The sequence below is a fragment of the Psittacula echo genome (genome assembly GCF_963264785.1).
Source record: "Psittacula echo genome assembly, chromosome: 1".
Lineage (NCBI taxonomy): Eukaryota > Metazoa > Chordata > Aves > Psittaciformes > Psittacidae > Psittacula > Psittacula echo.
Genome location: NC_137735.1, coordinates 130,209,009 through 130,329,080, shown reverse-complemented (window position 1 = coordinate 130,329,080; position 120,072 = coordinate 130,209,009). Strand labels below are relative to the sequence as shown.

Genomic DNA, 120,072 nt, shown 5'->3' with positions numbered 1-120,072 from the left:
CTGTTGTTAACAGTCGTAAGGGACATGTAAATAACCATGGTTCACAATGTGCATAGTCCTACAGTAAGGGAGTGATTTGTTGCAAGCACAGTTGCAATGTTAGGTGACTTCTTTCCTACTAAATTTTTTTGTAGCTCCTTGTTGTAATTAACTTAGACTGCATTTCTATGTTGTATATTACAGTTACCTTACGTGTAACAGATTGGTTTTCTCAGCACAAAACAGCAGTATTAATGTAAAGGCACCAATAATAAAAAGATAAAAGATTTTCAGCATGGTTTTATTTTTGTTTCTTCCTCCCTCAAGGTTATTACCTTTCTGTAGACACCAGGACAGGAAAAAGAGATAAAACATATGCAGTACTAGCATGGGTACACACATGTCTGTGTACGGGTCCATGCCTCTGTTACTAAATCCGTATCACATATGTTCTTACAATGAATGCTTTGTCAAGGTAAAAATTCCCTCTCCTTAAGAAAAATGCACACTATTAAAGCACCTTAAGTGTTCATTCTGTTATTAAAATGTGAGGTAATTTTCAGAAGTGAAAATGTCTAATTGCATCTCAGTGAGATACTGGCAAAACATTTTTGATCGCCGTTTCACTGATTTGTCATGACTTAAAGCTGTCATGCACACGATAGATTGGTGTCATATAAAAACCAAAGAGGATTTAGATTAGGTTAGCAAAGTAATGGAAAAAGATCTGTCAGAAAATTACCTGAGACTGTTTTATACCTCCAGCCAAAACAAAGCTGGTTCAGTTTGTCTGCATCAATGGTGCTGTGAAAGGTAATTGGAGCACTGCAGAAACAGAGACCAAAAGAAATCAAAAGGAAAAGAAATCCAGGAGGCATTTACACACATCTCTGGGGTGACCTTTGCATTCAAACCAAAAGATTTAAGACACACACACCAGCTACTTAGACAACTGCAAAATACTTTTAAAGTTTGGCTTTTACAACTGCACTCTTACAGCTGCCCTCACTCTACTGAAACAATCTGAAATCATCCCTTCTGCTGAGTTCAGAAAGTCATTAAGGGAGCAAACACACCTTTGATTAACGTGTCTAGGCATATTTACCTAAGGGCTTGTTCCTGTTGATCTCATTTCAGCTGAGGTCAATAGCAAAATTCTCATTGCCTTCAAAGGCAACACCACTGGGGCCTGAAAGGCAGACACTGCAGATACATCCATACATACTGCTGGATGTACAAGTTCTCTGGAGCCCAGTTCTCCTGCACTTGCAGATGTTTCTACATGTTTCTGGAAAGGTGCAAGTCCTTAGGGCTGAACTGGCAAGGGAAGTAGCTGTGACTTTGAATGCAAAACTTAAAGGTGTGGGTTCTTAAAATTCCTGCTCACAGAGAGATGTCTAATTTTTCTGGACACCCATAGGTCCACCAGCAAAGATCTCTTGACGTCAATACTTCTGTGACTGGCTACACAGGCAACCATTTGAGTGTCTGCATCATGGAGCTGTCTAGTACAGAAATCACTGTGACTTTCCCCAAAAGAGACATTGCTCAGCCCATATTACATGCAGAGCTCTGCTGCTTTCCCTCCACAAGGAGAGTGCCTCATGTTTCAGGCTTGTTCCCACCTTGGTGCAAGGCACAAGGGTCAAGTTTTGATAGGTTGGGAGTCTTGCTGTCTGAATTAAGACCCCTAAAATCTCAGACTGGGCAGCTACAGTCATTTGAATTTGGTGTGGCTTTTTGTGGATTAAGAGGCTGTTCACCACATGGCAAAAGGTCAGAATAGCTGATATCCCTACATAATTCACATGATCTTTACTGAGCTCTTAAAAATGCCTAAGGTTATGAGAATTTCTTCTCAATTTTTATGGAAAACAACAATCAGGGTCAAATCTACCTCACCTAATAGTCATTGTCTGCAGTAGAAATAGCTGCATATGAGATTGTCAACTCCTTCTCCCTTTGTACTCAGTGGAGGGAAGCGGCTGATCTCAGACTGCTACTTTAGGCTGAGATGAATCTCTCCAAATAAAGGCCAGCACAGCTTGCTCAAATCACAAAGTTTGCACTGAAAACAAAGGCATTGTGTCAGATGAATTCCAACCTTAGAATCTAAATTGGCACCATTGAAGCTAATTTATAGCAGGTGAGGATGTTACTGTCCTGGAGTTTTCGTTCAATTCGATAGCACTATAGAGAAAATGACCCGATGTCTGTGTCTGAACAGGTGTTATGAATACTTGGGTGGTTTGGAAGCCACTTACATGTGGGTTTTTCATACAAAATAAAACCCCTCATAACACCAAAACCCACATGGAGCTCTGGAGTTCCAGCCCAACCGAATGTTCCCAACATTCTTACACTTTACTTGGTTTTGTCTTGAAAGCTTTTCACTTCTTTCCATTGGATGTCCAGGGATGTACATTATCTGGTATTGCATGATGATCCAAGTAATCCAGTTTCAAAACACAGCAAAACAAAACCCAAAAATGTCAAGGTCTGGCAGAGGCTTTGCACACCATACCAGTGTGTATATTTTGCTGTTGCCTCACATTATCATTTCTCTATTTAAAACCATTTCAAGGTTTTGTTCCCATTTGTGCAAAACTTGGATTTAAAGCAGAAACCTCTTTCGATCTCTTTATTGCTCTCGTCATAAAGACTTAAGTAATTCACCTCAAAGCACAATGGGTCCTATCACGGCTCCTTGCACGGTGGAGGGGAGCCCCAAGTACCTTGTCTGTAAGGACAAAGCAGAGTCATCACACTACTCTGCGCCCTGCATGCAGTGAGCCAGGGAGAAATGGTGGGATGAGAGCAAGGTGTAACTCAGCTTCTGCAGTGCCTCAGTTCAGTTTTTCATTCAGAAGCCATACAGAGTACCTCAGTTCTCTGACACAAATCAAGAGTGAAGAAAGGCTTGTGAAGAACTGATCACTTTTTATTTATTGGCTGAGCAGAAAAGTAAGACGCAAAGAAATCACTGCAGGTCAATCTGCAGTAAACAAGATTTGGGTTTTTTTGCCTTTGTTCTTGATTTGTTTCTTTTCTTTTCGTAGGAGACGTGTTTCTTTTTTAAGTCTAGAGTGAAATTTGAAATGCGAACCAAAATCTACTGTGGTAAAAGAAAACATTTTATTTTGTTTTCAAGTCATTGTTTTTCTTGAATTAATTGAACACAACTGGTTCCAGTCACAGTCCAAAAAATTTAAAAAGGAATTTTCTTTTCAAATTGAAAAATTATCAAAACCTATTAAAAAACCCATCATGTTCTACCTGAACAAAAGAAATCCCCAAAATCAGCATAAAATGTCCAAAATACCCTGGCTCAGATAAGCTCAGCTCTGGTGAAAGAGGTTTCCACTGCAATCCTTCACCTGTTTGTACACTTAGACTAAGGGAGACCAAGACCAAAACCAAACCCTTAACTCATCACCAAACACAGTTCAATGTCCATGATGTCACTGCCTCCTCATGCTTGCAGTCTGCAAGATGAAGGCAGAAGCTATTTCTCCAGAGCCACCTCAAACATCCTCAGCAACACAGACAAAAGCTGAGATTTGTCACTGCAAGAAGGAAAGAGGCCAAGGCCAGGCTGGGCTGTTTTTGCAATAGGAAGGGGATGGGTAGGAAGCAAAGGCTGGGGGGAGACCTGGAGCACCAATCTTTTCTCTTTTACCTTTAAGGACATGGCAGGGTTGGGAAGGGGTTTCTCTCTCCCCAGCAGTGCTATTTCCCTACACACACCAACCTCTCCTTTAGAGTCAGCAGTGTCAAGCCAGATAATTTCACTGCCCACCACTAGCTGGAAAACAGAGCATATTACCCATAAAGAGAGTGAATTCTAGTATGTTGTAATCTAAAGTATGGAAGGAGACAAGGATGGGAATGGGCTGTGTATAACACCAAAGCTCTCAGAGGTGACACTTGCCAGTGTTTTATTCAGGCAAATGCACATTCACAAACCTCACTTCAGCTTTTAGGTGCTTTTAGAGCACCAGCCTTGCAGTATGTGGGAACTTAAGAGTTCTCTTCCATAGAGTACTCTTAGAGGTCCAACTCTATACATCCAGAGAAAGAACCAAAACACAGCGGCAGCTTATGATCAATTCAATTCTGGGGTCTCCCTCATTCCTGCTGCATGTATTCAGTGTTGGTGCATCCAACAAGGTGACTGGGAATGTCAACATACTTTGTGACACACGCAAAGTTTTTAGGATTAGCCTGACCTCATTTATTTTCATTCCTATCTCTCCACACACAAAAGGCGCAGTTCATAACCATTCAAAAGCAGCAAGAAAAAAACCCAAGGGGATTCAGTTAAAAAATTCATACAAGGTTTAAGACTAACAGAGAACACCACCAAAGATAAGCAAAAACTCTGAAGATTTTTCTTGAGGTTGTCATTTCCTGTTACATTACCTATAATAGCTATTTAAGGCCTCCGTGCTTCATGATGTGGTCCGACCAACAGCATTCCTTGTTTAGGAAGAAATGTCACCCCCATTGGTATGCCAGCACCCATTGTAACTGCTTTTACTCTTACACTGAAGCATTTGTGATGCTGCTGGAGATGAATCAACAACCACTGGCTCCTAAATGGCAACGTCTGCTGCTATCTTGTGTAATTATAATTAAGTATCTCGATTTTATGGGTACTACTGCCTCTGGCAGGACAGATAAACCAAAACCTGCAAACTTTCCCCTTTACTGATAAGGAGTCCCAGAACCCCCTTTTTCAAGAACAAATAGTCAAATCATTTCTTTGAACAAAGATGGCAGATCCTTGAAGCTACTCAGTAACTTCCCATTGTGGCTCTAAGACACTTAATTTTCCTCAAAACCTAGACTCTTCATCAATCATGGTATGTACTAAGAACATCAACCAACGTAGCCAGCATCAAGATAGAGTAAGTTCTTTGCACATTCCTCCCAGAAAGCACCGTCAAAGGCGAGACAATAATATTCTGCTAATTTGCTGATAATTTATACAGACACACTACTAAAATGTGCTTAATCCTCCAAGAGATTCAGTTGCTTGACTCCAGATGTCAAAGAAAAGCATGCAAATGCAGCAATAAAATGCATTCCGTTTAATCAAGTGAACACATAACAGACTGATTCACATTGGTTTATGGCATCAAATAACAGTTTCTGACGTGATTCCGTGTGGGAGAAAAGGGGGAGGTTGCTGTAAGTATATTTTGGCAGACTACTAGAGGTCACAGACAGCTGATTTCTTAATGAAGTGTTAAAGGCTTCCAAAATTTGCCTGTTATGGGAAAATGGAAACTTCCTCTCTCTACTATATCTTTAACAGAAAGAAAATAATAGCAGATGTCAGCTAAAATATGCCAGTTTAAACTTGCTTAATTTCTGGAAAATGCAATTTTCTTATTTTGAGCTAAATAATGTCTACAATACTGGTTTATATCCACAATGTTAGCACTGCACCACAGATGCTATTAGATCACGTGGAAGAATCGTCAACAGTAACACGACAAATCATTTGGAAGCAGAGCTGAGAAGGGTCATGGAGCAAAGTGTCAGAGCTGACAAAAACCTTCCACTCTCTACTTTATTTGGAAAATAAAAGGGAAAGAGAAGGGAACCAAACAAACCCTCTGTGGTATTAAGTCAAATTAAATAGTTCATAAACATTAAGGCATTTTGACATTACAGAGATATGGGCCCCATGATGAAAGAAGAAATGATGTTTTGGAGAATCAACTGTAATTATGGCTTGGAAAATGTACAGAGAGAGAAGGAAACAAATTAAATGCAATTCGATGGCAGTGAAAAGCTGCAATATTTAAGGAAATGCTGCAGTTCCACCAAACATCTCAAGTCCACAGCTTCAAATATATTCTCACTTTATTTTATGAATGCCCATCAGATATATATCTTTGATGCTACAGCACACTAGTTGAATAAAAATCAACAACGTAAAACCCCTCTTCATAAAAGATCCAAGATGTGACATCCCAAAGCCATAACCATTAACTCCGTGAGCATATCATCTTTGACAACCATATATAAATGACATAATGACAACAAATACAATGTACAATAATAAGTGTGCAATGGTACAAAATATACAAAAAGGAATGTGTATTTAATATACATTCAACAATACCCCATAAAAATCTTTCTTGGGAAAGTGAAGTGCCTTTTCAAGAACAACAAAAAATGTACACCACTTCAGTTAAGATGCCTGAAGCATCTCCCATGAAAAGAGTAAAACCTGTGCTCTTTGAGTGGAGATACAAAATAATTGAGCTGAATTTTCCCTAAGGAAAAAGAAAAAAAATCTAAACTTCATAAATTTTTTGTCCACATCTATAGTATTGTAAGATATTTAGAGTGCAGAAAAATCAGTTTAATTTAAATTTTATTCAAAAGTGGGCCCTCTTTTACTGATAGAACTAGCTCAGTCATATAAAATCAAAAATCTATATTCCTTAGAGTAAAAAGACCACTTCTGTCTATGTGTCTTTTCTGGTTTTGATGCATTCCATAATTCACATCATTTTGCTATAATGGAAATATGAGTCTGACCAGAGGTCAATACAAGACCCGTTCCTCATTTTCTCCTGGCTGTATACAAGTCTTGCATAATTTTTACTCAAGTATTTTTTGCCTAAGTTTCAGATTCCTTTGAGTTCAACCTCAACGGGAATTTCAGGAAATTATTACAGTGGATATTATGAAGATCTCATGCTTACAATGTGGCTGATTTTATGAAAACATCCACCTAGCTTCCATTATTCTAGGCACCATTTTGTGCCCTTCTTCCAAAGTAGGTACTTGCTTCAACAGCAGAAAGCATTTAGATGCTGAGCTGCACAATTACCTAACCCACGCTCAGCTCTGCTGGGCATCCGCCCTCTTCGGTCCAGGAATAAAGGTGGCTGAGTGTTTCTAGTAAGCCTCCCAGCTGACAAAGCTGATCCCTGATTTCCAGAATTAGACATTCCTGTCTTAACTCCAGAGTTCAGGCTTCATTGGTTTGCAACGTAGGGAAAGGTGATATATTGGCAGCCCAAGGGAGAGTACTGAAACTGCCAATGACCTCTCTTGAAAGGACAAGCTTTCACAGAGAGGAGCAAGTGCAACTTGCACTGTGGGTATCGCTTTCCTTCTTTATAGAGTTTGAGCTTGCTTCTGCCTATAAACTCATGGGACCAGAACTACAATTCATACCATAACAATCAGCACATTTAAATCTAACAGCACCAGGTTTTACCCTAACCCTGATGGCCATGACTTAGGCATCAGAATGGGTTCAACTTGCAGGTGCAAGACCATGACTCTTGTATTTGAGGCCAATACAGACCATCCAGCTCTCCAAAGCACTAAAATCAAAAGTACTGTCCAAAGTTCAAAACTCACCTGAGGCTCGTTCTGAGTACCATTCACAATTCTGATTTTAAGAGAGACTCACAGTTATGCTACTAAAGGACAATACATGACCTCTGCAGGAAGTTTCAGGCCTCTCTGAAAATCATGTCTTATGAATATGTGTAGAAGGAGTGATAGGAAAGGAAGGTACCTACAAATCATATGGCATGTCTGAGCAATGCCCAGGTGAATGCAAAAAACTCATGTTATTTGCAGTATGTTTATCTCTTCCTGAGTTGAATTTCATTCCCAGTATGGAATCCAAGCGTCTGCTTTCTTTTTTGGCAAGGTACTCGATCACATGGTAAGGCAATCCAATTTTCTGTTTTGCTTCCTGTCTTCTTTCCACCTAAATGGCCAAGCATTTCTCACCAAGATCACCACTACAATGTGTGCCAGAATATGTTTAAAATATGGTCCTGTAAAAATAGAAATTAGGTTTGTTTCTTTGAAGGCAGCATTAATTCTTCATATATTCTGGGACCTTGAAGATTTCAGCTGAACAGATTCAAAATGATCTTCCTTCTCCTGCAATGGAAAAGACATTTCTCATCAAGTGGGATTCCTCAAATTCACATCCAACAGTTACTGCAGTCATTCCTTCTCTTAGTATCTCCAGAGCAGCCTTTGCCAAACACTTTGGTTTATTTCTGCCCTGGTCATTAAGTGCACAGTTTGATTCTTTATTATTTAATAACACTACTAATTCTGTAAGAATTTGCATAGACAATTAAAACATGCCATATATATTGTTCATAGTACTTACAGAGTTGTAAGTTGGGCAAGTTTGCATTTCATATTCTTAGTATAGGACAGGTAGTCAGAGCTAGGCAATTGCAAGGTAATCATATCTATGGTTATCATTTAAGGTGTTAAGGTGTTTCCTACAATAAATATATTTGGGGGAAAGTTGGTGAATGTGAACACCACTGCCTCACTCCCGGATTCCCATTCCAACTTCTCTGGGAAATCCACAGGACAAAAAGACCCTACAAATCCTCTGTCTTCTTAAAAATCAGGGCTGGAGGGTTGAGTTTTCTTTCCTGTTTCATCTGCAGGGTGACAGCCTAGAACCAGCCTAACCAGCAGGCATCAGGGTGAGAAGTGTGGACATACAGGTTACTGTGTGTGAATAACCCAATGGTCTATGTAGAAGCAATAAATGAAGGAGCCCTAATAAAACTACTCACTAGAAAATGCTGGTTCTTGCTTCGTGTACTTACCTTTCATACCTGTTGATGTACACAAACAATTGGAAACTATGTTAAACTAACCTCATGATCTCTTGTTTAAAGCCATCTCACTCAGATCAGGATAGCCTAGCACAGACATGAAAAAGAGCAGGGAAGGAAAATATCCTATGCTATCCTGAAGAAAAGTAGGAATTATTTGTTCTGAAGGACCTGGTATTGTTATGCTGCAGACAACAGATGGAACCAGAACAACCTCCAATCTGAAGCAGTTTCATAATTCTTTAACTTCTACATTCTCATTAAAAATAAGAGTAATTGCTTTCCATATTATAGCCAGAGCCCTAAATTCCTGGGGTACCCAAACCCACTAATAGCTTCATGAGACATTTTGCTTCACAGAAATGCCATTTCCTGAAGCTTGAACATTTAGCTAGAATACTTCAAACTTTTCTTTATCTCTCAGTTTATGTTTCTCTTCTTTTTCTCCCTTGTTTTCCTCTATATATTTTTTCGTTATTTTACATGCATATGCAGCAAGAGATTAATTTCCTCATTTTTTGCATAAATGAAAAGCGATGCTTATAGCATTTGTTTTGGAGAAATATATATTACATTAGAGTTATCTGGAGGGATACAGGACACAGAGCTCAGTAAGCTAATGAGGTACTGGAAGCTGAGTTTGCCAGCTATGATTGTCTAGCAGGAAAAAAGGAGCCAGCTTAGAAACATCTGACAGGCTTGTTTAAAGAGGAGAGAATACTCAGGGAGCCTGCAAAATGGATATAGGAATGTTAAAATGCTCTTTTTGAGTCCAAATAGGCATTCAAGTGGTCTGAAAGCTAAAGTACTAAAGCTTAAAGAGGGAAACCAAAACAAAATAATAAAACTATACACACACACCAAAACAAACAAACAAACAAACAAACAAAACCCACTTAGAGAATCACTGCTTTGAATTGGAAGGTACCTTAAAGCTCCTCCAGTCCCAACCCCTGCCACAGGCAGGGACACCTTCCACTAGAGCAGGTTGCTCCAAGCCCCTGTGTCCAACCTGGCCTTGAACACTGCCAGGGATGGGGCAGCCACAGCTTCTCTGGGCACCCTGTGCCAGCGCCTCAGCACCCTCACAGGGAAGAGCTTCTGCCTAAGAGCCCATCTCAATCTCCCCTCTGTCAGGTTAAAGCCATTCCCCTTTGTCCTGTCCCTACAGGCTCCTGTCCAAAGCCCCTCTCCAGGTTTCTTGTAGCCCCTTTAGGCACTAGAAGCTGCTCCAAGGTCTCCCTGGAACCTTCTCCAGGCTGAACAAGCCCAGCTCTCTCAGCCTGGCTCCAGAGCAGAGCTGCTCCAGCCCTCAGAGCATCTTTGTATCCTCCTCTGGGCTGACTCCAACACTCTCCTATGCTTTCATCTCTATACTTATAATCAGGAAGGAGCCCATGGTTGGTGATGCAAATGGAGTCAGCAAAGGTTTTACACTTATCAGGCATACAGCAAAACATGACCTTCCCCAGCAGCGCTGGTCATTACACTGAGCCACAGCCAGCCAATGCATTTCACAGTCAAAAACATATCATCAGTGTTTCAAAGTCAGTCCCTGTAGGATTCCAAATAGAATCAACCTCCATTTTTCACAACACCACCACAAAATCTGATGTGATTTGATTTTATTTACATTTTCGATATTCTCAATATTGAATTAGGAATGAATATTCAATTTCTTGCCCTTTCCAAAAGGAACAATATTGATTTTTGCAAGACAAATAGTCAGGCTGGGGTCAAGGGAAAGTTCCGCATATTAGCTGTGTAATGGCAACTTCTCCAAAGAGAAGAGAAAAAATAGGGGGAAAATAAAAAAAAAAAAAGGAGGCACACAGGTCTTAATTTCATTGCACTCAATCACAGAAAGGAAAAAAAAAAAAAGAATACAAGAAAAAAATCTCACAATTGAGCATTCTGAAATATTATTTGGACAAGAAATAAGAGAGTGACTTTTTAAAATAAACCTTTATTATGATCTTTTAAGAAACTTTCCGTTATGAAACAACTCGTTTCAGCAAAACTGAAAGGGAAAGTGTTATCCAACTTTATCTTGATCATAATAGATCCCCCAGCTGCACTATCTTAAAGACAACACTACCTTTCCCATACTGCAAGGCATTTGGAATAAATGCCAAAGTGCTTGTGGGATGTACCACAATGGTCCTCTGTTGCTCCTCTCCAAAATGTTCTCAAAGGACACCAAAGACCTTTGTGCTACAAATTCAGACCTGCAACAATCCACATCTCATGTGCTGCAGAACAAATGCTTTTTGCTGTTACTTCCCAGTGAAATGGGAAGTTTACAGTACAGCAGTGGGAAGTTGCTGTACTGGGTAACAGGCTGTGGGCAATGCCTCCTCTTCATCCTATAGTATTCCAAACAGTAGAATCCTATAGTATTCCGGATTATGGTTCTCAAGTCAGCCATGAAGCCAGCCCAGATGAGCTGCAAGCAGCTGGCTGGTGGCTAAGTTCCTAGTGTTAATTCTCTGTATCTGTAATAGCTGTGTTTGCCTCAGTAATGGAGGTGGCTGGTACAAATCCAGGCAGAGAGGTTCACCCCACCATTAACTGCTCCTTTTAGGCATCAGCCATAGAAGAAGGAATGCTACGGAAATCTCTCCGCAGAAGAGGGAGCATTTACTCAATACCCTGCAATATACAATGGATTTCAGCAGATTGAGTATGGACTGGCTGTAGGAGTCTGCACAAAGCAGTGTGCAAATTAGCATCACAGCCTCATTACATTCAGTCATAAATAAAGGTAATAATTATTTTTAGTATTAATGGTAGTAATTACTACTCACCTTTGTTGCCAGGGACTTGAGCTTCCCCAGCAGTGACTGCTTATTTGAATATACTATTTCTTCTTCATTATCTTCTCCTTCCATTATAGCACAGCTGTCAGCAGCTGGCAGCTCACACTCTTTTGAGTTCGCTGTCATCACTAATTTTGAATATTTATACTCCAGCCTGAAGATATAAAGCCAGACAGGCACAGATTTTTTTACAAATGTCTCATATTCAATGATTTCATAATTTAGATTATCTGCAGTCCTTCCACGTAGTTACTTCAGACGTATTTATTGCAAATTAGTAACTTTGCAGTCATTACAGACATGTAACCGAAATAGTATTAATCGTACACTAAGCTCCTGCTCTCCACTTTAGTTCTATATCCTTATAAAACAGACATGTTTTCCCAAGAGACCATAAGTAGGTCTAAAGGTTTTCCTGCATGAAGAAGTACGACCTGACTCCTTTTCAGGGCAATAGCAGGTCTGACTTCAGAATCTACATCACACTCCTTTCCAAGAAGGCTATGGAGGAGAGGAGAGATGTGTAACAGTGTGGTAGGAGGCAGCAAGGTGTTGAGGCTATGATATTGGAGTCTGGGTTTGGTGAAGCTGGTTGTGCTATGGGACAATGAAATCCCATTGTGGTGGAATCACACTTTAGGAGCTTATGACATGAGATATAGGAAGCAGAGGACAATGGTGATGGGGAGCATGTTCAGTCTGAGAAGCAGGAATCTTTTGGGTGTGTACCAGATGCATCCTGCCAAAACAGACCTAAGCAATATACAGTGAAGAACCTTATTTTAACCCAGCTGAAAAGAAACTGATTAAACTGAAAAGATACTCTTTTGTTCTTCAGATTTTGAGAAAGTTGTGTTGCTTCAGGACCTATAAGGAACTTTAAACTGTCAGGGGTTAAAAAGACAGAAATGCCCTAACAAATTACTGTGGATTTCCTAATATTTTCCTAACCAGTGTTTCTGATAGCCACTGTTGATAGAAGAAACCTCAACTTGGTGGATAAACACACCAAATGATGGCATTTCTCATCAACGTTGTTATAAGGTCAAACCCATGAAATGTCTTAACTTCTTGATGTTCACTACATCAAGCTTTTAATTTACTTTTGTATGGAACATAATTTGCAGTACATACTTCTGGTTCTTCTTCCAAAAATAGCAGGTCAAGGCTATGAGCAGAACGGCTGTGAAAGCACCAACACCAGCTCCAACTTTCAGCCAAAAATCCACTGTTTCACAAGTGCTCGTCCTTTTTTCTGGCAAGGGAACTCCTTTAATGCAATGCTTTGGCTCATTCCATACATACAAGGTTTCCTTTCAAACAGAAAACACCAAAACATGAGCTGCTTGTAGAAAAAGAGAGAACTACTTAGAGCTGAATAAAAACAAGCTGTTTTTGAAGTAGAAAGGTTAGACATCTTTTCAACAACTGCTTCAGGTTTTCAGACTCTAAGTGGAGTCATATTGTCTACTCAATTGTCCCCTTGATTGTGCCTGCAGGTTCAGGCATAGCCAAAGGATTTCCTCTTCCATATTGCTCTTCACCTGGCACAATATGGGTTAGACAGCAACTGTGAATGTGTTGTGCCCTTGTGCCCACATTGGAGCTGTTGATCAACAGGACAGTTCTGAACCTGTGAAAGAACTTTTTCTAGAGAAGAGGACTGAAGTCCTTTGGGCACTCCATACTTCACAAATAACTTGCCTGCATGCATACAGAGTCCACATTCCTGCCCACATAGCTGGTCAGCACAAGCCAGCTGTGCTGTAGAAAACACAATGCCATTGGCACAAATATCCCTGAGTCTCAACACAGCAATAAGACTTGCACCCAGCCAGCTCAGAGCCTGGACTGCAGTTTCCCAACTCTACCTGCACTTTCATATAGATTTGCACATCAAATTTCAAAAGTCCAAGTTATACCCAAAGGAAGCCATCTGACTTAGAGACATGGGCCCTGTACCTGAAATCCTTTCTTGCAGGCTCCTTCAATCTCGTGATAGTCTTGCTCTGTGCAGAGAGGGCAAGCTTCTGCACTTTCCCATATGAAGTAGAAAGTGCATCCATCGCAGGTGCCCGCAGGGCAAGAGCTAGAAGGAGAGCAAAGTTTAGTTAACACTTCTGAAACACTCTGGGGCTTGCATCCTCATTCCACATTCTGCTGCTGAAGATTGTTAATACTAAATACAACAAATGGGCAAACATCTATCAAGTCAGCAGATGGAAAAAAACGGGGAAATTATTTTTCCTAGTTTATAAAATGCTTTCTCAAGTGAAAACAGATGTTCGGCTGTCAAAGGTCTAAAATAACAGATCGGTTCCTGGCAGCAAGTGCTATTCACACATCTGTGATGAAGAGAAGAGAAAGAAACAAGCCTTGGAGACCAGCAGAAGTATTCCAGCATTCCGCCAGCACAGGCTAGCCCGACACGTGCCTCTGTTGCTGTTCTCCTGCACTGGGTGACTGTTCAACACGAATGCTGCTATCTGGTTCCTGTTGTTGTTCTAATGATGTCTGGGTGATTTCATCCATATGGAATGGACTTGTCCTGTCATGGTTAATTACTAGAAGGATGTTCACTAGTTAATGAAGAGATAACAGCTTCTCTAGCCTAAGAAAGACTAATGACCCTATTTTGTATTCAGCCCCCAGAAGGAAGTTGTACTGGCAATGGCAGGACGCTCATGAAGCTTTCGTTACTGACAATTACATCAGCCTAACAGCAGCATTGGCCAGAAGTCCATGCAAGAATCTAAGTCATGTAAATGTGAAATATATCCATACAGAAAAATTGATTTAACGTTTTTTTTTCTATATCATCTGGAAATCTGCTATCCTGATTGGAAGGACTGAGGAATGCCTTCAAACTGAAAGAGGGGAGATTTAGATTAGATATAAAAAAGAAGCTCTTCCCTGTGAGGGTGCTGGCACAGGGTGCCCAGAGAAGCTGTGGCTGCCCCATCCCTGGCAGTGTTCAAGGCCAGGCTGGACAGGGCTTGGAGCAACCTGCTCTAGTGGAAGGTGTCCCTGCCTGTGGCAGGGGGTTGGAACTGGATGAGCTTTAAGGTCCTTTCCAACACAAATCAGTCTGGGATTCTATGACTGAAAAATCCACAGCCCTAAAATCCCATTCTGTCTTATCCTGATTTGAATAACCGGCAACTGTCCTCTCTGGATTATGGAACAGTTTTTCAATATACATTATAAAAGCACTGAGAGGCATTTCTCCTCAACTACTTTCATCTTATACTATAACTTCATGTGATACTAAACACTATGTCTGGAGGATCAAGGATTTACAGGCAGTACTATTTGACACATATCACATACCTCACTGTTTGAAAGTAGCTGTCTGACTGTTGAGCTAGTCAAAGGGGGCTAGGAAGGGAGAAGTCAATGAGAACTGCGATAAAGTACATCATGTCAGCTGTGTGCCGCTTCTGCCCATAACTACACTTGTAAAAGCAAGGTAGGTTAATCCTCCTCAGTACCAGTGAGCTATCACAGCTCATACTGTGTTTCACTTATAACACTAGAAGGACACCTGGAGGATTTTCACATGGCAGCTGATAGACAATGGCATGTTGTCCAGCATAATTTGTAGTGTAGTGTCTCAGGTCCCTAAGAAACTGAAGTAGGCATCTCCAAAGGCATTGAAACTTAAATCACCCATCCATCACAAGTAGGTGACTATTCACTTTCATTCAGGTAAGTATGGTTCACCTGTCCAAAGACAGACAGGGATCAGAGGATCCCACACCTCTCACACTGTTAGCTTTTGGGAATAAGACTTAACATTTGGAAAGGAGGATGAGTGACAGTGCTATCAGCAGATTTACAGTAACATCCAGACAGATCAAAATGCACCTTGACTGTCAAAGAGGAGGGTCAGCAGAGTTGAGGGGAGCTTCTGAAGTATCACAGTGTTGCTAAAGAGCAACAGAATTACTTCTTTTATTGTTTTTTTCTTTCAACTTTTCAGGTTTTCAGAAGATTTTTGTAGCCCCTTTTATCAGAGTGAAGGGAAAAAGAGGTCAGGCAACTTAAACACAACTGGTACAAGGAGTCCAGGACACAAACTGGAATGACAAGACAAATACATACGGAACTTGAAATAGACAGAGTTAGGGCTCACATAAGCATTGCAACAGCAGATTTCATAGTTGCTATGACAGACTAAAAAGAAAATCACTTTGTCCACAGCCACTGCTGTAGATGAAAGCAGAACACCTCTCAAAGCCCCAGCTAGACAGCTCTAATCAGCAGGCCAAAGATCAAAATCAGGAACTGAAATAAAGGAGAAGGGAAGACAAGAGAACATCACTACATTTTCTTTTGGCTTTAAGCTTGGAACAACCTGCATAAGCTCGGAACAACCTGCCTAAGCTCTAACCTCTCTCACCACACAGCCTCAATGCAGAGTAGTTGGCCTGCTGGGAGGTGATGGACATGTCTTTCACCTAGCAAAAATGAGTGAGACCTCCTCTGCATGGCTGATGAGGGACATAGCACTCCTCATTGCTATGAAGTATAAAGTTATTCATGAGTTTTGCAATTACCTGATGAGAAAAGGCTTTTTGGCACTGTTCGTATAAAAATACTTAAATACCTGGGCACAGAAAGCTCCCCTTGGTCTGGTTTGTTGAGGTTGCATCTCATTGTCACAACAGTTGCACGACCATTTTCACATGAGGTTGTCACTGTTGAAGACCTAATGTCAAACAAGAGGAGGAATGTAATACATTTCCACCATAGTAAATACCTCTTTCATAGGTCTCTGTCCATTCATATAACTGAAATGCTAAAGAAATAGTGTTTATCACAGTACTTTTGCCTTTGTCAGCTGGAAGGAAAAAAAAGGAATAACAAAGGAGCAGGATAGGTTTCACCACCTCATTTAAATCTGAGAGTGCACTCAGTACTCAGGGAACGGCTCTGTTCCAATAGCTAGTTTGAATTCTGCTGAGCCAAGGAATAAACCTGCCCACAAAACAGAGTGCAAGGATTAAAAAGGAGAATCTCAAGCGCAATGGTTGGTGTGTTACTCTGCTGGAGAGCTCATGATGGTTCTCTCCTTACCAGTGATCTGAAAACCACTCTGTCCTGAAACAGCACAAGGCAAATGGGATTCAAGGAATGAACTTTATTCCAACATGATAGACATTGTAAGCTAAGTTCATAATATACTCAATGTAGAGTTACTGGTGTGTGCTTTAGCTTGCAGAATCAGGCACATAATTTAAGTATTTGTATACGTGTATTTATGTGTATATACATATGTATAAATTGTTTATATCCAAAGTGCTATAGCCAATTAATATCTACCACTAAAGCCAACTAAATCTACAGAGAGAATCAGTAGAACAAATATAGGTATGTGCCTCAAGATAACCTGAATAGCCCCATGGGCTCCAGAATCCAAGCTTAGAAATACATTTCACATGAAGACACCAGCATGTAGACATCTTAACTGAAGTAATCTTTCAGCTATCTCTTACCTAAGCTGAGGTGTTCTTTTTATGAAGAATAGGAAAAGCACACTAGTAACTGCAAGCTTTTAACCTCGATTAGTTCATTTTTGTAGCATCAAAGTAAATACAAAAGAATGTGAAAGAAAAAATGCAACAGGAAGTGAACCTATCAAAGCCACGTGATAAATTACAGAAAGGAACATGACACTGGAAGTGGCACCTGGATCAATCAAAGCTCTGGTAACACTACAGATTAAGTGTAATTTAGATGTAAAGAGCATTTCCTGATTTCATAAGATGTTCTTCAACATGCCAATCAGTATCAGCCAGATACTGATTAAAGTGATAAAGATTAAAGGTGGATTAAAGATCTCCCCTCACAGCTTTAGTTTCCTTTAAACAAATGAAGACATTTGACATAGAATCATAGAATAGTTAGGGTTGGAAAGGACCTTAACATCAGTATTTTTTACCTACTTGTAAAAGAAATGCACATCAGGTATTTTGCTTGGAGAGGGAGGAAACATATCTGCCTTGATGTTGATATTTTCCAGCGTTGTTTCAACAGTAGCTCCTGAAGTTTGAGAAGGGGAAAACCAAAACAAAGCAAAAAGAACAAGCTAAGAATGGATTTCCGTGGGTTTCATATAAAACATTTTCTCAGTCTGAGAGGTTTTGGTCTCAGTAGCATTAATGACATTCTACGCTTTCTCTATTTGAACTTAACTTTGCAGTTTGTTTCCTGCATTCTGATTTCCTTATATGGACATAATAAAAAAAGAATAAAACCATACTGGTATAAAAAAATGTTTTATTCTTTTGTATGAGTTTAAAGCAATCATGGAATATTACAGAATCAAAGTAATTTATGTTGGGAAAGCATGTAACACCCTGAGCAATCTGCAGTACTATGGGAGAAAAATTGAACTATGCAATGACAAGGTTCAGAAAGATGATGGAGTCGTAGGTAAGCCCTGGTGGCACATTTTGGAATGAACAGGCTGATGTGTGGAACAGCACGTTACACAGGTCTGCATGGATTTTGGAGAAGAGCTGGAAAAGAGAAAAATTCAAGTAACAAAAGTTCTTCAAGATCCTTCCAACTTCATGAACCAAAGAAGACCGAAAATACTGGAGCTGTACTGCAACATTTCAGAAGAGGGAACTGTATAAATGGGACAGGGTGCATCCTTCTAGTGAGATGAAAAATTCCTAGAATGACAAGAAAAAGAGGTAGCAACCAGAAAGTAGTGGGAAGATGGAAAAAACTGAAGCAAAGAAGTTTTCTGCTTGTTCTTGCAACATTTCAGAGAGCCTAGTTGAATTTTTAGGACTTCAACTTGACTTTGACTTGACTTTGGCATTAATTTGAAAGGACAATTCACACAGCTGGAAAATCTATGTCTGGTTATAAACCTTTTAGGTGAACATAGTAGATAACAAAGGTGACACTTTGCAGTAGACACTAGTACCTGCAGTAGGACAAGTCAGGGATTTTGAAAGCACATAGATCAATGTGATCAGGAGGGCTTGCAGGTGAGAAAAGCCTACAGAGCATCACATCAACAGACAGAACAAAATGACCTGTGCTGCAGCAACCATCAGGAGCACGTGCAGAAAGATTTTAGGTTATTGAAGAGGGACCTCTGCTCTGAAAACATACCCTGATGTCAGCAAGGATGATCATTTCCTCCCATCAAAGGCATTACATCAAACTTAAATTTGGATTGCAAGACAATAGACAGAGATTATTTACTCACTAGACTGGAAGATGATAGCTCCTAGGGACCTTATTATATTCAACAAAAGCAATGAGAGTATATTCCCATCCAATATACAGTAATGTAGAAACGGCATTTCAAAGTGCAGCTTCTCAAAAATAAGAACCCTAGAAACAAAATCAAGTGCGGGAAAAAAAAAATGTCATTCTTCAGAGGATATTAATGATATAGCTAAGAAGCCACAATGACTCTCTCAAGAATGACAATAGCTTTGACTGAGAGTCCACCTTGAATCAGAACAGCGGTAGAAGAGCAATTCAAATCAAAACACTGGCACAAGCTTAATGGAGGAGGAATAGAGAATCAAATAAAATCCAAAGTTATGAGTTACAGAAAAATGATAATGGATGCTAAAGACTTCAGGGAAAAGCCTGTGTTTGGCAGCACTAGAAAAATTATAAGTTTGGAGCTTTTTTACAAATACTAGAAATAAAAGTACATCTTATGGATAGAAAAGGCAAATTTCAACCTTTTTAAACTGTAGAAATTGTGATAAAGAAAAGGCAGCAAAGGAGCTTGATATCTTTTCTCTGTATTAGGAAAAACATGGGACTAGCTCCTTGCTTTCCAAGACAATGACTGAACATCTCATTCCCTCAGCGGCAGGAGAGGGAGGATATGGGCATCTACTTGGCATGTATGCTTATGGACCACCAAACCCATACCTAAAGAATGACCTTTGATAGAGCTTTTAATGATAATGAAATGTCAGAAGACAGATGGAGAGGGGATATGGTGAGCCAAATTACAATGTGGCTAACATGATGAGGCAAATTAACAGTAATGGTAAGTGGGTTTCAGTTAATGATAGATACATAATGGGTGACAGTCAGCATGAATTTATGAAGAACAGCTCTTGGGCAAATCTGATTTCATTCCTTGAGTGCTGATGAATTTGGCTGCTAAAGAAAACTATGTAAATCTATCAAGTATTTCACTAATTACCACATGAGATTCTAATTAAAAAGTTAGCAGTGTAATGTTAATTAAAAGCACACTTGGTTATTTAACTAACTAAATATAAAATTATCTGGCCATAGGAAATTGTCATCAAACACAGTGTGTCTCCAGGCTTCTCTACGCATTGATATTGGAGTCTCAAAATGTAAGATTATCATCAGGGATCTGCAAGTAACTGTATAATTGTGGTTGGTAAAGTGTGTAGATGAGACAAAGATTAAGAGGAACAGGAAAAAAATACAGAGCAACTTGGTTCACTTGATAAGATGATCCTAACCTAACCAAACATATTTCAGGACAGCAACAGATGAAGGCCAGTCCTTAGGAAGACAGATTTTCCCTTGGAAACTGTAACTGAAAAAAAGATCTAGAGTAGACACCAGAGCCAAGAAGCCACCATGAAATCCCATGAGTCTGGAGAAAGAAGGACTCAGGGATGCTATCCATGCATGTAAATACAAATATGGAAGTGATTTTTACTACCATTATAGTGAATTAAAGACTGGAATACTATTCCATTCTATTCTCATGCGTCATTAAAATATAACAGCAAGTTACACAAGCTGCAGAAAGAGCCCCAAAAATTACTCAGATGCTTGAGAGGAATACATGATAGCAAGAGACATAGAAGAACTTGGTCTACTTAGTTTATCAGAAGAGCAGACTGAGGAGGGTGTGATGATTCCAGTACCCAAAATATTTCTCTAAGTAGGAAAATGTGGGTGTGAAATGGAGAAAGAATAACAAGAAGGAAGAGCTGAAAACTGAAGCCAGGCAAATTCAAACAAGAAAAAAGTCCACTGTAAAACAAAATACAGAGACGGTGTTTGACGAGTGGAAAAGAATACCAATGGCTGAGGTAAAGCTTTAATTTCTGGCAGTCTTAAAAGTTCGGGTTGAATGCTCTTCCAAAGACATGCTTTTGTCAAACATGAGTTTCTGGGATCAGTGCCAGGGAGAAGGTCCAAACACTCAGTGCCTGTAATGCATAGGTGAGCAGACTAAATGACTTCATTGTCTAATCTGGCCTCAGACTCTGGGAACTTGTGAGCTGGAGCAATGCAAGACTTAATGATGTGCATGGCCCCATGCTGCCCTAAGCCCCCTCCCTCTTTGCCTAATTATGTCCCAGCACCAGCTGGTTCTTCTGAAATTGCCTGAGTGGGGTCTTGGCATGGGCAGAAATGTTTGGTCTTATGTGGTTACTACTGTGATTGATCCTGCCCTGCATGAGGTGGGTAGGAAACATGAAAGAAAACCAGTATTTTTTAATTACATTCTCCAGATTTTTGTGCTGGAATTCTATGCACCATGGGACCCACCAGACCAAACACAAGGAAGAGTATGTAATACAGGCATGGAAAACAAAGAATGAGGCAGCCCTTATCTTCTCTTCCAGCCACCAGCTGAACCAAAGCAGCAGCAAAATGCAATGGTATCTGTCCAGATCCACTTGAGGAGCAAAGTGGGACTGAATCCTGGGCCGCCCCTTCACTTTTCCCCTAAGGTAATGCAACACTGCTGAGCTGAGAAGGATTTACTCTGCAGCCCTAAATACATACGTGTGCATCCATGATTAACAATGAATAGAAGATAAACCATGTACCTAAGAACCTGTCCGCAAGGCTGTTGGACTGCAGAGCCAGGGCTGTTCGGAAACCCTTGCTGTCCGATGGGATGATGGTGGACTGACAGACAAAAGCTCCCACAAAATTGGAAAAATCTTCTGATTCTGCAACCATGTCCTTCAGAGTAACATCTGTGATATTGTCAGTGCAAATAGCCATCTTCTTCCCCTGCGGAAAAAATGGGGGAGCTGTTGGTTGTTGGTAAGACATGAAAAAGTCTGGGAAAGGAGAGACTGCAAACTTCCTGACTGCAAACTGAATGAGTTTCATTCCTGCGCCTTAGGAACAACTTGATGTTTCTAACATGAGAGGGACAAACTGCAATAATAAATTGTGCCATTGTGAAAGCTCCGATTAATGCCTTGTACAGACTCAGAAACGCAATGTCACCTCAGGTATGTGTCTTATCAGAAACCTCTGCTACAAAGTACTCTTTATCTTGACAGCATGGTGTTTATTTGTGGAGCATAATAAAATGGCTTGCAAAGGTAAACCATATTTCCCTTGCCTTTAAATAACACACCGTAGAACACCTCTTTATTTGGGTTTTAATCCAGATGAAATAGTTTCAAGGCACAAATGTGTGAAATCCCTAAGCAGATATATAGCCTTCAAGGCTGCATTATTGTCACATGTCAAGACCAGTGCCAGAATCTTGGAGAAGGAGCAATGAAAGACAAATCACTAGATTCAGTTCTCCTGACAAAACGCCAAGGACTCACAGCCTCATATCATTGGTAGTACTGTAGAACCATCATAGTAGTTTAGGAAAATGAAGACCAGATCCACAGGATAGTAAGCATATCTGTACTTCTGTGGATCTAGTTGTCAGCAGTTCTAACTCAGGTAGTACTTAAACACACATTTAAGCCTGAAAGCATGCGGAACACTGTGACGAAATGTGACTACTCATTTGCCTCAACTCAGGCAAATACTTTGGTACATGGGAAAGAGACTTCAGAACTTTACAGGGCTGAACATTAATGTAAACTACATGCACTGGCCTCCAAGGGACAACACATATGACTGTACTGCTCCAAAACTTTGATTTATGTCTGTGACAACGTGCTCTGGTACAGTCCAAGCCACAGACAGAAAAATCTCAGCTCTGGGGCAGAGACTGTTTGAACTCATGGACTAAACACATTTTTCCAGCACTTTAAAAGATTGTAATCAAAGTCAGCAACAGGTGTCTCGGCCACTGGAAGAGAACAGTGGCGACCAGGGGCTCTTCTGACAGCAGCATCTCCAGCCAAGTCACATGTGGAAAGAAGTTGGAAACTGAGAGATTCAGACTCTTCACTTGAGTTGGTGGTGGTAGTACAAAGAGGTCAGGGTTGTGACCCAAGTGACTTGACAGCACAAGAACTAAGAAAAGGTAGGGATGTGACAGGGTTTTTCTTCTGTGCCTCACTTCTGCCTAAAACGCTGTCATCTCTGCTCTGGAAAATCACATGGCTGCACAGAAGTCCTATCGCACTGCCAAGCAAGATCCAGAGGGAAGTGTTTGCACAGCATCGGTGACAGCTCAGCCATAGGGGAGTCCTTGTCCTGTCTCAACATGATCCAACAGAGCATCAGCAAATTGGTTAACCCTCAACACCAGCTGAGCTCACCTCATTCCCACACAGGCTGATGTTAAAGAAGTGGAAGAACTTGGTCCCTCGGGAAGTGAAGCTGGGTCCACTCATCAACGAGCCCACCTGGCTGAGGTTGCTGAAGTTGTAATTCAGGCTCTGGTTATCCTTGATGTATGACACCAGGCAGTCGCTGAAGCAGGCAGAGTGGTCCTTCAGAAAGGAAGCAGCATCCATTAAAAAGCAGTTATGGACCAGCAGCAAAGCATTCACCTGCAAGTTAAAGCAAGTAGGGGCAGACAGGGCTGCTTTCCTTGTTAAGGATGGAAGGGAACTTCATCCTACTCCTGTAATTCCCCTTTCCCATGAGAGAATTCCCATTCCAGTTTCAGTCCCTTGCAATGACGCATCAGGACTTTCATGTTCCCTATGCCTGTCCTTTCTGCTTTCCACTGCCTTAATCAAGAAAATGCAGAGTTTCTTGCTTTTCCTATTGTGCACACTTTCAGAATCCAAATGTCCCAGCTTAAAGCCCTGTAGATAGAACAGGACACGGCCTCAGTTACACTTGCATCTTGAAAAGAAAACACAAGAAACAGATCAAGAAACAGGGACAGAATATGAACCTAGCTGAAGACAGGCAGAATGCAAACAAATTGAAGCTGTTCTTCAAGTCCCTGTGCAGCTTCTTGACAAAGGATGCTGCTCATAATAAATGTTTACCTAGGCTTAAGGGCAATTTCATATATGAAGAACATGTTAAAGGTTTCTAAAGGCACAGAAAAATCATCCAGCTGAGGAAGTTCCTTTAGTTTAAAACAGCAGGAGTCTGGGACAGTTTTGGGTGGAAGTAATGTATGTTTGTCCTGTTCTTACACTGTCCCCAGTACAGCTTCTTAAAATGAGAGTCTTTTGAGATGATGTAGTCATTTTATCTTATTATTACATATTTACAAGCAGAAATTAGACTAAAGACATACTTGGAAGAGCGGGATCGTTGCTTATAATTATACTCCAATGCTCACAAGGCACATACCTGCAGGAAAGCAGGAAAACTGGCCTTTTGAGTGTTATATCCCAATAAACCCTGCCTGTCCATCACTCAGAGACACTTGGTTTCCGTACCTTGGTGCTCTTGCTGCCAGGCCCACATGGGATGCAGGCCTCCCTGCCATAGACCTGGTGGATGGACAGGAAGGTGTTGGCCGGACACTCCTTGCACTGGCTGGTCTCCTTCTCGATGTAGTGTCCCGGCGGGCAGGGCACACAGGATGAACCGGACTGCTCGGAGCCCAGCGCACAGGCCCGGCAAGAGGAGGCGACTCCATCCACTGCATTGGTCACCGTGATGGAGTAGATTTTTGCCATGTCATTGATGAACTGTCTGCTCTGGAACGAGAGCCAAGGAAACCAGTCTGGTGTCATCATGCCATTGCATTTGGGCATTAACCACAGCTCTGTGCACCAGTGCATCAATTCAGGGATCGACCTAAGCATGCATCCGTCTTTCAACATGGATGGTGGATCCATAGCTGCCTCCCAAGGGCAGCCACTTGCCCCTTACAAGAAGCCTGTGAGCTTCAGTGGAGGGCAAAAGCTCTGGCAGAGAATGTCCAAGGAAAGCTGTGCTGTAAAGCCCTGTACATAAAGAAGCACTTACATCTTGGCCCTCGTTTATTCTCTGAAAGGCCCAGGTGAATGTGAAGGAAGCATTTTTGGAGATGATGTGAGTGTAGGATTGTTTCTCTTTACTTCTTTCCCATGATTCCACCACATTGGTATTTTTTCGATTAATATCCTATAAAACGGACATACATTTAAAACAAAAAAAAAGAGTGGTCATACAACAATAAACACCAGTGGTTTATATATACAGATTAATAAATATATAAAAGACTTTACAATTGCATTTAACATTTAATAAAGGAGAGAAATCATATTTATTCTATTTTCCACAACTAGCAATTTTTCAATTGAGAATGGTTGTCTTTTCCATAAGATGTTGCAGTTCACACAACAGTCAAGTTCAAAGGCTTACAGCTGGTTATAAATGTTATGAGGACAGATTCAGCGCAGTGGTTCTTTCAGATCTGAAATTCTGTTTCTGTATAAAACATGTGGGTACCAGAGCACAGAAAGGGGAAGGCCAAAATTCAAAGAAAAAATGTAGTTTCTGCCATGTTCTGATACGCACTTTGTTGGTATCTCCAGTCAAACAGAACTGAAGGCAGTAAGACAGTATCAAAGTTTACACAAGAGAAACCTGTTCAATCTATGTTTGTGTTTCTTATTCTTCCATCAGTAGTAGATGTTCCAGTGAAAGATGTTTTTCTTTTAAAAGAGATTCCTTTACATTAGCACTAAAGGCTACCTCATTTCCTCAATTCTCTTTAAGTTAATAACAGATTCCTTTAAAGCACCACTCCCTACAAGAAAGGACCAGCTTCTTTTTGCAATGGAAGGGGCGAGAGAGCCATTGCAAATCCAGTTACCTTCCTCAGCTGTTGGACTTCCAATTAGCAGATGAGGAAATTAAAAACAATGGCACTTTGCCTGTCTGATCCCTGAAGTCACTGACAGGATCAAGTTTAAATATCCAAATTATCTGTTTTGCATCCCTCTGCCCCATATCTTGACTTGTAACTCTATTACCGGAGCTAATTCGACTGCACAAGAGACACTGAGAAGTCTTTCAGTTGGTTTAAAAGGGGAAAATTTGACCCGTTGGTGTCCAATGATTTAAGATAAACAGATAACCAGGAATGGTTCACATCTCACATGGTGGAGGAATTTTGCTGGATCACTCATTAAATCCTTCCTGCAAGGGAACTACAGATGTTAAACTAATGTCATGCTTTATCTTAATCATAATAAACCAAGTGCAACTAATCACGCCTATGTAGAGGCATTAAAGTGACATGGAATACCAGGCTCAGTCCTCAGTCATGGAGAGAGCTCTCACTCACCGCCATAAAGTACAGCACACAATCTGCTGAGCAGATGGTCTCAAAAATGAAAGTAATCCGTCCTAGTTCTGACCCCGTTGCTCCTGTCACTGATGTTGGAGGTCTGTTTAACAGAGAAGGAACAAAGCATTTACAAGGTGCTCTCCAGACAGGCTGCAGTCAATCCTTCAAATTGCTTTTCATACAGTGAGGAAACCATCAAAGTCTTGTCGCATAAAACCTGCTCCTGCAGAACTGCGGAGGGCAGGTTTGCACAGTGGCTCTGCACTGGGTTATTTTTTAAGTGTCTGAATTCTTTATGATACAGTTCGCTCCACGTAACCAAACCCAAATTTGACCATACTGGGAGGGGGTCTTATTGCTAAAGTGCATTACATGGTTTAAGGGATTTACATCATTTAATTCATAGAAACATGGAATCACAGAAGGGTTTTGGTTGGAAGAGACCTTAAAGCTCCTCCAGCTCCAACCCCCTGCCACAGGCAGGGACACCTTCCACTAGAGCAGGTTGCTCCAAGCCCCTGTGTCCAACCTGGCCTTGAACACTGTCAGGGTTGGGGCAGCCACAGCTCCTCTGGGCACCCTGTGCCAGCACCTCAGCACCCTCACAGGGAGGAATATCTGCCTTATACCTCATCTAAACCTCCCCTTTGTCAGTTTAGAGCCACTCCCTCTGATCCACTCCCCATTGGTGGGAGACACTTTCAGGAGTTTCATGCACACCAGAAGTATTCAGGGTGCTCCCCTGAAAGCACTAAACACTAAACAGTAAACTGGGACATGCTGAGCTTTTCCATGGATATGCTTCTTGCTTCTCTTTTAACTGCAGTTTGTTCATACTGTAACATAAAAAGCAGTGTTTATTCATTGGGTGTAAGAAGTCACAACCTCCCTTAGCTGAGATTTGGCAAAGGGAGGGTGAGCTTCATTTTGCTATACCTTACCTGTCTTAACATTTGGCACCTGGTCTGAGCTAGGATTCTAAGTTCACTCTTGACAAAGTCACATAAACACATGAAGCAACTGGTTCATCCTGTCTGAGGGTGCAGGAGAGGTGGGATGTCCTGTTTCCCTGCACCTTTCCAGTGGCTCCAAGGGGAGCACAAACCGTGCAGGCTGCCCAGAGCCACAGTGCAGGGCAACTTGGGTTTATGGAGTGTACACCTCATGCTAAGTTTAGGTGGTTACTTTGGGATAATGTAGAAACAGAGAGATAGGAATATCTTTTTCTTAGTTTCCAGATAGCCAACTGGCTGGCATCTCAGACTGAAGCAAACACTGCTAAAACCAATGGACACGGAATAAAATCCAAGTTTCCTCTTGTCTCTCATTCAGGACATCGTTGCACTCCAGAATGGAAAACTTGGTACATTCCAGGGGTAATGGAAATAGGTGTAAGAGACAGAGATAAATGAGAAATAGATGAAACCCAAAAATCCTGTTCCTTACTTAAATCCTGGGATGTGCAGGTTCAAGATAAGATAGTCATTGTCAGAGCCTCCTGCCCCACTCTGGATGTGATCACCAGCCACCTCCCAACCTTCACAGGACATAGGAAAAGAAAAAATAATCAAGAAATGGAAGGTTTCTGGGTCATATGGCAAAAAGATTTCTCTGTTACCATACTTTTTTAAGCAATTCAGCACTTTCGTACATTTTAAAGATGTCTGGTATAAATTATAACGCAGTATAATAATGCTTTTGAATGAAAAGTTCTAGCAACTGTATGAACTGCTGATTTTATAGGCAAGTATCACCTTGAAATCAGCAAAGCAATTGAAATTCCCTGACCTGTGCTGTGCAGCTCAAAGGGGATGATCCATCTGATCTCTTCCAGCCTCAAAACAGATGAATCAATGAATCTATGTGTTAAACATTACGCATATACTGCAGTGCTCCTGTACTCAACACGCATAATGGAAAGCTTGAGCTACATCAGACTGAGAAGGCGGATCAGCCTAAGGAAAATCCTTCAGAGAAGTCCTGAATGGGATTCTTCTCACCAGTGAGCGGTGACTGCTCTCTGCTGCTATTTTAGCACATGTGCAGAGAGAAAGCTTTGAGAGCTGAACAAACAAAACCACAGACTTTAAGCAAGTTTTCTAAAAGAATCATGTATGACTTCAATGGCCACAGTTATTAAAAAGCATAAAAGGAGATAAACTAGAGAGAAGTCAAATAGCTGTGGGGCTTTTTCAATGGGGATATTCAGATGTATCTAAGTCTATAGTAGGCTAGGTCCTTAGTTGAGGGGACTTCATATAGGCTGCAGCTTCTGCCCTCTTCTGGTATACAAGAGATTTTTTGTTTCTTTGTGATAATGGGACATTGCTTCCTATGGGAAGTTTTAAGCTTGATGCAATTAGAGAAACGGGGGGCAACCGTGTTTGTGACTGGCACAGCAAAAAGTATACTCATTTTGATGGGTGTTCCACTGCAAAACAATCAGCGCAGGAGAAAGGCACATAACAACACAGGGAGTTTGGCTCACCATTCATCCCATCGCACTTTGAGTTGCCAACATTAAAGCAAGACGTCTTCATGTTGCCTGGCAGGATGTTCCACCACTTGTACTCAAACCCAAGAGCTGGTTCAGTCCCAGCAGGGCAGGCTTTGCACTCTACAGGATGAAGGGTCAGAAAGTCACACAGACAAAGCACATCCCAAAAGATGTTTAAAGAACACAGATATCACTTCTTTACTCTCTGGTGCAAGTAGTAAGCAAAGCAAATAATAAATTCCTTTATAATTAAATACTCCAAGACTTATTAACACCAGAGGAGTGGAAACAAGACCAGCATTTTATAAACTGTGCATCATATCTTTGTGGTAAGTAATCTACAACTGATCCCCTGAGCAACACTTCCCTTTTAATGGCTTCAGCTGCAGGTTTGATCATACTGGTAAACAAGAGTTTATATAAAATGCTGTAGGTGGCCACTGGGCAAATACATCTCAGAATCAACAAGCCAGAGTTTAGGCTAGACAATGCTGGCAGGGTGTTCACGTGACAGTGCTTAAAATGAGGTTTTACAGAGAAGAACTTGGCATGGACAGGAGAATGGGTGAGGAAGAATTACTGACTGTAAAAGTTCTGATTCCTTTCTCAGAATCCCTTAAAATAACCCTTAGGATGTTTGTATCAGCCAAGAAATGCATTCAAAGCACAGCAGGTCATCTTAGAGCAGCAATCCCTGATAAGAATGGACTTTAGAGAGAAAACAGATATCCAACTCGCTCTCTCCAACGTTATTTAATGAGTATTTAATGCAAAATGAACTCTGGCTGATGATGCTGTGTCATTAAGCTAAGTCACATGCAAGCAAACAACTGATTTTGGGGACACAAGCAAGTTTTTTGGGGGCTCCTACCCTGTGTCCCATCTGAAAATGTGCCTGGTGGGCAAGGAGTGCAGGAAGAGGAGGCGTTGTTGTAAAAGCCAGGATTGCAGGGTGGACAATCCTTCCTCTCTCCAGAAGGAGGGAGGGACAGTGCATCGGGGAGATCCTCTCTGCAGATCTTGGGTTCAATCCATTTGTACATGATCTGGGTCTGGAAGGAGAAGACACTGAGCTCAGACAGTGTGTTATGAAGCTTGAGGACTAGGTGCACCTATCAAGGTCCTCATTGTAAATGAAATTAGGGTATTCCCAGTGTTTTAGGCCAAAAGCAGACTTTGTACATCCAGGGTACACCCAAGATATCAGATCTTAAAAGCAAAGCAAAAATGTGAAGCTTTAAACAATTACTACTCTTCATTCCTATTTATCTTTTGGATTTTCCCATGAAAATATTTCTGAGGAATGTCAGATAAATAATGCTAACCTCTGCATAAGCAATCTCTGCATTTTATCCATAGGAACCCAAAACATAACTTCTGCATTCTAAAATCCCTTAATGGGGAATGCACTTTTTAGCAGAGAACACCACGAGTTTTGCATTTTTTTCTCCATACTGGAGTGTTCTTTGACAAGTTCTCAATTTCTCTCCAGCCATTTTCGCACGAGAGCTCTCCCAACCCCACTCCAGTCCCTCCACAACACACAAGGAGCAGTTTATGAACACTTACATGAGTCAGTCCTCAGCGTTACTATGCACAACACTGTCACCTCTCTGTCACCTTTGTCTGAGGAGACAAGTTTTCTGCCTTAGGTGAGAAGTATCACCTGTAAAGTTGGGTTTAAAATTGCATCTGATTTTGGGTTTATCCCTGAAAGCTTTTAATAGCTCAAGATAAAAATAAGATGAGTTCCAGAGCTGAGAAACCCAACTGGCTGGACTTTAACCTGGTAGAACTCCTGCTCTGGAAACTAATACCCTTCGGTCTCAGCAGTGCAGTCAGGGATCTTTGAGTCCAGAGGCACAGCTACAGAGCTTGAAGAGGAGATTTGACCTTATGAATTTGATACAGGGCCCTGAGCACATGCCCCTGCCATGCTGCATAAACTGCTTGCGCTCAAAGTTAGCCCTCTGATAACACAGAGCTCTTTAGGAGGTATTGATTGTCTTTGAAACTGCTTGAAGAAAAGCTGGAAGGAGCCTCAGCGCAGGCTCTGCCTTGGAGCTGCAATTAAGCAGAGGCTCTCAACCTTTGTCCCTGCTTGCACTGTGTTGCAACCATGCCTGTGCCAGGTCATGTACCTTGATTGACCCACATCCTAACTTACCCATGGACTGGATGTTCCAGCTTGACATTGGTCAAGCTTCATTATAGAATCATAGAATAGTTAGGGTTGGAAAGGACCTTGAGATCATCTAATTCCAACCCCCCTGCCATGGGCAGGGACACCTCACACTAAACCATCCCACCCAAGGCCTCATCCAACCTGGCCTTGAACACTGCCAAGGATGGAGCATTCACAACCTCCCTGGGCAACCCATTCCAGTGCCTCACCACCCTCTCAGTAAAGAATTTCTTCCTTATATCCAATCTAAACTTCCCCTGTTTAAGTTTGAACCCATTACCCCTTGTCCTATCACTACAGTCCCTGATGAAGAGTCCCTCCCCAGCATCCTTGTAGCCCCCCTTCAGATACTGGAAGGCTGCTATGAGGTCTCCACGCAGCCTTCTCTTCTCCAGGCTGAACAGCCCCAACTTTCTCAGCCTGTCTCCATACGGGAGGTGCTCCAGTCCCCTGATCATCCTATTATCAATCCCTTATCATTACTATGGACTTGTCTGGGGAAAACCTTGGCTGAATGTGGGTCTGCTTTGCTCAGGTACTGTGGGACTGCTCCTGCTGTCAGAGTGGCATCTGCCCTTTATGGATCAGCCTGCCCTTGCTGCTCCTGGACACTTAGAGGATTTTCTGGAGTATTGCTCCAGAAATGCTTCAGTAGCATAAGGGTGCATATCTCTTAAAGTAAAAAGGCCCAAGACCTGGCAAAGTACCTGTGTGGTTGCCCAGAGCCCAGACACACTATACATGCTAAAGCAATCCTACTGCATCTGAGCAGAGAGGAAAGGGTCAGAGAGTGCCCATAGCCACACAAGTGACAGTTTCTAAGACTGGGATTTTCAATGCAGTAAGTCAAATAAAGCCAATAGGAGTCAAGAGCCTGAATCTCCTGAGGCCTCTTCTATACATGAAGTGGGGCAGCAGGATGGAGACTGTAATCTTATGTCCAGTGAAAATCTTGTCTATTTTTAGTGAGCCATGGATCAATAGGCCTTTAGGTTGGTGCTTTGTGGCCACTATTCACCTGAAGATGAGCTGCAGAGTCAGGGCCTCTCATTGAGCTGCATCATGTGGAGGGATGGCTGGGGAGTACAGCAAACCTGGACCACTCTCCAGAGTTGCAGAGTACTAAATGGTGAAAGCAGTCCTGAAACTCCAACCAGTACCTGTGTGTTTATAGCGTATGTTGTTGTGACTGAAAGATAAAGGGTGTCTGCAGAAAGACCCACTTTGTGTTCTGATGATGCCCATCTCTAAGGGAAAGGCCACGGAGGAGGAAAGAAGAGGATCAACAATAGGAGCCTATTCAATGCCAGGGAGCCTTGAATTGCACAGAGCAGTGACAGGGAAATCCACAGGAGGCCGCAATTAAAGCATTACCTGGGGGTGTAGCATTGAACATTGCTGCTAATTACAGGCAATTAACAGAGCAAGAATCAGTGAGTCAAGACCAGGATGTACAGCCTATCAGTTCTGGGGCTAAACTCACTGATGCTTCGTTATTAAAGCACAAGAACTGCCTGAACAGGAGACTCCAAAATACTCCATCTTGCTGGCAAATATTAGGCCAGCAACCTGCAGGGGCTATGGTTTCTGACTACCTGCCACCCCATCCAGATCTAAGAGAGATGGGAAAGGGAAGAAAAGAGGCCCGAGTACACGTCCACACCTCTGTGGGCTCCACTTCCCAATAAGTAGGAGTTCCTTTTTCAAATCACACCCAAATTCCCACTTGACTGCTGGGACAAAAGGCAGGAGAGCTCTGAAGCCAGGCTGCTCCACCAGCAGGTTCCTCTGTGAGAGACCCAGTGGATCCAAGATCTCTGGACGAAACAATCTACTGAAAGTCCAGATGTTTCAAGGCATCCCATGAGGCAAGCATACTATTAGCAGCTAAGCTCTGCTGCTGCACACAAATACTCCCAGGCTACATATATACCATTATTTCTTTGATGCTAAAACTAAGGGACATGATACTCATCATAACTCTGCAGCCAAACACTCTTCCACCTGAAACAGGTAATAATCATGTCCAATGCTCCTGTGCCACGGTAGCACCTGAATCATGTCTGGGCATTGCTGGCACAGGGCAAATTGTCACAAGCCTGTGACACATACGCCAGGAAAGATTCCTAACCACTAAACTATAGGGTTTATTCTGGGACAGTGCTTCACCCTGTGCTGCAAACCAGGCTTTTTATGAGTGTGGAGGTAGCACCAGTGACCCACTTAGATTAATCCCAAATGCAAGGAGCTTAGCATTTCACAACAGTGGATCCCTTAAGGAGACCCATGACAGGCAGATTCTTACAGACGAATAAATAACACAGAGAAGGCAGCTAAAGGACAAGCCCAAAGCCTCAGAGAGATTCAATGCTGGAAGCAAAATTGAGAAAGCAGTTGTGAAAGAGTTTCCTAGAAACCCTGCCTTGCTTTCAAATCAAGACATCACAGCTCAATGAGCTTAAAAATAGGATCATGCCTTCTACTTACTTTTCCTTCCTTATCACACGGAGTATGGATCTGGAAAAAGTCTTTGTTTGTGCATGGGGGACGCTCTATACACGCACTGGATCCCTCATCTAAAAGGAAAGGATGAGGAAAGGGATGTTACTTAATGGAGTCCACATGAACCTTCCCCTGAACTGAAGTGGGAAAGCAGGGAACATACCAGCTATGCTTGTGCTGTCACACAGAAATTCATTGATTTGGTATAACCAGGGACTCATCCAAACCCTCACTCCACCCCTTCACCTTCTACCAATAAATTGTGCTGTTTGCCAAGCACGGGAGTATGTTCTCGCTTGATAAGGTACAAAATCATTTTAACCCATTAGAAACTTCCTTACAACACTGGCACAATTTTTCCTTGCCCCAGCTATTTTTGCGGCATTTCTACTCCCATGTTGAGCACAGGCACAGGTCTCCAAGAATTTGCTATAATCTGAGTCAGCAGCTGATTCTTCAAAGCCTTTCTCATGAAACAACTACAAGGAAGAAAACTAAAGACGTTTTGACCATGAAGAATGGATTATGTCCATGTTATTTGGTGATCACCAGCTAACCACAGGTGGGAATGCAGAGGACTTTGGGGACTAGAATTTTTAACTAGATTGCCACATCTTCCAACCACTCAGGAGGCAGGGACAAGCCAGGAAAGGATCTGGAAAGGAGATTCCTCAAAACATGACAAGTGTGAAGGCAGCGATGAAGCCAATTCAGGTCATTGCCAACCGATAACACAGATTACCACGAGAGGGCACAGCACGGCTATTATTATCCTGCAGAAGACCTCTTCCATTCAAGGTCATAAAGCTCTCCATCCCTTCATGTTAGTAGAGATTAGCTTAGCTAAGATAGGCTGTGGCTCATTATGTATATTTGTGCCCTCTACTTGTGCCCTTTGCCAACTGGAGACTAAACTTGACTGTTGGATAAAAGCATTCTCACTCTGCAAATGGAAACAGCTCATAGAATCATAGGACAGTTAAGGCTGGAAAGGACCTTAAGATGCTCTCCTGGTTTTGCTTAACCCATCTGATTTATGTACCTGCATAATACATTTCTTCTTTACACTTGGTGCATTCTTTAGCTCCTTTCTCAGAATAAGTGTTTCTCGGACACACCTGGCAGCCAGATGAACCTGGTTTGTCACTGAAGGTACCAGGCTTGCATGCGAAGCATTCAGATGTGTATGCAACTCCTGTAAGATAAATTCCACGTAAAGCACCAATAGAGGTATGCTCTGTAACTACTGCCCACCCATTTATGGAGGAAAGCAAGCCAGCTGCATAACATAGCTTCAAAATCACAGACTTTCACCACTCTCTTTAGACACTTTGGCTTTGCTGACTCATAATGTAGCTCTTTAATCTTTGCTTCTCAATGGAAGCCTGACCTATGTAAGAACCTTATATAACACTCCCAAATTTGATTACACACAGGACCAAAACAGCAATCCCAGATTAATTAAATTCTTTAAATAGTAATTTAACTGTCACTGTTATGACATATTTATATATATCCATATATCACTGTTGAGAGGCTTACCGAGAAGCATGTTTTTCTATACTACATTAAAGAAAAATGGTGTATTCCTTTTCCTCTCTTTATTTGCTAAGCCAGCCTTCTCCAGTAGAAGGCACCGTTTACCAGCTAAATTATCTTCTAGCCTTTTCCCTGTCATTGAAGTTTCACTGTTCTTTTTTCCACACTTCAGAGGAGGAAACAGGGGACAAGTGTGTTAAAAAAAGCCACTTTGGTACTGTAGGCACTCCAGTAGAAACAGTATTTAGCAAGCACTGTGATGAAAGAATAAGATAAGACCTTAAAGGCAAATATCACTTACCTTCAATTGTGATGTTTTTCACCAGAACTGGTTTTACTACTTTGGACCCCATGAGAATCCCTGTTGTTCTCCAGTATAATATATTGCTACCCGATTTCAGAGTTACCTGCAACAACACCCACGGCAGTTAGCAGACAACCCCTCACCAAGACGCTGTTTTATTTCTTCCATTACTCAGATTTCTTGCATCCTAGCAGCAATCCTGGCTTTCCCTAAGCTGCTTAGTGAGTCAAGAAGTAATGGGAAGACAGCTAGGCAGATGCTGCAGAGACATTGAGGAGTGTGAAAGTGTGCTTTATAAAGGAGCTTCTCAACAGCCCAGTTTTGTGGAAAAACACCTAGAGCTGTTTCTGATCTTGCTGTGAGCAGAACTGGGAAAAAGCTGTTCCTGCTTTTATCCAGCTACCCCTGGCACTCAGGAGCTTTAATCTCTAGCTTTATGTTCAGATATAGCCAATCAGTTTGGTTTTAAAGCCCTGAGATACACTTTCATAAAGAAACCCAACACGACCCAAAGTTCAAAATTCCAGTTTATAAGTTTTATAAATAAAGGTTTGCCTGCACCTAACACCTCAGCATCATGATCAGTAAGCTAGGCACAAACCATTAATTCCCCCGGCAGCAGTCCATCCCTCCTGCTCACTTCTGACCCTGAACAGCACATTAGATGCAGAGAACAGCCCAGTTTCCGACTGCCTTGACCTACTTGTCCTGATAGCGTGATTCAGAAAGCGGCTGCATGACTCCTGTGCTGGCACAGGAAGGGTGGTGGGTTGGTGGCACCATGGCTGGGATAAGGGTCAGGAAGAAGGTAGGACCACTTCCTCCAGCAGTACTGTTGCTGCCCATTGGCTTCAACTGACTTCTGTAACCTCAGTATCACTATTCATTGTAAGAAGCAGGTTTACCAAGATCCTGCCTAGCCTGCAAAGTTGTGCCATATCTACTAGCCCAGTACAAGATGCCTACTGCCAACACAGTGATACTGGCCTGAAGGTGCTGTGTTTTCACACAAGAAGAGGGATAAACTGTTCCAGCACAAGGGTTCAGGATAATGAGATTTACATCAGCCCTGGCAGGACCTCAGGTTTTGTTCACCCATAATACAGTCAAAAAAATCAGCAAAGTGGAAATATAGCATGTTGCAACTTCCACTCCCCAAACAGCTACTATCCATGGGGGCTGGGTTACCACAGGTAACAGCAGAACTGGGACCATATTGAACCAAACATCTCATTGTATGGTGTAGAGATACCCAACATCAGCTCTGGTGAGCAGAATCAACATGCTGAAAGCAGAGGCTGAAATATCTGGAAAACTGGGCTCAGAGAAGTCACTATGACCTGATTTGCAGTGCATAAAAAAGCCTTGAGGACAGCCAGAACATGCATCTCACCTAGGTCATGCGTCTACATTTCATCCAGGCATCCAAGCAACCCTCATAGCCAGTAGCACATCCCAGATGATGATACCAGATGGCACTATCTCCCATGCAGACAATGTTACACCTCTCAGCTCACCAAAGTTGATGCCTTGGCCTTGGATCTGCCTCTCAACCTGTGCCACTCACCTCTCCTGACCCAGCTCTCCTGCTTCCTGATGTGACTCTCATGGGTTTGCACCTGAGCCAACAGGCACTGACAACCAGAGCTGGCACTGGAATATGGTTTCTCCTCCAGGAGGATAAGCAGACCATAGCAAACAGAGATCAGGCTGCTCTCTATGCTCACAAAGAGCATTTTTCTTCTGGCACATTGTCACCTATGGCTGGCTCTGGGAATTAGGATATGAGAGTGCATTGGGAGCCAGGCATCACCATGAGCTAATGAGTTGGTGTGCACCAAGCAAACTCAGCCAGCTGAGTCACAGGCCAGCCAAAGTGCTGCTGCTCCCAATGTGGACATGCTCAGAGCTGCAGCAGCCACTCTGGTGCTGCCAGCTTGCTTTCCAACCCCGTAATCCACCACAGAGCACAAGCTGGGTGCAGTCCAGCTATTCTACACACACTTGGGAGTAAAATGCCCATCTTATCTGCCGTCACATACACACACCGCTCTGCTGAGCAACAGAGAGTAATTTGTGTTCTCATGAGCAAACAACTGTTGTAGAAGATTTCAATTACAATCATGCAGAGTGACTCTGGCATGCGGATTTGCATAAATCTATTTAACTTCATAAAGCACTTGATTTAAAGCCCAGGGAAATCAATATAAAGTCTTGCATCTATATCATTTGCTTTGGGAGCAGCCTCTTAGAGATTTTGGTGGCTTTGCCCTCAGTACTAAGAAAGCTGTTCTTCTTCAAACACATTCACAGTGTCTGGTCCTGGTTTGCTATCTGCTCAGAAGAGATCGAAGACATTTAGTACTGGAAAAAGGTTTCATGAAGGAACTTTTGCTCACTTACAGAATGAGAGCCCCATTCCCCGTTGTCTGTTAGCTTCACCCACTTGTCTGCTGTGGACTCCATCTCTTTACACTGGTCATTTTGTATCTGTTAATAAAAACACAAGATCAATGACTACAGTCAGGTGCGTATCCCTATCAGCGTAATGACTGCTGGCTACGAATGATAAGATTTAGCTTTGTTCCTCTTGTCTACTTATATAGGACAGAGCTGCCTCACTTGTGGCAATAAAAAAGCCCCACCCCAACTTTCAAAACCTGATAGCAGCTTAACAATGCCTCCAGTGACTACCTCTGATGTAGATGGAAAGAAGAGCAGGAGGATAAGATCTCAGCCTTATCTTCCCGGTATTTGGTGAGACTAGGATGCTGAGTACCTTGTTTTGGCTGCCGCCTTCTCCTGAGCCCACCAAGACCCAGTTCTCCAAAATCTGGATGTCATGGGCTTCTAAGTTATAGGGAGGTAGAAGTGGATGGGCCAAAGCTGAAAGACAAACTGCTTTCTCTGCAGCCAATATCTGCTATGTCTTTGGCTCCCTACCACCCAACCTCACTAGGGATGAGAGGGACCTTATCAAGGGGGAGTCAATATGCCATGGGGATTCTGCCCTGGCAGAAATGTGAGGCTGACTGACCCTTGCCCAGGTCCAGCACAGCTCAGTAGGATTTGGCGAATGCCCTCACAGTGGTCCACTTCTTTCATCTCAAAACTGTCATCTCTGAATAAGTAGTATCAAGTCCCTTTGAGGACAAGTTCAATTACTCAGCTTTATTCCAATCAGGGAGAAAGGCCAGTTCAACACTTTCAGAAGACCTGCGGTCAAGCATCTTCCTCAAAGTTGTTCCACATTAAGTCTGAAACAAGTCATATAACCCCACATCCTCCAAAGCATCTGTGCTCTTAATTTCCACCTATATCAACAGCACTGAGGAAAAGAGGTGAGAAGAAGCACCTAAGTACAAGGTAGAACCCTAATTATCTTGCACAGTCTGAGTTCCACTATCTTTGTGTTGCAGTTCCCATCTGCAGAAACAAGATAAGAATATATAATCTCTTCTTATAAGGTGTAAAGGGCTTCAGTATGTAAAAAAAGCCCTGGAAGGGCAGGCTGCAGAAGCAGTGAGCATCTAACAAGAAGCATCCACACTTGCTTCCCAGTTTGAGGACATCTCTCTAACCTCACATCAGCAGTGCAGCCACTTGCGCCTCGACAGCCCAAAGAGTTTGTCATTTCCCAGCAAGCCACTGCCATGGAAATGCCACTATCCAGAGCTAAAGAATCACTGTTAAATATATTTAAGCACAAAAACATGCTGGAGGGAAAAAAAAAAAAAAGGGCTTTTAGAGGAGTGTTAAATATGGCTTATTTAACCATAAAATAAACCTCAGTATTTCCAGGAAACTCCCTGAAATACTGCGGCTGACTAGGAACTATTTACATGGGCATTTCTATAACGACTGCACCACTCACTGCTTCTTGAACAAGGAATGGTAAATTTAAGGAGGTGGATGAGTGGGATATGGATAAAAATAATAATCAAAAAGCCAATTTCAAAGCCAGTGCTCAGAGAAACAGTATTTGCTCACTGCAGGAGCAGATCAGTCAGTCAAGCAACTGGAGCTAGGATTCAGAATCCTGGTACATCCATCTGACAGCAAAAAATGTATTTGCTGCTTTCTCCCCATGAAGAAGACAGGATAGTCTAACCTGAAATGGCTAAATAATATTGCCTGCACTGTCTTTATCATAGTGCAACAGCAGACTATTGCACTGATGTAGCAGTAAGAGGGTGCCTTCAGTAGGTTACTTTTGTCTTCCTTTTCCATCCCTACTAAGGATAAGGATACATTGCACTATCACCAGGCTTCAAGAAATATTAACCAACACCAGCTAAGGGAGGTACCATAAGCTATGCTTTCCAGATGAAAACCAGAGCTCACCAGCCAGATAGAGGCAGTAACAGAGCAGACTGAAAATTAGCAGTCATCTCCTGCTCTGAGTCAAACCCCTGTTATGTTTTTTTCTGTCCCAAATAGTAGATATGGGACATGCCATAGGAACAACAACATGCCAAGGAAAGCAATGCAGGTGTTGGCAGAACCTTCCAAAGCATCTCCTAACGTGGGACATCTATGCATGATGCAGAGCCTGGTGGTGGGAACACTCCAGCTCCCTGGATCCCAACCAGACCACCCACCTGGGCAGAGCAGGGTTGCCTTTCCCATTCCAGTCACTGCTGATCAGATTGGTTTAGTAACTTGGGTAGAGCATGGTGTAAGCCCAGACAGGTTGTTCCCATTTCAGAGGTAACGATGCCCAGCCCCTCCATTTTATAGCAGAGACACATCCTTAGAGCTTAATTCCTACTGAAAATCCTCTGAATTTTTACTCTTAAATATCTTTGGAGAACTGCTGTTTCTGGGTTTTGTTTGTTTGTTTTTAAGGATCACACTTTTGTCTCTTCTCTTGCTTTTCTTTTCATCTTAATTGCTGTGACCCAAATTGACCTAAAACTAAAGCTAAAGGTTTCCACATACTCGTGCCTTGGAGCACCTGAGGTTCTGGATGTCTATCTTGGAAGAAGTCTTTTTGAATGTCAAGGCCCTTCAAAGGCACCTCAAGTCAAACACTCTCAAACTGATGATTCTACCACCAACAGCTGCCTCGTAAAAGGCTGGACTAACAGGGACAGTCATGACCCCTAATGGAAAAATCACAGCACATGGTAGATAGGTTGGATTCACCATGTAAAAGGTCTTACAAAAAACTCAAAGAAGATGTTGTTGTCAATATACTGGTATTCGAAGAAGACAGAACCCGATTTCTTCAGATGCACAGCGTAGATGAGAGAAACTGTACAATCATCCCTGTTCGACTCTATGTAGTTCCCTCGAGGTGTCCATGAAGAGCTGATGAACATAAACAAAATGAGCCTCAGCTGAGATCACAGACACTTAGAAGACTTTTCTTATACTTAATATACTTATATAGATATACTTTATATATTTTATATATACTTAATATACTTTTTTCTATTACTTAATAAAGAAGCCAGAATCCTACAATAGCTAACGGCAGTGAATTTATAACTTTATTACTGGAGTCCCATTTGTATTTCATATAAATATAATACTTTTCATTAAAACTAAGCATGGAAAATATAGTACTAGAAATGTAGGACTCAACTGACATATGAAAGGTTTATTATCCACAGGTACAATATACTTTCAATTATACTCAGAAAAAGCCTTCAGCAACCACCATGGGTCTCTAAATAGGCTGTGAAATTGCCTTTTAGCCACATTTACTATACTATGACCCTGGTGCTCTCCAGCTACAAACGACAGCTGCTCCAGGCTGGTCTTAGACTCACTAGCTGCTGATGAGCCCAAGGAGACCATGATGACAGCAAAGAGATGGCTACAGATTTCACTTCCTAGCCACTCTTGTTTGCCATCAGTAGAGCTTGTTACCCTCTGGAGACCTTAGGTAAGTCATTAAGCTGGTTTTGTGCTGCTGAGCTGTCTCAGGTTTACCCACGGCTGCCTCACCTAGATGCTAACAGCACTTCTTACTTGTTGCAGCTGTCAGCTTTGTTCTCCGATGAGCCAACCGCCGTATCCATGAACGTCGCCACATTGGAGAATCCTGCTGGCAGCTCATCCCACTCGTCAAACTTGATCCCACTGCCCAGTGAGTAGGTCCCCTCTGAACATTTGCTGCACGCCTGGTTCTTCATCTCCAGGTACTCGCCAGAGGCACACGAGAAAGCTGGGGATACAATCATTGGCAACATGTGAATAAAGAAATTAATCCCTATTAATTTCCATTAATCTTTTGCTGCTCCATTAATTAAGAGTGAACTGACACTTAAGGGAACCAAATAGGAATGCCCCAGTCCCAGGAACACAACAACATGGCTGGAAAATTGAGATGTTCACCAGTGCATGATTTTAAACCAAATCCTAAATGATGGCTCCTGATTTGCAGCTTGTCTCTGCTGGCAAAACAAGATTTTAGTCATTTTTAAGTCTGAACATCCCTGATAGAAAGCAAATGAGAGCTTTCTGCAGCGCACAGTATTTCTTATATTGCTTTTTAACTTAACTTTGACAGTCTAACCAAAGCAGGATTCAGAGCAATGCACACAACTCACATCCCAAGAAACGGTGGGATTTTTTACTGTTCCACACATGCCACATTACGTGGCAACAGGTATTTCATACACTCTCTTTGGGAGATCTAAAGTCACTGGTCTGAGAAACTGCAGGAGAGACTGCTAGCCAAAGTGATGAAACTGGCCCAAAAGAACTGACACCCACTGAAGTCCCAGCATACAGGTTCCATAGATGTGCTGATGTTTATCTCACTGCAGAAAGTACTTGATTGTAAGGACTTTATAATAAAGTCATGGCTTCTTAACACCAATTTCCATCTGAATCTAGCTGCAGTTCAGGTTCCCATTTCTGTGCCAGCACCCACAGCACTTGTTTGTGTAATTGCCCTTGATGGGCAGCACTGGAATGCAGATAAAGGTCCATTTTGCTGGAAAGATCTGCCAAAGGGTCATTTTCCCCTCTCGGTCATATCACCATACTCTAAATTTGAACCAGTGGACTTCAAGCCAACAAATCTGTTTTTCTAACCTCTTGGCTCACTGGTGATGGACCAAGAAGGAAAGCAGGCAGGAGCCTAGTGGGGATGGGTGCTGGGGTGGGAATGCACACAGAAATCATACTGCAATGGATTTCTGTAAAAGACTGACAGGCAAAAAATCCGCCCTCAGTTGGAGCAAATGGTGCTTTGTAGGCAGTGACACATGATACACAGAGCAGCTAACATCCCATCTGAATCCCTTTGTGACCCAGCTCAAGCCATAGGTTGTATTGGCAGCTGGGGTTGGAAATAAAGCTTTCTTCAGAGACCTGGAGAGAAACAGAAGCACTTCCCTGTGTGTCTGAACTGAGACCACACATTGTACAACTTCTTACCTAAATGCATAACAGTGTCCTGACTCACTGCTGCAGCATTATTTTACATCTATATATAATATAGATATTATATATATAAGCATATATTGTCCTGCTTTCTTTTTCTCTTTTGAAGGGTGCAGAGAGAAGCCATGAGGAAGGGAAGTAAAAAAGCAAGCTCTCCATAACATATTTGAATTTTTTAACAGTTTCAGCATCCTTTTTTAAGAAAGTTAAATAGCAAGAAATGGGAGAGTGCTGCCTAACCACATGTTCCAGATTAGTGAATTTCAAATAAAGACTCAGTAACTGCGAGTGATTTGCTGCCATAATGAAGATGCAGAAGGCAGCAGAGCCTCCTCCTCGAATGCAGTGAGGTTGAGCAGAGATTATTGCTTTAACTGAACTGATACCTTTTAACTCCTTGCAGCCTGATCATTTTAGAGAATAAAAAGAGTTGAAGAGATCAGGCAGGATACTATGCAGGACACGGCCATCCATCGTTCATCTTCCAGGTCAGAGATGAGTCTTTTTATTATTTAGATGAGGAATTACCTCCTTTCCCTTTCCTAAGAACTGTATTTCAAAGGCAGCAGCATTTCCCATCAAAACACATACATCTGCAAGCAAACTAGCCCTGAGCATGCCAGCTGCTTGCCAAGTTCAATTTGAGGCTAAACATGCCTAATGGCAACACAAACCACTTTCGACATTAGAACAGATGCATCATCTGGTCTCATTCCATGTGGTCAGCAGTGGCTGGAAGGGGATGAAGGGAAACAAGGTGTTTGATGAGCACGGAGATGGTCTCCTCTTCTAGTGCCATGCAGCTTGCTCTTCCAGCAACAGGGCTAACCAAAGACCAGGACAAAAACTCTTTAATCTAAACAGCATCAATTCAGGAGTCTATCCTAGCCAGAGATGGGTGGGTTGTGGCTGTGCCCAGAGGGATGCTACAGAGCAGATGTCTCCTGCAGTGGGCCACAGGCACTTGCAGGGGACAGGGTACAGACAGATGATCCATCCCAGGGCACTGGAGCTTCAACTTGATCATGGCTGCTCCATTTCATTAAGACATAGCCGAGCACAGATCCAAAGTGACTGTCCGCAGAAATGGTTGAGATTACAGCAGCACTGCTGTGCTTGTGAGGGTGGTACGCAGGATGCTCTCAAATGAAGGACAGCATCACCACTCATAGGAGGTTAAGGTGAAATGTGAAGTTTCAGGAATCTAAATCATGTATTTTAGGTGTGTGCTCTGATTTGTCCTCCACTAAACTCTCCCTCTTGCTTCAGATTCCAGAGGAACAATTAGTCTCCTGGCTTAGAGGTAGCCTTTGTGAACACCATCTGATCCCAGCCCCAGAACCCATTTGTCTAAGCATTTGATGCTTAATTTTCTGCGAAAACATCTCCATCGAGACACTAACCCAGTTTCAGAAAACAGAACTAAAGCTGCTAAATCACATACATAATCCTGAAAATCTTTTCCAGAATCAACACTATTTATCCTGTTTGTACATTGCTATTCTCAGTCCCCCCCTGACTTCAACCTTTCCTATTACACTTTCCAAATACCAGTTTGGGTGCTACACACCAGTTTACTCAGAGCAAGGCACATTGTGAAGACTGAATTTGATCTTCTTTCTGTGAGACACATTAAAAGGTTTCATGACTCGCCCCACCATGAGCATTTTTAAAACTGGGAGAATACATTCAGAGGCAGTTAGGAACAGCACAACATACGGCAGTGCTGGATACACCAGTGCCTTCAGCAGCTCCAGTGAAGCCAACACAATCCTTGGTGATTTAAAGCTGTAGCTTTCTTAAAATAAATACAGAATTAAAATAAAACATGGCATGATTTGTACAGACAGTCTACTCACAAAAGATGCTGTAAATACTGTTGGATACTGCCAAAGGCAGCCACACACATCCGCATATGCATGCAAAAGAAAAGGATTCACTTCATAAAAAATTAACAACAGCTACAGTAATACCCACAGAAACCATCGTATAAGCCTTGTCAAACAGACCTCATTTCATTCTTTAAAAGGATTACATGTCACTTGATAAAGGTGAGTGAGTGGATGTAATAGATTTAGGGCTTCTAACATGGTTAACTTTGTATTAGAAGTATTGTCATTCTGATGAAGAAGGTAGTACTGCACAATACCAGTGAGGCACATCTTAAATGGATTAAGAACTGCCTGAGTAACAAATCTCAGACTGGACTGTTGATGGGAAACCATCCCTGAGCAGGCAGGAAGGGGGAAGTTCTGCCTATCCCGGGACTGAGTTTGGTGGCTGTCCACATTTCTATCAACAACCTGCAGGCAAATAGAAAAAGAGCAGTGTTAAAATTGGTGGAAAAGAGACTACTGTCGAGGCTGAGCTCACTCAAAGTCAGTGTGTTTTAACAGAGTTAAAGGTAAAGACAAGCCACTGAAGGCAGAGTGCTGGCCCTGCCTGCAAAAGGCTGATGTATCCCAGAGCACAGCAAGCCTGAGGGTTGGAGTGGACCCACCACTCATCAAGAGCTTCTACTGTCAAGATGTGCAAAAAGGTACTAGTGAGATCTGTGGATATATTTAGAGGTGGAGGTAGAGATGTGTAGGATGGAACACACGTATTGCAGGCAAGAAGATTCCTCTAATACTTAATATAGTTGTGATTTGGCATTTTTTAGAGGTCAACATGAAACTAAAGGACCTTAAATGCTTTTAAAATCAGGGAGAATGTCTTGCAAAGAGAGATCTTAGTTTAATGCTTAGTTTAGTTTATCAAAAGAAGAGTGAAAGTCAACTTGAGTAAATACGTAAGCACCTCCAGAGGGAGAAAACACAGGATCTCACTGGACTCTTTAATCAAGCTGAGAACTGCATGAGAACTACCACCACCTGGAAGCTGAACCCAGACAAATTCACATTGGAAATAACACACACACTTTTGAGAGGAAGAATGACTGAGTGCCTGAAAAATCTGTCATGGCATGTGATGGACCCCTTTTCTCTCAAGTAATTCGTGCTATAACTGGACACCATATGGAAGGAAAGCTCATGCCAAATGCAAATTATGAGCCTCAATATCAGCCTAACTGGATGCATTGTGATGGCCTGCAAGCTCAAACTAGAGAATCTAATTAATCCCTCTGCTCTTAAACTCTGAGTTGAGAGCGATGGCATCTTACATCCCTCCTGGGACACACCTGAGGCATCCTAAAGCAGGAGCCCTGCTCACTGCATAACCACTTCCAAGGAGTGCTTGAAATACATTACAGATCTGATAGCACTCTACAGTCACTTTACAGACATGGAAACAGCTCCCCAGGGGGCAAAACAGACCATAAATAAGCTTGCCTCATTTGCCCTTTGGCTGCAAGGTTCCACGGTCATGTTCTAACTTGTACAGCTGTGGCCTCCTAGTGAACTTGGTGGACTAGTGTTAACGTTGGTTGGCACATTTCTCTTCTAGTAGCCCACCCTCACAGTCTCACATTGCTTAACTTTCTGATGCTGGGGGTCAGGACAGGCTTATCATGAACACAGCTGGACTAACAGCTGTGATCTTCACATGTATATGACTACTTGATACCCTCTGAGGTCTAAAACCTTCCTCTGGAGTGTTTCCTCCTGTTGAATATCACAGAATCATACAGAATCATTTCTCCGAGATATTACCATGCTGCAAGAGGGATCAAAATATTTGTTATTTCACCAAAAGATGTACCAAAGCTCCCTCAATGTCCTGCATCCTTCAACACCAAGTCTATAATATATTCAACTGCTTTCCTCCTTTATACAGCCCTGGCTACTCGGTCTTACACCTTCCCTCAGCTAGCTTCCCATCCCACAGCACTTGGACCCAGTACTTCTATTCACTCTTCTCAGCAGACATTCTTCTCCAGACATTTCTTACTTATGATAACATAAAACTATTTCAGCTCTTCTATTGCCACTGAGCATGTGTATCCTTCTATGTCTCCCTGCCTCTCAATACATTATGATTTAAAGAAAGACACAGGACTGGATTTTGCCATTAGAAGGTGGTAGAAATTGAGCAATTCTTCCCCAAATCAGAGAAAACACACAGCAAAAAATAATCTCAAACACTGGCTTTCCATCTTTTCCCACTTCATTACTATGTTGCTCATTCAAAACCCCACTGCTTGGTATTCAGGTGAGATCCTGCCACCTCCTGCAGGAAGAGTCTGGGCTGAATTATCTCAGCTTCCCATGGGCAAAGGTGAAAACTATAGCTGAGAAAGGAATTATGAGTTTGGCAGCATCACACAGTTGTCCCTCTGAACAGCTGCTGGGTTCGACACATGCCATAAACCTGGAGGGGAAGATGTGGCCAAGGACAAATACATAGAGGCATCTGTTCAGAGATACCCTGAGACATCGGGGTCCCCACAACATGGAACCAAGGACCAACCAAAATAAGGGATGAGGAGAAAAAAGGAAAGCCAAAGGACGAGAGGAAATCATTGCTTCATTATTAATGCTTCCTATAATCTCAGCCAGCTTCAGAATGTCTTCTGTGAATAATTTATACGAGGATTCTCCAATAGACTGTGAATAATTGATGTTCGTTTTCTTCAGTCATTATATCCCAATGTGTTACCAGGAATCAGACTGAATCTTAATTTAAGGAAAAATGTCTGTCAAGGCTGTTTAGGCTTAAAATGTAATCACACTGAAAGCTGCTGCGACTTGGGGAAGAGACCCCTTTCTTTTCATAAAAGTAAATAATTTTCCTTTTATCCAAGAAATTACAAGATAGAGCAATGCTTTTTCCATTGCACTTCTCTGACAGGACAGTACCATTTTCCTTAGCTGGCCCAGCACATAGGATAGTTTTACAATCACTTTTACTTCACCATTTGGACACTGAGAGATGTGGAATGGGAATACTCAATAAATTCATGAAAGTGTGGTGCAGAGGGGAGGAAGGCAGTCATCACCGAGCAGTTAGCAAGCACATTTGCTGCCAGGGTTACAACAACCATCCTCATGACTCAGCACTGGGAACATACCTCAAGGTATGCGTGAGTAGCTCTCAAGGCCTCACTGACTCTATCAGGCTTATTTTGATTGCTAATCAATCAAAGAGATTGGTGCAAACCATAGAGGTTGGTGCAAACGGCTTCTCGTGCCATTTGAGATGTCCTCTGCATGCGCAGCACACACACACACAGTGCTTCCCTCTCATCTCTCTACCAAGCCATAGCAAATCTCAAGGTCTTACCACCTGCTTTCCTGTTGAAAGAGAAATCAGTGACTCAGAGGAAGTTGTGTTTAACTTATTTAATTACATCGTGTACACCAGTAGGGTGAAGAAATCATCAAAAGACACAAAGGCCGACCTCTCTCTTGGAAGTCTCATTATGCACATCAATATGCAGTTTCTGGTAACTCTTCTCCAGGAATTAAACTCTGTGGGTTCAGTGCAAACTCTTCTGCTTTTTTAACTATTTACCTAAAAGAATCTGTGCTTCAAAAAGCCAACAGTGTGACTATTTCTGCAAAGACAGAAAAACAATTAGTGAAACTGTGGTTTCTCTCAGGGTAACAACACATAGCAGAAAAACCTTCAGAGAGAAATGCCATGGCAAAATATACCCTCAAGCCTCAATCCAGGCAAGAAACTTAATGCCATTGATAAGACTCACCTCCCTGACTTGAGTTAGGAACATGCATTAGCAGGGATGCTCTAAGAGGGATAGGAATTAACATCTGCTTGAGTGGTTTGCTAAATCACAGCCTTTTAGTAGCAAGTCTCAAACTGTGCCATGTACACCACTGCTGGCTAAACGTCTTAGATACATGACAGCCTTGCATTAATTCCTCATCTTCACAGTGTTCCTCAGAGCAGTCCTCTCCCCAGTGCACTCTAGCAGGAAAACCTTTCCTTTTCCGTTCAGAAAAGACATAACAAAATCTTGCCTAGGGATAAAAAGAGACTCAGATAAAAACGAGTTGCCCAGCCCCACAAGCCATACATGCAAAAGTGACCATATAAAGATCATTACTTTGAAATCTACTTGCACATCTCACTGTTCATGTCGGAGCTGGCTCCTGAGACAGTTATGTTTTTCTCTGTCAGACATCATTAATTGCTAGGTAATATATGACAGGTCAAGGGCCAAATCTACAGCATATTCTTAGATTCCCTGGATTTCATGCCCACTCCTGGTTTCAGCTGAGACAGTTATTTTTCTTCCTAGTAGCTGGTGCAGTGCTGTGTTTTGGCTTTGAGAATAATGCTGATAACTTGACAACTAAGAATCCACATTTTGGTACTTAGGTTTGAGACAACAGCCTTCCACGTGTGACTCCTGTATGTTGATGGGCAGTTTCATGGGAACCATACAACCATCCAAAAAAGGGAAGAGAATGGAAAGTGTTAATCAGAATGAAGGAGCAGATCAGTATGCACCATTCAAGTGAGCAATCGTCAAGGATAGAAGAATGAAAGGGGATATCTTCTGATACATTTTTTGAACATTGCCTCAAAATAGTACTTTCCTAGAGCACATCTGTCATCCTATGTAAGTAGGTCTATGTGCATATGCCAGATCTAAATGACATGGTTAAACACCAGAAGCCATTAATAGCTTGACCTCATGGTTTCTTTCAAGGTGAACACCCAAAGAAGCAACATCTAAATGTCACCCAAAATGAAAAAAAGATATTAGTGTGTCAAGGTTGATGAAGACAAGATCCAGTGCTTTCAAGACGTGAGAAAAAATGCGAATGGATAAATGCTTAGTCCTCAGAGCTACACTGATGTCACCATACTTTCCCTCTTCAGTTGAAACAACAAAATCCCAGTCATTTAAAAGCCCATTAATGAGACCAGGAAATAACCCTCAGAGAATGTCAAATAAAAAAGGAAAAAAAATTTCCTCTCTGATGATTTGTCAGGATTCACAGATTTGTTTCAAGAGGCTGTAAGTCTGGACTTATTGAAGCCCCATGAAAAGTAGCTCTGACATGCATCCATGACATTCATGAAGACAATGACACTGTGGTGATGATAAAATTTTTGGAGTACATAACAAACTATTTTGAGATAACATAAATAAATGTAACTGTGTAATAAATAACACCATCCTCATGACAGCATTTGATGCACTTTCACATCTACATGTGCAATAATGTAAACATGAAAGAACTACTAACACTTATCCCTGTATTTTCAAGTCTTCATCAACCAAATTTCTATATTCTAAGTGAAACTCCAGCAGAACCAATTCTTTAGCACAAAGACTACACAGAATTTGCCTAAATACAAATCTAGTTGACAATCAGCAGATGCATCTTTATGTCAGAAGGCTGTAACACCAGTGCATGGGTTTTCCCAGACATATTCATTTTATATTACCCATCTGCACACGTATATATGTGCATACACCATATGTTATAAAATTTGCAGATATCCACTGAGTTCAAGGAAGTTAGGAGCAGACCCACTTTGTAACCGCTTGGGATACTCAACCTTACCACAGACCAAGAGAACATCAAACTCAAACCCTTCAATTTTCCTGTTATGAAAGCAGAACGTGAAAACTCCTGCAGATCACTAAAACTGCCTTTAAGTGTTATGAAACCTAAAAGCCTTAAAAAGGTCATTTGCCCTAATCATGTCTATAGCGCACTGCAATTAGCAGGAAGATCTATATCTCCTCCTGTGATACCCTAGGAGCAGATTACAGGGGTCAGAATAAACTCAACAAACACAGCCCAGTAGCAATAAATCAGGACAAATTTTGTTCTCAGGCCCCAGCAAAGTCCATTGCAATTAAGGACAGTCTATTTTCTGAAGTCAGTGGAGCTTTTCACACTCTTAACCCTTGGCACACGCTCACACGCCTCGCCTCAAAACTGAAGCACATTTCTGGCTTCAAAGAAGTTGCTCTCGCCTTAGTGGCACCAGGTAAAGGTGGGGTTTGCTAAACAAAGCCTTTAATAACTCCACGGCACTGTACTTGATCAAGTTCTTCCATATTATCGGTACTTTTCGTGTCTCCTTTCTAAAGAAATCTTGCTGGTTATAACACATTTGAATGCTGACTATAAGAATGACCCTACCAGCAACTCTTCCCATTGAATATGGCAAATTCGACTCCTTTTTAAATTGCTCTATTTTTCTCACTCTAGTTCATTATGCACATAGCACCACTAAAATGAACAGATATTTATGAGATAAGGTCCAACCTATTTTCATGGCAAAAAATAACTCATATTCTGTGGAGTGAGAAATTTAATATTAAGAAAGAATTTTAGGTCAAAATGTGAACCTTTTAAGCCCATTTTTTGGTCATTAACTTTGCTGAGAGGAGCATATCAGCACATCAGGGCACAGCAAGGGCACACTCTGAACCAGGTATTTGGATTGTATATGGGAGAAGGGAAGTGAAAAGACAGGAAGGGAAGGAGACATGGAAAGAAGGAAGGCTCCAAATTCAGACTTTAATTTGGGTGTAAAACAGGCAGCATATGGACAGGCTGGCAGAACAGGCTGGCTGTGGCCACCGAAACAGACTGCAGGGTAGTGTCAGTGGGAGCACGATGCCAAGTCCTGCTCCCACTGCCAGGCCCCAAGAGGTCCCCATTAGACACTGTGTACAGCCCCACGCTAAGGGTTTACAGGGACACCAGCCATAAGGGGTGCAGGTATAAGGTGCGTAAGGGCTCAGCCCTGAGAGAAAACTGCTCCCATTGACTGCCATAAATATTTTCCATTTAAAAAGCCAATCAGCTGCCCTGATGGCAGTGATCCTTATCAGCTAAATCCCCTTCCTGCTATCAGACTCATGAGGAGATCAGAGTGAGATCTGTGGTAATTAAAAATGAACGAGACCAAATTAGTTAAGCACATTCCCGACTGTCAAGAAGTAATGGAGTGATTCAGAGGTCTGGATTTCACTGAGGGAGGCTCTCTGTGTGTCACACCCCAGCAAAACGCTCCTTGCCTTCATATATGTACCCAAAACAGTACCTAGAAGATGCCTGGAGGGGACATCTTATATGGGAAGCAGAGGAGAGCCACATGGAATAGCTGTAATAAATAGTAATAAATAAAAAATAGGTGTAATAAATATTTCCTTTTTCCTAGCCAAGGTCTTTGCTGCACTTTTAATGAGTCCCTTTGCATGATCCTTTGCAACCATGATGTGGGGGCATCAAGACTATGACTCATCTCTGAACAAACACAAGCCTGAGAGGGGTAACCAAGCAGTCTGGTGTGGCTGTGTCATGGCCAGTGGGGCAAGCACTGAGGTACCGCACCACAGTGAATGGCAAAAAGCAGACTGACACCCTGATGTGGGGTCTGAAAGTGGTGATGGATGCAGTGCCCCAGGGCAAGCAGACCAGAAAGAAAGAGGGGAGTGAATACGGAAAGAGTCACGTTGTCCTAGTGCGTTGCAAGTGAGCTACTCTGCTGCACCTTCCCTCCCATATCTGGGGTCACTGCGTAGCAAGACCTCCTGCAGTACCATGAGTATATTTCATGTGAGGTTCCTTCTTTCTTCCCATCTCCCACTTGGATGGGAGAGATGTGGAGGGGAGGGTAGCAGGAAGGGAAGGTCATCACACTGCTCTGTGCTCACAGCAAAATAAAGGCAAAAAAACCCTTATTCTAATAACCAGGACATAAACCAGTCACAATATGACAGCCCTTTTCCCTCTGAATCCCGTGACTATTTCTCAGAGGACCTTGTCTTCTCCACTGGCAAACATTGCAGGTTAATTTTTTGAAGACTCAAAAAAAGGGCTGAATCCTGTTTCGGAGACTACAGCCATTTCGGGAATGCTGGCAGTTAACTCCCAGCAGGTCACAGTGAGCTGTGCTTTGCCATGTGCACTTCAAAATGCAGCAGAACACCGAGGTACCCAACCCAATTTAATTGGGTTCGTTAGAATGAAGAGCAGTAAAACCACTTCCTGAAAATGAGCACATCTGGAGGCACCAACCAAGCTCCAGAGCCACACTTAGATCGCTCCAGATCCGTGAAGCACCTGAGCTAATATGTTTTTAGCAATCTCAAGTGTCTCTCCACTCCACTGGAGGCCACAGTCTAGACGTATTTACAGAGACGACTGGAGACATTTAGCATATTGTTATACCATCTTTTGGATTCCTAGTTCAGGCACAGTTTAAGGAGAATGACTGCTGAACATTTGGAAGCGGGAGAGGTTGGCACAGTATTCTCAGGATCCAAAATTAATGACAGCCTGCAAGTCACTTCTGTTTTCAGGAAGCAGAAGAGATCAATAGCAGATACTCTCAGGCGGCAGTCTCTTCTGAATAGATGGAAACAACTGTAAACAGTACATCACGAAGTCAGCAGCAGTGGCTGATGCGTTCCTACAAATAAACACTTTCTCACCCAGATTCCTCCAAACCAGTTGTGTCCTGACTGACACCAAGGACCACTGAAGGAGACAAAAAAAGGCCTAAGGGGTCATGCTGCTATACAACTGCAACCCTTTTTTAAGAGCAGAGACATACTTGGCTCCAACACATCTCAGGACTAGTAGATACCAACCAAAACTTCTAAAAATAGCAGATCTCCAAAGCTCGAAATTGTTTTACTGAGAGTAATTGTACTGTGATCCCCCGTTCCACAGGCTGAAAAACTGAAAGAGATACCTAGGGGAGTCTAGAACTCTATCAAATGTCAAGACGAACCCCAGTGTCAGTGTGCTCTGGTATAGGGTACGATCTACAAGATGTAGGAGAATCTGATCAAATTTGTAGAATGCCCAGAAGGTCACATCTCAAAGGACATGACATAGCTATGGTATTTTTTGACCTTGGGATAAAATAACGTTAGACCTATGAGAAAAAGAAGACATCTCCAGAAGCAATTAATTACTTAGTGAGATGTGCATGCAACCCCTGGCCAAGTATATGGCACATATCTCCCTGTGTACACAATCCACCGAGAACATGAGTTGCAGCGGCCTCAAATACAGAACCTTTCATTTTTCTCAGGCTAGAGCAATCTGTGCTCTTAGTATAAGACATCCTTGGTCCAGGATCTGTGCTGTCAGATGAGATAGAAGCCATCAGCTCAGAGAATACGACAACCCAGTGAAGAGGTATCTATCTGTCAGCTTTTTCAATGCAACTCATCATCAGCAACAGATCCCCATATGCTAATTCTAAAGAGCTGGAGGACACACAGTTTACAAAAGCTGCTTCTCCCAGTAAATCCCACCTATTGAAGAACGGACTGCCAAATGGGAAGGCTGTTCGCTACACATTCCTCCAGTGATTGACTGCTGTTCACAGATTCATGTCTTCAGCCTGAGAGATTGGTTGTTCTTAGATCAAAAGGTGAAAGACTGAGAGATGAGAAACCCAAAATTACTTTTGCCATCAGAATATAGCCAGACAACTCCTTAAGCCGGATAATCTACCACAAGCACACACAAAAAGACAAAACTACATTAACACCGCTGCACTCCCTAAAGCCCAGAGAAATGAGATCTGAAGGGTTCAGTAAAAATAAGTCAAATATCTAATTGCTTCTCAAACCAGTTCAATTGCCACGGGACTTAACAGCAATATTACAAGGAGGAGAGAAATCTAGTGAGATGAGTTTTCCAGTGTATTTAACAGAATCCTGTACTTTGGTGTACAACACTATAGCCAATCTACTGGACGAAGTTTTCCCCTTGTCTAGCAGAGGGCCAGATATGGAAAAGCCAGAGATTCATCTACTCTTATAAAATAGTTGAATTTTCACTTGAACTGATTTAAGACCAGAAAGACACATAAATAAGAGGAAATGAAGAAGGAAGTGCATCATTTGTTGAAATCTGCAGCAGCAAGTCAAAAACAATGTAACGGTGCTGGACCGTCAACCATTTACCACAAGATTTGAGAAGAAATAGTGTATCAGAAAACAATGAGTTATGCCTATGTACTCCAGAACACACCAAAAGCAGTTGTGCAGCAGGAGGGATAACACTATCTGCTCCTTTATTGTGCAGACAGCAAAAAGCAACAGGTTTGAAGATTTGAGATTCAACAGCAGGAAAAGCTGTAATGGGGGGAAAATGAAAGGAACAAAATAGATGAGCAAATATCTGGAAAGCTTGTGGGCTCTTCATCACAGAAGGTCCCCGAAAAGAGTCCAACCACACATCAGCCATGAATGACAACATAATTGCTACTACAGCTATTTGGGCTAGGAGGTAAATTATGGGATCACCTGAGGTGCTTCCCAGCTCTATATTGCTGTAATTGAAAAACACATCCTAAGGATATACAGGGATTCCACATTTAAAACCTCAGAAACTAAACCTAAACACCAGGAATGACATGGCAACTTCTCAAATGATGCCTGCAGGCAGTTAGAAATCCTCCAATGGTCAGCACTGCTATGGAGAACATTTATGATGTGCCTCACACTGGGACATATGTCATAAAGAAAGCAACAATAAACCTTTACGGGAGGAGAGTCAGAAGTGAGTAAACCTCGTCTCTCCTACAGCAGAACTGGAAGGATGTTGCCATAGTTCATCCTGTTTGTCAGACAGAATAATTTATACCCCTGGTCTGAATTACTGAGAAAGTAAAGCACCGCTAGGATCTTTTGTGGAGAGAATTGCTGGAGCAAGGAGCTGTGGTGGGAAAGAGTCTGGGCAGCTACAAAACTGTGAGGGAACAGTTCAAACGTGTTTGCACAGCAGCAGTTTGCATATGTCCCCAGATGCAAAGAAGTGTTTTAACATTAAAAAGAACCCCACACTCCAAGTTGTTAAAAATAAACACATAAATAAATAAAATGCAAAACCTTCACCATGGAAATAACTTAGGCAAATAAGACATTTACACATTACTTATGCATTCAGCTTAATACTTAGGTAAATAATGCAGGTAATGAGAATGTGGGCACTAGGCACATATAATTCGGCCACTTCTTGGTCACCAGTTTGGTCAATACAGCTACAAATGGAGACCTGCAGAACTGAAGAGTATGGCAGCCCAAGACAAGCAACCACATCTCTTCAAGTGTGTTGTAATAGACATGCCCTGTATGTGATTTAGCATACAATGGTACCTGTAGTGGACATTGAGCTATGGAACTACACTGCATAGACAATCCCTGCTCCACAGCTCCAATAAGGACAGGAGTGGAAGGACAGACTCAGGGACACTCAGGCCATCAGCGACAGAGCTAAGAAGCTATACAAGGGTAGATAGCACAAACAGATAGTAATGGTGTGTAAAATGAAAAGTGCCAACATACTGCATTCCTTCCCTTTCACCGGGTCAGGTAGTCCAGAGCACTCCACCGCTGGATTCGGGACAGCTACCCTCCATCTGGAGCCACTGCTGTCGCACTCAGTGTACTCGAAGTGGTAATCTGTCTGCAAGCAATTATAAAGAGCTTCAGTTTCATCATAACATTTGCATATTAAGCTCATTAATCAAGACTGGGATTAGCCAACTCAGTTATAATTAAACCAGAGAGGAAGTAGCTGGCATGGAACATACTGTGCAATACTCTCACTGCTTTGATGCTCATCATGTATTACCACAGAGCAAGCACAAAGCACATCGGCTGCTGTGCAGCACAAATGCTAAGGCAGAGGGTGGGATTTACAAAAGCACTGAGAAACGGGACACAGATTCCACTAGATTTTTTTTCCTAGTATCTTACAGCAGGACTGATTCCAAATTTCTGACTCTCATGGAATCTGATCTATAGCAGGCAATCAACCTTCCTCTTTGATCAACAGTGCAAGCCATACACAGAGCACAAGTCATGCCATGTTAGGTTGGGTGTCTAAGGTGGAGGGGATGAACCACCTTCTGCAAGTGCCTTTCCCTCTTCATTGATTTCAGAGGAAGCCCAGACAAATTAGGGGAGATGAACCCAGTGTTGGGGTACCTCTGAAAATACTGTCCAGGGTCAGCTCTGAGGAGCACCTCAAGGCAGAACGATGGTGTCAGGGGAGATAAGCCCCATGGTCTCTGTGACTGAGATAACCCCTGGTTAGTCTAAGTGAAAAGCAGGAAGAAACTTCCTAGCATCAGATAGGAAAGAGTTCTAAGATTTCTCTTATCAATAACATTAATTCTGACGCCACATGCAACCTAAACTCACATCTAATTACATTTTTAGTTTTGTCTTTACAGCTTTGTTTCCAACTATTAAAATAAACCTCAGCAGCATCTCATCCTGGAACCAGCATGGTATCAAGAGAGTTTGAGTGAATTTGGCAGAATTGGTGTATAACTTTCTTCAGAGAGAACAGACACATACTGGCAAGCTCCATGAGATGTCTCCACATAGGCAAGACAACTCCCAGTTCCCTTTGCACTCAATAAAAGGGAAAACACTGACCATACGCCTATTTTAGATACCTGCCGCAGAGGGCACAAGGAGATAACACATGTCCTAGAGACATTTCTTTCCCTCCACTGGCTGCAGAGGAACACCAGATCCCTGGTTTGGATGGATACTTCTCCATTTACTCAGGGGAACACCATCTACAAGTCCGCATGGCCCTATGTGGCTCATTAAAATAACATACAAAATCATGGGACTAAGGAAAACAGGATCAGAGCTTTAGCCACAAGCTTGAGGTTTATGCAGCTTTAGGACAGACTGGTGTGACGGATCCATGAAATTTGGTTGCTTCCTTTCCATTTAGCTGGCCATGAACCAAGAAGCGGGAAGGCAGTGGTTGTGCCTGCAGCCCAAGGCACAAGCAGAAGTGCTCCTTAGCTGTCATAAGCTCCCTCTCACTACGATGAAACCCACTCGAGGCATCATAAACCTGCCTTTCTAAAGACCTGTGCCACCATAACTGCAACATCAGCCCCTAAGCTATGCTACCCTAGGAGGAGGTACTTTGCACACAAGGATTATTTTAGGGACAATCTTTTCCTGCTCCTTCTATAACCCCTTGGAGTGCCACCACCCCACACGATGGAGCAGAAGAAGGGGAATCGGGTGGATAAGGGATGATCCGTGCTGGCTATGGCATACATTAGTTAATCCTTGCAAATATTCAGCTGATTCACAAGAAGGCTTGCAATTCTCCTCATTTACTTATGGAAAAACAAACACTACTGAGTTTAATACTTCTCCTACTGATACCATAGGTCTCCAGAGATATTCAAATGTTAATAAAGTTCTACCTAAACACCATTAAAGCCTGTGCTATTTTGCATTCAAGTGCAAATAATATTCTGATTTCTCTGGAATTAGTATTTTCATGGTTCAATAAATGTCTTTGTGGGTCAACCTATGGATTAGAAAAAAAAACTAACAGCACAGGGGAAATGAAAACTATTTGTCTCAAAATTAAATCAAGGCATGAAAGGATACAATGAAACCCCGAGCCACACATGAAATATGATACGTCACACTCCTCTCAACCCCACAAAAATACTCTACTAAAACATGCATTTTTACCCTTTCATCTCATTATGCCATGAGAACAGGAAAAACCAGTCCTTAATCATCTTGGTATGAAATCTGCCTATAAGACACCCTGAAAATTCATTTCGGCCCTTGGTTAAACACAAACAGCTCCAAAAACTCTCTGCCAGCTATCAATGCTACCACCTTAGAATCACCTTAGAATCATTATAGTCGTGCCCTGGCTGTCCTCCCCTGTCCTGTCCTATCCTATCCTATCCTACCCTATCCTATCCTACCCTATCCTATCCTGTCCAATCCTGTCCTATCCTATCCTATCCTATCCTATCCTATCCTATCCTATCCTATCCTCTCTCATCTTACCCTATCCTGCCCTGTCCTTCTTTTCCCCTACAGTTTTACCTAGAAACAACCACCGAGGGCCCACCTGTATCCCTCTTTTACAACCAGAATATATCTGTGCTGTGTCACAGACATGACAGCAGCTCACAACTTCAGCTGCACCACCAGCCAGCTTTAAATTAGCCAGCTTGTCTACTTACACCGGGTGAATATAACTGCAACAGAGCTTTGGTTCAGCTAAATGACCCAGCAACTCAAGCTGTGACCCTGTCCTCAGCACCAGACACAGCTCAGGTCCAGACTTACGAGCTGGAAGCACACCTTGACTGCAGCACTAACACCCTCAGAGCACACATGATGTATGCAGGCACTGGAAATTGCCAGTTAATGCTGGCTTATGGGGCTCAGTGCTTCTAATCCACGTCAGCAAATAAAGCAGGCTGACAGAAGATCCTCCTCAGCATCATGGGACACTTACAACACCTCTGTCTCTCCCTGCAAAATGATGCTGCATTGTGTTGGGATACTTCCTCCTTCCTGATGGAGAAAGTTCTTCACCCACCAGTTCTCTGTAACTCATTTTGTGGCAAATCCATTGCCAGATGTTTTCCTTTGACATCTATTGCTCTGTGTTTGCTTTCAATGTATTTTCTCCACCGCCATCCAGACATATAGTATCTTTAAATTTGGCCATGGGCCTGTTTTAATTTTAACTGTAATTCTGATTCTGTTTTATTACTTTTCTGGGCTTGGCCTTAATGCTCTAAACATGTCCCTCCTCCAGTTCAGCTGTTATTTCCTATAACTTTTATCATTTTATTGCTTATAAGTCTTAGGTTTTGGCAAAAGTGGTTTGAATTTCAGTCCCAAAGAGTTGGTTTCCATAGGAAAGTGTCTCTAAGGAAAAAAAATCAACAACACCCCCTATAGTGTTAAGCTTAAAATTGATCAATTTTCTAAATGGGAAATTGATGCTTTTCCACAAAAAAAAAAATCAGAATCGACATGCAGTCTCTTCAGCTTAAATTCCAAACCTAAATTTCAAATGAAAGGTTAATAGGAACCTGAAAAATGCTGATAAAAACCAGGCAAGTGTGTTTGTTTTACCTTGGGCTGAAGTTTGCTTTCTTGTTCTTGGAGAATTAGTGAAATCACATCTGCGCTACCAGGCAAAGCTGTTATAAGAAACTCTCTGATGTGCGTACGCTCTCTTTGAAGGACACAGTGTACAAAAGCATGCACATGATGTCAGAGATGATGCACTGGTCACAGCTCTGCCAGGGGGAGAAACAAATGACAGAATTTGTCCAGCATCCTAAAAAGCATCCGTATGGGATCAATGCTGTGGGCCTGGCACCATCACACGCATCCTGTGCAGAACCCCAGCACATCTCTACTGGCTCCTAGCCCTCCATGAGCTGGCTGAGCAACAGTTCAGTGAGGTATATCCCACCCAGCATGGTCTAGTTCCACTGCCCCTCTTCTCATACAATCCTTGGCCTGATTTGAAGTGGCATGGAGTGCTCTTCCTTGACCAGGTCCCCAGACCCAGTGCATGCAGTGTTAGATGTCTCCAGATCTCTACATCTGGGCTGCTCATTTCATGGCCTTCACAACTGTTGACAGACACAGGCATTTTCAGGGCATAGCTCCTCTCATCTTAAAGCAAACGCCTATTTCAGGGCATTTCGGAAACTGTAGAATATCAATTTCCTCTCCAATGACTGGAAATCTTTCTCCCAGATGACTCCCTGTAGAACTGAGCTTTCTCCATGACAAAGAGCAACACCCACTTCAATATCTTTCCTATTTTTCTGCAGCAGTCTTTTCACTCCTTCCTTTCACCTGGATGGGAGATGCCCTGTAACCCTTCCCATAACTAGAAATAAAGGGCAGAGAGCGCACAACCACTTACAAGCAGTTCCCAATGCTCTGAACACTTCCTCTGGGCAGAATCAGTGGGAGAAGCCCAGGAGCACTAGACATTTACCATATCTGCTATGAAATGTAATAGCAAGTCTCTTGCAATTTAATGGCTTGTTCTGCTCTTGCTGTTTCCCAACCATAGACATCAGTAAGCCAAAAAGAAAGGCAAAAAAGCTTCTCCCTTACCTGTCACAATACTACTAAACAACAACTCTCAAGACGCCTGTCACTTATTCTTTCCCTGTACCTGCAGTCCTTGTTCTACTGATACTTTTGCTTAACCCGATTAACTGCACACAATGCTATTAAAAGATATTGCTTGCCAAAAAGGGCATCCATAATCTTTACAGACCCATGTGCTATCCATATTTACATGTGCAACAGGGATTAGCTCTGTATTTATTTAATAAATAAATAAATAAAAGGCTCACACTGATATACAAGTAAAAGCCTTTTTAAGGAAAGAATGAATACAGGAGATAAGAAGGGGGTCCAACCTCACTGAGCACTCTTGTGATCCCCCCCAGGCTAAACACGCTGAAAAGGAGATGCCATTTTCACTTCCCTGGTACACCAAGACACGATATCCCAGAAGATGGCAAAAGCAGAAACACGGCAGACTTTCTGTGTGGATGTGTTTCCCTGTGTCTGGCCTCTGTAGCACTGGCACACTTCCTACACTTTCAACACACTGAGACTACTACAGTGCTTTCAAGGGCTTCCTATCAGTCACTTCTCCTAATGCAGGCTCTGAAAGAGGAGATGCAAGTTCCCATTTCAGACTAGTTTCTATCTCATCCTCCTTTTTTACTGCACTCATTCTTTCTAATTATATCCTCTGGCATGAGTCCTACTTCCATGTACTCCTCTCATCCCCAGCCCATGAGGAAGCAGCCAACCTAGCCATCAGCAGGGCTTTGTCACATCACTCATTCAGACTTAATGCCCATTTCTACACATCTCTTGATCATGAACACATTCTCTTTAATCTCCTTTGAAATTACTTATATTGGTGCTTTTCAGCTACAAACCTAAGGTAGGCTTTTAATTACTTCCATCCGTATTCTTAAATCCCCAGATTCCTAAAGACATTTATGTGTATTCTGTCACATTTCTCTTTCTGGACTCCTAATTCATTTGTGGCTTTTTTGGCAGTGAGAAACCCAGCCCTAATTGCATTACATAGAACTCCACCGGGCAGCTGCATATATTCAGACTTTCTGAAAATCAGGTTATTTGCATCTTCAGCCTAATTCAAGCACCAGGTTTCTTCCACCAGCAGCTGAGGTTGAAACACTGCCAAAGCCATCTGCAAATTAAAGATGAACTGAAGAGGTTTACTGAATGAAGGCCAAAATTAAGCAAAAATATAGCATCAATATTTGTGAGGAATCAGAATAAACGACATTTTAGGTAGGTTTTTATATAAGCTGTTTAAACATAATTCCCAGGATTCTAATCCAAATGTTTTAAAATAAAAGTCTATTCCCAGGCCAGTGAGGCGGGTGACCTGCATTGGCTAGATCTCTGCAGAATGATGGGGTATGTTCAGAGAGCTATGAGCAGCTCCATCAGCAGGAGGAGGACAGAGACAACCCTTAGCAACGTTTAGATATAAGCAGCTGATAGAAAGGTGGATGAACACTGTGTACCAGTGGAAATGAAAAAGGTACTGAGCATTCACACAGCCAGGTCAAAGGACTTCCTTTGCCCTTGGTCAACATCCTGCAGCATAGGATGAAGGTCAGCAGAGACAGGAAGTTCTTCCAGCACATTTCAGATGTTGAGTAGGGCACATGAACTCTATTTATTTCTACCCCCAGAGCTGGGGGAGCTAGCTAGCCTTGCTTGCACATGTACGTTTCCACACAGGCATCTGAGGTTAGGTGGGACAAGTACTTTCCTTTGTACTTCTTCACCCAGCTGTGACACGCTGGCCTGCCCTTTCAATTTTGAATGCATTGGTGCAGCCTCCTAGTCCAACTGAGCCTCCCAGAGACGCTTGTGGTAAAAATAATATGTTATCGCTATGGCAGAGTTTTAAAGTGAGAGATAGCAGGGCCAGACGGGCACTTCAGAAGCCATGCAGTCCATCTTCTTGCTCCCAAACAGAAACCATTCTCAACAGAAGTTTGCCTAACCTCTTTAGAAACACCCCCAGTGATGGATAATACACAGCTTCACAGGGTAAAGCTCATAGTTACTGGCTAGATAAAATGATGTTAATGTGCACAGACCATTCATCAAACAGCTAATGAAGCAGTTATCATCATCAAGGAAGCTGAGCAGGACAGCTAGGAGAAATACATGTGAGGGAAGGGTTTATTTGCTGAAAAGCACAGCCTAAAAGGTACCATTTCAACATATAAACGGATTCAGAGCATGACTGGCACCCAAGGCTGGCTGTGCCCTTCCAAGAAACTGTATTTATTATACTATACATTTATAGAATCATAGAATGGTTAGGGTTGGAAAGGACCTTAAGACCATCTAGTTTCAATCCCCAATATACATTTACTTTATGGTTTGTTAAGGACAGTGCATTCCCATGTAACACAACATCACCTGCATCAAACTTCAGGGCTGGGCTCTCAGCAGTGACTTCTCTTGGCCTTCAGCCCCCTCACTCTGGCTGAAATCTGTGGAGATTTCACCAGCCTCATTGGGCACCGGATGGGATCAGACACAGTCATTTTTTAGCAGAGCTTTCATAGTGACATTTCTTCAGCCTTTGCCAAATCCCTTTCAGCAGCAGCCCAGTAATGACCAGGAGAGCTTTTATTATCATTATCTCATTATCCTTTCAGTGACCACTTTCAGTCTGAAAAGGTCAGGTCAGCCAGCAGCCCTCCCACTGTGAGGAATTCACTTTTCTTTCAAATACAACTTCACAAACAAGCTATGTGCAGCCATCTTTGAAAGAGTCTGGGATTATTTACGTTTGCAACCTACGGAGACAAGCAGTGATTCTTTCATCCAGGGCCTCATCTGTTGCACAGCTAAGTCAATAAAAGCTATCCATTGACTTCAAAGGACAAGAAGATGAGACACAGTCAACCAGATCACGTTCTCATGGAATCATAGAACGGTTAGGGTTGGATCACCATAAGTATTAAATAATACGCAATGGGCATGGCCATCCTTGCAAGTAAAACAAAAGCAAAAACCTTTCTAGCTTTTAAGATCATCCCATCGAATTTCATGTTTGGAGATACCGAATACAGAATTCTACAGGATGGTGTAAAATGGCCCTAAAAAGATTATTTTCAGTCAGACAAACTGTTGTGTGAAGGAAGTGATACCTTAAGTGATGGTTTAGTAAATTAATGAGGGATACTGAGCAGTTTGCATGCCCCAACCCATGTTTTAACTCTTCCCTCACGTCAGCACTACATCTTAGAAGAACTTGATCCATCATAAAGTCTTTTTTTCACTGGTTTGAAGCCTGTTCCTCACATGCTGCTGTGGGCACAGAGGAGAAAGTGGCAATGGGTGACTGAGGTGGAAGGATGGAAAGGAGAAGAAAAGCAGGGAACAGGACTGATCCAATGGCCATAGAGACTTAGACTGGGTTAAACTGATGATGAAAATGCACCTTGATCCTGATGTCTCCTCTCCTGGCTTTCACAGCTGTGTTATTCAAGGGTTTAGGCCTCTCTCAGGCACCACAGAAGAATTTAATGAATATGGAAATGAGAGCAGTCTCTAGGGATACACATCTCCACAGCCAGCCAACAGAATTTCCAAATGCATATTCTGGTTCATAGCAACAAAGCCTTTACAAATCTACATCAAAGAGAGACTTTTTAATGCCAATCAGGCCATAAAGAAATAAAGAATAAACTTGGTGTTTTAACTGCATCTTTGGTGAAGCGCAAACTCCTGGTTTAATACTTACCCTGCTTTACATAAAGCAATTCTCAGGGAAGCCATCAGCAAGAAATTCAGACATGATGATACATGCTTGCACAGTATCTTCAGCCCTAAAATATTGTTTTCTTAAAGCAGAAAGTAGAGTTAAACCCTCCCAGCCTGCTCCACTGTCCCCATAGTGTGATTTGAGTAATTTGGAGATGTGGGAGTGAGTGCTGAGACACTTCTCAGATAAATTAAATGGAAGTAGTAAATGGCACCTTGTTAAAACAGCAGGAGATCTCAAATTCTTTAGCAAGCAGAACAATTAGGGCTCTTTTATAAAGCACAGGAAGATTAATATGGATCAGAGACACATGTCCTCCTCCTTGGTCAACTGCTGGCTTGCTGTGGAACCTCGAAGAAGTCTTCACTCACCTGCCCTACAAGTATAATCTCCTTTTGCATGCTGAAGATGAGACACTTCTCTACAGATTATTTTGGGAGCCAGCCTTTTTTTAAGTGTCTTATCTAACATCAAATTAGGAGGCAAGTCAGGAGTGGAACACAGAAATTAGTCCTTAAACAGATAATCCTTCTCACTCTACCAGCAAAGGGCAAAACCACAAAACAGATCTAAATGAACTAATGTAATTCCACAGCATTTTTCCCACTGTCTGCATTTGCTCCAAGTAGAATGAAAAGTTTGGAGCAATTATTTTCTTTACATTTAAGACTGCAATAGGCCATTTACTACAGCCTCAAAGTGGATGCTTCTGTCAGGATAGAGCAGGTTAATAACCCATTGCTGTCTTTCTGACAGGTCATTCCACATGTGAGATCTGCCAAATGTCTACCAGAAAGAGGTCATAAGCTGTCTAATAGTCTGGCACAGAAAGCAGCAGCAGTTTCCCACTCTATTTCTCTATCAACACATCCCTGCCATCATCTGATACAAGACAACTCCTCTCTAGGTTGAAAGGATGTCCCCTGCAATCATTTGCTTTTGGGCTCCACTGCCCAGGACTACAAAGAACAATACTAGTTAATACCTTTGGAGTATGTTGGGTTTAGAATAAGATGCCAGTCACATACAAATGGTTCAAGGATCAGGAAAAACACTTCAACACAGCTCTCAGGTGGAACCTGCTGATTTAGAACTGCATTGAGGAGTTCCAAGTTCTCATCAAGAGAAGGCCCTGTATCTCCTACAGTGTCACCAAACTTCTCAGCTGAAAGTTAACTGTCTCACAGGTGATGCAACTTTCTCAGATCACCAATAAATTTAAATGTGGTATGAAACTGTCTGGCGCGTTTCCAGCATCAAGGATAGAAGAGAAATGAGAGCGACACATCCAATACCCAGAGCTTCTGCTGGGAGGAAAATCTGCTAGACAAGATCAATTAATTCATTGTAATAAGGAGCAGTGTAATCTGCTATCGATCATTTCTGTCCTGAGCTTTGCATCACGTGGATTTCTAATATATGCACATGTCAGGAGACTGGAAGGAAAATTACTCAGCAAGCCTTTCAGTTGGCTTTTTAAACTATAAATCATTATTATTTTGTTAACAAACCGGGGATGTGTTCACAATCTGATGACATTTCATACATGAGTGTTGTCTAGGTAGGGCCTCCAAGGTGCACTAAATGCAAATAGAAGAAGCAGCCACCTCTAACTACTGTGTGCGCACGTCCACACCTGTGTGTGCATTTCCATATGCACACACAGACACTCACACAAGGGTGATTCTGTCGTTATTTAACCCACAGGCTCCATCTCTCCTTGGCTGAAAGGTACAGCCCCTGCCTGCAGCAGAGCTACACTGATTTATACCCACAGAGAGTCAAACTTCTTGTTTGTCTGTTAACAGCACGACAAAAGGCTGTTAAAGGTAACACACAGGTCTCAGGTGGAACTTGGGGTATCTCACTGCTCTCCATGAGACACCCTGTTGTGCAGCCACAACTCCAACTTCATGCCTCTGCCTCCAACCCCTTCCAGCAACGACAGCTAATTAAGTGCTGCAGGATTAACTTTAATCTTCCACCTGTGTACCCATGGCAACTAATTGCAACTAATCAGAAAGCAATTCCAAGCACACCAGTAAATCCCACCATGGACCAGGGAGAAGAGATGCTGTAAGGAGACAGTGAAGGGATTAACCAGGACATGGGCAGCAAGGACAACAGAGCCAGAGCTTGATGTCTTTCCCTGCCTTGGAATAAGAAAACTGCTCTGAGAAAGTGCTTCTTTCACAATGCAACATCTCACTGCAGTCAAGGCACTGGGCACAAACGCTGTTCCCTTTCAGGGTCCAATTGTAGTTCCTCAGGATCTATGGCACGCGCATGTCCAGGCAATGCCCACAGTGCTCTGAAGGAGGGTTGGAGCTAACTTGTGCCTTCCCTGCTTGCAAACACCCACTGAAATCCTGAAGCAAAGTCCATGGCTGGATTTCATCCTGTGACTCAACAAATCCATTTCCTTTATCCCCCCTCTCCCCACATGCTTCTATGTTGTATTACACATCACTGAAGTGCTGATGCTTTGGGAGGAATATTAACATTAAATACAAATATAGGCATTACAACCAAAGCCATCTGTTCCTTTCTGTCAATTACAAATCTGTTCTACTCACTCTGCGCTACTCCAGCCTTGTGTTTTCTCCTGCAGCCTCTGTCTCTGTGGCATCCCAACAAATATGCAGATACACAAATTGGCCTCCAATTAACTTTACACAGGGATTCGGATCAGCCTGACAAGGGATTGCCAATAGCAAGGAATCAATTATCTGAGCTCTTACTGTCTGTAGAGCCAGATAGAAAATATCCTGATGGATATTCCTCGCATCAGTACTGAAAGGGAAACACATCACCAGGGCAAAATGCAACTGCCCATTCTTAGCACTCCGAGTGCTTCAGCGTGTGCTTTGCCTCAGCTACATGGAGACAAACTGGTAAGGTAAGAATCACACTTCAAGTGAGCACATGCTGCTCTGAATTCAGGCAACAGATCACCTTAACCTGGCCTGAGGCCAGTGCAGGTCTTTGGAGAGCTGCAAGGGATACAGATGTTCCTTTCAGGACAAAGCAGAAAGGCATTCAGACCCATGTGGTAAACCAGGAGCAATCAAAGGCCCTTCCCTTTCCTTTAAGGACTGCGACTTAAAGCTCCAGCTAGAACAGCTGCAGTAATACTTCCCCACAAGCTCCACAGAATCGCTTTTCCCCTTCTCATTATTTCTATTTCCTATTTCTACACAAAACTTCCACTGGAAGAGGTCACAAAAGATTGGGACAGAGATAGGCTTCAGCAAGCAGAACAGCAAATGCAATTTACAACCCTCTTCCTGAGCTGGTTGTAAATGCAATTTACAACCCTTTTCCTTCCCTGTTGACCTGCAGATGCCCATGAGAACTTTCCTAGCCTTGTGTCCTCGCCAAGCCAGACCAGCCTCATCCATCCAGCAAACAGCAGATGCCAGACTCCTTGTCTTGTCTATGTCCCCTCAACCACCCCACAGGATCACTGCTCACACCTACATGGGATGGCCAAGCTGCTCCGATCTGCCCCAGGCAGTAACACAAGCTCAGGAAAGCTCCCTCAGTTCCTCTTTAGGTAGCATGGAGCAACGGAGCCAAAACCCAGCAAAAAAAAGTTCAACCAGTCAAGGCTCAGAATAGAAACAAGCCTGCTCTGTCACAATATTGGCTCCTGGGGCTGCAGAGTTTGCATACAACTCCCTTATCAGGTTTTTTCCCTGCATAAGGAAATAAACAAGCATTATTTCATTATTATTAAATAATTATTTAATTCTGAGCCAATGCAGAAGAAAACTCCTTGTGAGACAGGGATTTATAGAACCGAAGGCTCAGGCTCGCAGTGCTGCTCCATGGTCCTCAGAGACAGTCAGGCTCCGCGTCTTTGCCATGCAGCTGAGGAAGGAGTTGCAGCTAACACCCTGACACCAAAATGTACAGGAATTAACCCAAAAAAGCATCAAAAGCAAATTCAAAGCAAGTCTGAAATATAAGAATAGAGCAAAACTGACGCCTCTCCCTAAAACTGGAGCATCACCTGAGGCACAGGTATGAGGAAAGACCGCAGGACATGCTTAAGCCTCCGTTAAGCAGCAGTTTTCTTAGGATGCTGGAAGTTCAGAATAAGCTCTTGACCACCAACCCATGACACACATTGACATTCACCTAGCTTGCCACAAATTCGTTTCCAAAGCAGGATCTGTCTGCAGGGGTTCGTGTTCCCACTTGTACCAGACAAAGGGAAATTCTGATAGTGGTGGCATGGGCTGAAATGGGCGAGAACAGCCCTGATGTCAATACCTGCTCTGTACTGCCCTTGTCAGCTTCTACATCTGAGATCTGAAATGAGAGCCTATGAAAAATCTTACAGTTGAGTGTTCTGCTTAAATCCGCTTCCTCGTGACACACAATATCAAAGCACACCTTGGGCAATCTGGTGTCTTTGTCCTCATAGCACCTTTCTATGGAAAATGAGGGTTGTTATCTTCAATTTAATTTTGCACAAGGGCTCAGACCCGGGGTAGTTAGGCCCATATTTGTAAAAGGTACTGAAGAGCCTTTCTCCTATCCAGGCACCTATTACTACAGCAGCTGAGCCCTTGACTAGCTTAGAGTCATGCCCCAAGTGCTGTGACAAAGTGACACACAAGAAAATCAAATGCAGGTCTCCTGAGGTTCTAAGGACTGGAGCAATCTCCTCCCTAAGAGCATCCTAAATCTGGAATGCCAGTCTGTCTTGCCTGAGGGACTTGTGGAATTAAGGTGCTATCAATATGGGAGGAAATCTCCTTACAGCAGCCCCTACTATGGGAATCCCAAGCAGCACTTCAGCAGAGCTCCAAGACACAGCAAAATAGAAACATTCAGCTTTTGTGATAATCCATCTGCTTTCTTGCCAAGGAAAGCTCACCACATAAAATCAGGGGTATGGGCTTCTCCAGCCAATTAGACAGATAGTGCTGCTAAACCTGTGTTTATTGAGCAAACAGGCTTCCCTTTGAAGGCAGCAGGTGATGTCCAAAGGCGCTTGGTATGCGGGCCGTTACAGCAGGCCACCAACATCATCCATCTTATGTCGGCCCGTGTGGTGGAGCCAGCACAAGGTTAATGTAGTCTAGATGTAAAAAATAATACACTGAGAGGCAACGAGCCTATAAAACAGCTGATCTCCAAATACTGCTGACTCTGCATTTCTCAGGCTAACGTTGACGTGGGTTTCCACAGCATCGTCCCACCACTGACTACAGTGCACATTGCGAGCACTGAAGCTTTAAGCAACTCGATATGTAAGGAGGGACAAGTGGAAATTAAGAGATGTCTCACGGGCATGACATATTTGTACCTTGCAGTGGGCAACCAAATGCATTCTTAATTGGCTCTGAAAAGCAGACTTACGCACAGGCATAGAATGGTTGTATTCCCATTTTTCTCCACAAACTGCACCTATTTCGATAGTATCAAAGATGCTCCAAGTCAGGAGTCTGGAAGTTTGTTTTCCCCATTTAACTGAGTCTAAATGTCTCCCTTCACTGTCCAAGGAGAGAGATAGAGTCTTCAGAGGATGGTCCACATCATCTCAGAAGACTCGATGCCACCTAAGGGTCTTTTAAGATTAAATCACTCGGGATGTCAAAGTCATTCGCTCTGAAGGCTGGAAGGAGAGAAGGGAGGATTGTTTGAGTTGTGAGGTTTTCTCAGTTGAAAATCAAAGGATATTTCATTCTGAAATATCAATTCAACTGGAGATGGCTTGCTTTCAAGCTAAAAGCACACTTGTCCAAATGCATTAGAAAATATTCCTTTTAACATGGAAGACTTCAAATCTTCAAGAAAACCAAACAACCAAACAACACAAAACCAACCCAGTGGACATTTTTCTCTCATTTCACTCATTTAAAGTAGTGCAGACTTACAATTTTGTCAAGACTCAGCATATAACAACAGCACAACCCCTATGGCAGTTCCCATTCCACATGAGCCGGAGAGAACCCAGCCAAAGCTTTATTGTATCAGACGGAAATCAGTTCTAATTCATCATAACACCCAGTGCAGAGACAACCTCAAGTGACTTCAGAGTCTCCTGCAGCACTCAGGGAGACTCCATGGATGGAGCAGCCCTGCCAAAGCCGCTCCATGCCTTTCCAACCTGTGACCTCGCACGTGCCTTTCTCTGTGCAATGTCCCATATTATTTATTCACAATTTGTCACACTCCAAAGAACTGTCTCCCTAATGCCATAATTCAGTGTTTGTAATGAAACGCTGTAATTAGGCTCATCTCGACTAAAGCAAATCAATATACAACCATGCACTGCTAGGCACATAAATAGAGAAATAATTGAGCCCTCCACCACTCCTTTGCACACATAGGCGCAGGCACAGAACCGAACACAGGAAATCTCAAATCTACCTGCCTTACACCTCAGGCAGGACTACAAAATCCAATAGAAGAGAAGACAAAGTCAGCAAAGCTCCTGGGAGGTGCCTGCAGAAGAAATAGCTTTATATCCCTGGGGTTCGCAAACAGAAGGAATAAAGTGCTAAATCAAATCCTCCATTAGCAACCCCTGACTCCCTGCTTCACCACTGCCTGCACGTTGGTCTTTTAAGGAGATCTGTGACTGTATGAAGACGTTTTGCTTTTGTAGGCTTTCACCACCACACTCTATGAAGATTTTCCAACACCTCAATTTAAAGGCTGAGACATCTTTTGTTTAAATACATAAGCAAAGTCAAAGAGCAAAAGTCATGTGCTGGCAGATTATCTCAATGGGAATGAGGTTGTTTCCCAAAGAGTAATTCCCTCTACTGTCTTGCTCTTTCATACGATAGATGCCTGAGCAAAGCAAACTGCTACAGCCAGGTTTCACATCCCAGGAAAAATGTTGTCTCTGATGGCGGACCCCGACCAGCAATGAACCACAGCTGCTCTGTCAGGAGTCATTAGGATGAAGGATTACCAGCACAGCCCATCTGCCCAAGCTTGGGGTTTGCTTTGCTTTTTTATTTTCTGCTATACGATGCTGCAGTAAATCATGACAAAATTAAACCCAGGACTGACCTATTCCTTTGGGGCTGAGCTGCCCTCGGAGCATCACCATCCCCACTCCACTGGACATGGAGATTAAAATAAAACCCCAACCTGACCTCATGATTTATGAGCAATGATTCAGCACAATATTAACTGAGTGGCTGATGTGTCCTTGTTAGAAAACATAAACAGTGTCAAACAGAAGGGAGGGCTAAATCAATAGCCATGATCGGGGCTGCATTAATTCCAGATCCCTTTCGCTGTACAAATACATTACAGTGATTCACGGAGGCAGCCTCAAAGAAATAAGTGCCTCTACGTTATTACGCAGCACAATGTTAGGTGCTTGTGAGTCATCCTGGGAAGACAGATGATGGTATTAGTGATTTAATTGACCCTTACAGATAAAAACGCATATGAGGAACGGCAGGGCCATCGGCAAGCAGCGGTGTGTGCAGAAGTCAGGCCAGTGGAGAGCAGAGGAGGAGTTAAGATCTTTTCCCTATGCAGAGGAACACAGTTGTTTGCTCATTGTGAGAGCTGTGGCCATGAAACAGATTTGCTGGAGGATGCAGATGGGTTCAGGCATGAGCATCCCCTAAGAAAAGCCTGGTTGTGTCCACAGCAAGGGCCACATCCTCCTCATGGAGACCACGGGGCTATGTGACAGCAATGGTGGGTGATGGATGCCCTGTAGAGTGGAGCAAAAAGGTGTAATCCCAGGATTATCTTTGGGTTTAAAGTAGGGAAGCACTTTACAGAAGGTACCTAATAAAGATGCACGTCCTGACAGTGCCCATCATGGAGATGCAACAAAAGCCACCCTTCTTGTGGGTTTGGGAGGTGCTTCACCAAACCTTACCATTGCAATGGAGTGGGAGAAGTCCTCATCCCACTCACACAGAAAATGTTCTTCATTGCCTGAGAGTGGCAGTAAGTCCATACTGGAGAACAATGGGGCACATCCTGACCCCTCTTCTCCCCCATTCACCACAGCTGTGAAAAGAGACCCAGCACACAGCAGACAGACAATTCCCATCCTCAAAATCCTCTGCCAACAAGCAATGTATAAGTGTCAGTGGCTCAGTCTTGCGTGAAGATTTAGGACCTCAATTTTGTAGACAGAAGTGGGAGTATCTGTGCCATTAAATGCCATTCCTTCATCCTGCACAGATAGCAAGCCTCTGCATTTTGAAATAGTAATAATATAGCTAACAGTTGTTTGTACAGGGCCATTGCATTTACAGACTCAGCATGGCTCTTAAGGAGGGAAAAATGGTGTGAATGATGCTACCAGGCATGTAATCAAGTTCTATCTATTTTTTTCCTTCTCCAACCACGTGTTACCCAAATCATAAGCTATATCATGTTAGATGGTGGTAAACAGAAGCAGAAAGCAGCTTTTTGGTGTCTTTGCCTATGGGAAACTCATTGCCAAGCAAGGTCCCACCTTTGGGATAGTGGTGAGAAATCTGCAGCCTTTAAAGCACAGCTGATATAGGATATTTCCACTCACGGATGCTTCACCCGACTATGTCCTGGGCAGTAACAGAGCTCTCACAGGGGTAAACCATCTGAAGACACACCATGTAGTGCAGAATGTGAATTAGCAGCTGAACATCTAAATCCCAGCTGCCATTTGGCAACAAGCAGAGAGCAACGTGCTTGGTAAAACCAGACATAACTGATATTGTGGGCTATGCCTCAGTGTAAGGGGTAGGATGGCTTGAAAGCTTGGAGGCAGACACATGTGGGGCTGAGGAAGGTGAACAATGAGGCTTCTTTCATCAGGCTGAGCTGAAAGGGAAGAAGTTGCCCACAGAGCTATATATGGGGTCATGGGAGAGGACTGAAGGGATATACAGGCTCTCTAAAAGAAGGGTGCTCGCACATTTGCTCACACAGTTGGAGTGTTTGCCATGTAATTACTTGTGTCTGGAGCTCATGGATTTAATACAACCCAAACTGGGTGGTTCAGAGAACAAAATTTCTGATGTAATTGGATAATCATAGAAGTACAAAGGTTTTCTGGTACTTTTATGCAAGCAAAATTTGTCCTTTTACCTAGAAGGATTTTACATATAATTCTTCCTGTTACAAATGGTCTCATTATTCAATATTGCAGTTCACATAACCATAATCCTTTCATCCCAAGGAAAAAAAAGTGCTTTTTTATAAGCACACTCAGTCACAGCCTCCTCCTGAAGCCCTAATGAACCAGAGTGAATTAATGGAAATGAACGTGAGCCCAAACAGCTAAAGAATTATTCTTCATAAGCAGAAATTTAGGCAGGAAAGAGAGGGAGGCACAGATTTATTGGCATATCAAACCCTACTAAAAGTCAGGGAATGCATAATAGCTCTCAAACACCAGAGCGCAGGTTGGGAGGTAGATACAGGAAGATTAGGCAGGGGAGTCTGTGCTCCTTGTTTTAGAGAGAGAATCCAGTTTCCAGCAATTAAACAATTCGATTTTCCAAAGCAAAGACAGGGGTTGGTCTAAATTAAGGACAATTTTAAAGACAGCTGCTTTGGTGGTCTCTTCTTTAGGTGAATAACACACTTTCCTTAGCAGAATGCCATGAGTTTGTAAAGAAAACTCTTCTGGATTTAGGCCACGCTTTCATGAATACCCATGCATGTGAGGAGAGAAAAGACTTGTCTTAGAAAGGATTAACTCCTCAGGTCAAATAAGCTTTAACACATGACTAAGGATCCTCTGAAGATTTATGTAGCAAGAAAGGGTAAATAAAAAAGACAACTGATTTTTGCAGGCCAATAGGCAAGGTGGCTGAATGAGGTTTGCCTAACGCTTGGTTGAGATCTGTAGCCTCAGGCAATCATTTTCTGTTAAATAGATTGCATTCAGTACAAACACAGCACATTTGTAAGCTTAATGCTAAAAGGCTACATGTGAAAAGGCAGAAAATAATTCTGGGAATAGGAGCAGGGGGAAAACTATAGGAATAATAACTGGGTTTAAAGTTAGGAGAGGAGGTGCTTAGTATTCACCAGAGACAGTGATCACCCTGCAAAGAACATCCTACCTAAATACAACCAGGACACACAGCCCCCTAGAGAAACCCTTAACATCTAGTTTTGCCTTTTCCAGACTTCTTCTTCACTCTTTAGTTAAAAAATGAAGCTTGATTTCCATAACAAACCAGAATGTGTTGCTTCTGAGCTTCCCGTGCTTTTGCTAAGCAGGGAAACAGCTGGATCCAGAGAAGTTCTGCTTTTAACTGACTCAGAAAAGGGCCACCATCCAAATTCACTAAGTCAGTAACTATCTTGCAACCAATTTCAAGCAGGCCAATCAAAAAAAGAAAGGTCTCACTTGGGACCAGACCATACAATACACCAAACACTCTTCACTTCCACAGTGTTAGAAAGCTGCACCCTTTAAAGAATGAAGCTCCCACAGAATGCCTGGGATTTGATCCGCAGGTCATCCTGCCAGTGGGGATTTGGCATTCCTATCAATTAGTAAGAAAAAATGTAATATGATCTCTGAACAGAAAATCAGTGTTTGATAAAACATGTGTTATTTGTTTCTCAAGTGGCTGGAAGAATCCTCTGCTTTGCTGGAGAAACAGCTCATGCTTTGCTATTTTCTGACTGCGTTTGCCACATTTCTGGAGTCCTAAGTAAGGCACACTGAGCCAAGTGAAGCTGACAGCATGTACCCTGCTCTATGAACCTATAAATCTAGTGCGGACAGAGAAATTAAATGAGAGGGGAAGACGTCTTTTAGAAGGAAAAGTTCTCCACCAGGAAAAATGCTCCTAAAGTAGATGTGAAATGGACAAACCACCCCAGCCAGATTTCAGCTGTGCTGGAGACCCAAAGGAAAGCAGAGCAGATTGCCCTGAAAAGTGGCAGACATTGTCTGCTGACAGGGAAATCAGTGATTAATAGCCACCTGTATCTGTCACTTTGGTGCTCTGTATCCCAGCAACCCAGAGTGGAGATGAAGGTTACAGCATCCCACCATCGGAAGGGCTTGTACCTACTGTGCCCACTCACACACCATGAGGATGTAATTCCTTACAAGGCATATATTGCTATTAATGTCAGCTGAAGTTTATGCGAACTTATAGGGACCAAGATTCAGCTGCTACAATCATCAGCTGCAAAGTGATAAGTATGGGAAAGGTTGTCCAAATATTTATAGCAAGTCCCCAGCCCTAGTATCCACATAGAACAGTCTTCTGGTGCAAAAGGAAAAGGGCTGGATCATAGAATCATAGAATAGAAGCATAGAACCATAGAATAATTAGGGTTGGAAAGGACCTTAAGATCATTCAGTTCCGACCCCCTGCCATGGGCAGGGATGCCTCACTCTAGACCATGTCACCCAAGGCTCTGTCCAGCCTGGCCTTGAACACTGCCAGGGATGGAGCATTTACCACTTCTTCGGGCAACCTGTGCCAGTGCCTCATCACCCTCACAATAAAGAACTTCCTCCTTATATCCAATCTAAACTTCCCCTGTTGAAGTTTTAACCCGTTACCCCTTTGTCCTGTCACTACAGTCCCTGATGAAGAGTCCCTCCCCAGCATCCTTATAGGCCCCCTTCAGATACTGGAAGGCTGCTATGAGGTCTCCACGCAGCCTTCTCTTCTCCAGGCTGAACAGGATCACCTGTAACTCTCTATGATACTGAGTATGCCCTGCACTCAGCAGGAAACCAAAAGCCCTGCCACAGCATAGTCTCACACACAGCAGCCTCCTTGCCATTTGGAACACGAAGCAAATACTTTGTGTATGTGACATTACCAAGGGACAAGAGGAATATGAACTCCAGGAGATTATCATTACAGTGTCTGGGGCAGGGATGTCCACACTCCCGGAGGTCAAGAGAAAAGGGGGACCAGTGGGACTCATTTTTCCTCATCTCACCCCACAAGAAGAAACCCCTCTGGGGCAGGAATCAGCTCCATAGGGAATCACACAGCTGATCCAAAAAGGGTGAAGAGGAGGAAAGCTCCATGCTCAATCGCCACTCCTGAAATGCCCTGGTGGCAATGTTTAATAGTAACATGATCTTCATTGATTTCATGATATTTTTACACTACCCAAATTCTAAGACTTCAGGTCTATCACCCACCCTCACTCCTTTGTCGAGCTGGGAATACACGGCATGACTAGACATGTAAGAACAGACTGAAGACAAGGCTTATTATAGCTGGAACCACTCATACATCCTCATAATTTTCATGTATTTTAGTCTTACAGCATCTTTTGACACTGTTGTAAAGCCAGATACAACAACAGCAGCTCTGCCTTTTCATCATGAAGATGCTACAACACAGCCACAGAAATAACAGCAGGGGCTGTGAGAGATGGACAGAGGGAAGGACACAAGAGCAGTTCAAGAAACCTCTGAACTCAGTGGAAAAGCTTCCCCTGTCTTCAGCATACTTTGAATCCACCCTCCTTCAGTGTAACTTGAGGACAGTTTGCATTTCAGACTTTGTTAAAATAAAACCTAAAAACATTTGCTTCAGAGCTCAAAACTGTCTCAGAGTTCAACTGAGGAGAGCAGCTTTCTCATTTCTTATCGACTTCAAGGACAGCTTCAATGCTTTTCAGGATTGCCACACTGCAATTTGCAAGTATCTATGAATTTCCAGGCTCCTAGCCCAAGTTGGCTTCACTTGAAGTTTCTTATCAGTTTCCTGTTAGTAGTAAAAGTTTCCTTCCTTGGATTTCCCTCATGTGATTTTCTTTTAACTCCAAAGTATGATTCAATAAGCAAATGATAACTCTGTTCCTTTAGCGTCACTTTAATAAAGCCTTGTGAAACTTAAAAAGAGAGAAGATTATAAATTCAGTACAATTCCCAACTTGTTGCACATCAGACATGAGATCTTATTTAGACTGGTGAAAGTGTTCTTTAAACCAAGAGTCAATTATTTACTGAAATCAAGGGTATCTATATATAGCACTCTTGTACATCACAAAAATGTAAATGGTTGGTAAATGCAATGTTCTAAGAAGGTGATGAGAGCTTCCAATGTACTTCACAGCTTAAGCATAGATACAAAGGTTTCACCCCACAGCTAGAAACCACTTTGGTATCATCACCAAGTTATCCTCCAACAGAACAGAATCTGGTTGCCAATATTTGTCTTTATCTTTGTTGCCTGTGTTCTTGTTCTTTAAACAAATTACTTGCTCTATTTGGATAGCTCCTATCTACAGGAACGGTCTGTAAAATGACCCCTGGTGCATTTGCATCCAATTTAACACAACTAAATTTCTGCTCCAAAGACCAAGCAGTGAAAAATGATAAATCAAAAAGATTTCTGCAACTCTCTTGATTAAAAGAAATTTCTTCAATCCAAAGCCACTCTGCTACATCTTCACCAAAGCTAAAACTTGTCACAGTGCTTTTTTCCTAGAGCATGCATTCTTCAAATGAAACTACAGAGTCGAACTCAGTATCAAAATGCAATTTCATTTGCACCACTGAAGGCAATGAAGTTTCCTTATAGCTTGATCCAACGGCACATGACAAAGAAAAGAGGGGGGGGAAAAACCCAGAGGCTTATGAATAGCAGAAATCTTCCCCAGCTTTCTTCAGGATTGATTCTCAAGGTTAATTGGTCTTTTATGTACAGACGACTTGCAGGAGCTGGCTCTTTATCTCTGTAAAGTTCAGTTCATAAAATCATTTCTAAAGCCAGCTGCTATAGCAAGGGAGGAAGCATGAGGCTAGTACAGAAAGGAGATAAATGAAAGGATTATAAGGAGAAGGAACAATAAGAACTAAGATGGAGGCAGACAGCAAGGTCATTGCTGCCAAAGAGAAGGTAGGGGATTGTTTTAACTATAAGGAAAATTTTAGAGAGAAACATATTATACTAGCTATCATTATATATTCACTAAACTAGGCACCAGCAGATAATATTGCAGCATGGTATACGAAGCCAACAGAACAGACCACATTCATGGCCGGCCTCATCTTACAATTCTGAATTTTACATTAAGCTGGTTTTCCTCCAACAGGAATTATGGGTTTTCTCAGCTTTTCTCGGTGTTTCTGGGCAGCACACAAAGGCAGCAGGTAGAACAATCCCTTCGGCTGCAAAACACAACATCCTCACGGGAACAAGGATGCATTTTCCCTATTAACTTAATGATCCTGAAACTGAAACACTGCCTATAATTGGCCCTTCGTCTCCCCTATTGTGAGAGGCAGACTCATTAAAGTCTTCCTGGCTTCAGATACAGGCGAGAGCCGTTGTGTTGGGAGGGGACAAAGCTTTCAGCCCCTGAGCAGCCTTAACAACACGGGGTGCCATAAGAGCCGGACTTACATGGATGCCACGACTGGCTGCCCCGGTCCCTGGATCCACCACAGCACATACACGTGCTTTGATAAAGCAACATGAAAAAGAGATAAAAGCTGTGTCAAGATTGTTTTGGTAACTGTCTTACCTGCACTTGCAAGGGTTTCTAAAAGACAGCAGTTCCATCAGTAGTGTCCCTCAGGACACTTGTATTTGACTAGATGGTCTTTAAGGTCCCTTCCAGCCCAAGCCATTCTATGATTCTATGACCTGGACAGCCTAAATCCACCCCAGCTTTCCAGGAAAATATTTTAATGCCACAGAAGGGGAAAGATGACTCTTGGAAAGCCTCTGTCGTTGCCACCACATGATGCAGAGATGAACCCAGAGTCCAGGAACCAGTCCCGGTCACCCTGGTCACCTCAAATTGGTCACCCTATTAGAAATGAGATGTCCTCATCGCATGTTGTTTGTATTTCAGGCAGTTCAGCTTCAACTCACCACTCAGGGGGGCATAAACAGCAGAATAAAACTGATGTTGCATTTTCCCTCTCCATTACAACCACTTGAAATCTATTTGAATGTGAATGGAATTTTTGAATTGAGTTTGAGTCAAATTTGAATTTGAATTGATTTTTTTTTCTTAAGCTATTTATTTACACCCTTCATCACTGGTATCTTTTATTATTCCTTCAGGAAAAGCCACCAAAAGACAGATTGGCACTTTCTGTCACCAAACTGATCTTTTTCCCTGTGCTACTTGACAAATTTAGCCTCTTATGCTGTCACCCTGTATTCGTGGATCTTTTTAGACAGTCCTTATTTCCAGGTTTCTGCTTTGTACTGGACATGTCTTTTAGATTATTTTTACTACAGATACTTAAACTATTCACTGGAAGTCATTTTTACTGGTTAATATAATCCTTCCTTAGAAAGTCATTTGTTTTATTATTGGTAGATATCAGATAGCGTGCAGGAACCAAGTCATTGGCAGAGCATTCACACTTGCAGTTACATGGTGCAGCACTCCAACACATGTCAACGTTCCCATATCCACCATTTAAACCAAAATATAGACTATACCTCTAGTATCCAGCCCAACCTCAATGTTCCGTAATGGCTGATGGATCAGGGTCTAGGTGCTCTCTTACAGTTGCACGCCCTGGTACATGTTGCATCAGAACTTTTACAGGAGAAGCGTGGACAAAAAGCTGCTTAAGTATCCAGGAACAACCTTTAAAAGGGATGTAAGAAATAATTGGATTTCATTGCAAATTTGGCCAACATTGGCTCAGTCCCCTTCTGGGTAAAGCAATGCAATTCTGCTGTTAAGATACATCCAGCTGATTCACTGCATATGGCCAACTCTTTCTCTTGTGCAGAAACAAGGATGAGTTTCATGTCTATTTAATTTGTGCACACCTAAAATCTTAAACAAAAAAACAAAGAAAACACTAAGGGTGTAAAAATAGTTTATTGGATGCTCTGTCACTAAGTTACACATCTAGCAATCAAATATCTCCATGCCATTAATTATTCCTTCTTCCTCAGTGTTTCCTGTAAGTTACCCTTATCACAGGAAGTGTTAAATAGAAATGCTTTTTGCTCTGTGAATTAGTTACCCTGCTATGAATCTCTGTCTGGAGATGTCACTGCTTTGTTTATAGCTCCTCAGCCACTTATCAATCCACGCAATAGGATTCAAAGCACAGGCTGAGTTTGCTTTATGAGCGGGTTTCAATGCAACAAGATAGCAAGTGCTTTATCACAGGACAACATGAGCTATAGTCACCCTCATCTACTGATTTGTCTCTATCAGAAAAAGCAATGAAATTTGTCTGACATCATTTGTTCATGTGAAATCCGTGATTTTGCTATTTGCTAGATAACGATTTTCTCTCCTCCATTATTTGTTACACTGTTTTAGTCAGGTTTATGAGCCAGTGACAGCCAAGACTGCCGTTTTCTTTCTTTTTGAAAAGCAATACAGCATTATTTTTTTTCATTTCTCAGAATTTTCCATTACTCATAATTATACCAAACCATACATTAACTGAATTTGTGTTTTCTACATTCAAATCCTCCTTCCAATTATTGTACAAGCTCTTCATCACTTTCTAATTATTTCCCATAAAGATATTTCACAGGTGAGTATCCCCTCATCATAAAATACCAGACATTATCAGTAATGGAGTTAATGTAAACATTATTCTCTCTTCTCTAGGAGCCTAAAAGCTCTCTCCATTACTTTCATATATTCTGGCTAACATCACCTATTTTATATAATACATATAATTCCTCATTTTTGTCTGCTGTTTTCCCATGTTAGTCAGAGATGCCTCTTTATATCTTCATCAGCTTGTTTACCTTTCTCAGAGCAGATATTTTTATCCCTGCTGTTTTGATAATACCATTGCTTTTATTTCTTTTTATGAAGAGCTCTGATTAGCTGGTCCATAATATGCCAAGACAAACCCTATGTCCTTTACTACCACTGCTTTTTTCAGCTAATCCCAGTCTCAATAAAAGCATGGGCATGCTGTAGAAATCCCTGATGCTCTGCCCTCAGCATTGCAGCCCGCAGAGAGCTGCTACCAGCTCATCAGAGGACTGGTAACAGCCATACTCAGGCCCCACCAAAGTCATGACCAGGATCATCAGTGGCTCAGGTTCTGCAGTCCAGTTTTGCACCGGTCGATTTTATTTAAATTATTTATTAAAATATTTATTAAGATGCTTTTTAAGAAGAATTTCCAAGTCTTGGTGCATACACAGATCATATGAAAGCATCCTGTCGGTGCTAGCAACTGCATGTTGCAACATGCCATAGCAAAAACTCCACTGAATTAGATCACCAGACAAAAAGCACTACATGATAACAACAGCACAACGCAGGCTGCAGACCCTTTTCCAGCCATACCCACCCTATACCTCACCATGAAAAATGCATTGCAACTTGAACAAATCTATATGCAGCTGTCTGGGGAAATTTTGAAATGTTAATATTACTTGAACTGGGTGGTTTTCTTAGCCCTGGTTTTCCTTTTAGATACCCGAAGGTAAACAGCTTCACTATATCCCAGTTTTCTGGCATTATTTTAGCCTGCTGAAGAAATTATGACAACTGAAATCACTGGAGTTAGGTTGTCAAATCCATCAAAGATGTGGTCACTGGCTCACAAACGAATATGGCAGAGATTGTTACTCGTAGCAAGAACATACATAGCTTCTAGGCTAATGGAGACTCTCTTCCCGCTGATCCAATAGAACCTAACCCAACCCAAAAGAAAATATAATGGGCATTTTTGATGGAAACAATTTCTTGAGTCACATTTCCTAAAATGATGAATCTACTGACCAGCAGTGATTGCCCACACCACCATCAGCAAGTCTGAATCTGCGCCTTCCTCTCAGAAGCTACAATCTTCCTTATGCGACACGTGCTTCATTAAGGACATAGAGAGCCAGACACAATGACTAACGGCCTCTACTCAAGCAAGTCATCCCACTGACTTCAGAGAAATTACCCATGTGGGCCAGAGTTGCTGAAAAACACCATTTCTCATCAACTGATGCTTTCAAACATATTAATCTTACTACAGCTGCTCCTTTTTAAAAATTGTTAAAAGATTTACTGACGGTGGAACTGGGTTATCTAGCACAGACTGACAAGCTAAAGGCTGTGGACTCCTCTTTGGCCATGTAAAAGAACAGGAAGTCATGTGGTAAGGTCTGTCTATAGCACAAGTGGGTCTGAGCATCCCCAGGTTAGTATGAATGGGCAGATCGTTCCTTAAGTGATACAGTCCATAGATGACATTTAACAATAAAAATAGCATCCCTTTTCCTAGTGCCCTGCTCCCATACTTCTGCCATGGAGCTAAAGATTTGGCATCTGCAGCATTCACCCTCCAGAACTATGCTGCCTGGAAAAAAAGGAACGGAGATCATATCCCAAAAAGACAGATGCCTTTTCCATTCATTTAGGAGCGGTTTTCCTTAAGGTCTGTAGGACTGGCAGGACTAATCCTTACGCACTCCGCACTTCCCTACTCAACTCCATATACTACAGACACTTCACATTTTTTGCATGCTACCTTTTTTGTCTCTGCAATACCGTCCAAGAAGGTGCAGGAGGAACACATTCAACCCTACACCCATTCAGAAATTGAAATTGCTGCTGAGCAATGAATGCAGCAAGATGAGAAGTAACCAAATATGAAATAGGTAACTGCAAAGCATAGGCATGATATAGCACTACACTTCATATGCATCCACAATCAAAGAGCTCTACAACATACAAGGATGATATTATACCACACAAAAAGAATGCACCAAAATAATTACCAGTAAATAACAGCTTATTCTAAACAAAAATAAAGGGGTTTTGTGTCAAATTTTATCATCTGCTCCAAAAGATACTGTAAAGTTTGATGGAGTATATACTAGTTTTAATATGGCATTCACTCATTAAATGTATTAATGTTTTCCAAGTACACATTACCCTTTACGTACAAGAGCCATTTCTGTTCCCAGAAAAGATCATTTTACCTTGACATTTCTAATTAAATGAAAAACATTACTCATAGATAAATAATAAATGATAGTGCAGATGCTCTTTTCTGCATGGCAGAAGGGAATAGGGAATTACTCATGAGTATGCATCGAAATGAAACTACTAGACCTGTCCACAACATGCACATCTGGGTACCATAACAACTACAGAGTCACTGACTCACTCATTTTCCACCCACTCTTCTCCAATATCCCATTAAATCAATTGTAAGGCTTTCTTTTTCTTCCTGAGCAGTCCTGTGATAAGTAAGTACAATGAAAGAGTGTATCTAAGAATGAACGCTGTTGCTCTTTGGGCTGTAGGTAGCTTTGGTTGTCACCTTAAGTAGTATATTAGTTGTTCCCCAAACACAAGAAACTGCTACAGGCAATCATTTCATCAGCTTGGTTACTCATAATGGTATAGAAGAGTGAGTCAGGACTGTGGCTCTCTATTAGATGTCTGGGAGGGTTGAAGATAACTGGCTTATAAACATCCTGGGTTTTACTTCCTTGGATATTTCACAACACAGACTGTAGGCTTTGACTTTGCATTAGGAAGAGGCATGTTCATTAGTGTTTAGAGCAAGCACTGGGAATCGGGCTTACAGCTCCTGATCCTCCTTCTGCCAACAGCTTGAGCTGTTGTGTGGCTTAAGAGAGCCACTGGGCCTCCCACTTAAATCTCTGCATCTCTAATACCTTAAAAGCATACTCATTAAAGCCCTTTTCCACAGGACACAGGGATTACAAGATATATGTGCATACATAGGTTTGTTAATGTCCTAATATGCCGGTGGTTAAGGGCTGCAGCACATTGTGTTATGCCTCACTGTTGGAAACATGGAAAACTCGGAACCAAGGCACAACTACTTACAGGCTGCTGAACTTCCAGGAAGTTAATGCAGGTTTCATCCCCATCGATTACCCTCTACAGTCAAATAGCTGCAAAACCTAAACCATGCACCTATAGTAAGTAAATTGAGATGCATCTTTCCTATTCCCAATCTTTCCTATTGCGCTGGGTTCCCCTGCACACCTGATGGTCTGCATCGACCCTGCTGCTCTCAAGATCACGACAGCATCTCACAAGCTCCTGCTCCAGTGGGCAAGCACCTTCCCAATGGCATCAGAGGGAGCTGGAGCAAAGCAGAGAGCAGCACAGTGTGATTCCCATGGAAAATTAACAGCAAAGAGCCTTGCTTCTAAGAAACATTAGCGATAAAACACTGACATTATTTAACACCATTTCATCCAGCCTTACTGATTGGAAAGTAGTTAAGGCAGCAATTTAGGCTTAGTCACAAAAGGGCGTAATTAAAATTTCACTGTGGATTCGACTAAGTATCTAAAGCACTTCTTATCTGAATTTTCATTCTTGTTCAAGTTATGGAGTCCAACACTCCTATCAGCAATTCCAGATCCTCCTTAACTTACTCAGACAGGATCAGGATTTATATTGGACTTTGTGTAAGTCCGTTCTCTCCTCATAGGAGGAAGGGAGAGAACATTTACGCATCATCTTATCTCTTCAAAACAATTAGCTCAAAAACCTAGAGATTGATTCAAAAGCCAACATCTAATAACAGAGAGAGAATGAGCCACCGTTAAGTTTCCAGTTTCAGTTGCACATCACTTAACCCAGAAGGCAAAATAACAACAAACAAGAAAACAATTTCCCCCATCATTATATTTTTATTACTTCCCCTGTAACAGAGAACAGGACCAGATTTTACCACTGCTAACTCACTCTGCTACTCTAGGAGTAAAAGGCAAATACTGTGCTACCTTGCGTAGGAGGCTGAGAAACTGAGATGTCAATTTTCCTCTTTCGTAGAATCAGAGGAAGAAATTACATCAGGCCCATAACGCTGAGTGAAAATAACAGCTTTTAACACTGAAATTGCCCAAAGCAGGAAAATGCTGCCCAGTTCTAGAGGTGAAACATTTGAGATAAAACAGTGAGGTTTATACACAGAGCTCAAGACTATGAACATATCTGTAAAAGCACAGCCAATTAATCCCCTAATGAGGAGGTGCAAGGTATCGCCTTTCTTAGCTGGTGGGCTCAGGGAATACTAGCGTTATTTTATGGTAGATAGTCCAAAAATCCTCCCATCCAAGTGAGGTGTTTCGGTAGCCCCCAAGCCATCCATTAGGACCCAGCACAGAGGTTAATGTTAATCATGGAGAAATTTGCATGGCTGAAGCTAAAAAGCACCTATACAGGGAAATATAACCAAAATCAAAGCTTTGAAGAAGCTTTGGTTGTTCAGGATTTTCGTAGGAACTCCCATTAGGGTTATTTTCCTCACTCTGAAGGCAAAAATGAAAATCTATTTGAATTAAAAATAGATGAAATCTGAAAGAATTCAGAATTTGCCCTAGAAACAGTCAGGATCAGGATAGGAGTAAGACAGTGTAAGATGCTTGGCTTAGACCTATAAGCTAAAAATGGACCATCTTTGCCTGTGCCTCGTCGCTTACACCTCCATATTGACTGCAGGCAGCTCCAACACACTGGGGAACACAGTGCTCAGTCACATCGCCACCAGAAAACCTCACCTCTAGAGCCCCCTTTCAAGCTCTCACCTGGGTGCAAGCCTCCACGTTACAATTTTGGAATCCTCAAGGATGCACCACAACAACAGATTGTGATAGAGACCAGTCTAATTCCACTGCCATTTCAATCAGTAGCAGAAGTTCCACCCATTTCAATGGAAACTAAACCAGACCAACATCAAATCCTTTGTAAAACCCTTTCCCCTTCCATCTCTTTTGGACTCAAGATGTCATTTTTTTTCCATCATTCAGAAATCCACCCTATTCAATCCAAATAAAATGTCCTGAAGAAACTCTGAACTGTGTCCTGACAACATGCTGGGAAGATGCAGCTTTGCAGGCTGAAATAGAAGAGGGGACCAAGCTGATAGTGCTCTCCATCACATGGGGCAGGGACTTCACCTGTGAGCAGGAACCCTGTAGCTCAGTCCTGGAAGATGGGAATATCATTATGCAGAGGGATCAAATGGCCATTTTTCAGAAACAAATGGGAACAATCCTCCCTGAACTGCAATTGGATACACATAAACCAGTCACATCTGCCATTATTTTTCATCTGTAAAATAAGGCTAGAAGATACCAACTCTGCTACAGAGCAGAGAATATGTACAGCTTACCGTGAGGCATTGGAGTATTGCATGATGGGGTCCTCATGTCTGTATGGCAGGCAGTCAAGAACTTCCCACAGTCTAGAATCACTTAAGGTTTTTCTCTACTAGCACCAAAATGAATTCATTATTTTAATGAATTTTGATTGCAACTCAATGAATATTAGTCAGCAGCAATAATATGGATTCTCCTTTTGCATAAATGACAAAGAATTGCTGCCCCTAAGCACAATGTGATTGTAGACTGTTTTGGATGCCGCTGTGGTAAATGGGTTATACCCTCCACACCTGCTACACACCCCAGCTCACCCCCCTTCCTTCCCTTTCCCACCCACAGGATGACCAACTCACGTAACCCCTCCTCACCTGCATCACTAGAACTGAGCCAACATGGCTCTCTCATTCTCAAACTTAGCCCGGGGAGGAGGTGGCAGAGAGATGGAGATGGCCTTTCCAGCCAGTAAGCCTCAAGCTTGTCACAACCCTTTCTACAATAACTAATGCCCTGAAATCCAAGCAGCCTTTGCTGGATTACTATAGAGAAATTTTATGAGCAGGAAAAGATAAGCTGCCTAGTTAGGAGATGATATAGTATTACATAATATAATTTAGCTTGTAATATCAATTTATGTAATTCTGGTGCAAAATCCAGCCCAGCCAACCTCCAGCCAGCCAGTCTCCAGGACGAGGGAGCCATTCAAACACTGCAATGGGCTGCATCACCCATCCCCACCTCCTCCTCCTCTACAGCCCCTGCTCCTGCCAGGACATGATGTACTCAGTTCTCTCCTGTCAGTGTTTTGCCACACATGTTGTTCTTTCCAGCCCCTGGAGCTGAATATTTTGCTAGCCTTTGTTAACCTGAGAAGTGTCAATTAATGTCAGGATTCCCAGCACCAACCCTATGCATTCCTCATACACACTCATCCAGTTACAATGCTTAAACCACCTGGGGTCTTACATTTCTTGATCCAGAGGCCCTTTTTCAAAAGGTTTTACAGTCTAAATGTCTCACTGGATTTGACTATAAGGCCAGATTTTACCATTTCTGGACTTAAACAGCAAATTCTTAGGAGGAGGTCAGCTACTTTGACATGAGCGTTGTCTTTGGTGCAGAACAAAGAAATTGGTGCAACCATTTTGTCACAGCCCTCCCACAAAATTCTTTACAACACTTTACCCTTTGTAAAAAGATGATGAATGCCATAAGCAGCAGCCAGACCTTACTTGTAATAGACTTGTCAGCAGTACATTGGCTTACTGTAGGGTAGCGACATGTAATCTGCTGTTCTGAACTGTAACACCGAGCACTTACACAGCCTTTCATCCTCATAAAGCTCTACAAATATTAAAAGACCCCAAAGGAGAGTTCAAGAGCCTTCCCTCCTTAAAATTAACCTCCATGAAAATTAATTCACTGTGGCTAAGCCCCCTTCACTTCTCCATTTTCTTCTGAGGAGTGTGTCAGTGGAAGTGCCTGGCACCAGGGCTGTTGGAAAGCAAACATTAAATCCTTCAACACAGGAAGGCACTTCACCACCCAGTGAGAGGAGAGACCCAAAGGGCAAGTCTCGTGTCCATTTACACCTCATCAAGTTTGGGGTTTGGCTCTCCAGTAGTTAAACATGCTCTTGAATGCATTCACACAGGGTTCACACGTCACACCCTTCATACACCTCCAATACTTCCCCAGCTCCCTAACTCTGCCACTGTCTACCATCATTGCTGACAAACAGAAGCGGGATGGATCCATCTCATCCAATTTCAGCCATCTACATGGTGGGACTTCTTGTGTGGTCAACAAGAACATGTGGAGGGTGGACTTGGTATGGGATATGGTAGAAAGCAGGTTGGAGACAGCAGTGTTGCCCACTAGAGAAGTATGGCTCAGAGAGATGAATTCCACACCGTTTCACACACTGAAAGAAGCCCAACAGCTCAGATTCTAAAAAACCATCCTGTTTGCTCGTGTTGCCAGGGTTTTCTTTAACCTGACCATTACATTCTGAACAGGCAGAAGTGGTTGACCCTTTTAAACACCGCTTCAAAAGCTTACTTCACACCTTAATTACCCCTTAACATTGTAGTTTCATCTCAATCGACAAGCCTTTCGTCTCAGGGAGTTCTTTAGTGCCATTTATGCAGGCTGAAGTTAACTGCACAAGCAAAACAAAAACCCTAAAGATTCCTATTGCCACATCACTCCCTTTTCTTCACCATGGCCATCGCGCCCCTTTCTCACAGAGCAGGAGGTATATGAGACTGCTGAAAAAAGGGTAATGAAACAAAGATTGTCCTCAATGCTGTATAAAGCTTCACAATTCCCCCAGCAAGTTAAAACACAAGCCAGAAACTGGGCAAGTTTGAACTTGACATTACATTCACATGAATACGTGAACCATATTCACACTTGGCTCCAGCCTATGGAGAAAGGGCAGTGGTGAGGCACATCCACTTAGTTGGGCTACGCAGATTGGAAGGAGGACTCAAGACTTCTCTTCTCCTTAGCATGTCCCTCCTATGACACCTGAGTTTCCTACACAGCCCTGCAGCAGAGACTTAAAAGTGTAATACAGGAATTAAGATTTAAATCTAGGCAAGTATCAGAAAGGGTTTAGACCCTAACAAAAAGATGGAGAACCCCACTTTGACCCAGGCATCCCTCCAAACTGCCAGGGTCTCCCAGCAATCAGAAGGACATTTCTGATGAACCCAGAAATCTGAGGTTTGGGTTGTGGAGTTTTTAACCCTTCAGTTTCAAATCCTAACAAATTCACCTGCAAACCTCTACTGTTTCTCAAAAAGATTTTAGACAAGTATTATCAGGAAATGTTTTTTTTTCTTGTTTTCCAGTGAGCTCCTAAATCTTCTGAAAAATCCCCATCAGATTAAAGAGAAAATTGAAGAACATGGTGGTAAAGGATGTTTGTGAAGGTATTAGTATTAACTATGGTGTCCTGATGTTACTGAGTCATCCAGTCTTGTAGTCACCCAATAGTAATATTTGGACAGGTTTAATCCACTTCCATAAAATGAATATTTTTCCATTAACTGCAATGAGCTTTCTACGAGGTTTTATAATTTTCCTCATATTTACAGCCAAATAAATATAATTTGTCAAACTGAGAATGACTTTTATTACTACCAATCCACACATGACAACTCTTCTTCACTATTCATGACACGAAAATCTTACAGTTTAAGGGTTATCCATGAAGGGTTGCTTTTTGTGCTTTTTTTCTTTCTCTAAGAGAAACACTCTACAATAAATGCACATGTAATAGTATTTTAAGTGTAATAAGCACACACACAACATGCTGTGTGGCTAAACTTCTTTCACTATCTGCGGCAGCACATCTGTGATTATTTTACACTACCCTACCAATATTCACCCCACTGCCCCATACCACTTTGCTTCCGCACAACATTAATCAGCTTTTGCAGGAGTTATGAGATCCCACCGTTTCCAGCCCTGTAACTGATAGTGCCTTTTCCTGAGGTTCTCCCTTTCAAAGCAGGAAGCCCTATTTCAATATTCAATAAAAGCATTTAAAAATAACTTCTTTAACTTGTTCTTTTTTGTGACAAGATGTTTTCAGGTCACTGCATGTGCAAGTTTGCAGGGGAGAACACTATCACAGTCGTATTGGGCACATCTTCACCTCAACCCAAAAAGACCGATCCCTTAAATGCCTTGCTGAAGCAGGCTCTCAAGGCTTAAACCTGCAGTATTGAAGCCAACTAACTTGAAATATGAAGCATTAACAGAGATGTTAGGCTTAAGGAAAAAATGTCAGGTTTAATGCCAATATTCAAAATCCTATATAGGCCCATCAAAAGCAGAATTAATGGGCTACAGCTTTTTAACTGTCAATATTCAAGTATCCTACACAAAGCCTAAGTACTTGCCTTGTTAACTACTGGGAATATAGCCCTTATCCAGTCTTTATATCAATAAATAAGGTAAAAAGAGGCGTAGTGCCTCTCACTTATGATTTGATAGTATTTTCCCTTCCCCCCACTTATGACTATAATCATAAATTTCTACATACAAAATTATAAAGGAGAAAACTCACTAAAGCCTCATGTTCTGTTGTTCAGTATTTAACAGTCAAAGCACAAAGCAAATAAGCAGCCTTGCAGAGGGAAAAAAGGCAAACTGGCTCCACGTGACACATTTGGATTCAACCAAGAGCTGCAGGTGATGGCAATGCTGACTACTGAAGGGTCTTCTAAGACCACCCACATAATGACACTCATCTGCCTTCCCTATGACAAGGAAAGCTTTTGGTTCTGATGGAAGATGTTTCCCAAAGTGTTCCAAGATGCCAGATGCTCAGGCACAGTCCATGTACCATTGTGGCATCAGAATATGTCCCTGCTCATTGCAGGGGCGTTGGAATAGGGGAAGTTCAGGTTAGATATAAGGAAGAAGTTCTTTACTATGAGGGTGCTGAGGCGCTGGCACAGAGTGCCCAAAGAAGTGGTAAATGCTCTGTCCCTGACAGTGTTCAAGGCCAGGTTGGAAGGGGCTTAGGTGACATGGTTTAGAGTGAGGCATCCCTGCCCATGGCAGGGGGGTTGGAACTGGATGATCTTAAGGTCCTTTCCAACCCAAGCTAGTCTGTGACTCTATGACAGGGTGACCTTCAATGGTCACTTCCAACCGAAACTATTCTATGATTCTATGATGGATGGTCTCCAGCCAGCTGGGTGGCTCTCACCTACTCTCTACCCCAGTAACAGAGCAGCATCCAGACACATCAGCACAGAACTGTTTGCACAAGGTCACTTCCATACTCACAAAACAGCTTTTGTTTTCAGGAATAGTAAATTTCAGTGCCTATTATTCACAAACATCAACTATACATCTTATGCAAACTTTGTGTGCATATGGACACTAGATAAAGCCACCCACGGGATCTCAGTACAGCATACTCTAATTCACACATGCTGGCACCATGTAATAAGCCAAAATGTTCTCCAAGGGCAAGACCCATGCTTCACTACAAATACAGTCAAGCTTTTTATTCAGAGCTATGCAGTTATTACAGTTGAGAAGGCCTGACAGTATCAAAGTTTATCACAGTTCTAATTATAGCTTTTAATATGCTGGATTTTATTCATTCCTCCTCTTTTTCAACCTTGATGTTTTATTCCCAGCTATTCAAGGCTTAAGGCTCGTAAATGAAAAGAGAACCTTCTGGTTTTTTTGAGTACGTTGCTGACTGTTGCCTATTCAGAAGGCAATCTGCACAAAGAGAGATCAGGGTACAACTATTTAATAGCCCAGAACCAAATCCCAAGGAGGCAATTACCTACCGTATCTGCAGCATCCCAACAGAAGTTTTAAAGCCACAGGAAAAATTGTTGTGCTTTGTTTTACGAAGGAATCAAGGCCATCAGGAGGTTCCAGACATCAGATGGACAACAACAAGATGAATCAACTGCTTCAAGGCAAGTGAGCAGACCTTGGCCCCAGGCAGCCTTCGCTCAACAGATATACAAGCTGTTCCCAGGCTTTCCTTGTGCATTCAACTTTCCATCCCCTAAGATAACTTCTCTATCTTTATTTCTGCTCTTTGCCCTCTTTCAGAAGCCCTACACCAAAGCTGTACCAAATTTCAGTAGTTCCTCAAGAACCAGCCATGCGAACCCACTTCTTGTCACGTCCTCTCTTTATCAGATGCAAAGCAAGATGATGAATTTGGGTCCTTTTTTATACTCTCAAAGGACAGGACACAAGAAAAACCTCCCTTTGGGTGCTCCTGAGGTGTGTAGAGTCAACAAAGTAGAACTACATTAGACATAAAAGAGCAGAGTATGGTAAAATAATTTACCTCAGATGAAGACCTGAGCTGATAATTTCAGTGGGAAAAAAAAATGTATCAATGTACTTGAGAAAAATGAGACAGACGGAGCAAATGTTAAGGTAAATATTATAGCACATTTATCTATGAGGTTCCTCCAATCTGAGTGAACCATTTAGTGCAACATAAACATTTTGGGGAATCTGCAAATGCATCCTAGAGTCTGTGCATCTCCTTCCATATGGCCACTATAGTCACTGAGCTATCACTCTGAATCAAGTTTAACGCCTGCAGTTACGGTATCCAAAGGGAAAATACATCTTCAAGGATTCAGTTCACAAATTATCACCAAACTGCCCTCATCCTCACAGGGATCCCAGCACATTCATCTGTAAGGCTCTGGGGAGACTTTAGAGTAGCTAAAGTGGGACTGCAGTTAAGATGGAGAGGGACTTTTTACAAGGGCATGTAGGGACAGGACAAGTGGGAATGGCTTTAAATGAAAACAGGGGAGACTGAGATGAGCTCTTAGGCAGAAGCTCTTCCCTGTGAGGGTGCTGAGGCGCTGGCACAGGGTGCCCAGAGAAGCTGTGGCTGCCCCATCCCTGGCAGTGTTCAAGGCCAGCTTAGACACAGGGCAAGTGTCTTCCACTGCTCTAGTGGAAGGTGTCCCTGTCCATGGCAGAGGGTTGGAACTGGATAAGCTTTAAGGTCCCTTCCATCCCAACCCTTGGATTCTGCGTGGACCAGTATAAAGGTAATACAGTTGTACAAGCTGTCCATTTTAATCCAGTGAGGCCCAGGACTATGGCCAGATTAAATCATCAGAGGAATCAATATGGCCCATTTCATTGCATTTCCTCTCCAGTAGCATAGTCCCACAGCAGCATCCTGTCCAATCTGCTACACCAATAACATTTTTAGAAGCATATAAGAGGACATCATCAGTTCGTCTTTAAAAGTCTGCTGAATGAATGCAGAACAAAAGAAGCATTTTTACAAAAACCCACAAAAAGCAGCATGAAACAAGCAGCAACCTGACTTAACATTTAAATACTTAAGAAGAACACCAGTCAATGCATTTTTTAAAACACTTCACCTAAAGGAAAATCTTCAATTTACTGGAAATAAAAGGTTTAAATTCAATAATATATCTCAGTTATATCAGAGCATTGACTCTGCAATTCACAGAATTCCCTAACTTTAATCCAGCATGGTATTTAAGCATGAACTTCATCTTAAATAAGGCATTAGTTTTCCAACTTCAGTGGAATTATTTATGTGTTTAAAACCAGGTACATGCACGAGCATTTTGCAGAGCTCCTGCTCCTGCCTCTGTGCTGTTGGTTATCATTTCCATTAGGTGTGTGAGTTTTTCATGCAGCACAAAAATATTGGAAAAGGAACAACACTGTTATTAGAGGGAAGTCTGGGCTCATCTGATCTTGTATCATTTTTCTGCCCTGTCACCTCCTGTACAATTTCCTACCAAATGCATTTTCTCCACATTTCCTTCTCTCCTTTGAAGATGTCACTGAGTGATTGGGTTTGCAAGGGCCTGCAGGGTACAGATGTAAAAAACCCATCCCTCATTCCCTCATCATGATTGACCCAGCTCTGTGTGCTCTTGGTGCGTTCCTCACTCAAGCTATGGGGATGGATAAGTCTGAGCTCAGCTTTTCCCTTTCAGACTTTGACTTCTTTGGAAGCTGAGTTTTAAGTACAGCCATGGAAAGATACAGTGAAATAAACCTTCAACATGGAAGTGAATATAAAATCTCCTCTACTAATATATACAGTCCCCAAAAGAAGAGGGCTAAGTGCTACAGGTATTAGTCACTTCTGCATGCCTATCACACATAAACACCACTTGTATCACAATACAAGTGATTTGCACTTGAACTTGAACTCACATAATTTCCTTGAGACAGGATTTTAACCAAAGTGTTCACATTGACAGTAAACATTTTTATAGCCAGGACATTAACTATTACATTACATATACTATTACAAAGTAAGGACTCTCATAATGAAGAGCAGGTGTGTTTCTTTCCCTGAGCCTAATTAATCCTTGGGGGGAAGTAAAAATAGGAGTGTTTTTATTGACTTTTGGCTTTGCCAAAGCTGTATTTACTTTATGAAGATCACGATCAGACTCTGCTTCTAACAAACACAAATTTAACTCAGGAGTATTCTTGTGTGAGGCAAAAAGATTGCAAACCCAGACTGCAGAAAGACTGTGAACTCTTTCCTTCTCCCATTAGCTGGGTTTCAGTGTATGCTTTGCTGCCAATATCAAGCAGCATTTTATTTGTTTGCTGACCAGATGGCTGAATATTTTCAAACAGGGGAAAAAAAAAAAAAAGCACCCCATAGCGAGTAAAACCTTTACATATATATATAATTTTTAGCTGAATCTTAATCAATACTCAACTTTGAGAATGCCACGTAGTTTTATGAATATTCCATTTTGGAGGAAAATAAAGACAAAAGAGAGAGTGATGACACCTGGAACATCAGAGGGAGGTCATGTATAGGAGGTTTAGCTCAGGAACTTCTGCCTGACTTGCACTCACTTGTCCCAGGATAGGACCATGCCCTCTGTGAGTGTTTAACTCCATTATGTGTCTGAAATAACCCTGTTCATTGAGTGAAGCAAGATCTTAAATCACAGCCTCACAAGAAAAATATGTAACTGTATATTCTTATGAGGAAGCCTCATCCCATATTGCCCTCTTGGGTTGCCTCCAAGCCCACAGAGTCCATTTCAACTGCAAGAATAACTCATAAATAAAATCAAGGACAAGCTAGCAGCCCAAGGCAGCCTGAGCTAAGCAAACAATGGAGAAAACACTTCTCAGATTTAACTCAGCCATCGGCTGCATTCAGCTTCTAGACTCTTCCCTGTATTCACACTGCTAACTCTAATCAAAATGATCTCCAGTAGCAGGGTCTAACTCAACCCTGCTCAGTGCACACTCCTGAAGCTCAGATTTACTCATACAGCTAAGGCTGCTTTTGAGGCAGATACAAATCCAAATGTGTTAGCATTTTTAGCAGCCAGATAGAGCTACAAGCTTCTCATAGAGCCAAGGCTGGGTTGAGGCATGAGCTGGGGGGTGACAGCAATAGGCAGAGCTTTGGCTGCAGCACCATTAAACCCACTTCAAGGGGCAGGGCAACGCATTATTGCAATGGCTGTACCAGTCAAATCAGCATTGACCCATCAGCCCATAGTCTGGGAGAAAAGTCAGGACAAGGAAAGGCAGGCACAGCTCCCAAGATGTCCCTTGCTATTCGTTACACCCATGAGATATGATCCAGTGTACAATATGAAGAAAGAACTGCATTCCTTGCTGGTTTTCCTGCTTGGGTAATGCAGCCAGCCTGCAATCATGCACATTGTAAGTAATCATAAATTGAAAACCCACCTTCTTGCACTGGGAAATTAAATTCAAATACAAGGTCTAGACCATTTGACGAACAGTTGACATAAAGTACAAACTCATCATTATATGCAAGCTTACACGTTAGGTTTAATCCCGCATGTATCATAGACAGAAATTTACACTGTCATGAACTTGATGTTAATTACTCCCTGGATAGGAAGGGACTCTGCTGTGTGATAACACTTCTTTGGTGTTACAAGGCAAAACAATAAAACTCTTTACTCGCATATAGCTCTCCAGCACCAAGGACCAAGGCTGTGCTCCTGCTGCGCTTCCATTTTAATTCAGCAGTTCAGAGGCAAAGATTTAGGTCCCTTCTCCAGTGTAACTAGGTCATTACGGAGCCTTAGCTCCATCACTGCAATGTCCCAGCCTTATCAAAACACCTTCACTCCTGCAGCTTACAGACCGCTGCAAAACAACCTGGTAGCTTGTGTAACAGCTAATGTAATTCAGTTACAGCAGAGATTAATTCCACTGATGGGGCCAGATTAGTTCTATTTTACTTTAGATAACTACAAGTTGAGCATCTACCAGACATAAGCCACAGTACCTCCGCAGTCAGTGATAGAAAAGGGGAAGAAAAATCACACCATCCTTTCTGGGTGAGAAAAAAATAGGGTAATTGTCTCTGTCTCAACAACTAGACATTTAGGTCAGACTAGATGCCTGGTTTGTACAGTTAAAAGTGAGATAAGCCCTTTTCATGGTGTGAAATGCTGGCCCTGTCCAGTGCTCAGCTATTTCCACAACACCAGGATCTCATGCTTGGACTATGCATGGATCACTGGAGTAAGTTTTCTGTTGACATTGTTTTTCTACTGTGCTGAAGAGCTACGAGGGTACTACCTGCCCTCCTAACATGGTATTCAAGTAACTGTGCCCAGTTATAGTCATCACATGACAAAGCTGCCTCCACTCATCTCTATTGTGGAGCTGCAGGACTGCTGTGGGAGTTCATCCATAACATCTATTGCAATGTCACATCCTGTGCTGGGCAAATCCATGCCAGGGAGCACATTAACAAACCTTGGGGTGTCTGGACAGTTTGAGGACCACAGCTCCTTGGGCCTGTCACGTTTAGCAGGCTAGAGACTGCCTGTGACAGTAGGATATCACCCCAACAATTTACTTTGATTTCCAAACGTGTGTGCACAGTGAGGTGCCACTTGGCATTTACAGTGTAAATGTGAGACCTGAAGAATAGCAAAGTTTGTTAATCAAATTGTATTTCCAGCAACAGCCACAAAAAGCCTCCCCAAACCTTGAGTCAGGCACCATTGCTTCTACCCCATCAAATCCATATGATTTATTTAAGTACCACAGGACTTTAAAACACACTGCAACTTCATTTAACTTTCCAGATTTTCACTTTACAATGTTTACATTTTCCACCTCTTCTCTGCAATATTTTCCTCATCCCTTTTCCAATGAAAGCTGTGATTCATGCGTAACCACCCTATAAGGCTTTAAGGAAATCTTTTCCCTTGTTTAGCAAAGCAGTTCAAGAGATTAGCAGGTCAGTATTGCAATAGGCAATGCTGCAAACCAACTTCTTTTTCTTTTCTTATTTAAAGGCTGGAACTAAAAAAGCAATGACTCCAAGAAGCCAGCAAACATTTAAGTAGGATTAGCTTTAAGTGCAGTTAAAAACACTGCAAAGCAAAGAGATAGAGGAATTGATTCTTTTTTACATTATGGTTCCTTTTAGGTAGTATGAATGGGAATGTAATCATCGATCATAGCTATTTCAGTAGCAGTGCAGGGCTCAGTGCTGAGCTATTTGAGATACCTGGTCTGTGCACCCCTAACAGGATGCTGTGACACTAACAGGATGTGTTGCTTTGGTGCAGGATTGAGCAGTGCCTCTGGATCCCCTGCGTTCCACTAACACAGAGCACAGTGGGCTTCCAGACAAAAGAAGAAGAATTCAGAGCCCTGCTGAGTCCTATATTCAGCATCAAAACCAGGCATTAATCAGAGTCATCCTGTCTGGTCTTCTAGAAGAGGAGGCAGTTGGCCTGGGTTCAGCGGTTACTTGAGCAGCTCTAGGGAAGACAGCTATTACTTTACCAACCCAGACACTTGACATGCTTTGCAAGGCAAACAGGCTGCTCATCAGGCAGGTGCTTGCCAAGAAAGGTGTGGTGTGAAGAGGTGAATCGCTTCTCCACTCCAATTCTACTGAGCAGCCTCCCCGCAGCATCCCAGACACGCACATCAGCTCACATTCCCTCCGTGCAAGCATAAATCCTGATGTTAGGAGTCTGGTTAGGGGCCCTGTTTCCTTCCTTTCAAGAGAAGTCTGAATTTTTTGGATGAAATAAGACCAAACAAAAGAGAGAAGAAAAGAACCGTCTTGGGAAATCTTTCCTTTTCTTCATTTGCTTTAAGGAACCACGGAGCTGGAGATGAAAAGCAGCTAAGCAGAAACAAGCAGCATTTGATCAGCGCTGTTGACCCACCAGCAGGAGGGAGCCATGAATATAAAAGCCTTGTAAAAAAATCAAGAATCATCCATTTCTGACGTGCTTCTCCCAAAAGACATGGCACCTGCCCTACGTGTGTATAACACACAGCTGGCCTGTGCGGAGACCTTGCTTTGAGAAACTTCAGAGAGTAAGGACAAAACCAGAAGGATTTCACATGCTGCAAGAAAAGCTATGGGAAATTAACGCTTTAAGAGTCAACAGTTGAGGTCTGAATCACCTTTACTCTTGAGTTTGCTGTTGGAAACCTCCACCTCAGTGCATTTCAGTTTTCTGCAATTTAGACACTGATTTCTCTGCCGCTAAACACACACTGTACCTTATCAAGCCAGCAGTAATTATGTTAATGGCCTCTTCAGGTTTTCCACTCCCCATCTCTTCTTCCCCTAGCTTGGTTATCTGATGCATTTCGATTTCCTGACCATATTCATCACATCAGAAATACCTCTAAGCACGTTCAGGTCAGTTCTAACCTCAGAGGGAAAGGTCACCCTTTCCCCAGAGCAGGGCTTTTTCATCAAATTGGATTATAAGATTAGCATTAGTAACATACATTGGTAACTATTACATAGAAAATAGCTCTTTTGGCTGTGTCTCCCTAGTAACTAGAAGAGGGCCAGGGATCTGCCCAGTGTCGTGGACCAGCTTACCCTGTTTTGGCGAATCTCTTCTCCTGATGCTCCTGTACTCCATAGGATGGCCATAACCTTTTAACCAATCCCAAACACCCACAGCCACTTTCCTGTGGATCATCACTGTAAAATATATCAACCTCTAAGGTGGAACAAAATCTAAACAACTGAAAATTGAGCTTCCCAGCATTTTCACCACCAAACAATACAGCTGCTATCATTTTCTGTAGGTACTTTCCTGTAATCTTCAAGTACCACAACAAACCATCTGTGTTACGTGTTGTATTTCTTGACCATAAAACACTAACAGATAAGAAAGGCTAATGCCACACCAGCAAGGGAAAACGGGATGAGTGATTTGCCCTCTCTTCGTAGGAGTAAAAACTCTGTTAAAGGAATTTTCTAGTTGGGAATAGCCCACCATCTGGGATGATTTTTTTTCCATTGAAAAGATATCTTACCACCAGCAAACACCTTTCCCTGCAGAGACAGCGCTTGCTCCTCTAAAGCTAGAGCACAGACCTCCACAACAGAGCAGCAACCCAGTTCTTTCACATCTTCAGCACACACATCTGTTTTCCTTCCCCCTACATCAGGAAATGCAAGCCCTTTGCCATTATCTCAGTGTAAATCCAGGCTAGCTCTATCCAGCCAAAATGTTATGTTCTAGGAATAAATTAACCGGGACCAGCCTCCCGCATTATTTCTAGTGCCCGGAAGACTAAACACTGAGTGCTCTTTGCCATTCACCCAGCTGAAAACTCACCGTTCTCCTCTTTCTGTTTCTTTTCTCTTCCTTGTTAACCCTGGCAGGTTAGTTTTCACGTGAATCAGTGTTTGCTCTGACTCAGCACAGTAACAGGAACATCAGCACCAAACAGAGGAGCTAGCAGCTCAGCTGCACGTGTCATCTTAGATCATCCCAAATCAGCTGTGAGCCAGCGTCCCAAGCACGCTGTGATTACTGTCTGGCGCTATTTATCAAGGTGAGGATCACAATGATGGTGAAACAAGGTCATTATTAGATTTAGCTAATGCTTTGTAATTGAAAGGGGGTTGTTTGGAGTTTTTAAAAGGCAGTTGTTGAAAAAAAAGGGGTCTTTAGCTTTTCCTCTAATTCAAAACCAGAGATTTTCTCTTTCAAAAGACTGAAAATCAGCAACCAAAACCTAAACAGATTTTCAGGTCCAAGATATGAACTAAAATATTACCAAAGAGTGGAAAGGACACTCTTTTCCGAGGAAGTGTAAGTGTTAGGAAAGACATAGACATACCAGCACAAGACCTTCACAGTAAAGGCCACTGATAAACCTTGGCAACGTCTGGGAGACATATGGGACCTGTTCCCAAGCGCTGCTTCTTTCCTATCTATCTCAAGCATGAGGGGTTCAAGGCTGCTTTTCTCATTACCAGCCTTCATCTGTTCTCCACTTTTTAAATTGTTTCCCAACTTAACTGGTGCTTACCACTTCCTTCAGGAGGCATTGATAGCAACAGACATACGACATAAGGGAAGCCTGCTCTGATGGCATCTCCCCATTGCCCACAGAGCAAGTCCCAATAACCCCTGGCTCTGCCCCAAGGCCGTTCCAGTCTGTGGGAACCCTGCCAACACCTTCACAAGGCCAAGACTCACAGGGCAAGGGGTCCCCGTAAAGCCGGCATAAAGCAATGCAGGGCACTGATGAAGCTTTCCCAACCAGCACCCCAAAGGAGGCAGGTGACAACCCCAATCACTGCATTCACTCATCCCGACACGCAGCTCGCTGATGGTCCCTGTTGGCACCATACTTGGATGCATCAGGAAACCCAGCAGAGCTCCTGTCCCTGCTCAACCTCTCTAAATCTACTAAAGCTCTGAGGAACAAAGAGATAAAAAAAGAAGAGAAAATCATGGGCTTCTTTACAGATGATAAATACTCATCCTGAGTGATCAAGCGGTGTTTGATGATGGAAGAAATGCAATCCTGTGTTGGCTTAATGTCTACTACTCCTTTGAGTTTATGGTCTGTTACAGCAGTTTCTGCCATGCCCCGTTTTCTTATTCCTGAATCATTATAACCATGGCTCACTTTCCATATTTTATACCAGCATCTGTCTTCCTTCTCTGGTTTCAAGTTCTGACACCAGTTTCTCCTGTGCTTCCCCATTATGTGCTGTGGTGGCGATGCTTTCTGTGCCCCAGCATCTGTCTTCTCGCCTTTTCTGTACCTGCTTCCATACCATCGACTTCATTGTCAGCAGTTTTATGGCATGGTTTTGGCTACACTTTCTTTATCTTTACGACGTTCCATCACCGTGGCAAATGGAAGCTGTACAATTTCTCTTTTCACCTCCAAGGCACAACTCCGTGTAGCGAGAGGTGATAAAAATAGTACAATCCATCTAAGAATCTTTTCCGTGCCTCTTCTGCTGACTATGAACTGTTTGTAAATTAAGAGTCTAAAATGTTTCAGGGTGTTTAGGAACCAGGGAATACAACAGTAGATCACCCCAGCAGCTGGTATAGATAGCTCCTGCTCCGCTGCCAAAATAGCCAGTGCAGATGTTTCAGAGAATAGGACAAGGATACCAACAAGGGACAGCAAGGGAACTGACGCAGGAGAATTCCTTCCTAAATATTTAGCAATGAGCTAATCCCTTCAGAGACTGTAAGGCCAGCAGAGACCAAATGAATCCCAGAGATCAAGAAGTCACAGTTACATGAAAATAAAAAAGTATTAGCTTTTAAAAGTAATAACTTGAGCCAAGTGCACAGAAAGCCTTTTTCTTTCTACCCTATCCTAAAGATTTGCATCTCAATGATTTTCCCTACTGCTGCATTAATGCACCTTCTTCTTTCTCTTCCTCCCTCAAGTTCTTCCCTTCTTACCTAGGCAGCACCACCCCGAGATCCCTGTATGTGAATTAACCAGTTAAACAACAAACATTCACAGTTCCTGAATCCTAGTGGCATTTTTCGTTATCTGTCCAACTCATTTCACCAGCAGCACACAGGCTGTCTCCACAGAGCCATCCACATCCCTCCTCCCTAGCAGGTACAATTCACTTACAACAGAAGAGGGTTTCAGATACTCGGATTCCTTCCAGCAGACATCCCTGCTACTCCTGCCATGTACATTTGGTGCCAGGCATGCTGACTTAGCATCCTTCCAAGACTGACACATATCTTCTCTACATCCTTCATATGCAATGACAGAACTTCACCTCATTTCCCAGGCTGCTTCGCTTAGTACCTAGTATCTTGAATTAGGATACTAATATACTTAAAATACTTCACATTTGACTTAGATACACCCCATTTTAACCTTTCCTTATCATGAAAACTGACATTATTTCAACACGCTTAGTCCACTGCACTTGACCTAGTTTCAATTTCATGCTTCCCCCCCTCCCTCCTTAAGACTTCATTGCCTTTGTCTTGCAAGTGATTTGTCCAACTAAATTTCTCCTAGTGTCTTTATCATTTCCAGAAGTATTTCAGCACACTAGCACAAAAATACTTTCCCTTACAGAAGGCGTTTAGCATTACCTTTCCTATTCACTTTATAATTCTATATTTGGTTTACCTGCCTGCTGAAACAACAGGTAAAGCATCCAGCATAGCAGAATCACATTTATTATCTGTATCAAAAGCATATGTGTTTGCTCTCAATCTGCACGGTAACTGAGACTCAGGGTATATGAAAGAAAACACTTTTGCTAGCAGCTCAGATACTCCATATCTCTCTTTGCAAACAATTTGGCTGAATGGGAAGTAAGAGAAGAGTCGCGAGTCATTCAGCATTGTTGGGTTTTTTATGGTTGCAGAAACAACAGAGGGAAGGAATGATGAAATGAAGAAAAGATCCATTTAGGCTGAATATCAGTTAAAATGTCCTAAAAGCAAAATCTGTTCAGATTTGGGCAAGTCTCTAAAGGGAAGCCAAAGAAGATGCATTTAGTTGGGAAGTTAAGAAAAAGCACCAAACACGGGAAAATAAGATGTAACATCCCCGAAGTGGCAGGGGGGATGGCCATAAATATCAGTTCTAACAGAATAGCTGAATCTGTATTTAATGCCAGTGAAAACCATGGGTGTCGTCAACTCCACTTCAAGTCATATTTTATGCAACACATGAAACTTGTGCATTAGTATCCCATCCATCATTGGCATAAGCAGAAAGAGTTCACCAAGCAGTTATTCTTCTACCACTGTCCTAATCTGAGTTATCAAGTCACCAGAAGCATAGGACACAGCAGTGGGTCTCCCCAGATTCTGCACACTAGAGGTATTCTGGGCATCCAAGCTGAGCCTGCTTCATCTCTTGAGGATGCACCTAACTCCCTTTCACACGAGCTGCTGGCATCAAAGAGCTCAGGGAAAGCTCGTGATGTGCATGGTCATCACAGCCTGCATGGAACACTGTTATTGCAGAAGCTTATGGCTATATCAATTTCCTCCAAACCTCACAGGAACATTCATTCAAGCTGCTTGTACATTTGTTCTGCGGCACAAACACAGCTTTCCTAAACCCCACGTGCTGCACTACTACAGTCCCTGATGAAAGGAGCCAATGACAAGAAGGTTTCTGGAAAGTGACTTTGCTATACATTATTATTTTTACTATGTATGTAATCAGAGCACCATGGAGCCTCAGGCGTAGCCAGAGATCCCACTGCTCCAAATGCTGTACCAGCACAGAGAGCTCACAAACTGGCAGCCATCCGTAGTTCTCCTAACAGTGAGGAAACAGCAAAACAAGCTGTCAAGGAAGGGAGGGGAAAGAAGTGCAGCTAAATGACATATCCCCTACAGATTCAAAATGAACTCTCTGCCAGTCCATTAAGCCTTGGGCTTCTCAAGCCTTTCAGGTACAAAACAATAAGACCTTTACAAGCCTCTCAAGGACTGCAGTACCCTCTAACAGGCTGTGGTTTCTCATTGCATGACTCCATTCCTGTCTGACCCTGCCCAAACCAGAGTCAATCACCATGGGAGCTGTCATGATTTTAATGGCAATTATTCCCCGATGACTCGAATTAAGCTGAATTAGGGCAAATGGCAAAGTCATTGAGACCAACACATAATAGCCAGGTATTAGCCATGTTTTAACACGAACTATTTATTAACTTCTGCTCTTCCCTTTTGCAAACCAGCTGATGTGATACACTGGGGTTTTGCAAGCATTTTGTTTCTTCTTCTCCCTTCAGACATGTTTGTAATTATATTCCCCGGGGCCACACAGTTGCATGGCTGCACACACAGACCAGCACGAGTACCGTGCAGCTTTCTAGACATGTGACTGAGGGATGGTTCTGTCTCAAGGAGTATTCAAGTGAAACTAAATCAAAACAACACTGTCCATCCTTCTGAACAGAAAGCAAAAGCACTCAGGTCCAAAGGCGCACAGAAGTGGGGCTCAGGAGAGAATCTGAACACCTAAAGCCTGATTCATGATGCTCAAAATACCTCTGCTGAGATTTTTCTATCACCTTTAACCATCCGCAGAGGTTCATTTCTTTTAAGCAAAGCCTTCAGGATGAGATCAGCTGTGAAGGGCCAGTTTCCTTCACTGGCTGAAAAGGGAGATAGGTAATTCAAAGCAGTGGCTACATAAATCCCCCTGAGGATGACTGATGCTTAGGAGAAACATGCCCAAACATATCCCGCATGTCCCCCTGCTGCAAGATTTCCCATGCGAGACAGGCACTGAGCAATCCCACTGAGGCTCTGCTACTTGGAAGACAGAAAGTAGATTCAATAGGCAAAGAGGGAATATTCCCTGGGTCAGGGATGTCTTCTTTCACTACATGGGCTCCTGCACCCCCAGCCAAAGAAGTCCCACGCTGCAATGGCACCCAAGCATAGATCAGGACCCTGTGCCAGCCAACCCGGCTGTAGTCACCCACCCTAATCCAGGCTGAGATATACAACTTATTTCTTGCTAACCAGTGCAACTGCAGTAGGAGAGGTGAGGAAGCTCTGTTCCTGGAACATCCTCACAGTGGTAGAAGAAAGAGGGCTGAATACTGACAACCCACTTACAGGTTTCTGCTTGCTAGAGAAGCACCCTGGACACCAAGACCTGTTTGGAAAGGGGGTACCCAGCTTCCACACCCCTACACCTAGATTTGAAACATAAGAAAGATCCACTCACTCGTTTAAAGTAGCAGAGGGGCTCTCCCTGCATGTAGGAGTGAGGATGGAAACCCTGGAGCACAGCTTCAGCCCTGGTCCCCTCCATCAAGGCTCCTTTTGGGCCACCCGGAGCCGGGCACCCCTGTCGCGCTGGGCAAAGTGGTCCCTGCTCCCGGACCCCGGCTCCCTACAGTAACGGGTCTTTGCAGCAGGAGAGGCAGAAAGTTTCTCTGCCCATGTCACGCACATGGGGACACCCCGGGCTAACAAGGGTTGGGGCGACACAGCTTCACCTCCTCCACCGTCCCTATTCTTCGCACTGATTTAGGGTATTTAGGGAAACAGCGAGGCTCGCCGAGTACCGCTTGTTTGGAGGCGGCTCTGCTGTTTCCACGCACCGGAGAGAGCAGCGACAACGGGGGAGGGAGGAATTCGGCACCGACCGCTATAAAGGGGCCAGTAAATGCGTGATGCAGGGTCTCGGCCGCCCCTCAGAGGCCCTATAGCACCACGGCGGAGGGTCCTTCACCCTAATGTCGTCCCACAAACAGCCCGGAAAGGGGAAGGGGAGAACAACCACCAGAAATAACCCCTTCCTGACGTGCCACCCCCTACCCGAGCCAGCGCATCCCACACACACTCCCTATGGATAGGGAAAACCCCGGAGGAGAAGGAAAATCTCACCTCTTCGCAGGGCGGCAGCTGCAGGGCGGCCGCTTGCCAGCCCAGCAGCCAGCAGCAGCACACCCAGGCGCTGCCCGAGTACCCCCGCTCCGCTCCGGCCCGCCGCATCCTCATCATCATCATCTTCATCCTCATCCTCACCGTCCGCCGCTCAGCCTCGGCCAGCCCGGGCGGGTATCACCGTCCCCTGCTCCTGCCCCGGTCGCGGCCGGAGGGTCGAGCTGCCCCTGGCCCTGTGCCCCGCCTGCACCCGGGCATAACCCCGGAGCTGGCACCGACGGCAGCGGCCCCGCCGGCCGCCCGCTCCCGGCAGCCGGCACCGCCAAAGCCGGGAGGAGGAGCCGGGAGGAGGAGGAGGAAGAGGAGGAAGGCAGCGCAGGCGCATGCTGCCGAGGCTCATCCAAACCCAGCTTAGCAGGCGGCAGCACCCCCAGGCTGCATGGCTCCAGCCCCAAGGGTTGTGGGGCAGGAGCGAGAGAGAGGAGTGAAATCTCGCAGCTCCTCCCCGGCCCCCGGGATAAATCCCCCAGTCCTGGCCCTCCTGTGGGATGCCCCATCCTTGTGCATGGCAGCCCCGGCAATGCGGGGTGCTTGGACCTATCTCCCTGCCAAGGATGCCCCTGTCCCCTCTGCTAGGATGCTGCTATCTGAGATGTATGGTGGATGTGAGGTGTGGGATGTGAGGATCGCTCACCTTAAAGCCAGAGCATGACAGCGACCCTCCTCTGAGGGATGGGAGAGCAGCTTGTTCATGGCCTGATCCAAATTATTATTATCCCAGAATTATGCGGGCTTCCCTCTCCGTGGTTGCCTTTCAGCCCGGATTTTACCTCCCGTTCCCCAGCAACGTCCAGCTACTCATTCCTAATGAGGTGTTTTACTGCCTCTGCCTCCCTGCCGTCTCTGACAGACCAGCTCCCATCCCTGCTCCCTCCTGCCTCTTCCCTCCTTTCTGCCTCCTCTTATCTAACCAGCAGAACCCAGCACACAGAGCTCCTCACCTCCAGCACAGTGTGTAGCTGTCCCAATTGATCTACCTTTTTGCACCCCAATACCCAGCCCTTTAATTTTATAATTCTAATTGATTGAGTGACCTTTCTTTTTGCACTTTTACTGCAATGCCAGCTCACTGCGATCCAGGTTTGACTCAGCCTTTATTCACCTCTTGAAAAGAGATGAGCACTATGAGGGGAGAGTCATCTCTTTGCCTGCGTCATGTAACCCCTCTTGCCATCCCTGGCTGGTGCCATCACTGTGGCTGTGTGCTAACACAAAAATGGTTTCATTTGCTCATTTTATATCATTTTAGGACCTTGCTGGAGCAGTCAGGAAGGGAGCTCTGTGACACTGCTAACAGAGACTAATCTGAAATCTCTCTTTGTCCTCATACTGAGCCTTGCTCTGCTTTTAGCTCTAGCTGGAGGAAGGAAAATGGGTTATCGGTTCTTCCACCAGCGGTCCCCATTCCTCCTCAGGGTGCCAAATGAAGCAGCTCATGGAAACCATAGCACAACAAAAGTCATCCTTCCAGAAAAAGTGGAGAAAAGGATATATAAACTGTGATACTGCTCTATGTTTTGTGCTCCTGGACCAGGTAAATCAGTCCCAAGGACTCACTGCTCACCTTAACTGGGATGAAATCCAGTATCTGAGGAGCACTGATTACAACTGGAGCAGCACTTCTGTTTGCATCTGCTAAAATAGAACACAAAGCTGCAGGCACTCGTAGACATGCAGCAAGTGACTCCCACAGAAAATACATGGAATACAATTATTGGTTGGATTCAGCATGTCTTTCATACAAGGAAAACAGGTATGGAGGTCAACTTCCAGAAAAGTGCACTTCTTGCTGCAGTTGTTGGCCTTGAATACGAATTCAGGGTGGGAAGCACACCTGGCAGGGGCTGTTGGCAGAACTGCTGGGAGTGCAAGGGTGGCTGTTCCCAACCTACAACCCAGGGACCCAAGAAGGCAACAGGGCCACTAATACACCAATGGCAGGAGTCAGGTCAAGCAAGCAGGTGTCCTGTATGGCATGGGGATGAGTGAGGAAAGGGGGTACCAGTGGGTGCTTCTCCGCTGCTCTGTCCCCCTTTTGTTGCACTAAATTATTCAATCTTAAACCTCAGAATGGGAAGAATCCAATTTACAACTAAAAGGCTAAATACTCATCCTCAGTGCTCGCTGTATGTTACCAAGAGCTATTTACTGTCCTTTGTGGGATATGCTGTCTTCCTAGCAAGAAAAGTCACTAAGATCTGAGATTGCTTCATTTGTTTTGTCTTGCTTTATGTTTCCAAATGATAGAAGGCCCAGAAATTTCTTGAGCTTTAAAAGCAAGGCTGTCGCTCCGGGTGCTGCGCTCTTCAAACAGGTTCTGAAATGCCTCTGATATTAAATCCTGCAAATCTCACCTGAAGGCAGCATGGTAAAAATCCTGCAGTGCAAAGTAAGCATGAGGGCAGCAGAAAAAGAACAAGTATGCTGTTTTAAAAGTTAATGACCTTAGATAGGCATGAACAGATGAGGCAGAGGAAAGCAGTGCGGGATCTGGGAAGCTTCATGTTACTTTAACACAAAAGAAGTAACACCTATACGTAACATCTATATATAAAGCAGCAGAGTTAAAGGATTTCAAGATCTAGTAAAAGCAGATAGCAGGCAGTTAAACTGGGATTTTCAAGACCTGTACCTGAAATCTGGACCAAATATTGTGAGTCAAATGGGAGGATACAAAAGTAATTCAGAAGACTCATGCAATCTGAGTTACAAACCATTGCCCTGCTCTACTCCATTAAAACACAAAAGGAAACGAGAAAGTTAAGTTGTAAGTGATAATTTATACTGCAACAACCATGAGATGTGTTTCAAGCTACATCTCCAGAACTGCCTGTGTTTTATTGCGCCTCTCTATTAGTCCAGTGTAAGTTAGATGCTCTTAAAAGTGAACCTTTGTACTGTTGTTGTAAGCTGTGCCCAGGAAAACACAACAGCTCTCAAGCATTTAGGGTCCAGGTGTGTAAACAGTTCTTTCTGACATCAGTGAGATGCTGAAAGTTAACAATGGACATTCATGTTTGCAGAGCTCAAGCCCTAGGTTTCTCCATGGCACCAAAGTAGCCATATGTTGCTAATGTTAATGACACCAAGTGAAAGGGAAAATTAAATGGCTGCCAGCTACTGTTTGGATGACAGCAATTAGTGACTGCACTTGGGACTAGTCAGGCCTGTGGGCTGACATTGGCTTGTGTGGGAATACATCATAGGGTAAGTGAAACTATTAATCCTTGTTCCCTCTGCAGGCTGCTGATGCAAGCTCCTTAAAGACCTTTGCCTGCATTCACCTTTCCCTGCTGCTTTTGGGAAAAATAATCAATATAAAGCAATTTCATGGAGTTTCTTCACTGGAACTCATTTTCCAGTGTTGGTGACTCTTCATGTGGTTAAATGATGTCATTATGTACAAAGGTAACTGGTTTTCCCACAAAAGGTAACATGTTCCTTTAATTTGCTTACATATCTGTCTGTGGGCTTTACCATAGAATGTTTTGCGCAGGCATAAAATCATAGAATCATAGAATAGTTTGGGTTGGAAAGGTCCTTAAACTCATCCAGTTCCAATCCCCTGCCATGGGCAGGGACATCTCACGCTAGATCACATCACCCAAGGCTCTGTCCAACCTGGCCTTGAACACTGCCAGGGATGGAGCATTCATGACCACCTTGGGCAGCCCATTCCAGTGCCTCACCACCCTTACAGTAAAGAACTTCTTCCTTACTGAACTTACTCTGTTTAAGTTTTAACCCTTTACCCCTTGTCCTATCACTACAGTCCCTAATGAAGAGTCCCTAGCCAGCATGCTTGTAGGACCCCTTCAGATACTGGAAGGCATCTCCTTTTTCCATGGACTATATATTTTCCCATATAACCTGGTCATCTGTGCACTCTCCATGGGGGTATACTTCATCTGAGATAAAAATTAACGCTCTTTAAAGACATCATGTCATGCCTGTGCTTTGCTAAGTGCAGTTAAAGACAGCCTTAATATGCTCTTGCTCATACCCACATTCTTACATTTAGATTCCCAAACCCTTCAAGCTCTTTGGAAGTTCAATATACACAGCAACAGTAAAAGAATGTTTCATACCTGTGTCTTTGGTCCATCTCTGACCTACTTAGACATCAATTTTACTTTCAAGTCATTCAAGGACCACCATGAGTCCATCCTAGGACAGTCGAAGAGTCATCCTGAGAAAGCTGATGCATTAGGATGGAGGCTAAGCAGTCACTATACAAATGGGTAATATTTGCTGTGGGATCCTGTAGCCCATGGAAGAGCCTGATGCTGGGATTCATCTCACTTAACTTTATCACTCACAGCTTGGGGTGTTTCGGGAGTACCTTTCACCCTGACCTAAAAAAGAAGTTACAAACATGTGAGATATCTTTTTTTAAAGGGCTGTGTCCGGAGCTGGAAGTGATGGTAGCACTCATCAGACATGTTTTAATTGCCTATTTTAGGAGGAGCTGAATGTCTTTTCTCTCCATTAACTGCACAGATAGCTCAGATATGGACACATGGTCAAATGCAGACCACCCTAGATAATTTTCTGCTGCCTGGCATCCTCTTTAGACAAGGTTCATGTCCTCCACCTTTATGTATGTATTAAGTGGTACATGGCTGACTGGTCCCTGCAACACATTCTACAGCTCCATTTGCATCCAAACCAGAGTACAACACAGTGAGAAGGACCTGGGACAGTGGCTGATGGGCTACCTGATGTGGCTGTGCAGGCTTCATCACACAGCTGTAGCATCCTGATGCAAAAAACCCTGGAAATCTCAAATCTCAAAACCCTGGAAAAAGGCTTTCTGTTTAAAGAAAAGCCAGGATCAGCTTGTACTTCCTTTCTGCAATTCTCAGTCCTATATGTAACACTCAGCATTTACCCCTTCTCTTCCTTTCTTGATACCCTGGTTCCTCAAAGCACTATTTTCACTTCTTCTCCCAGGAGATGTTTGGAGTGCCTGTATTCTGCTTTTCTAGCAAACTTCACCTTATGGATCCCTTTTAAACGTCTGGGAGCCTTCCAGACGTTGATTTCTTTGTTCATCCTTTCTCTCATTGTGACTTCAGTTGAATTTCCCTCTAAATCTTGCTCATGGCCTGGCACTAGAAGAGCTCCTTGAATACATACAATGCAATGTTAGCTTTGCAAAGGTTGGATAGAAAAGACGCAAAGCACTCCTGCACCATTTTAATCCACAGATCTGGAGAAGAGAGGTTAGAGAGGTAAGTTGCCTGCTTGAATCACAAGAAATTCAGATGTAAGAGAAGAATCTATCTGCTTTTGAGTTAGCCACATCTGACAGCTGACATGATCTGGCAGCTCCTTCGTTGCTTTCTAAGGGAAAAATTCCCATCTTCAGTTTTAAGACGTATAGACCAGTTGATTTTCAACACCCCCCCTCCCCCCCAGTGCATATAGAATAAAAAGCTGTTATCACTGCATTAAAACCAGTTAGCATGTTTGTTTTGAGTAAGGAGGAACAGCAGTGGTAAATATTTCCAAGATAGCTGATGACAGACAGCAGGATTGTCATCCAAAGCCTTTTACTGTTGCTATTACAGTTTTCTAGCCATTCATCCACAGATGCCTTTTCCCAGCAGACCTATTTATCTGCTATCGGGTAGCTAAAGTGTCTTGAGTAATGATGATTCTCTTGACTTTGTGTGCAAAACTGAGCTCTGAGGGACACGTTGTGACATGGTTATGTCCAAAGAGGACACACCATCTGGGGGGGGGGGTTGGGTGTGCAATCTGGAAAGATATTGTAGCTCTATTTAGAGAGTGCTAAGTACAAACTATTACAAAGCTAAAATCTATACGCTCTGGCTGTGTTGATTTGGTGTATGAACTAGGTTAGGATGAATGACACTGAATAAATAGCTTTCTGCAGTAAAGAAAGGTTATTTGGGCTAATGCTGTTTTCATTTCTACAGTGATGCTGGGCACACTGAGGCTGATTGTCTTCACTGCAGGTTAGCAAGGCTCTGCAAGTGCACATCTAAATTAGATAGTAGGAAAGAGCTCTTCCCTGTGAGGGTGCTGAGGCGCTGGCACAGGGTGCCCAGAGAAGCTGTGGCTGCCCCATCCCTGGCAGTGTTCAAGGCCAGGTTGGACACAGGGGCTTGGAGCAACCTGCTCTAGTGGAAGGTGTCCCTGCCTGTGGCAGGGGGCTGGAACTGGATGAGCTTTAAGGTCCCTTCCAACCCAAACCAGTCTGGGATTCTATAATAGTGCCCCTTGGGAAGAAAATGGCCTCATATTTTCTATTGACCAGCTTGAGCTTGATGAAGACTTTTGCAATTAAAAAGCTGCATTTTCAAGGGTCTTCTCAAAGGTCTTTCTGCTTCCCCGGAATCAATGACAACAGCTCCTCACTCTTCAAAAGCTTCAAAGAAAGCAATGCCTGGCTCTCCCAGGGAAATAGGTGGGAGCCATATTGAGCCAATATTAAAATGCTTTGAAAGTCCCACCTGGTTGACAAACAGGAACTTTTGCAGATATGACATATTTTATTACCATACTGTTGCTATGGCTGGCAGCAGAATTAAGTGAGCTGCCACTGCCGATAGCGTTGACACACGCAATGGCAGCAAACGACTGTAACTCAGTATTAACAACAGTATTGATTTTCTGTGTCCAGGAGAGCCTTTGTAAACTTTTAAACCCCAGTTTTGCCAAATAAAAAGCACCCAACTAAATGTCAGGGATTGCAACAGTCATTTTAGTAGCAGGCAGAGATGTAATTCATCTGTGAGAAGACTGCCTGAGCTCATGTTTAGGGGTGTGAAATTGCAATGACCCTATGCAAGCACATGGATGAAACAGGTCTTTTCAACTTATCTCCAAGGTGATGCTGTGACCAAGCAGCTGGATCTACCCTGACAGGCTGACCTACAACTCAATGTAAAGTCATGCCTATACCCATGGGGCTTCAGCTACAAGGAGGCTATAGCCATGACTCTAATTCTGTGACAGTGTAATCATGTGGGTAAGGATGTACGTAAGTTAAAGCAGAACATGTAGTGTTAGAGGTTTTGCAGCCATGACAGGGAAACCTTAAACTGCACAGTGCTGTTAGCAGCAATCTCAGCACCTGGGAGGCTTTCACCTCCATCATCACCAGTCCTGGAAGCAATAAATACCGTCGAACTTGTGTGCTAATGTAAAACCTTCATAACGACCTCTTCTCTCTGTCGGGTGTTGCAATTAGATGAGCACATTTAGCTGTCACATGCATCATCTGTTTGAGAAGTTATTTTGTCCTACCACTGCGACAGTCACTGTGCAGGTTTCCTGTAGTTCAGCTCTGTGTGAGTCACACAGTATTTACCCAGAACCCTGGGCTTGGTTATGTTTAAAACAATTTCTGCAGATGTCATGCTCAGAAATAAGGACTGCATGAACTCCTTTCTGTCTTGCTGAGTTTCCAGCCTTCCTCTCCTGAAACTCATTAACCCCAGCTCTCTCTATTGATCATCGGGGAAGGAGAGAGGTTTGGGGCCAAACCCAACAGAGGAGCAGCCCCTCAGCTTAGGAGTTTTCACCCCTTTCCAAGAGGGAGGACCACTTGTTTGGAGGAAAGGATGCATAGACATGGAGGATGGCTGGGCTTTGCTCGGTTTCCTGCAGGAGGAGGGAGCAGATGTGTATGTACCACAGTAGCCCTGTCCCCACCTTCAGGAGATGCCTCAGAGTCAGCCTTGGTTGCTCCACACGTGGTTTTGGGGTGATGCTCTGAGTCCTATAGATTAAAGTGTATTATGGTGTCTTTAGGATCATAAGCTGTTTCCTTCGCAGGGAATACGGCACTACTTGAATGGGGAGTATCTTCAGCTGCAACATGTTTACTTCTCCAGCTCCCTCAGGATGATGTTGTTTTGACACAAAGGCTCAGTTTGATTTGCTCCACAAAATACTAATTAATTGCTCTGTCAGCACCTTTAAATTTGGGAACACACCACAGCCTTCAAAATACACAAAGGTAAATTTCCAGTTTAAGGGGTGAAGTGATCTATTGCACTATAAATAGCCTTCCGCGTTAACTAGTTACTAGTGCTCAAGTGGCACTAAGATAAGTAGAATACTTGTAAATGTAATTTTGATGCTTTATTAATTGTTCCTTAATGGATTTGTTTTCCTCTTTACTACTTTTCTGACTTTTCCTCCTCTTAAAACCGCTGCTCAACTTACTGCCTTAACCAAAAGATGCATTTTCCCCAGTGTCTTTCCCAATGCCCCTTTTCCCTGCTAATTCACTTGAAAAAAATACTTTGAATTAAGTGAGGTTCATTCTAAACCCTGCTTCCTGGATACAGATTCAGCTCATGTGCCAGCGCCACTGGTTATGAAGATGTAGAGAGGCACAGCAAGGACGAGTGCCTGCAACAGAGCTGTGACTGGTGGGTAAAATGATCACTCCAGGGACACGTTTTGCACTTGCATCACTGCCACTGACTCATTCCAGGTAAAACTTATTCTTTTGCAGAACATCAGCCCAAAGCTGACACCTTTTTTAAAGGCTCAAGGTGGGATTTCAATAGGCTTGATAGATGAATGATGCTTTTATGGGTCTTCCTCCCCAGACTGAACTGTGGCTTCTGCTCTCTGAGGGAAGCCACTTTGTATTTCTTTATTTCAATTTCTTTCTCTATAAATTAGTAATTACTCAGCCTTTGAGATATCTGGATGAGGACTTGAGGTAGGACAGGAGGGGTTTGTCTGCCAGCTGATTGTGCCCCAAACAGTGCAGTATCTATCAATGAAGTTGCAGTGCAAATCTCCTTGACCCACGCTTCGACAGAACCACAGATGCTCATGCTGGAGCAGTTTTCTGCTTGCCCTTGGTACATGGATGCTCATTCTAGCTTAGACTTGCCCAGGGAGAGATACAGGATGGGAGAGCTAAAGCTCCACAGGGGTTAGGTCTCCAGGACCACGAGGTGGACAAGGCATCTCAGGATGAGACAGAAACAGCCAACACATCACCACCCCACACCAAAGAGACAGCAGAGCTGTGCCTCTGTTTTATCTGCATTTCATTACCCACTGGTAAGATTTCTTTAAACCCCTTGTGAGGGTTTGTATTAACTCATCCCTACATATTACCAGGAAATAGTGAAGGTGAGGGCAAAGTGAATCTTTAGTACCTCTGGCTTTGAACAATACAAACATTAACGTCATTAGAAACCCACAGACCTGCAGGAGATCAGACTGAGCAAATTCGAAATTAACCTTGCAAAGTGAACAGTGTGTTTAAATTAATCTCTAAAAACGTGCTTTACCGTGGAGGTAAGCTAAAATGTCAGCCCGAAGTTAAAAGCTTGGTGGAAGCAATCTCTGTTTTAAGACTCGAAGTGACCCTTGATATTTATCAAGGTAATGAAAATACAACAGGCCTTTTCAAAAGCTGATGAGAGGTTGCGGTCAGCTCACCCATCATGACAAGGTGTTTTTGCCATAGCTGGGCAACTCACTTGTCTATCACTTTCCCACATGCAGAGGTTAATCCTGCAGATTATTATTTCCCAGCATCTCTCTTTTGTGTCAACTGAATATACATATACCTCGGTGTTAATTAAATATACATATGTTTATTTTAGATTTATACTTAATTAACATCTATACCTGTAATACATAACATATATATATATTTCTGGTGACTGAAGTGGCCAAACAGAGGTAGCCCAGCTGATCCCCAAATACTCCAGATGACCTACCAGGTAAAGATGCTTTAAGCAGCGGGGATAACAGAGGTGACTCTGCCCTCCTCCTGCTGTGCCACAAGCAGCTGAACAGAGACAGACATCACCTCTGCATGCAGGGGTACCAGCCATGAGGTGGCTGGGTTGTAATGTGCAGGCTGCTGTTATATAGATAATCCATTAATGCCTGAGGCTAACGACAATAGGCCTTTAATTTGTTAAATACAAAATAAAGAAGGCAAAACTTGTGAAACCAAACTGCAAAGTCCTACGTCAGAAATATCAGATGAGTAAACTGTAATTTCCTTCCAAATACAACACATCCCTGTCAAGTCAATGCAGCTGGCTTATAGTGCCAAGTACTTTCCTTTTCCTCTCCCTGGGAAATCACAGGAATACATGCAGCACCCATTTGAAGAAAACAATGATAACCAACCATATGCTTGTGTCCCTGGTACTGAGGCAAAATATAGACATTTTCTTGGCATTTGTGTAAGACTGGGAGGTGGCTGGTCTCATCTCCCATGTAAGAGTGATAGGACAAGAGGAAACGGCCTCAAGCTGAGTCAGGGGAGGTTTAGACTGGATATTAGGAAAAATTTATTCACCAAAAGTGTGCTCAGGCATTGGAACAGGTTTCATAGGAAAGTGGTGGAATCACCATCCCTGGAAGCGTTCAAAAACCGTGTAGATGAGGCCCTTAGTGACATGGGTTAGTGGTGGCCTTGGCAGTGCTGGGGTAATGGTTGGACTTGATGATCTTAAAGGTCTTTTCCAACCTAGCTGATTCTACGACTCCATGACTCTATGAATGAGGTACTTCATCCTGCTCCAGTTGCAGTTTTCCTCTCTACATGAGCACCTACATGAAGACCCAGCTTCCCAAAAGGCTACTCTCTGTAGGTGCCCATTTGTGTGTCTTCAGCAAACAAAGCCAAATGGGATTTCACATACAAAGTATCAACCATAATGGAGTCATCCAGAGGTAGTGGAAATATAACAGGGTCAAGAATCCCCCAAATCCTGGAGGTTTAAAAGCAGCACAGCTGCTGTGAAGTCTGATTCCACTTTTTACCACCCAACACACTTGTGAGTTTGTGCTAATGGACTGTAACCTGGATCAGACCTACTGACCAGGACCTTCTCTGCCTGTGATACATCCACCATAGAGTTTTCAGACATCTCATTGCCAGCGCAGAGGAAACTATATGTTATACTATCATTTATTTTTTGCTATACCACTCTAAATCTAATAGCTGATTTCTTATTTTGCATTTTATTAAGTGATGCTCATTTTATTCTTACCTTAAAGCTTCCTTAATCATTTCAGAGACTCAAAAAATCCTTGGCAGAGCATCACCCAAGGAAAAGCAATATTAAAACAAAGTCAGCTTGCTGTGCCAAACATCCCCAAAGCTGGCAACTGTGGAGCTGCTGCAAAGCTGGCAACGGAGTTCCTGGAGAAGGGACTCTCACCAGCAAGTGTTAACCAAAGCTGCTGTAATATTCAACGAGGCTGTGACAGGAAGACATCATGGGGTCTCCGTGCAATTGTAGCATTGAGTTTAATAACACATATTCAGTAAGTGAGCTAAAATAAGAGTATTTTGTACCAACCAGGGTTTTGATTGAAAAAGATCGAGGGATGATTGTTATGTATTGAGTTATCGGAGGATTTTGTCCTGTTACGCTGATTTGCTAAAAATAGGCTAAATCTGTCTCTGATTTTAAGGTGGAGCAGCCAGAATATCAGACATTTCAGAGCCATCTGCTGCACATTTCGATTCACATGGCTCATTTCAGACATCTGCACTAAAATAGGAGGAATGATGTCCAACAAATACCTATTTCTCTCCACTGGCTAGAATAGTCTAAGAGGCTTATCAAAGTGCAGGTGTCTGTGCCGTAGGTACACACTTCTCAGGGGCATCCCAAAGTAGTGTGCTGGTTTCAGACGATAACTAGAAATCACTGATATTGCTAAGAATATTTCCACTTGCTACAATAAGCATTAAATGCCACCCTACAAAGCTCCTATTTCAGTGTCTTAGCCCACATCCAGGCTGTTGGTTTCACCAAGATTGTGTCCGAACTTAAGGTTATTTTTCCAAGCCAGGCTCTACAAATCACAGCAGGGTAATGCTGGAGAAGCCAAGGTCCAGATTTGCCTCTGGGCTGAATTCCTCCTTCTCGAAAACTGTAAAACTCTGCAGCTTTCCACACAATAAAACAAATGCTTTGCAAATTTTAACAGTGCTTTGATTTCTGGCCAAGAAAAAGGGTCCATTTTTTTAAGCAGAAAGGCAAAGCTATCACGTGCAATTCATATTAAACTAACATGCCCCATTGACATGATACCATTATGCAGGATAACCGAAAGCAGAGCCCTTGCTAATCTTAGAAATGCAGGTCTGGAAGCAATCTCCAGGGCACTGGATACTTCATCCACATTCCAGGCACTGAAACGCCCGGCCTCGTGCAGCGATCCTGGGAGCTGCTTTTATGAAGATCATTATCTTTCTTAACCTCTATGCAAAATTCATTGCAATGGTGAGTGCTGAGAGCTAGGATTCATTTTACGTCAGTCATGGCAATAGTGTGACACTCCTGAGGTCCTTATTATTCCAAACGGCAAAGAAATATATCTATATATATATCCAGTTTTCATTTTGATTTAGACCAGAAAAACCCTGGCTTACAGAACCAGCCCTGCCTGCTTAATTTCATAAAATCATCCCCTGGGAATCCACTTTTGTCACCCACAGAAGATCTGCCTTTAATCACGTCATTAGCAGAATCACCTCTGAGATCTGCAGTAATGCAGAATTGCCCTGGATTGCCTCAGAGAGCAGCTTTGGACAGAAAATAGTACAAACTGCTCTCTGAGTCTTCGCTGTAAACCTGGAGGATAACAATGATATTTTATCATAAAACAGAGGCAAACCCACCCAGTTTCAAAGTTACTGAGTTCTAATTGTGGGCCAAAGGATAAATAAAGCAGAAGCAAAGCCTATGGGGAAGGAGCGATGTCCTGCTTGTGTGTATTTGATAAAAGACAGTGTTTTTCAGGAATAAAATGAAGAAACATTGATCTTAGTCCCCCTTCCCAGCCAGCTGATTACATGGGCAGAGCTTTACCTTTGGCTGGAGCCCCACCATCATTTTTATGGGAGAATTCAGCTTACACATAATTTCAGGTTATGATTAAAATTAATTATTATTAAAATTATTTCAGGTTATTATTAAAATTATAATTCTTCAGTGACCATGCTAACCAGGATTTGATCCCTAGCTAAGTCCTGTTTATAGTGATGCTTAAGGACAGTCGTGATTTCCTGCCCAAGGGGAACAGGGATGAACCAAAAGATCTAAATCACATGAAACCTGTTTAAGTGCTGGTGTTTTAATCATAGAATCATAGAATCACAGAATAGTTAGGGTTGGAAAGGAGCTTAAGATCATCCAGTTCCAACCCCCCTGCCATGGGCAGGGACACCTCACACTAAACCATGTCACCCAAGGCCTCATCCAACCTGGCCTTGAACACAGCCAGGGATGGAGCATGGGGGAATCAGGGGCTTCCAAGTTCTGTTTTGGAAGCGGAATAAAGAGTGATGCCGAGATGGACAAGTTACCTCATTAGGAAGAATTCTGTGAATCAAGCTAGTTTTTTATTTCTTTGGGGTTTTGGGTTTTTTTGAGGTTTTTTTAATGAATTACGTAAGAATTCATCAGAATAGTATTCCCCCTAGATAAAATTGAAAGGAAGGAAATCTCAGTGCGTTCACATAGTCAAATAACATCTGCTTCTATTTAAGAAATCTGTGATAATGGAACCCAAAACACCTTGATCAGATGTTTAATGCAACTTTAAGAGGTTTGAATTAGTATTCCTGATCAGCCTCACAAAAAGTTGTCAGCTCCAAAACTGCTTCTCAGCGAGGAAAGAAAACCTAATGTTTCATTCTCTAACAAGATAAAAGGCTTCCCCACAAATTTGATGAGTTTGTTACAAGCACAGAAGAAACCCCTGACATGTACTCAGACTGTACAGATTTGGGTCAGACCAAATGAAATCGCTCTTACTCTGAATCGCCCACTTAAAGGAGCATTGAAGAGTCTCTTTCTATAGACTGTAAGTGGGAATTTAATAGCCCAATGTAGTAAGACTGCAAGATGAACAGCCTGCAAAATGAAGAGATTGGGTTAAGATACCTCTTTACCCCCCCAAAGAAAGATCAGGAAACTCAGATACAATTTCATGCACTTTAAAGTAAATGGCTATGCCTGACTGCAAAAGCATCACTGTGACCTTGCAGGGATTTCTTCAACCATGGTAGGACATGGCTTGGGAATGGAGAATAAGAACTGGTATTGCTGTAGGCTGGGTCAGGACACATGCCCAGGATTAACTCAGGAAGCTGAAACAGGGCTCAGTCAGAGGCAGAATGCCATGAAGTAGCTGAATTAGGAATGAAGCAGCTTCAGGAATCAACAGGCTGAGAAAGCTGCAACAAGGGACAAAGGCAAGGTCACACTGGCAGGGTTGACACTCCCAGTGGCAAAGGCAGGGAAGAGGAACCACCGTAAGTAGACACTGTCCTTGGGCAAGGACTCAGCAGGGCCTTTTTGCGGACGAAGCCCTTGAGCATCATCAGCACATGCTGCTGCCCTTGGGCTGGTATTATGGCCCAACCTTGCCCTACTGAAAGGGACTATGCCCTTATTGGAATTGTTCCAGCTTCTACAGATCTTCAAGATGGGAAGTCTCTATACAGTGTGGGAAGTCGTATAGAATCATAGAATGGTTTGGGCTGGAAGGGACCTTAAAGCTCATCCAGTCCCAACCCCCTTCCACGGGCAGGGACACCTTCCACTACAGCAGGCTGCTCCAAGCCCTGTCCAACCTGGCCTTGAACACTGCCAGGGATGGGGCAGCCACAGCTTCTCTGGGCACCCTGTGCCAGTGTCTCAGCACCCTCACAGGGAAGAACTTCTGCCTAAGATCTAATCTAAATCTACCCTCTTCCAGTTTAAAACTGCTACTCCCCACTGGATCCTGGAGGGGCCACTGCATTTGGGACTGTTGGTTTCTCTAGATTTTTCCTGACAGGATGGCTGGATCTGACTCAGGGTGTGCATTATGGTAGCAATGTTTGCTGTTCCCTAGGATTTATAAGGAAATGATAGAACTGTGACAAACTGTATTACTTGTACCCCCAAAAGAAGAGAGCAATGGACCAAAAAGCTAACAAAGCTGG

General features: G+C 42.8%; 1 protein-coding gene across 1 annotated transcript; it reads right to left on the bottom strand.

Moving 5' to 3' along the window:
- Positions 1-7,848: 7,848 nt before the first annotated feature.
- ELAPOR2 (endosome-lysosome associated apoptosis and autophagy regulator family member 2) lies at positions 7,849-105,158 on the bottom strand (the record flags this gene model as incomplete). Its single annotated transcript, XM_080619731.1, has 22 exons — positions 7,849-7,908; positions 11,420-11,585; positions 12,566-12,744; positions 13,394-13,520; positions 16,041-16,142; positions 17,380-17,476; positions 21,250-21,439; positions 22,888-23,061; positions 23,974-24,237; positions 24,509-24,646; positions 25,815-25,917; positions 27,264-27,354; positions 28,306-28,434; positions 29,186-29,366; positions 32,987-33,075; positions 34,044-34,196; positions 34,842-34,947; positions 37,248-37,334; positions 40,010-40,157; positions 40,824-41,019; positions 55,492-55,612; positions 105,039-105,158. The coding sequence occupies 22 exons, from the start codon at positions 105,156-105,158 to the stop codon at positions 7,849-7,851; spliced, it is 3,021 nt and encodes a 1,006-aa protein (XP_080475857.1).
- Positions 105,159-120,072: the final 14,914 nt, after the last annotated feature.